Below are 144179 nucleotides of genomic sequence, written 5' to 3' on the forward strand. Positions count from 1 at the left end.
ACTGGCCCATCTCCACATAAAGCCACCACAATCTGACATGCATGTACAAGATTACAGATCCAAAGAATGCCTTCACAGGTCCTCCATTTAGACCTGCTCTCTGAAGGATCCCCTCTACCCCAGTTCACTGCCATAAGGGATCCAAGCATCCTGATCTCCAGGATCCAGTAAAAAGCTCTGTTCAGTATCCCTCTGGAGGGGATTGGGGGTGGGGGGTGGGAAGGAGAGGAGTGTCCGGTTGGGAGGAGGGACCTGATTCCTGTTTCCTGCCCCAACTCACAGGGCAAGAGGAGGTGATCAAGAGCGGAGGGAACAGCCGGGTAAGAGCTAGGGTGTCCTGGGTCCCTGGAAGGGATGGGAGTTAGGTGAGGAGGAAGAGAGCTAGGTACTAAGGGGTCACATTCTTGGGACCTTAAAAGGAATGGAAGCTGGAGGAAAGGGAAGAACTAGAGGCTGGGATACCTGAATCCCTAAAGAAAATGGGCAGGTGGGGTTAGGAACTGTATACCTGGGTTCCTGAGCAGAAGAGGAGAATGCCTAGGATTAGGGGAGGGGTTCATCCACTTAAGTCCACCTCACAAGTGACTGGGGTTCTGGGAGAGGGAGATGGTGCCTCTCTCCTTCCAGGTCCTGAGGCAGCTTTGGGAAACCCCTAGATGTTCCACAGGCCTGACACTGGCCCTGGGGCCTTATCCTATTGCAGCATTTCCTTCCTCACAATAAGAATAGGCTCCATCACAGAGACCCCCGACTCAGCCCTATCCATATCCTCCTACCTTCACAAAAACACCAACTTCGGTCCCTTTCCTCAGTTCATTTTTCTCTCTCTGTACAAATATGAGACTGTAAAGATTTAGGCTAGGGTAGGAAGAATCTGCAGTGGAGAAGGCTAGTCCTCTCTTTGGATGTCCCTCAGTCAGAGGCTCCAGGACTCTCCATGCAGGAAAATAAAGCTAAAAATAATCCGGAAAGGGAGAGTCCAGGAGAAAGAGGAACTTGGAAATGGGGGTGGGAACTAGAAAACAGAAATATATACTCCCTGCCTCTCCCCTGCCTCTCCTGTCTTGCTCCTTATTTTTCTACCTTTGCATTCTGTCTCTGCATCTCTCTCACTTCCAAGTTCCCTTTATTAATTTATTGACACCCCCCATCCCCTTGCCATGCCACCACAAAGCATCCACTCTCCCTTCCTTTCTCCTGCCCCCTTCTCACCCACCCTCCTTTAGCTCTGACTCATTTCCCCAATTTCTTGAAGTCAGGAAATGCAGAGACAGAAACTGAGGAACCAAGACTGGGATGTCACTTTTGAGAGACATCTCAAATAAGACACTAGAATTGGAATGAGAGCCAGGAAAGAGAAAGAAATGGAAGAAGAAGAAAGGAGCAGGATGAGAAGAGGGAAAATTGAGGGAGAGAGCAAGTGTAAAAATTCTAATTTTTTTTTCCTTTTTGGATGGGGGAAGGCAGGGCAGTTGGGGTTAAGTAACTTGCCCAAGGTCACATGGCTAATAAGTGTTAAATGTCTGGGGCCAAATTTGAACTCAGGTCCTCCTGACTCCAGGGCCAGTGCTCCATTCACTGCACCATCTAGCCGTCCCTAGAAATACTATTTTTAAGGATTTACTATTTGGACTTCTACACAATGTGTTGCTTCCTAATTTTTACAAAACTGCTTATTAATTCAAATCCTTATACCCTTCTAACACTCAGCGATTGCCCTTAATCTTTTTCCTCAATCAAGGTGATGCCTTCAGGACCAGGTCCCCCTACCCTTGTTCAACTCAGACAAAGATGTCAGCCCAATCTCTTCCCCCAGCAACACCTCCATCTCAGAAGCCTCCTCGAGTCACTCGTCCCCATCCTCCTTCGAGACTAAGGACTAATCCACCCGCAGGGTCCTTCTTCAATGGGTCCTCTCACCAGGCAGTAGTCACCCCACCTACTTCTCATGATCCATTAATCTTAACCTCACTCTCCCCACCATGTGATTCTCTCCCCACCTCTACCAAGCCTATTCTTCCATCCATACCATCCCCTAAATCTAGCTCCCTTTCTTTGGCTCCACCAGACTCTTCTTCCAGTCCCCCAAGTCCCCAGGCCCTGAGCCCTGGTCTCCCTAAGCTCCTTCCCCCATTCCCATCTCCCCAGACCAATTCCCCTGAGCCTCCCAGTCCCTCTCAGTCTTCATCTCCCAAATTCCTGTCTGTGCCCCATCACGCCTCAGTATCTGGCACTGTCCGGAGGCTAGCTGGGAGGTTTGAGGCAGGGTCCACAGTAGGGAGCCCCGTTGGGGAAGCCCCACTGCCTTGTCTTCAGGGTGGATTGGATGAGAATGGAGAGAAAGAACACTGCCGTGATCCTCAGGCAGGGAGTGCACCCCAGGAGAATGGATGTCTGGGTAAGCAATGGGACTATGGCTTGAGGTCATAGAGTAGTTCACAAGTCCTGGAAAAGACCAGGATCTAGAAAGATAAACAGAATCTGAGAGGTTGAATATATGGGTCTTCAAGAGGTTTAGAGGGTAGAGAACTGGAGCTGGTGACTGTATTATATATAGTGCAAAGAGTGCTGGACTAGAGAAGTAAGAACATTGGTTCAAAATCAGCTTTGCTAATAACTAGCTGTGTAACCTTGGTCAAGTCTTCTTTTGGGGGCTTAGTTTTTCCTTCTGTGTAATGGGAGAGTTGGATTTTATGGCCAGTAAAATACATTCTAATACTGACAAAATTTAAATAAATATATTAAGTGCCTGGGCTGTTGAAGGATATAGGGGCTGGAGGCCTATCTACTCAAGTGTCTTTTTCTCTTCCCAGATATGTCCTGCCCACCTTGTTGTCCCTGTCTCTGTCATTTGGCACATCCTGGCCTGGAACTTCAGTGGGTATCTGTAGTGGACAGTGAGGAAGTCCCCCGTGCTCCCCCTCGTTGCCCCACGCGCTCTCTCCCCAGCCCCCCAAGTAACAAGAACACCTCTGTGGTTCTCACATCCTACCGATCTACGGTGGAGCACAAGCTACTCCCCCCTCTCACACCTCCGAAACCTACTTGGGCCAGGAAGAAGGCCACCTGTGCTGATCATCCTCCTCAGACAGATCCCAGCCTGCCCTCCAGAGATGGGACTCACCCAGGTATTGGGACCTGAGAATGGGGCATGGGTTCTTGGATTTCAGAAGGAAGTAGATGCTGGGGATAGGGAGAGGTAAGAGGGAAAAGGGAATATATCTCAGTGAAAAGAAGGAAACTACAATTCCCAAGAGAGCAGCTCAGGTGGAGAATCAGCACAAGACCTGCTCCCAAAGCCTTGCTATGTAACATCTGTGCAGAGATGAAGTCAGTCAAAGTTCTTTTAGGGCAGGGGCTGTCTCATTTTTTCTTCTGTTCCCAGCACCTAGCATCTACATCTTTCATGTAAAAGGAATATAATATCTTTAAAAATTCATTTGAATCGAGGGACCTTCTGAAATCTTTGGCATTCCATGGTTCCCAAAGTTGTTGGGAACCCTCATTTGCTTCTCCTTTACTCCCGTATCTGATAAGTGATGTAGTCTGTCTAGTGGTTCCCTGATGAGATCTAGGGAATCTTTGGCTCTGGGAATCAAATGCCTGGGTCCCTGAGGGTAATGAGATCTTTCACTCCTCACTGTGGTTTCTCTCTCTAGGGGACAGTCCGGAAGAATGTCCAAAGACCCTTGTGGGCAGGTACCAGATACCCTCCAAATAATGTCCGACACTCTAACCATCTCCCAATTTGATTCGAGGGGTAGGCCATGCTTTAAGGCCAAAAGAAAAATCATACTCCTTCATGATAGGGATCATTCTGAGTGGTTCTCTTGCTCTTTTGAATGGCCAGTACGTGAACTGTACTTACCATTCATTTGACATTTAATCATGTACTGTGTTGTGACACTTCATCCTATGTGGTGATTTAATTCAGAGTTTGTGTCTTATCTCTCCCAGCCCCGCCTCCCCTTCTCTGCCCCATTTACCTGTAAGCTCCTTGATGGAAAAGGTTATATTTATACATCCTCTCAGCACACCACATAGAATACTGCCTCGATTTAACTTCCAGGAAGTTTTTATTTCTCTTTCTCTCTACAGGGACCAAGAGCTAGAGGTTGTGAATGAAGAGGATTGGGGCCTGCCTCTGCAGGATGGTGAGGGACTCTGGACTCCTGGGTCTTTGAAGACAGAGGGGTCTGGAGAGGGAGAGCAAGGGACTTGAGGCTGGCCACTTGGGTCATTGCCCAGGAGCGCATTGAACTTCTGTTAACTTTTCTTCAGAGCCCCTGTACCAGACAGCTGTGCTGGCTGAAGAGCTGTGGGGAGTTGTCAAGGATGGGAAGCTCCTCCCAACAAACCTCCGAGAACCCTCGGAACCTCGGAATACACTGTGGCAGGAGCTCCCTACAGTGCGGGAGAGTGGTCTCTTAAAGACCCTGAGTCCTCAGGAGAGGCGGATGCAGGAGGTCAGAAACCTGGGTCAGGACAGAAAATGGGAACTGACGGGAAAGGAATGGAAAGGAAGAAGAGCTTGAAGTTGGGTGTTTGGAGGTCTGGTCCTTGGGTACGAGTAGGATTTGAGGCTGGGAGGGATCAGGGGAGACAAGCTAGGGGCAAGAAACTTGGATTCTCATAGACCTTAAACTGGAAGGGACCTCTCAGGTTTCTTCCATTTCTCTTAACTCTTTTCCAGAGTCTATTTGAGGTAGTGACATCAGAGGCCTCCTATCTCCGTTCACTTCAATTGCTGATGGACACCTTTGTGCTAAGTGCTTCGCTCCGAGATACACTGACACCTCGAGACCACCACACTCTCTTCTCTAACGTGCATCGTGTCCAGGGTGTCAGCGAGCGGTCAGTCTGCCTTCCCAGGTTTCTGTCCTCTCCGTCTCTGCTTTCCTTTAGGGTCCTGGTTTCCAGTCCCTCAAATCCCAGTTCTCGCTTCCTCTATCTCAGGCCCTCTCTAGATTCCCAGATTCAGTTCTGTAGGGTTTCCCTTGTCTCCTGGCTCTTCTCATGGTGCCCTGGCCACCTAACACCCAGATCTTCTCATTTCCTTAGGTTTCTGGGAGTTCTCCTATCCCGAGTGAGGAGTTCCCCTCACATCAGTGACTTGTGTGATGTGGTGCATTCCCATGCTGAGGGCCCCTTCTCAGTGTATGTGGATTATGTGAGGAATCAACAGTATCAGGAGGAGACATATAGACGCTTGATGTAAGGGCTGCCTTGACCCCGGACATCTGGGGACTAGAAGGAATAAATCAGGAGAGGGTTTGAGGTTTGGAAACCCTAAGGGGAATGGGGAGACAGGCAGTTAGTTAGATCCTGGAGAAAGCAACTGGGGTACAGCTGCTACATCCTGTGTCTTCCTTTTGCAGGGAGACAAACATGCGTTTCTCAGCAGAACTGCATCGGTTGCAGAGCCTGCCCCAATGCCAGAGGCTCCCACTGCCTTCTTTCCTGCTGCTTCCCTTCCAGCGCATCACCCGGCTCAGAATGTTGCTTCAGGTGCTGGGGTCAGGGCCCCAAGCCTGGAACCCTTTGAACCAGGGATTGCCTGATCTAGGGTGGGAGTCAACCCTCCTTAGGGCTTGCTCATACAAAGATTCTGCCAGGTGGGAGGATTTTCTCCAAGTCAGAGAACTTCTCAATGTGGACTCCCCAATCCAGGAACTCAGTGACTCATTCTGTAGCTTAACCAAACTCCATAGTCCTTAAATGAGGACATCCCATCTTCAGAGCCTCCAAACCATGTCACCCAAGGTGGAGCTGGAAATCTCTGTTTTTTTTGATTGGTTGTTCCTTAGAAATCCATGATTCTCCCAACTAAGTGACATCCTTGCTCCCACCCCACCCCACTTTTTATGCTTCTAGATTCATAACTTACAAATTAAATAGTGGGTACAGTGAAAAGAAATAATGGTACTTGTGTTCAAACCCTAGTTCTGCCACCTGTGTGAACATGGACAAGTCATTTCAACTCTAGACCTCAGTTTTTTCATCTGTAAAATAAGCGGGTTGGATTAAATTACCTTTAAGTTTCCTTCCAGCTCTAAATCAGTGACCCTGTGATCTGAGAGCTCTGGGGTCACCCTGCCTTCTCTGCTCACAGAACATCCTTCGTCAGACTGAGGAGGGCTCTAGCAGACAAGAGAATGCCCAGAAAGCACTGGGGGCCATAAGCAAGGTATGGGGGAGTTGAGACTTGGGAGTCAGGTGCAAAAAGGGAACAGGCAGGAGAAAATGGGGCAACAAAGGTCCTTCTCCCCAGATTATTGAGCGATGTAGTGCTGAAGTTGGGCGAATGAAGCAGACAGAGGAGCTGATCCGGCTCAGCCAGAGGCTGCATTTCCACAAAGTCAAGGTCAGTGACCTCGTGTCTCTGGTACCCAAATTCTTCATTGGTTCTCACTCACCTCCATCCTTCTGTTTCCTAACTCCTGGTCCTAGCTCTCCAAGTTCCCATATGTTGTACTGCCCAAGCCCTGGGTTTTTTGGGGGTAGGGGATGAGGGAAGAATGGGGGGGGGTTGGTATGTGCTAAAGGCAGCTAGGTGGTATAGCAGATAGAATGACAGGCCTAGAGTCAGGAAGATTCATCTCCCTGAGTTAGAATCTGGCCTCAGATACTTATTAGCTGTGGGACCCTGGGCATGTCACTCAACCCAGTTTGTCTCAGTTTCCTCATCTGTAAAACGAACTGGAGAAGGGAATGACAAAACATCCCAGTATCTTTGCCAAGAAAACCCCAAATGGAGTCACAAAGAGTCAGACACGATTGAAAATGGTTGGACAAGAATAAAACAGTATAGGGAAGGGGGTGCAGGAAGGTAGATCTGTGAGTCTTTCACTTCTGCTTCCCAACCCCAATACCAGGCTTTACCTCTGGTCTCCTGGTCTCGGCGTCTGGAACTGCAAGGAGAGCTGATGGAGTTGGGAAGCCGGAAGGGCAGGTCCCTCTTCAATTCTCGCCCCCGACTTACTCCCCTCTGTCTTCTGCTCTTCAGCGACCTACTGCTTATCACTCAGCCTAAGAGGTGGGCAGGGTTTCTGGGTAGGGGAAGCATATGGGAGGGGATACCAGGCATCCTTCATGATAATCTCTCTTCTGGGCAGTGGGCAAAGGTTATATGTTCTGGATTATGCCCACCGGTCCCTGGTTCAAGCCCAGCCAGTTCCAGACCCTTCTGGTCCCCCGACTTTTCGCCTCTCACTACTCAGCAACCACCAGGGCTGCCCTACCCATCGACTACTCCAAACCTCTTCTCTGTGAGTCTTGATATCCCAACCCCTTGGTACTCCTAGACAAGCCATCTGGAACATATTATCTGATCCCTTGATACATACAGCCCTACAACTCCATGATTCCTCCAATCTCTTCCCCCAAACCAACCCCCTCTATCTCAGTCCCCGCTCTTCCCCCTTGGGCTGCCCCTAGGAATCTAGGGGACCAGCTGTGATTTCTCCATGTTCTGTCTAATCTGTTTCCCAGGTCTGACATGCAGCGCTGGCTGGGGGCCTTCCCCACTCCAGGACCCCCTCCTTGTTCTCCAGACACCATCTATGAGGAGTGGGGTGAGGACAAGTTTGATGACACGATGGTGGTGGGGGAAAGGACATTATAAGGAAATGGAGTCTGGGAGTGAAAAGGGGAGGGATAAACCAGGTGTATTTCTGGGAACTTGGGTCCTAGCCTCATTTTGTATCTCTTCCATATCTCCTCCAGATTGCCCCCAGGCCCTGGGCATAAATTCTCTTGGAACTGCCAAGACAAAGGATCTGAGCCTGGAGTCTGGGCACCTTGTCAACCAGTTTCGCAAAAGTCCAGAGGGTAAGGGAAAACAGATTTATCCCTTAGTAATTCCCGACATTTTCCCACTCATCCTCCTACCTTTCTTTATCAGGCCACTCTTGATGAGACTCCACTGATTCAATTCAATTGAACAAACATCTATTATTTGCTGAGTATTGAGTTCTATGGTAGGCACTAGGGCAGATGGATAAGGGACATTAGATAAAACATGGTCCCTATAAATGTCTACTCAGGGGATCTGACATGTACAAAATAGCTACAACACAAAACATTGCATAAGCCCTTAAGAAAGATCAGGCAAGGGGGCAGCTAGGTGGCTCAGTGAATAGAGCACTGGCCCTGGAGTCAGGAGGACCTGAGTTCAAATGCGGCCTCAGACACTTGATGCACTAGCTGTGTGACCTTGGGCAAGTCACTTAATCCCAATTGCCTTGCCTTTCCCCCCCCCCCCCCTCAAAGATCTGGCAGAATGAATCGTGAGAGAGAAATAAAAGTCATTACCAGCTGGAAGGAGGTGAAATCAAGGAGGCTATTAACTGTAAGAGGTGGCTTTTGAAATGGGCTTTATTAGTCTATGGGCAAGATTTCAACAGATCAGGGTGGAGATGGGGAAGGCATCCTTAGCAGAAGTGACTCAGGTCACTCTCTCCTGGGCCTCCCCACCCTCCCAAAATACCCACTAGAGCAAAGGTTCTTAAACTTTTTTTTGTCTTACATCCTTGTGGCAGTCTGATGAAGCCTATAAACTCTTCAGAATGTTTTAAAACGCATAAAACACATTGTACTACAAAGGGAACATTGAGATACAGTTATCCGTTGTTTTTGTTTTTAAATCGAATCCTCGCATCCCAGAGAACCCTTGCAACCACTTAAATCTCATTTCTTTCCAGCCTGGCTGAAGGGTATCCATGGGTCGTATGCCGCTCAGTTAGCAAGTGAAGTGACCGATGAACACACCCGACGGAAGAACCTGCAGCAGCAGAAGCAGTTACTTCGAGAGGCAGGAAAGCAAATACATGCAACGCCCACACTCTCCCTCTCCGGCTGCTACCAGCAGCCTTCGGCTCTAAGGTAGGTCCACTGTGGACCCGGCCTCACAACTCCCCCGATGACGCCATTCTCGGAACAGCCAATACGGAACTGGCATGTTTCTGAGCAGCCAATGAAGACAGAGTCATCTCAGGACCCCCCCCCCCCCCAACCAATGAAAATGATAGTTCCCTGAATAGGCAACCAATGGGAGACAGACACTCAAGACATAGAAGCCAATGAAGATAGAGCTATACGGCTCTTCTTAAAAAGATTGTAGAACAAAACCTCTTCATCCCCAATGTGCTTACAACTTGTGAGCACACACAGTGGTCAAGGAACCATTTCCATTTAGGAGCTGGCGTGTAAAACTGGTGTATGGAGCGTTCAGGAAGGACTTGGGATCTCTGGTGTGAGAGCTTGCCGAGCCTCTTTCAGGTCTGCTCATCCACCTTGTGTGTCTGGTCTGCCTGGCACTCAACTCTCACCTGTGGTTCCAAGAAGCTAGAGCATAGGAAGCAGCCACGTCCCAGTAAACCGTCCAGGTTGAGGGTAACCAGCAGACCTCGAACCTGTTGGGGAGTTAGGAGGATGCCTACCCTAAGCACAGACTTCCTTGGCCTAATGGGCCGTTAAGAACAGTTCATCCCAATGGCCACGAAGGCAGCTGAAGCAGGTGCTATGGAGCACTTAGAGCGTGGGAGCGTGGTCAGACGTGGAAGACGCCAAGGTCATCCACTGCATCCCAGGCTATGGCCAGTTGTCCCGTCTTGCCACTGGACTTTTATGTCTCTGGAAGAGAGCTAGAGTGCGCAACTCTGCCTCACTATAATACAATGCATATTTAAGTCAAGAAATCACCCCATGATGTCATTGGTCCTCCTTGAAAGGAAGGATGAGCAGCTTACACCTTGTGAGAACCCCACTAGCCAAGAAGCCAGCTAATGTAACCAGCCAATGAGAATGAAACTTCAAAATTTTTCTTATCAAGCCTCAGCCACACCTCTAGATCACTGTTCTTGAGATGCCCCCTCCTATCACTGTAGTATGGAAGATGTATGTATGTGGAGGGGAAACCTGAATATGGGGTGAAAACTAAGAAAACGTGATGGGTTTGCTTTAAAATCCAGGTTGGGACTTCCAAGAGTTTATTTGCCAAACCATCTCTGACTAGTTGCCAAAGCTTTCCTCTCCTCCACTAGATTTTTTTTAACCCCCTTTGTCCTCATTTCTGGAGTACATCAGAAGCGAGTCTTGGAAGGGAATGATGCTGGGGTAGGAGTGTAGGGCAACTCATGGGGAGGGTGTGAGAGGAGGAGAGTAGGTGCTTGGACCAAGGAATGGAAGAAATACATCTAGACTGGGGCAGGGGGTCCAGGAGGTTCTGTCACTTAACCAACTGTGTGACCTTGGACAAATCAGTTCTCTCTGAGACTCTGTTTCCTCACCCCAGTCAATATACATTTATTAAGAGCTTCCTATGTGTCAGGAACTGTGCTAAACATGGGGGCTATAAGAAGCAAGGCAAAAACATGGCCACTGCCCTCAAAGAGTTCATATTCTCTAGAGCCTCTAAAATGGGCCTAATACCTACCTCACAGGATTGTTTGATAATCTGAAGATAATGGATATCAGAGCGCTTAGTAAACTATAAAGTGATACCTACATATACACATACACACATGTACACATATGTATATTAAGGAACTGGGAGCTTGGAGCTTGGGCAAGTGAGTGGCTGGGCACCAAGAAGGCATACTTAAGTTCAGGTTCTGGGAGGGGCAGAGAAGAATCATGTGACACTAGTGCTACCCACCTCTTGGTGCCATGGAAGGAGCTAAAGATGGAAGACAATTTCAGGGGACAGTGGAAGGCCGTGCCCCAAGTGGGCATGGCCTTCCAATTTTGGCAGCTGGAGCACTTGAAGTCATGGGCAAGTTGGTTTGTTGTCTGGGTTTCTTCTTGTTCATTCTGGTTGCTTCCCAGAAGATGTTCCTCACATGGATTGTGAGCTTCTCAAGCAATGACTACCCCAGGATTAAGCCTGGTTATGGTAAGAGATAGAGGGCTACACAGAACACAGAGAAAGGAGCACATGTCTTTGGAAATGTAGGGATGCAGACCTGGGCAAATCCTTCTCCCTTTTTATTGGTTGGTATAATAACTTAACTAAAGGCAGGCATATGGGAAGTTCAGAATACAAGATTTAACATAGAGAGATTATTTAAGATATAGCTAATCATTTGGAATATATTTGTAACATGACTTTCGAAAGTTGAGGCTTGGTGGCTCCCATCTCCAATTGCCTACTGGACATCTTGAAGTAGATGTTCCTTAGACCTTTTAAACTCAACTTACAGAAAACTCAACTTGTCTTCTCCCCTCTCCTCCCTCAGCTTGCCTCTCTTCCTATTTATATTACTGTCAAGGATACCACCTTCCTCCCAGTCATGGAGGTTCCCAATCTAGACGTCATCTTTGACTCTTTATTCTCTCTCATCCTCCCTCTCCCATAGCTAATTGGTTGCTAAATTCTACCAATTCTACTTTCCTAGCATCCCTATCTATTCCCCTTCTCTTCTCTAGCACTCCCACTGCCTGGTGCAGACCATCATCACCTAGGCTACTCCATTAGCATTCTTGTTAGTCTCCCTGCTTCAAGTCTCTCTTCATTCTTCTCCATTTTCCACTCAACTGTTAAAGTGACCATGTCAATAAATTCCAGGGTCCGTCTATCACCCCAGGATCAAATATAAAGTCCTTTGCTTTGACTTTTAATGTCCTTAATAACCCTGCCCCTTTCTACCCTTCTAGTCTTCTTATACCTAACTCCTTCCCCCTACATATTTTACAGTCTGGTGACATTGGCCTCCTAGGTCTTAGCACAGGACTCTCCATCTCCTTACTCTGTTCATTTTCCCTAGTTATCCACCATTCCTTGAATTCTCTCAGTGCTCCCCTTCATACTCAGCCTTCCCTGGCTTCCTTCAAGTCCTAGTGAAGAATCTCACCTTCCATAAGAAGTCGTTCTAGATCCCCTTTAATGTTAATTAATGCTTTTGCTCTATTGTTTAAATCTAATTTATCCTGTATATATCTTCTTTGTACATAATTGTTTGCATGTTGTCACTCCTGCCTTAGACTGTGAGCTCCTTGAGAGCAGAAGCTCGTTTTTGCCCTTTTTCTGTATCTCTAGTGCTTAGCACAATGTCTGGACATGTAGAAGGTGCTTAATAAATATGTGTTGCCTGAGTGATTGCTCCTTGGGTTACTGGGATGCAAAATGATGTGGAAAGAACAATGGATTTGGAATTGGAAGACTGAGGTTCAAGCCCCATCAATTGCTATTTACACATGTATGACCTTGAGCAAGTTTCTTAACTTCACTCTCAGGTTTCCTTATGTATAAAATGAATATGTTAGACTATGTACCTTTAATGTCTAGCTCCAAATCTATGATTACATGGTCTGATTTCACTAGCCAACATCACTGTGATTGAGATGAACTGTCCTTTACAGTTGGGATTAGAAGGGAGAAAAGAATGGGAAAGTGTTTTCATGATACTGGACAGGCTGTGCCTGTTGGTCAGGGGTCTTACCTCCTTTGGGAAACAGGATCAGTAGTTAAGAGGGAACAGTGTGATCTGGAAGTTCCTGAGATCTTTAGTACTAAGAGAGGTTGCAGTAGCAGTTATAACCAGGAGCTGTCTGCAAGACTGCTGGAAGCGAATGGATATAAAGCTATAGCTAGATCTGGGGGTTGGCAGGTAACTCCTATCTGCAGAAGCCAAGAGCAGATAAGAGCAGACACTGTGCCAGTAATAAAGACCGTAATTAATCAGTCAAGTTGACTCTGCATGCTTGTAGGCATTTGGGGATCCAGGGTGTCATTCTTACCCTCTTTCCTCTGCAGCAAGAGACAGAGAAAGATATTGAGAAAGAGAAAAGACATGTGGAGACTGAGAGACAAAGATTAAGCTCTGGTTGTGTAACTATAGATGTTTCTCCCAAGACTTCAGGCTGATATGGTAAAGAAAGGGAGAGAGAAAGTCACAGATATTCTAAAAGGAACAAAAAAAGATAAATATGTACTTTCCAAACTTCCATTTTTATTATCATAGATTTTCTTTCTTGTTTTCTCTTTTCTTTATTTCCTGCTGGAGGTAGGTGAGGAGAGGTCAGACACAACAGTAGAATCTCGGAGTGGGAAGGAACTTCAAAGGTCATTTAGTTCAACACAGACTTGAGTAAGAATCCACTCTACAATAATCTGAAATCCAATCTATGCTTGAATACTTCTAGAGAGTAGGAGTCCACTACTTCCTAAGGCAATCCATTCTACCTTTGGATAGTGATAATGTTTAGGAAGCATTTCTTTACTTTAAGCCTTCAATTCCCCCCATCCCATTGCTCCTGGTTCTGTTCTCTGGGGGTAAATAGAACAAATCTAAATCTATCTTTCACACAACAGCCTTTCAAATACTTGATATTAACTTTTATATCCCCCAAAGCTGTTCTTCACCAGACTAAACCTCCCTGTTCCTTTAACTGATCCTCATATGTCATTATTTCAAGGTCCTTCTCTATCCTGGTTGCCATATTCTGCATGCCTTCCAGCTTTTCAGTGTCCTGCCTAAAATGTGGTGCTTGGCATTGAACACAGTATTCTAAAAGTGATTTGACCAGGGCAAAGTACTGTGGCACTGTCAGCTCCCTAGTCCTGCAGCCTGGGTCAAAACAAAGTTCATGATCAAATGAAGTGTTTTGGCTGCCATATATATCACATTGTTGATTCAGTCTGAGCTTATAGTGACTAAAACCCCTGACCCGTTTTCACTCAGACTGCTATCCAGTCATCTGGTACCTGTAACATTGATTTCTTTTAGTCGAGTGTCAGAACACATTGATTATGATTACACTTCATCAATTCAATTCTGTCCAAAAAGATAAAAGGTCCTTTTGTCATCCAAGTGTTTGGCTATCCCACTCAACTTTGTGTTGTCTGCAAGAACCACACATACATGTCTTTATCCAAATCATCTATGAAAATGTTAAACAAAAGGAAGCTACATATCCCTGGAGAATTCTACTGAAAATCTCTTACCAAGTAGACATTGAACCACTCTTTGTGCCTGGCCATTCAACCTATTCTCAATCTGCTTAGTTGTACTATTGTCTATTTTCTTCTGGGAATACCAGAGTTTCTTTAAATCCTGGAGGGTTTATGAGATAAAATAATGGTCCTTTAAACCAGGAATTACTTAAAATCAAATCAAAATTCCATCACAGGTTACCTCTGACCCTAAAAGAAGGGGTGTCCTAGGGTAGTTGAGAGTTTTGTCTTTTTAAAATCTTTATAAAAGACATGGAGGAATACCTCTTACATGCTGAGTTGATCCTCTGTGTAGCTCCTTTGGGAGAACACAAATAAAAATCACACAGGAAAACAAAGCAAGAATGAATTGTGATCTGTACCTGTGAATCAAATGTCCATATCAATGAAATCACTGATCTGAAGGGACCAAGAGGAGGCAACATGGCATAGTGGAAAGAACACCTTAATACTGGGAATCAGATGATCTGATTGTCTCTGACTTTAGGCTAGGGGTGGGGAACCTGCAGCCTCAAGGCCACATATGGCCTTCTAGGTCCCTGGGTGCAGGGAGTCTAAGTTTTATCATACAAATCCTTTTATCAAGGGAATTAGTTCTGTGAAGTTTGGATTCAGTTAAAGGGTTGCACTTTGAGGACCTAGAGGGTCACATGTAACCAAGAAGGCCACATGTGGCCTTGAGGCCATGAGTTCCCCACCTTTTTGCTTTAAGCAAATCACCCAACCTCTCTGGATCCCAGTTTCCTTGTATATAAAATGAGTTGGATGGACTAAATGGTCTCCAAGGTCCTTTCCATATCTATGATCCTATGATTTCAGGTCAAAGTGAATTTGGACCAGGTTTTGTTTTGTTTTGTTTTTGAAGGGGGAAGGCAGGGCAATTGGGGTTGACTTGCCCAAGATCACACAGCTAGTAAGTGTTAAGTGTCTGAGGTTGGATTTGAACTCAGGTTCTCCTGACTCCAGGGCCGGTGCTCTGTTTACTGTGGCACCTAGCTGCCCTAGGTTTGACATAAAAATGGCTCCACCTTCACTTGGGAATTCAGCCACTGGGAACACAATTTGGTTCATCACATAGCTACTATGGCCCTAGGCCCCATTTTCCTAATTCTAAGGCAATCCCTCTAACCATTATACCATGATGCCACTTACAAATGGAATAATAAGAAAACAGTTTGACCTTAATGAGTGCCTTCTAATGAGTCTTTAATGTTTTCCTTATATTTCTTCTGGATCTTTTATATCAGTTTTTTCCACTGAGTTCTTGTCTTTTTGTTATGAATACCTGAAAGTCTTTCAGTTCATCACATATCCTCTTTTTTTTCATTCAAGATTATACTCAGCTTTTCTGGATAAGTTATTCTTGAATGCAAGTTCTTTAGCTCTTTGAAATATAATGTCCCAAGATCTACAATCTTTTAGAGCAGAAGCTGCTAAGTCCTGTGAAATCCTGACTGTATTTCCAAAGTATTTAATTTTTTTTCTGTTGCTTGCTGTATTTTCTTCTTAACCTGGGAATTTTGAAACTTGATTATGACAGTCCTGTAAGTTTTCCTTCTGGGATTTCTTTCAGGTGGTGAACAGTAGATTTTTAAACTTTCTACTTTTTCTTTTTGTCCTAGAACTTCAGGACAATTTTCCTTAATAATTTCTTATAGTATTGTATTCAGATTATTTTTTGATCATAACTTTCAGGAAGTCTGATGATTCTGATATTATATCTCCTTGATTTGTTCTTCAGATCAGTTGTTTTTTAATGAGGTGTTTCAGATTCTCTTCTATTTTTCTAGGGTTTTTTTTGGGGGGGTATGTCTTAATGTCATTTGATTGTTCTTGTTCAATTTTAATTTTCAAGGAGTTATTTTCTTCCTTAATATTTTGGACCTCCAGTGTGTGATGACTAATTTTGATAGACTTAGTCCTTTTCAGCAATGCAAAGAACTAAAATAATTCCAGAGGAGTCATGATGGAAAATACCATCTATATCCAGAGAAAGAACTATGGAGTCTGAATGCAAAGCAAAGCAGACTATTTTCCTTTTTTGTTTTGTTTTATTTTCTTTCTCATGGTTTATCCCATTCGTTATAATTCTTCTATACAACATGACTAATGTGCCCATATCAGATTGCATGCTGTCTTAGGGAGAGAAGAGTGGAGGGAGGGGGAGAAAATATAAAACTTATGGAAGTGAATGTTGAAAATTAAAATAAATAAATTAACAACAACAAAAATATTTTGGACCTCTTTTTATAATTATTTAACTTTCTTTTTCTAATTTTCTTGGAGATCAAACTGTTTACATATATATATATATATATATATATATATATATATATATATATATGAAAATGTTATCAGTATTCTAAAAACTCTCATCATTACTAAGGTAGTTTGAAAGAAAGATTGGGGGGTAGAGACAAGATGGCAGAGTAAAGGCAGGGACTCACCTGAACTCTCCCCCAAGCCCCTCCAAATACTTAAAAAAAATGACTCTAAACAAATTATGGAGCAGCAGAACCCACAAAAAGACAGTGAAACCAATTTCCCTCAAGACAACCGAAAGGTCAACAGGAAAGGTCTGTTGCACGAGGGTGAGAGAGGAGCACAGTCCAGCTCAGGCTGCACCCCCACAGCACTGACCCCAGCAAACTAAGAGCAGGCCTTGGGAGTGATTGAACCAGCAGCAGCAGTGGCTGCTTCCAGAGCTCTCAACCCACAGATAGTAGGGGGTTGAACAACTGGTCAGAAGGAGATTACAACAGTCCCCTTGCTACTACTGAGGCAGACTCTGTTTCTTTGCCCATACTTGGATCCAGTTGCATTCTTTGGTAGCAGTCCCAAGGTGAGGAGGAGCAGTAGCATAGCAGAGCTTGTAGCAGCGATGGAGGGGGGACCCTCCTCATAGTTCCAGGACAGAAAAGGGTGTTTATTGTCACTCCCTGACTAGAGCACAGGCCAAGAGAGGAATAAACCCCTCTCCTTAGAGCATTCCACCTTGGAAGAACTGAGGACTTACAGGTCCCTAGAAATATCTCTGAAAACAGCTGCACAAAGCCCCTGCAGCTTTGCCCTCCACCATGAAAGCAGAGCCCTACCTTAATCAAGAGTTAAAAAGTCAAGTAATAGGCTGGGAAAATGAGCAAACAATGGGAAAAACTCTGATTCTAGAAACTTACTTTGGGGACAGGGAAGATCAAAACACACAGAAGAAGACAACAAAGTCAAAGCTCCTACATCCAAAACCTCCAAGAAAACTATGAATCAGTCTCAGGCCATGGAACAGCTCAAAAAGGATTTTGAAAATCAAGTAAGAGAAGTAGAGGAAAAACTGGGAAGAGAAATGAGAGTGATGAAAGAAAATCATGAAAAACAAGTAAACAGCTTGGTAAAGGAGACACAAAAAATTATTGAAGAAAATAACACCTTAAAAAATAGACTAGGCCTAATGGTTAAAAGAGGTCCAAAAAGCCAATGAAGGGAAGAATGCCTTAAAAAGCAGAATTGACCAAATGGAAAAGGAGGTCCAAAAGCTTACTGAAGAAAATAATTCCTTAAAAATTAAAATGAGGGGTGGGTAGGTGGTGCAGTGAGTAAGAGTGTCAGTTCTGGAGTCAGGAGAACCCGGGATTGGTTCCGGCCTCAGATATTTAACACCCACACACACAAAAAAAACTATCCGTGTAACCTTGGGCAAGTTACTTAACCCCAATTGCTTAAAAAAAAATTAAAATGAAGCAAATAGACTTTATGAGAAATCAAGAAGCAATAAAACAAAGCCAAAAGACTGAAAAAAATAGAAGACAATGTGAACTACCTCATTGGAAAACAACTGACATGGAAAATAGATCAGGAGAAAGAATTTTAAAATTATTTAGCTACCTGAAATTACCAAGGAAAACTGGTCTGATATTCTAGAACTAGAGCTAAAATAGAAATGGAGAGAATCCACTGATCACCTCCTGAAAGAGATTCAAATTTCAATCACCTCCTGAAAGAGATCCAAATTTCAGAGTTCCCAGGTCAAAGAGAAAATATTACAAGCAGCCAGAAAGAAATAATTCAAGTATCATGGAGCCATGATCAGCATAACACAAGATTTAGCAGCTTCTACAGTAAAGGATCAGAGGGCTTGGAATATGATGTTGCAGAGGGCAAAGGAGCTAGGGTTAACAACCAAGAATCACTTACTCAGCAGAACAGTATAATCCATGAGGGGAAAGATGGATATTCAAAGAGATAGAGGAATTTCAAGCATTCCTGAGGAAAAAAAAAACAGCATTAAATAGAAAATGTGACTGTCAAATGCAAGACTCAAGAAAAGCATGAAAAGGTAAACAGGAAAGAGAAATCATAAGGGACTTATTAAAGTTAAACTCTTTACATTTCTTTTTTTTTTTAAACAATTGGAATGAAGTAACTTGCTCAAGGTTACATGGCCAGTTATTTCTGGGTGTGGTGCTAAGTATCTGAGCCCGGATTCAATCCCAGGTCATCCTGACTCCAGGGCTCGTGCTCTTACTGCGCCACCTGGCCGCCCCAACTCTTTACATTTCTACATTGATATTTGTAACTCATAAGACCTTTCTCATTACTAGTGTAGTTAAAAGGAGCCTATATAGACAGAGGGCACAGGTGTGAGTTGAATATGAAGGGATGATATTTAAAATATAAAATTAAGGGGTGAGAGAGAGGAATGTATTGGGAGCAAGAGAATGGGAGAGATAGAAGGGGGGTAAATTATCTCACATAAAAGAGGCAAGAAAAAGCTTTTATTGTGGAGGAGAAGAGGGGAAGGTGAGGGGGGAGTAAGTGAACCTTACTCTCATGAGAATTGGCTCAAAGAGGAAACAACATACATACTCAATTGGGTATAGAAATCTATCTTACTCTACAGGAAAGTAGGGAGTATGGGGACAAGACAAGGAGGGGTGATAGAAGGGAGGGCAGATTGGGGGAGGGGGTAGTCAGAAGCAAAACACTTTTAAGGAGGGACAGGGTGAAAGGAGATTGAGAATAAAATAAACAGGAGGGGGATTAGGATGGAGGGAAATAGTCTTTTACAACATGACTATTATGAAAGTGTTTTGCATGACTATACATATACAACTTGTATCAAATTGCTTGCCTTCTCAATGAAGGGTAGGGTTGTGAGGGAGGAAGGGAGAGAATTTGGAACTTAAAGTTTTAAAAATTAATGTTAAAATTGTTTTTACATGTAACTGGGGAAAAATAAAATGCTAAATAAATAAAAAAAGAAAAGTTGGAGTTAAGTTGTGTATGATGGTTGATTCTAAAAAAACAAAATTGGGTAGGAAAAGGTAAAAGCGAGCAATTATATTATAAAAATGAGGCATGAAAGGAAGACCCAATACAGAGGAAGCAGGGGGTGGGGAATTGATAATGTTGGAGCCTTACTCTCTTTTGGGTTAAAGATGAAACAATGCACACACCTGGAAGGGTGTAGAAGTCTTCTGAACATGTAGAGGGGTGAGAAAACTGCGGGACAGGGTGAGGGAGGAACTTTTGGAAGAGTATGTGGATTGAGATTTGGAAGAGTTGGGGGAGAGGACGGGGAAACTTTCGGAGGGGTATGGGGATTGAGATTGGGGAGGTGGGAGGGTGGGGGGAGAAGATAAAACAACCGAGATAGGGTAAAGAGAGAGGTTAAGGAAGAACATAGTAAAAATAAGATGGAGGGAAATTTCCAAATAGTAATTATAATTTTGAATGTGAATGGGATGTTTATAGCACCTCTCTTTGTGGTGGCAAAGAACTGGAAATTGCAGGAATCCCCATCAATGGAGGAATGGCTGAACAAGTTGTGGTGTGATGGAATATTACTGTGCTATAAGAAATGATGAGCTTGTTGATCTTAGAAAGGCATGAAAAGACTTACATAAATTTGATCAGGGTCAGGTTGTGTGTAGTAGAGTTGTCTTTAAAGAATTCACAGACTCGGACTGTCTCCAAGCCTAGTAAAGATATTTACTGTAGTTTTGAGGTTTCATGCTCTGGTAGGTAGGCTAAGTTCCTTAGAGGAGCTAGCAATTTCAGTAAGGCAAGACAGGCAATTTTATAGAGCATAAAAATCTGATTGTACAACTTGAAATATGAATATGGCATAGAAGATATTAATATTAAAAAGTAGGAGGAGTTTGTTAAGGGATTAGGTAATAGGGGAGGGGCTCTGGTAATGGGGGAGGGGGTCTATTCTTAGTGGAACTTTGCATGCAATTACCCACAATGCATACAAAAAAACTTTTCGAGGGGGCACATATGTATGATAACAATATTATTATAATAAGCCTCCCTACATCATAAGTCCACCTAAATGACAGCTTTGATATTACTGCACCATGCCACCTTAGGGAATGCTCCTTCTATGGTTTAATTGCCAAACATCTTTTTTTTTTTTTTTTAAAGCAATCAGGGTTAAGTAACTTGCTCAAGGTTACACGGCCAGTTATTTCTGGATGTGGTGCTAAGTATCTGAGCCCAGATTTGATCCCCAGGTCATCCCGACACTGGAGCCGGTGCTCTTACTCACTGAGCCACCTGGCCGCCCCTAAGCAATTGGGGTTAAGTAACTTGCTCAAGGTTACATGGCCAGGTGTTTCTGTCATCCCAACACTGGAGCTGGTGCTCCCACTCGCTGCGCTACCTGGCCGCCCCAATTGCCAAACATCTTGATCTATATCCTGGTGGTGCTGCTTTCTGATTGGCTGGCTATTATGGTCTTGTCTGGTCAAGACAGATAGCTAGGTATTGTGGTCTTATCTGTGAAAATGGATGATATGGTTAGGTGATGCCTGCTGCTCAGTGGGGGCATGTAGGGAAGTTAGAGTATTGAGTCTGGGGGTACTGGGTAGCTGGGGGCAGTAGGCCTACTGTTCAGTGATGTCTATGAGGAAGTTGAGATATTTAGTCTGGGGGTAGTAGCAGGAGCAGTGGTTGTACTGGTTTGTGGGAAGGCTGAAGGATGTTATGGCTTCTTAATATCTTTGGTACTATGATGGAATCGGCTTACTGGTTTTGGGATTTGGTTTTCTGGTGTCTAAATAGATGTTTCAGTTCTGTCCTCTACCTGGAGGATCTGGTATATTTTAATGATCGACCATCATGCAATACTTATAGTCGTGGTCTTTATCTTGATTGTGGGTGCTGTAAATATTGCATTGGCACTACAGGGAGGTGGAAAGGAGATAATAAACTTCCCTGAGGGACAGCATTGCATGAAAGTTACATTTCAGGGAAGAATTCCTAGTAATTCTGACCTAGGGAATGTATGGAGAAAAAAATGGGAAGGGCATTAGGCAGAGGAGGCCAAGGACAGCTAGAAGATAGTAAGAGACTAAGCAAGAATGAACTGGTTCAACTCCCTCATTTCTCAGAGGAGGAAATTTAAATTCAGAAAGTATTTGCTCAAGGTCATACAAGCAGTAAGCAGCTAAGCCAGGATCTGAATTTAGGTTGTTAGTCTCAAAATCCATGTCTGTTCCCACTACACCACAATGGAGTGGGAGTAGATGATAAAATGAGAACCCTGCATCTCTGAGGCATGGAGAGCCTTAGGATGGAGAGAGACCTGAGAGCTGGGAATCAAGAACAACAGGAAGAGGAGAAGGGCTTTTGGGGGTGGCAGAATGAAAGAGGGGAGAATAGAAAGGGGACAAAGCAAGTTCTTCACAGGGCTCCCCCTCCCACTTTCTGTTACTTCTTGTGGCCATCACCCTGTTCTATGGCAGTTAGGCTTTCCCTCCCCCGTTGACTGGGTTGAAATCTTGGCCAGGATTTAGGGAAGGGAAGAAGGTGTAAGAAAAGGATTCCCAGGACCCTTCTAGACCCCCATCTTGTACCTGCTCAGTGTGATGGAGAGTTTTAATAGGTGACAGACTAGGATAGGAGTGAGGGAGACCAGGAAAAAGGGCTAAGGAGGGGCAAGAGGAGGTGGGATAAGGAGTTGGAGAAAGCAAGATGGTTGTGTCTTGGGAGAGGAGAGAGAGTGGTGAGCAGGAAAAGCCTAAAGTTTGAGGATGGGGCCTTAATAGGTGGGGCCAGTGGGAAAGAGAGTCATGGGAATTACTTTTTAGAAGTCATAGGACATGAAACATGAATCCTTAGAAGGAAAAGGTGGGTTGGGGGAGGTACCCATGTTCTAGGAGAGGTGTGAGATTTGGAGGGCAGACTATGTGGCAGGGTAAGGAAGTTAAAGATTAAGAAGCAAGGAATGAGGAGAGCTGAGGTCTGGACCCACCACAGAATTGCATGGAGGCATTCCCCTTCACCTTACTCTCTGTGTCCATTCCAGACTACTTCCTGTCATCTTGTGAAATGGTGGCTGCTGTACCAGTATCTGTTGGCTGAGTAGGGTGGAAGGTGCAGAATTGAGCTTGACTGCGTTCATAGTACAGATGATTACGACCTTCTCTCAGCAATGGGTGTACATCTCTAAGGAAACTTTTTATGAGGCCATATTGAAGAATGAACCCAAGAATAGAAACTACAGTTTCAGGGGACTCTGGGATCACTGCACAATCCGGGACTGTGCCAACAACTCAAGTGAGATTCCCACTGGTCACCATAATTCCTTTGTCCCTATCCTTGTAACCTGATATTTCCTGTTATTCTGTCCTCTTTGGCTCTGTCTCCTGTTCTCTCAATCTGCCCTCTCAACTTCCCCAGATTTTCCTGAAACCCTCCTCATTCTCCCTTAGTTCAGGGCATACATAAGTTATTTAACCAGAAAAGACTCCATAGATCACCTGTTCTAGTAGTTCCCATAGCTCAGACTCACAGTTCATTTTAGAGCTGGAAGAAACCTTAGAGAAGATTTAATCCAATTCCTCTTATTTTAGCAGGGATCTCAGTTTGGCTTCATTGGGAATGACAGGCACACTAACCTACTGTTGAGAGATAGATGCTTCACTTTACTGAGATGATGCAGCAACTCCTGATTGGTTCCTCCCAGTCTCTGAGATCAATGACTGTATTGTAGAGATTTGGTTGCTGAGCATTATGGGGGAGATACTCTCCATCCTTTCTTTTCTGAAGGCTTCACTTGAGACAGATCCAATATTAGCTCTCCCTTAGACTTCCTGCAAGGGTGGGAGGAAATTTTTCTTCTTTCTCCCACCCCCATTTCCCCCAGCAGCAATGGTCACTATAAATTGAGCACATGGCAGCAAGAATATGTACATTATTTGTGAGACTGAGACTGGACCTTGCGTCCTTGGCTGCTTCTTCTGCCTTTATGTTTCTCTCCCTGAGTACAGGTCACAGAACAGGAATCCTGAAAGAGGGCATTTCCAGCCTTGGTGGTGACCTTGTGAATTCAAGAGTTCTTGGGTTCCTAAACTTATGCTGGTTGCCCTGCTTCCTGCAATTATACTGCTCTTTGGCTGAGAAGATGACTATTAAGAGGATCATTCTGAATTTCAAAGGATTACCATGCCTGTCTGGTCAGTAGACCTGGACCTTATGAGTTGCTTGGGATAGTACAGATCTGAGGAGAATGTGGAACATTGTATAGCAGTCCTACAGAGCTGTCTTTACCTACTGGGAGAGGATAATTGTGGTGGTGGGTCATTGTTTTATGTTTTAAGTATTTGTTCATTTGCATTTATGAGTCTCTTGTGCTTTAAGTACAGGGAAGGAAATAAATAGCTGCCTTTTATTTGATATCTACTTTGTATATAGAGTACCTTTTCTAGAAAGGGCTCTATTCATCTCTTTTAGGAGAAAACTTAAATATGACCCTAAAATATGAGCGATCTAAGCTTTATGTAAGAGGTTTTTCCTGAATTTCTACTTCAGGATGGGGGCATAATGAGCCAGAGGGAAAAGAGAGAAATCTTACTCCTTTCATGAAGGTCCAGTTTCTTTAGGATTGAACTTGATCCATGTGAGTCCAGAGTTGGGGCTCCTTGACCAGGATCAGAAAAAAATTAAGACTAGTCAATATCATGTGCTCAATTCCTTTTTTTAGAGCCCTACATGTGTTTGGGGCTCACGTGAGTTTGTTTGATTTCTTTTTGAGCTAGATTGCTTGTCCTACTGTCAGGTGATTTTGGACCTCCATTTGGAAAGGTTTTGCAGGGGTCCGTTGGAGAAATGGAGCTCCCTGTACTGCAGGAAGTCCTTCATCTGGACTACCCTATGCATTGACAGAGAGCCACTGCCCTACATGCTGGAGCTACTCACAGGACAAATTTTTATCCAGGTCACTTTGTTTTCTCACTTTAAGAGGAGATGGTTTCTTTCAGTCAATCTCAAGTTTCCAAAACTTGTGAGCCCTGGCAGAATCACAAAGTGATGTGCTCAAAAGAAAGGAGGCATTTCTTCAGCTCTTATACAGTAACTGAGTGAAGGAAGAGAGGTTCCCCCGCAAGAGTCCTGCTCCCATGGCTCCCCATGTCCAACTCTCTGTGATACAGCTCCTGGGACCTGCTGCAAGTTACTGTCTACCCTTCAGCAAGAGGCAATGTGCATGTGCATCTCCACAGAGTCACAGCGTATGCTCCATATATAGATATAGATATATACGTGTAAATAAATGGAGGACCAAGGTTAAGTGATTTGTCCAAGGTTAGCAAGGTGAGCGTCAGGATCAAGATTTGAATTTGTGTCCTCTGGCTCCAAATCCAAAGCTCTTTCCACTAAACCACAATTCCCCAAAAGGCATCACTTTTGATGAGATAAGAAGGTTTTTATCTCATTTTTATTTTTTTAGAAAATTATAAATAAGGTTTAGGGTTGTTTTGTGTGTGTGTGTGTGTGTGTGTGTGTGTGTGTGTGTGCCGTAAATAAAAACCAAACCAAAACAAAATATAGATATATTATGAAATTATTGTTGAGAGATTCACAATTCACTGTTCCCTTCAACTTATCCTCCTCATGCTCTACCAGTTTAGAAGATAACAGATTTTCAGTGCATAGATTATTTTACAGGGGTGAAAGATTTCATGGATCATCTATTTGGCTTACTCTCAGACAATGAAACATATGATAGTATGTAAGCTCCTAGAGGATAAGGACTGTTTTATTTTTGTCTACAGTGCCCAGCACCAAATATTTGTTGATTCATTTAGATAACACCATTTTTGATGAGCCAAGAAAGCAAATGGGATTTTTGAGGTTGTATGTGTGGCTGTCTTTTAAAAATTTGAATTATTTTTTATCAGAGACAAAAAAAAAAAGACTTCATACTACAAATACTAAGAGACAATCACAACCTCATGTACTACATTCCTTTACCACCACACTCCCCTAGAATCTTGTCCACTTATTATTCTGTCCTCCCCTGGTCCCTGTAGGTTTTCTTGTTATCTCATTTCACTTCATTCCCTCCCTTTTTATATCTCCTATCCTATTTTCATGCTTGCCTTTTCCCCCACCTTCCAGGTGGCAAATTAATTATATTCAACAAACATTTATTTATTTGGAGGGGGGAAGGGAAGGCAATTGGGGTTAAGTGACGACTCACTTAAGTCACTGTCACACAGCTAGTAGGTGTGTCAAGTTGTCTGAAGTCAAATTTGAACTCAAGTCCTCCTCACTCCAGAACTGGTGTTCTCTTCACTGTGCCACCTAGCTGTCCCTACAAACATTTATTAAGCACCTACTTAAGGTAAAGTGTTGTGCTAGGCACCTAGGAAAGAGAAAAAAGATAGTTCTCTGCCATCAAGGAGCTTAAAATTAATTCATCAAGAGAATGAATCTTGAATGATTTCAACCTAAGGATTTTAATGAAATATAATTTTGGCAGCTTCCATTTATAATTTGGTAATTTGGGGAACAAGATGATTTCAAAGTTCCCCTCCAGCTCTAAGATTCCAAAATTCTATATACCACCTAACAAATATTTATTAGATAACCAAGGCTTCTTTCTATTCATCTGTACTGTGTTGAATGAATTGTGCTCATACTGCCCTATTATACTCTTTCCTTATACCCTTGGCTATCTTTAGTACCTTCCTTCTGTGGGTAGTCACAATGCTTCAGGCCCAGCTTCACCCCAATTTTCCATATTTGTTGAAAAGTAATCCCAACACTGTCCCAGCTTCCCCCACCTCCCCATTCCTTGTGTTCCCCTTTAACCCAATCTCTATTTGTTTCCTTTCCCTAGGCTTTGAAGAAAAAAATTCATTTTACAAGCTTCTAGAGATGGCTGAGACAAACTTCTTAATTTCTCTTGGTTCACTCTTGTTTCTCACCATCTGGTTCCACCGTGTCTTCAGTCACCTGGTAAAAAATTTCCAATTCTTTCACTGGAATGGGGGCTTCAGAAACTTATTTATAGGTGGGACTGATTCAGAGAGGGCCTACAGTATTCCCTGATTCCTCCTAACTGGGTCTTCTCCTTTCACTCCCGAAGAGAATGGACATCAGCTTCCTTAAACCCTGGGGGTAGTAATAGCCTGAGCCAGAGGCTCCTGCCTGTCACCTCAAGGCCTCCTGAGAATAGTAGTCTCCCAATCCTATGTATATGTGGGGAGGGAGGATATTCCTGTGAGCTTTGCGGGGGGGCAGTGTATGTGCCAGGGGATAATTGGAATTACTGTTATCCCTTGAGATCAGATGAAACCCCTAAGGGATTCTTGAATGGGGATGAGACCCTTTATCCCCTATGGACATCTATGTCTTCCTATCTCCCTAGCCTGTTTTGTTCTCTTCACTCCTATATTATTCCCTGTTTACATCTGGCTCCAAGAGATGAACATGAAAAACAGGTTGATGCTGGGCAGGAGCTACTATCTTGGTCGGCTGGTGCTCCTGATATACATCCCATGTGGTGAGACAGAGGTGGTGTGAGCAGTCCTCAGGGATAGGGTCTAACCCTTTTCCCTTTTATCTCAATCTGCCTACCCCTTCCCCTTCCCAGCCATCCTTTGCTTTCGCAACAACAGGGATTCTTGCAGAGTGTGTCCTCAACCACAGTCACAAACCAACAGCTTTCAGTTGCACTATGAAGAGGAAAACTTGAATGTCTTTTCCACTCTGGAGCCAGCTTAAAGGGGACAAAAGGGTCTCCTGGTATCCTGGGGAATGGCACCTCTCTAGGGTCTGCATTCCCTTTTGGTGCCTTGATTGGCCCACGTCTATGGAGGAAAGCCAATCCCAGTAGGAGCCCCAGGCTCCCAATCCATCTACAGTCTACCCTGCAGGCTCAACTTAGTCCCCTCCTCCTTCTGCACCTTCTTTCCTTACTATTCAGTCTAGGGCTTAGTATAACGGAATAAAGTATTGGTCTATATTTAAACCTGGTGATAAGTTGCTAGGGTAGGGGTAGGGAAGAAAGGAATCATAAGTCTTAAGAGTGGACATAAACCTGAGAGTCCTTTAACCCATCCAACTTATTTTGATGATTGCTCCCTTTCAGATACACTGCCATTACCTGCCCCCCACCCACATGCCCATCCATGCCCCAAATGGTACTCGGTCAGTTCTCCTAAAATTGCTGCTCACAAGCCCTCACCTCATGTTTAAAAGTCACCTAGTTGATGGCAATTAATTCTAGGCAACACATTCACTAAAATGGCATGGTAAGAATAGTGGCTACAAAATATTCCTCCTATAAATCTGTGCACTCTCCCACAAATGAGTGTACTAGTGAGAGGCAAGAGAAAGCACACACGTAAAGTACAGAAAAAAGAGGTAAACACATTGGGGATACACATGTTGAGGGTAACTCAGACCTCTGGAACTGCCTTTTCTTATGATGTCATCATGCGACTCCCCCTGGGCATAGCATTTCTGCTGAGCATATCTTTCTTTCTTTTTCTTTTCTTTTTTTTTTGGGGGGGGGGAGGGCAATTGGGGTTAAGTGACTTGCCCAAGGTCACACGGCTATTTTTTGTGTGTGTGTTAAGTGTCTGAGGTCGAATTTGAACTCAAGTCCTCCTGACTCCAGGGCCGGTCCTCTATTCACTGCACCACCTAGCTGCCCCTGAGCATATCTTTCTTTTGGGCTTTCAGGGCCTACTCCTCTGCACAGCTCAACTCTGATGGGCACACTGAGTGAGCTGCTCTATGGGATGGGAATGGAGATGGGGAGGTGAGGAGGAGGGAGATCTCTGCCCCATTACCCTCTGAAAAAACTACAAGGAGTTGTTATCACACTAAACGCTATGTGAATGTCAGCTATTATTATTATTATTATTTTTCCCTCACTTGATTGTGAGCTGGCTAGTTTGTTATTTAAGGCCCTCAGGGATAGGCTGGTTCTTTAACCATCCGATGGCTGGATGCCTTATAATTCCATCAAATTTGACTACAGGACTTCTTCACACTTCCCAAATTAGCAAATTAGGGTTGCTTTTTTTTTCCTTCAAATGAACAACATTTATTAAATGCCTGTAGTTTGTGCTAGGTGCTGGGAATACAAAGACAAAAATGCCAATAGTTCCTGCCCTTAAGGAGCTTATATTCAATAAGGGAAGATGACATTCAAATTAAATACAAGGTAATATTTTTGGAGGCACTGGGGGAAACAGGACCTTATGTTCTTACATTAATGGTGGTGGGTAAGCTGAGTTCTAAAGAAAGACAGGGATTCTCCGAGGCAGAGTTGGGGAAGGACAAAACAGACAAAACCTCACTGTTTCTGCACCTGGGAACTTAAGAGATCAGTGGTCCCTTGCTTACCCAGCACTCTCCCTTAAGCTAGGGAAACTGAGGTCCAAGAAGGCGTTCCGAACCAGGTCCTCTGACTTAAAATCCACTGTTCTTTCCACTAGACCAAAGCTTTTCAGATTTTAATAACTAGTATTCCTTTCTTAACCTGTGGACAGCATCTTCATATTATCCTATGTCCTTTCATCCCTTCCTTACATGATATTTACTAAGAGTCAGGATCTATATAAAATATATACATATATACACACAATACAATAGAATATTAACACCAGTTGGAGGGGGAATTGCTTTTTTTTAGGTCAGTGGTGTCAAACTCAAATAGAAATAGGCCACTAAATGGTACATAGGAATCCTGGAAAGCCACATATTAATATCAATATTCTATCCTATATTTATTTTAAAAATGTTTCCCAATTAGAATTTAATCTGGTTCCCCTGTACTGGAGTATTACTGCCACAATTCAGTCCCAGGCAGCCTATTTGACACCTCTGACTTAGATAACTCCTCTTCAAAATGGGATCCTCTCTGGAAGGCCCTCAAGCTGTCAATAATGGCCAAGTTCCTTACCTTTATCAGATGTTACAAAGAACCAAAGAAGATGGTCTTTTAGAGCTGGGGAAGGGGGGCACCCTGGTCCAGTACTTAGGGAATTCTTCCTCAGATCTACTGAGAAAACAGACAAGATGGGTGATTCCATATGGGGCTGGCCCACTTGGATATAACACTGTTACTACTTAGATGTAGAACTATTACATGTCTCAAAGAATAACTGCATTTCTGAGGAGGCATCCCTGTGTGTGCACATGAGTGTGTAAGAACAGAAAGGAAGAGGACCTAAGAAGGTATTACAGCAAGAATATAATAGAGAAGACCCAAGTGTAGTGAGAACCCAGGTGAGGGCTGTCTCTGCAGCATTGGGATGTCTCTGTAGGGTTCAAAGTAAGGCAAAATAGACACCTCTAGCCTCTTATTTCCCCACCTTTCTCTGAGGGAGACTTTCATTCCTGCCAGGAGGGGAAGCAAGAAGTCTGGCCACTTTGCTCTCCTGGGAGGGAGGGGGTATTAGGCTAGAATTATATCTAACAGCTCCCTTAAATTATTAGTCTAGGGGATATGATCAGGTTCAATCTAACTTCTTTTTTTTTTTTTTTTAAGCAATCGGGGTTAAGTAACTTGCTCAAGGTTACATGGCCAGTTATTTCTGGGTGTGGTGCTAAGTATCTGAGCCCGGATTTGATCCCCAGGTCATCCTAACACTGGAACCGGTACTCTTACTTGCTGAGCCACCTGGCCGCCCCTAAGCAATTGGGGTTAAGTAACTTGCTCAAGGTTACATGGCCAGGTGTTTCTGGGTGGGTGCTAAGTGTCTGAGCCCGGATTCAATCCCCAGGTCATCCCGACACTGGAGCCAGTGCTCTTACTCGCTGTGTCAATCTAACTTCTGATCCTTGTGCCATTACTGGGGAGAACAGGATTGATCCAAAGTTTGATCCCTTTCCCACCAAATACCAGCTGCATAATGAACATAAATCATAAATAGCAAAGAAATCCATTTATCTAAATCATAGCAAAATAAAGGTATATGTAGAGGAATATATACCATACAATTCAGAGTGAAGGAATAAGATAATTCAATTCAACTAAGAGAGTCCTAGCTCTTACATGGAGTCATCTCCACTTGTCCTGATGTATATCTTGCCACTGGACCCAGATGGCTCTAGAGATGGAAGTAAGGCTGATGATCTTGCACAGCCCTCCCTCACTTAAATCCAATTCACTTGCAAGTCATGGCATCATCTTCCTGATGTCACGGTCCTCTTCGGGAATGAAAGACAAACAATAGCTCTTACCCAAATTCCAAAAAATCTCTACAGTACCAAGCTGGGAATAGGGACATGATGGAAACTGTCAGTTCCTCTTATGTCTTCCCAGAATCTTTTTTCCTTCAACCTGAAGTGGGGTTGGCCTCTTTCATCTTCCTTCTCAAACCTAGAAGCCAAAAATGCCCCAAGTGACTTGAAGCTTGAAGAGTCCTAAAGACTGGATAAGAACAGAAGCTTTCTTTACTTTCACCAACTCTGCCCCACCATTCAAGCAGGACAGAGCATTCATCTCCACCAATGAGAGAGAGTCTTATACCAATGGACTTTGGGACTGGGACTACACGAATATATATGGGTCCTATAGGGAAGATGTCATTGTCAGTGTATGAAGAAAGGAGAGTTAGGTGTGTAACTGGATTTGTAACTAGGAAGGTCATAGGGGAGAACAAAGGATAGGTTGTGCAGAGGAATGGGACTTGGGAAAGGGTGTAGGGAGAACAGTGTGTGTGTGTGTGTGTGTGTGTGTGTGTGTGTGTAGTGTAACTGAGATCCAGCGAAAATGTCCCTGTGAGTCTATGCAGTGGAGAGGGAGGAATATCCCTAGGCAGGTGTCATTATGTGTGGAAAGATATAGGGAAGAACAAAATAGAGATTGTAGGAAGGTCTCACTATGTGGTGAGGGAGTAAAAGAAGAGAGTAGAATAGAGGGAGAATAATTGAATTCTAGGGAAGGTGTCATAATGCATGGCACTGATGTCTATAGTGTATGATAGGAGCAGCAATGGCAATGCTAATTGGACTGGTTCCTGCAAAATAGGTGAGTTTTTCCCTAAAAAGAAAATAAAACTATCCTAAAGATTGTTCCAAGGAATTATAACTTGAACCACTGATGTAGCTTCTTGTTCACCCTATGGCATAAAAGCCTAGAATATGAGTAATTAGTATTTCTCCAGCTACCATGCAAATCCTGATTGGGCATACCTCTATAGAGAAGTAAGGGGAACGGCATCCAACTGAACCAATGCCATCTTTGATGAGTATCCTTTTCCATGCTTTTGTTAGTAAGCTGCTTTTGTTAAATTTTACATGGTTTATGAGTATATTATTTTGTATCTCTCCCAAGCTTGAACCACCATATCAGTCTAAGTTATATCTGACCCAGAACATTTGAAATGCTAGCAAGAAAAACAACATGGACTTAAGAACTCTGATCAAAGGAACAATAAACCATGATTCCAGGGCACTGGTAATGAACACGCTACCTACTTCCTGATAGGGGAAGTGGTAGACTAAATATTCAGAACAGGTAGAAATATGCATACATTTTTAGACACAGTCCATGTGGGGATTTTTTTGTTCTTGTTTGACTATGCATATTTGTTATGGAAGAATTTATTTTTCTTTTTTTTTCTGAACTGGGGAGGGAGTGGTAGAAGACAGGAGCTTCCTCAAACACCTTTTCCCCAAACTGGAAAGAGAATAGAAGGAAGGCCAGAAGGAATCATAAAGGAGCAGTGCAGTTTTGAAAGGTATTTATGCCATATTCTTTAATATGTTGTAAACATATATGGCGCCTTCACATTAATAATCAGACTATCAAAGAGTTAGAAGAGAAGCAGGTTATATACCTATCACAACTATGGTAGGATACATATTCTTTTTTTTTTTTTTTGCCTTTTGGAGGGCAATTGGGGTTAAGTAACTTGCCCAAGGTTACACGGCTAGTTTTGTGTGTGTGTGTGTGTGTGTGTGTGTGTGTGTGTGTGCGTGTGCGTGCGTGGGTGTTAACTGTCTAAGGCTGGAACCAAACTCGGGTCCTCCTGACTCCAGGGCGGGCACTTTGCTCACTGCACCACCTAGCCGCCCCTAGGATACGTATTCTTAACCTGACAAAAGATAAGAGTCAATTATAAAAGACAAAATAGATCAATTTAATTACATGAAACTGAAAAGCTTCTGCACAAATGAAATTAAAGTAACTAGGATAAGAAGGAAAGTGGTTGAATGGGAAAAAAATTTTTGCATCAAATTTCTCTTTTAAGAGTTTGGTATCCAAGATATATAAATAATATACATATATGTATATGCGTACATATATACACATATGTGTGTATGTGTGTATATGGCTAATAGTCAATTAGCCCCAATAAATAAATGGGCAAAGGATATGAACAAATAATTCTCCAAAGAAAAACTACCAAGTATTTAAAACCAAATGTAAGAATGTGCCAAATCACTAAAAATAAGAGATATATACATAAAAACAATCCTGAAGTTTTACCTAGCACCATGCAAATTGGCAAAGATGACAAATTGGAGGGGCGGCTAGGTGGCGCAGTGAGTAAGAGCACCGGTGTTGAGAGGACCCCAGATCAGTTCCAGCCTCAGATACTTAACACCCACACAAAATAAGTGGCCGTGTAACCTTGAGCAAGTTACTTAATCCCAACTGCTTAAAAAAAAAAGAGATGATAAAATAGCAATATTCAATGTTGGAGAGGTTGTGGGACAATAGGCATACAAATACATCGTTGGTAGAGCTGTGAAATGGTACAACCATTTTGGAAAGCAATTTGGAATTATGCAAATAAAGTAACTAGGATGTCCATACTCTTTAAACCAGAGACTCCATTACTGAAGTTAACAATAAGAGGGAAGTCCTCATATACACCAAAATATTTATACAACTTTTTGGAACAATAAAGAATTGGAAACAAAGTATACTAACATCCATTGATTGGAGAATGGCTAAACAAACTATGGTACATGAATATAATGGAATATTATTGTGCTGTAAAAAATGATATATGTGATGAATACAGACAAGAATGGTGAAAGATCTACAGGCACTAATACAGAGTGAAATAAGCAGAGACAACAAAACAATATACATGATGACTACACCAATGTAAATGGAAAGAAAAATGCATACCAAAAAATAAAAAATGGATGAAACAAAATTATAAAGATCAAACATGACCCAAATGAAGAGGTATGGGAAGACACTCCTAATCCACCCCTTTGTAGAGGTGGGGAAGTTCACAGATGTTATACATTGCAGATGTTTTCAGACTTCTTCAATTATTTTGATCAGTTGCACCGATTTTTTTTCCTCTTAAAAAATACTATTTGTTCTATGGAGTGTCTATCTGGGAGGGGGAGGGGAAAGATATTAGGTATAACTGACAATGTAAGAAACAGAAGACATAAAAAAAACTTATTTTAAAAAAAGAAAGTTAAATGTTGAAGCTATCATGCACTTGAAAAGAAAAGCAAGCCCTATATGATACAAATTACATGTATAATTTATTTCCTCTATCTATCTATCTGTCTATGAAAATTCTCATTTCATTTGGTATTTGTTTGGAATTTTTAAAAAGGGGTTAGGGGAATCCCTTAGCTGACTTTGTGGCGATCTTGAGTCCCTGGATGAAGAAAGGGAGATTCCTTTTCACATTTCCTTTAAAGACACAAAAATTCACTATCACTCCCATGATGGGACTCCCAAAATTGAAGAAGTAGACTAGGTAACATTGCATTATAACACTGTTTCTCACTGGATGCCAAGAGTGGAATCCAATCACAAGCAGAGCTACCAAGAGAATGAGGGAAAAAAACTTGGGTCTGATGGGGTACTTGGGTGGCTGTGCTTAAACCACAGTTTGTAAAATCACATCAGTTTGCAAAATCACATTTCTCCCTAGCCTCAAATCTCCCTAGCCTCAAAACACTGTGGCTCAAGGGCAGCATGCCCTAACAAAATACTTATCTCTCTTCCTGTTACAGTGGTCAGCTGCTATGAATCCTTCACTAGAACTATTTATAAGTAACTCCCTAGCCCATTATATACATCCTGAATCCCTCATTAGCCTAAACTCCCAACATCCATCTTGTCAAACATGACACTGCTGGGTGGTGGCACACTAGGCACTTCTCAGCCCTTACTGCTAGCTGACTTAGTGATGTTTCAAGCCTAAAAGCACACCTCTGTGCAGCCCCACCTTGGGCTATTTCCCAGTGAATTATGGGCAATAGGCCTGCAGTGGATATTAAAAATGCATGTTCCTTTAAGAACTGACCACTCCAGCAATTCTCTCTCTCCCAGCCAAGGAAAAAGCATACTTCCTGCCCAGCCATGTCCTTGTTCCGAGGTGTGTACATAGTTGCTGCCAAACGAACACCCTTTGGGACCTATGGAAGTTTACTAAAGGATTTCACAGCCACCGACCTGGCTGAATTGGCTGCCAAGGCTAGCCTGTCTGCTGGCAAAATCCCTCCAGAAATTATTGATGGCGTGATTGTGGGCAATGTGACACAGAGTTCTTCAGATTCCATGTACCTGGCGAGGCATGTTGGTCTGTGTGTGGGAGTCCCTCAGGCCAGCCCAGCCCTCACTCTGAATAGACTCTGTGGCTCTGGCTTCCAGTCTATTGTCAGTGGATGTCAGGAAATTTGTGCCAAAGATGCTGAAGTGTCACTATGTGGAGGAACAGAAAATATGAGCCAGGCTCCCTACTGTGTCAGAAACATTCGCTTTGGTACCAGGCTTGGAACAGACCTCAAGCTGGAAGACACTTTGTGGACATCGCTGACTGATCAGCATATTAAAACTCCCATGGCAATTACTGCTGAAAATCTTGCCGAAAAAAAACATAAAATAAGCAGAGAAGTCTGTGATAAATATGCTTTGCAGTCACAGCAGAGGTGGAAAGCTGCTAATGATGCTATCTGCTTTAATAATGAAATGGCACCCATTGAAGTGAAAACAAGGAAAGGAAAAGAGATGATACAAACGGATGAACATCCCTGGCCCCAAACAACGATGGAACAACTGGCCAAGCTCTCTCCAGTCTTCAAGAAAGGGGGAACTGTCACTGCAGGAAATGCTTCAGGAGTGTCTGATGGAGCTGGAGCTGTGATCATAGCGAGTGAAGATGCTATTAAAAAGCATAACCTGACCCCGCTCGCCAGAATTGTGGGGTACTTTGTATCTGGATGTGATCCCAATATCATGGGCATTGGTCCTGTTCCTGCCATAAGTGGGGCACTAAAAAAGTCTGGACTGAGCCTGAAAGATACGGATTTGGTTGAAGTGAATGAAGCTTTTGCTCCACAGTGTCTAGCAGTGGAAGAATCTTTGCAGCTTGACCCAAGTAAAACCAACGTGAATGGAGGGGCCATCTCCCTGGGCCACCCTTTGGCAGCCTCTGGATAACAGATCACTGCTCATCTGGTTCATGAGTTAAGATGTCGAGGTGCAAAGCATGCCGTGGGATCAGCTTGTATTGGTGGTGGCCAAGGTATAGCTCTTATCATTGAGAACACGGCCTGAGGAGCCAAGGACACAGCAGATAGAAGCCATAGCCTGTAAACATTTATTTGCTAAAAATTGCATGAAAGAAAAATAATAACCTTCACATAAGTTTCTGACATTGACCTTATGTTGCCAAAGAAACTTCCAGTGGGTCTAGGGGGTGAAGACAGAAGTGGATTCTGAGGACACTAAGAATCTTAAGGCTTAACTTAAGGCTAAGAAATCCATTTATCCAGGATGGGTGCCCATTGGAAAACAAAACTTTTTCCAGATTGGCACCAATAGCATAAAGTATATTTCTAAGGGAATCTGGCAAATATGCACTCCTGCCTTATAACCACCAAACATACCTGTCTGCCTTATCACACAACTGCAAGGCTGTCTTACCAGTGGTTGCCTTACTTCTCTAAAACTTGGTTCACTCCTCTCATAAAAGATGTGTTTTTCATTTCATTACAATAAGAAGGCTTTTATTGATCATTTTTGAGATTTTGTTGTGTACTAAAATTCACTAAATTCACTTCACAGGTCATTTATGACATTTATGACAAAAATCATTATAAAATATCAATAAAAAGTCATCTCAATGTCAAATTACAAAAAAAAAAACAAAACTGACCACTCCTTAACTCCTCCATGATCCCACCCTTACTCAATAGCATAATTGGCACAGGTTATATTATGGATTATTTTATAAATTATGGATTATCTTATAAAAACTTTAACTTAGCCCTTTAAGGTTTCAGGTTCCCTAAGAACTCTGGCCCATTGTAAAGAGTAACAATACATTTATTGTCCAGACTTAAAGGTGCTTGAGCCTGTGAATTCATTCCACACTGCCCACCCAGTGACTCTGGTTATTGGGGTTCCTGAAGCACATACAAGCCCTGTCAGGTCCTTTTGGAGACACCTTCAGTTCCACTGGAAAAGTTTTGTGAAGGATTCCTCTTAACCACTTAGTTAGCAGAGTGGAACCAGTTACAGAATTTTTGTTCCTGTTCCACAGTCTCTCCAAAGCATTTCTGTTCCATGCCATCACAAGTCTCCTGAAAGAGGTTTTTTGGCATTTCCATGTGGAAAATTTTCACCTACTGAGTATGCTAATACACTCTAAGCATAATCCAGCACCCAATTACATTTGAAAGGCATCTCCTTCCAGTCTAATTTGTTTATAATATAACCATTTATAACTAGGTCATGATTCATTTAGAGCTTATTATGGCATAAGGTGTGAGATGTATCTATGCCTAGTTTAATACAGACAGCCTTCCAATTTTTCAGCAGCTTTTGTCAACTTCTATAACTGGTATCCTTGGGTTTAACAAACACTAGACTACTATGTTCAGTTGCTTCTGGATCTTATGTACCTAGTCTATTCCATTGATGACATTTTCCATTTTTTAACCAGGACCTAAATATTTTAAAGATTTCTGTTTTATAGTATAGTTTAATATGGCATAGCCTGCTCAAGAAAGAAGGAAAAATGCTTTTATAATGTGTCAGACACTGTACTAGGTCCTTTACAAATATTATCTCATTTGATCCTCAACTCTGGTGAGATAGGTGCTGTTATTAATTCTGGGAAGATGGCGAAATAACTCAGAAAATATTAGGCTTTCCAAAATTCCCCCACAAACAAAGTAAAACATCACCTCAAAGTGAACTTTGAGGGGCAGAAATAATTAAAAGATAGGGTAAAACAGTTGTCCTAAGACAGTTTGAGAGGACCTTATGAAGACCTGACCTTCCTGGTTTAGCCTGATTAAAGTATAAACACCTCTGGGTAGACTCCACTGAATAAACAAACAAAAAGTCCTGGGGGCAGCTGGGTCAGGCTGCAGCCCCAGCTTCAGGAACTTTCACCTTACAGATGTAGGGGTCAGACTGCTAAGCAGGTGTATCAGCAAGCACCCCAGCGTCCCCAGGGTGGCTGCCAACACAGGTTCTTAGATCTGCTTTGTTAAAGGAAAGCAACTCAAAATGGGTTAACAAGCTTACTTTAATCAGTCAAACATATATCATTTACCTAGTTCAGGGGGAAAAGGTCAGCACCCTGAACTTCAGGTATACAGACAGAATTATCAAGACAGAGAAACAGATCAAGTAGACAGGTTTCCAAACTGTCCAACCATTACATCCATACCAAATCACAGTTACCATCAACATCTGGGTTTCTCAAAGCTGGGGGGCTCTCAACAATGGCTTCCCAGAGTCTCATCTGATCAAATCACAGAACACTTCTCAAAGTGAGCCCCAAAGCAAAGCCTCACATCAGGGATTATATAGCCTTCTCCTGGGTCAGAGAATGTAACCACTCTCTTGACCCACTGCTCAATCACAAAGCATCAAGGTGTGGGCATTCCTGAAAACCAAGCCTCCTGCCACAGGCTCCATGTGACCACATTCAGTCTATTAGGAGACAGAGTATATTTTCAAATCAAGGAAGGATCTCAGAGTCTCTTAAGCCTATCAAAGGGCAGGGAAGATCTTTAAATTTGCATTTCCGTTACAGCAGGAAAGATTGAAAACACCACTGCTGTCGTTGGATGTGTTGCTTAGGTGTTAAGACCAGATATGGTCTGGGCTGTGGCTGTGGATGAGGAGGAACACACAGCCAGTAAGTGTGGTAGCAGAAGGGCTGGGACCCTGCTGGCTATAAGCACTTGCAGGAGAGCAGAGTCCTTGGTTTCAATTCCAGGGAGGAAGAGAGAGCTGGAGTTGCAGCTGTGGGAAGGACTACAGGGAGCAAGAGCTTTTCTGATGACAGCTTGTCTGAGAGCCCTATCCATGGCTGGAAAGGGTGGGGTGTAGGGAGAGGAGTGCTTGAGGTCAGGCCCTCCAGACAAAGCTCAGAAAACAACAGTATGAAAAACGTGAAGCCTGAGGCATGGTCCCCTATACCTTGCTACTATAACCCAACTATAATAATTATCCACTAAAAATAAAAAATAAATGAGGAAGTAAAGGAGAAAAAACATGACCATAAATAACTACTATGGGGATAGAGAAGATTTCAGCTCATAACTAAGAAGCAGATAATGAAATTTTTAAAAAAGCAATTCCAACTTCAAAGAAAAATGTCAAATGGTCACAAGTTCAAAAAGAGTTCTTAGGAGAGCTTAAAAGGGCCTTTGAAAATCAAATAAGAGAGGCTGAGGAAAATTTAGGGAAAAAAATAAGAGCAATCCAAGAAAATCAAGAAAATTATGAGAAAAAAGTCAATTAACTAGGAAAAGAGATCCAAAAAAGTAAGGAAGAAAATAACTCCTTAAAAACTAGAATTCGGCAAGGGAGAATTAGTGATGTTATAAGACACCAAAAAATAATAAAACAAAATCAAAAGAATGAAAAATAAATACTGAACCAAAGCAAAAAATGTTCTAGTTACAAAGATTGACTTGAAATATGGATAGAGACTTGTGAATCTGTTATATACGATGTTTTGCTGAAACCATATAAACAAAGCAGTGGAACTATAGGGCAATCACTGGAATATGAAAATGACATTGACAAGCAGAAGTATATGTTAAAATGCTATTAAATAAAATGGGATTATATATGCACTAGAACTTTCATAATAATTACATTATACAAGATGTAACATAAAAGTGTTATACACTAAATGGAAACTCTATAAAATTACAATAGTAATAAACTATATTATAAAATATTGCACATAATATTCATTCAGCTTTTTCTAGAACTTATACTAAAAAAGAATCATCAGTCTAGAACCATTTAAAATTTAATTCGAAACCAGGATGCCTGAGGTATGTCAATGGTTGAGTTAAATTCAACTTTCATAACCTATGAAACTTGGTATTCAAGTCTGGGTTAATTTGTTGTTGTTGGATTTGCTTTTTTTTTAGGGGAAAATTCTCTTCAGTTATTCATTCTTGGTTATAGAATGTGAAACACCTCATTTGGAAAACAAATGATCTGGAGAACATATCAAGGAGAGATAATAAAAGAATTGCTGAACTATCTGAAAGTTATGATTAAAAAAAGTCTAGATACTACATTACAAGAACTTATTAAGGAAAATTGCCCTAAAGTTCTAGAAAGAGAATAAAATAAAAATAGAAAAAAAATTCATCAATCACCACCTGAAAGAAATCCCAATATGAAAACTCACAGGAACATTATAACCAAGTTTTGAAGCTCCTAAATTAAGGAAAAAATACTATAAGCAAAAAGAAAAAAAACAATTTAAATACTGTGGAGCTATAGTCAGGATAACATAAGATCTAGCAGCTTCTGTATTAAAAGAAGGAGGGTCTTGGAACATTATATTTCCCTTTTTTTAACTTTCTTTTTTCCCTCTCTTTTTTTATTTTTTAGTTTACATCATTTCCACAAGATTTTGAGTTACAAATTTTCTCCCCATTTTTCCCTACCTACCTCTCCAAAACATCAATCCCACTGAATATCCCTTCCCCCAATCTGCTCTCTCCCATATCTTCCCCCATCCCCCCTCCAACTTTCTTGTAGGGCACAGTAGATCTCTATGCCCCAGTGCCTGTGTATCTTATTTCCCAGTTACATATAAAATAATAATGATAATAATAATAATAAGTATATATATATATATTTTTTAAACATTTGATTTTAAAGTTTTGAATTCCAGATTCTTTCCCTTCCTCCCTCGTCACCCACTCTCACTGGGAAGATAAGCAATTCAATATAGGTTGTACATGTGTAGCTATGCAAAAATCTCCATGGCGGATATATTGTGAAAGACTGACTATATTTCCCTCCATCCTATCCCACCCCCGACTTGTTCTATTCTCTACTTTGATCCTGTCCCTTTTCAAAAGTGGGTGCTTCCAACTTCCCTCCCCCCCAAGCCTGCCATCCCTTCCATTGTCCTCCCTCTCTTCCCCTTCCTCTCTACTCTCCTGTAGGGTGAGATACTCTATTTAGTGTGAATGTCATTCTCTCCCTAAGCCCAATGCAATGAGAATAAGGTTGACTCATTCCCTTTTGCCTTCCTGTTCTTCCCCTCCATTGTAACCATTTTCCCTTGCCTCTTCTATATGAGATAGTTTACCCCACTCTGTTTCTCCTCATCTCCTCTCATTATATTCCTCTCTCACCTCTTAATTTCACCTTTTAAGTATCATCCCTTTCTATTAAATTGGTCCTGTGCCCTCTATCTATGTATACCTGTAGACATATATACACAACTCACATGTGTTCATATGCCCATATACCCTCCTATATAGACATATATATGTATGTATACACACATTTCTATTCCCTTCAACTATTCTCATACTGAGAAAAGTTTCATAAGCTACAATGATCATTTTTCCATGTAGGAATATAAGTAGTTCAACTTTGATAAGTTCCTTATGATTTCTTTTCCCTGTTTACCTTCTCATGCTTCTCTTGCTTCTTGTATCTGAGTGTTAAATTTTCTATTCAACTCTGGTTTTTTCATCAAGAATGCTTGAAAGTCCTCTATTCCACTGAATGACCATATTTTCCCCTGAAACATGATACTCAGTTTTGCTGGGTAGGTGATTCTTGGTTTTAATCCCAGCTCCTTTGTCCTACGGAATATCATATTCCAAGCCCTTAGATCCCTCGGTGTAGAAGCTGCCAGATCCTGGGTTATCCTGATACTGTTTCCACAATATTCAAATTGTTTCTTCCTTGCTGCTTGTAATATTTTTTCCTTGATCTGGGAACTCCAGAACCTGGCTATAATATTCCTAGGAGTTTTCTTTTTGGGATCTTTTTCAGGAGGTGATTGGTGGATTCTTTAAACCTCTATTTTGCCCTCTGGTTCTAGAATATCAGGGCAATTTTCCTTGAGAATTTCTTGGAGGATGATTTCTAGGTTCTTTTTTTGATTGTGGTGGTCAAATCATTTTAAAATTATCTCTCCTGGATCTATATTTTCCAGGTCAGTGTTTTTTCCAATGAGATATTTCACATTGCCTTCTATTTTTTCATTTGTTTGGATCTGTTTAATAGTATCTTGATTTCTCATAAAGTCATTAGCTTCCATTTGCTCCAATCTAATTCTGAAGGGATAATTCTCTTCAGTGAGCTTTTGAGATTCTTTTTTCATCTGGCAAATTCGACTTTTTAAGGCATTCTTCTCCTCATTGCCTTTTTGAGCCTCATTTCCATTTGAATTAAGTCTATTTTTTAAAGTGTTATTTTCTTCAGTCAGGTTGTTGACTCTCATTTCATAATTTTCTTGCGTCATTCTCATTTCTCTTCCCAATTTTTCCTCCACTTCTCTTATTTGATTTTCAAAATCCTTTTTAAGCTCTTCTATGGCTTGTAAGCAGCTTATTCTTTTGTTGGAAGCTTTTGGTGCAGGAGTTCTGACTTCACTGTCTTCCTCCTGTTCCATGCTTTGATCCTTTTTTGTCCCCAAAATAGGAGTGTAAAGTTGGATTGCTCTGTTTGCTTTGTTTCCTTTGCTTGCTCATGTTGCCACTTAATTACTTGACTTTTGAGTATTTTGCCACAGTAGACCTCTGCTACCAGAGAGGGGAGCTTTCTGGGGTTTTCTCAGCTGCTGGAGCTATTAGTTAAGTGCCTTCTCTGAAGCCTCCACATGCTCTGGCAAACTGTTCACCCCTACCAGGACCTCTACCCTCTCACTTTGTCCTTAGCATCTATGGGTTGATAATTCTGGAAATAGCCACAGCTGCTGCTGATCTGAAGTCCCTCCAGCTGGTGACTGGTCAGGCTGCCCTGAGGCTAAAACCTCAGGCTTGGGCTAGGCTCCCAGAGTGCTGTGCTGGCTCCCTCCTGCCGGCCTGCCAGGCTGTCGTCAGTGGGAAGTTAGCTTCTCTGTGTCATTTTGTGGGTTCTGTAGCTCCAAAGTTTGTCTAGAGTAATTTTTTACATGAATTGGAGGAGGCAGGAGCCGGAGCTGTGCGGAAGTCCTGTTTCTACTCCACCATTTTGATTCTGCCCCTGGGACATTATATTTCAAATAGCAAAGGAACTGGGTTTGCAACCATGAATTTTTTAAAATGAACATTTAATGAACTGAAAGACTTTCATGTATTTATGACAAAAAGACCAGAACTCAATGGAAAATATGATATATAAGATCCAGGAGAAATATAAAGTAAACATTAAAGATCAGTTATAAGGGACTCAATAAGGTCAAACTAAACACTCTTTATATGGAAAAATGTTGTCTGTACTTTTTTTTTTTTAAGCAATCGGGGTTAAGTAACTTGCTCAAGGTTACACGGCCAGTTATTTCTGGGTGTGGTGCTGAGTATCTGAGCCCGCATTTGATCCAGGTCATCCTGACACTGGAGCCAGTGCTCTTACTCGCTGAGCCACCTGGCCACCCCTAAGCAATTGGGGTTAAGTAACTTGCTCAAAGTTACACAGCCAGGTGTTTCTGGGTGGGTGCTAAGTGTCTGAGCCTGGGATTCGATCTCCAGGTCTTCTCAACACTGGAGCCAGTGCTCTTACTCGCTGTGCTACCTGGCCGCCCTGTTATCTGTACTTTTAAGAATGTTTTCATTACCTGGATAATTTGAAAGAGCATACATAAAAGGTTTGAGGTTAAGTTAAGCATGATGGGTTGATTTTAAAAAATAAAACTGGGTAGGGAAAGGTAAAATGGAGAAGTTATCTCCAAAAAATGAGGTGTGAATGGAAGAACTGTTACAGTGAAAGCAGGTAAGGATGGAGGACTGGTAGTGCTGGAATCTAAGTCTCTTGGGAACTGGGTAAAAGAGGGAATAACATATACATCTGGAAGGGCATAAAAGTCTTCTAAATTTATGAAGAAATAGGAGAACAATGTGACAGGATAAGGGAAGGACTTTTAGAAGTGTCTGTAGATTGAGAAGTAGGAGGGTGAGGGGAGAGGATAAAGGATAAAGAAGGGATCTTTTAAATTCTTTTTTTTGCTTTTTGGAGGGGGAAGGGCAGGGTAATTGGGGTTAAGTGACTTGCCCAAGGTCACACAGCTAGTAAATGTTAAGTGTCTGAGGCTGGAGTTGAACTCAGGTACTCCTGACTCCACAGCAGATGCTCTATTCACTGCACCACCTAGCCACCCCTGGAAGGGATATTTTAAAAGGGTACAGATTACAGAGGTAGGGGTTAGAAGCAAATTAGATGTGTGAGGGGGTATAGGGTAAAAAGAGAAAGTGAGAAGTATAATTATGAGGAAATATAGGAGGGGAGGAATATACAATTAGTATTTATAACTGAATATGAATGGAATGAACTCACCTATAAAATCAAAATGGATAGCAGAATGGATTAAAAATCAGAATCTGACAATATGTTGTTTACAATAAACATTTAAAAATGAGATATACACATAGAATTAAAATAAAGGACTAGAGTAGAATTTATTATTTAAAATTTATAGAAATTATATATTTATAATTTATAGAAATATAGAATTATTTATGCTTCAACTGTTATGAAAAAAGTAGGGCTAACAATCATGATTTCAGCAAAGTTAGAGCTAAAATAGATTTAATTAAAAGAGATAAAAAGGGAAATTATGATAAATGGTACCATAGACAATGAAGCAATATCAATATTAAATCTAAGTATACCAAATGCTATAGCATCTAAATTTTTAAAGAAAAAGTTAAATGAGTTACAGGTGGGAATAGATAATGATACTATAACAGCAGGGAACTCTTCAACTTTCCCCTCTCAGAATTAGATAAATTGAACAAAAAAAAATAAGTCAAGGAAATGAATAGAATCTTAGATGTGACAGAAATCTGGTGAGAATAGTTGCTCCTGATGCTGAATAGCATGAATAGTTCTTCATTCTCAAAGAGAACCATGACATCAGGGAGGTGATGCCATGACATGCAAGTGAATTAGATTTAAGTGAGGGAGGGCTGTGCAAAGTCATTAGCTTCACTTTCTCCTCTGGAGCCATCTGGGTCCAGTGGCAAGATACAGATCAGGATGACTAGAGATAGCCCTGGATGGACTTGGAGACTTTGGCCTTTTTAAGCTAAGGTCTTTAACAGGTCTCAGTTTGACTGAAGCAGGGCCCATTCAGTGATTAAGACTTAATAAAATGAAGCAAAGAATGGTCTCTTTAAAAAAAATTGATCTGGGAGAGGAGGATCCTCAGGATTTCTGGCTAAAACAGAAACAATCATTATTTACATTCATTCTGAGTCAATCAGGGCCCAAACAGTGACCCAAGTAGGGCTTGGTCTGGGACCAGAGTGATTTGGGATTGAGGTTGGTTAGTCTTTAAGAGGAAAAACCAAAAAAAAAAAGTTTCAAAGATTAAAATGTACATTCCCTTTGGTCAGAGCACTGGCGGGTAAGGGTGTGATACCCTATGTGGACAGAGAGAGAAGAAAGAGAAAGAAAGAAAAAGAAAGAGAGAAAAGAAAGAAAGAAAAAAGAGAGAAAGAATAGGAGAGGAAATAGGAGGAAAGAAAAGAAAGAGAAAAAAGGAAGGAAAGAAGGTAGGAAGGAGAGAGGGAAGGAGAAGGAGAGAGAGAAAGAGAGAGAGAATAGAATGTATACAGCTTTTTCTCAGTGGCACATAGTACCTTTATAAAAACTGACCATATATTAGGGCATAAAAACTATAGTGAAATGCAGAAAAGTAGAAACATTAAATACATCCTTTTCAGATCACAATGGAATAGAAATTATATTCAATAAGGGACCATGGAAACACAGTTTAAAAACTAATTGGGGAAGAAAAACTAATTGGAGACTAAACAACCTAATCTTAAAGAATGAATGGATTAAAGAACAAACCATAGAAACAACAAATAATTTCACTAAAGAGAATGACAATACAGAGACATATATCAAAACTTAGGGGATGCAGAAAAAGATCAGAGAATATCATAGAAAAATTTATATCTTTAAAGGCTTATACAGAATATAGACCAAAGAATTAGATATGCAGTTAAAAAAAAAGAACTAGAAAAAAAGAACATATGAAAAATCCCAAATTAAACACCAAATTGGAAATTGTAAAAATTAAAGGTTAGATTAATAAAAATTACTGCCAAAAATACATTTAATTAGTAAATAAAATTAGGAGTTGGTTTCATAAAAAGAAAATTAAAATAGATAAACTACTGGTTAATATGATTTTTTTAAAAGAGAGAAGAAATTCAAATCACTAGCATTAAAATTGGAAGGCTAATGAAGATTAAATCAAAGCAATCATAAGGAGTTATTTTGCCCAATTGTATGCCAAAAAATTTAACAATTTAAGTGGAATGGAAGAATAGTTAGAAAAATATAAACTGTCCAGTTTAACAGAAGAGGAAATGCAATATCTTAATAAACCTATTTTAGAAAAAGAATTTGAAAAGGTCATAAATGAGCTTCCTAAGAAAAAAAACACCAGGACCAGATGGATTTAAAAATGAATTCTTTCAAACATTTAAAGATCAACTAATTCAATATTAAATAAATTATTTGGAATAATAGGTAAAGGGATCCTACCAAACTCTTTTTACAAAACAAACACTGATACCTAAACTAGAAAGAGCAAAAACATAGAAAGAAAATTATAGATCAATTTCATAATAAATGTGGATGCAAAAATCCTAAATAAAATACTAGCTAGGAGACTACAACAATATATTACAAATATACATAGTGACCAAATGTAATAGAAATGCAAATTTGAAGATCTTCCCTGCCCCTAGGCCCTTTGATAGGCTTAAGAGACTGAGAATCTTCCTTGATTTGAAAATATACTCTGCCACCTAAGAGGCTGAATGTGGTCACATGGAGCCTGTGGCAGGAGGCTTGGTTTTCAGGAATGCCGACACCTTGATGCTGTGTGATTAGGCAGTGGGTCAAGAGGGTGGTTACATTCTCTGACCCAGGAGAAGGCTATATAATCCCTGATGTGAGGCTTTGCTTTGGGGCTCACTTTGAGAAGTGTTCTGTGATTTGATCAGATGAGATTCTGGGAAGCTGTTGTTGAGAGCCCCCTGGCTTTGAAAAACCCAGATGTTGATTTGGTATGGATGTAATGGTTGGACAGTTTGGAAACCTGTCTACTTGATCTGTTTCTCTGTCTTGATAATTCTGTCTGTATACTCTGAAGTTCGGGGTGCTGATCTTTTTCTCCTGAAGTAGGTAAACGATATATATTTGCCTGATTGAAGTAAGCTTGTTAACCAATTTTGAGTTGCTTTCCTTTAGCAAAGCAGATCTAAGAACCTGTGTTGGCAGCCACCCTGGGGACGCTGGGGTGCTTGCTGCTACACCAAGTGGGATTTATACCAGGAATATAGGGATGGTTTAACATAAGGAAAACTATTAATATAATTGATTATATCAATAATAAAATTAACAAATATCATGATTACATTAATGGATACAGAAAAAAAAAACTTTTGATAAAATACAACACCCTTTCCTATTAAAAATACTTGAGGGGAAGCTAGGTGGTGCAGTGGATAGAGCACTGGTTCTGGAGTCAGGAGGACCTGAGTTCAAATCTGGCCTCAAACACTTAATACTTACTAGCTGTGTGACATGGGACAAGTCACTTAACCCCAATTGCCCTGTCCTCCCCCCTCCATAAAAGCAAAAACAAACAAACAAAAAACACTTGAAAGCATGGGTATAAATGGATTTTTTCCCTTAAAATGATAAGAAGCATCTACCTTAAACCATCATCAAGTATTATTTGTAATGGGGATAAGCTAGAAGCCTTCCCAGTAAGATCAGAAGTGAAATAAGGATGCCCATTATCACCAATATTTTTAAATATTGAAATGCTAGCAATATCAATAAGATAAGAATAAGAATTTGAAGAATCAGAATGGAAAATGAGGTAATAAAACTATCTTTTTTTTTACAGACAATATGATGATATACTCAGAAATTCCAAAAGATTTAAGTAAAAAGATAGCTGAAGCAGTTAATAATTTTAGCAAAGTAACAGGATATAAAGTAAAATAGTACCTATGAATATACCTATGAAAATAAACCCAGAAACTACACGAACATAATGAACACTTTTAAAACAAAATCAGATTTAAATAATTTGATAAATATTATTCGTGGGTAGGCAGAGTGTATTATAATAAAAATAACAATTTAACCTAAACTAATCTATTTATTCAATGCCATCCTGATTAAATTACCAAAAAAATATCTTATTGAGCTAGAAAAAAGCAACAAAATTCAATAGGAAGAAAAAAAGGTCAAGGATATCAAAGGATTTAATAAAAAAAAAAACAATAAAGGAAGGAGGTTTAGCAGTGCCAGATGTTAAACTATATTATAAAGCAGTAATTATCAAAATGATCTGATACTGGTTAAGAAATAGAAAGGTGGGGACATGTTGCATTTGCTGCTGCTCCTGCTGTTCCTGCAGTGCCAGGCCGCGACCTCCGGATGGGACCCGAATAGACTCAGAAAACCAGGATGCTCTAAGTGGCAGCCTACCTCCTGGCAGTCCTGGGCGGCAACAACTCCCTCAACTCCAATGATCTGAAGAAGATCCTGGACAGCGTGGGCATGGAGAGCAACGACAAGCGGCTGAAGAAGGTCATCGGAGAGCTGAACAGCAAGAACATCGAGGACGTGATCGCCCAGAGCAGCAGTAAGCTGGCCTCCATGCCTGCTGGTGGTGCCATTGCTGTTGCTGAGGGTGCTGGTTCTGCTGCCCCAGTTGCTGGTGTCCCTGCCCCTGCTGCTGCTGAGGAGAAGAAGGAAGAGAAGAAAGAGGAGTCTGAAGACTCCTATGACGACATGGGCTTTGGTCTTTTTGACTTAGCAGCACCCACCTTGATCTTCGAGAGAGAAGAAACCTTTTATTTAAGAAAAAAAAAAGAAATAGAAAGGTAGATCAAAATGATTATAGTAACCTTGTGTTTGACAAATGTAAAGATTTAAACTTTTGGGATAAGAATTCATTATTTGGTAAAAAAAAAATTGCTGAGAAAGCTAGAGTTAGGTAGAAATTGGGCATAGAACAATATCTTACACCATTTATCAAAATAAGGTCAAAATGGAAATATGAGCTACATATAAAGGGAGATATTATAGGAAAATTAGAATAACATGGGACATATTATCCATATGACTTATGAAGAGGAGAATAATTTATGAATAAATGAGAAATAGCATGGTGTAAAGCCACACATTAGCAGCTTTCCAGAAGACTGCTGCTGTGAACAGCTTTTAAGGTTCTGATTACATAGTATAGTGAACTCTCTATTTATTCAGTAATAAATCAGAGCGAAACATTCATAGAAAATCAAAATACAGCATTCACCATGTCACAACTCAACAACTTATCACTAAAATGGCCACATAGTTTTCAACAAAGTACAATCATTTAGTAACTCAATTATTCAATAACTCAATCATTCAATCATACTTAAGGAGGCTTAAGGGACACAAAGTACAATAGTCAAAGTACTCCACCACTAGGTCACAGTAAATCATAATCTTCTCAGTCAGTATACAGTATCCAAGTAGTCTTCTTTCTTTCTTTTTTTTTTTTTAGGACTTAAGTAACTTGCCCAAGGTTACATGGCTAGTTTTTTTGTGTGGGTGTTAAGTGTCTGAGGCCAGAACCAAACTTGGGTCCTCCTGATTTTGGGGCCGGCGCTGTGCCACTTAGCCGCCCCCAAGTAGTCTTCTTTCATCTCGACTCGAGGCTGGCTCTCAGCTTCCATGGTTCCTCTTCCATGGTCCCAGCTCCAACTGTCACCTGGGTTCAAAGGCAGGCAGCTCCCAGTTCCTTGTCCAGTTTCTTGTCCAGTTCCCATTCCATAATGAAGCTCACATTGTCCAGTCCACCTCAAGTCCTTCACAGTTCCTGTTTCTCGGAAGACAACGCTTAACAGAGCCACAATAATATTCATGCACATTACTGGCACTATCATCAATTCATTATCTGCTTGTGAAATAAACTCAGACCTACCAACAAGGTCTGAGAACTCAACACAAATCATCAACATAGAAATCAACACAGACTCACAAACAAGATCCAAGAGTTCAGCACAAATCATCAGTAAAGTCCCAGGACCTCCAAAACCCTCCTCCAGGATTTCTGTAAACATACAACCAGAAAATCCTCTTTCAGGGCTTCCAGTAAGGTCCCAGGGCTTCTGTACAAAGTATCACAAACAAACATCAACACAGATAGAACAGACAAACAGAGTGCGAGGATACCACAAGTTTTCTCTTTCTTGACTATGCACCGCAAGAGTCCTCTTCTCAGATCTGCTGTCTCTAGCCTGGGCCTCTCCCCGTATATGGCTGCAGGAGTCCATGAGTGCTAGGGTTCAAAAACTGTGGGGTTCCCAAGTTCTGCCTCTCAACAGACTTGATACAAGGCTTAAAAGAAACTTGAACTGAAACAAGGTGTTAATTCAATAGGTGAAACAAGGCGTGAACAACTTCTGTGCTTGCCATTACACATGGTAAGGTATAAAATGGAAAATTTTAATTACATCAAATTAAAAAGGTTTTGTAGAAATAAAAGCAATGTATCCATGTTTGGAAGTAAAAGTAGAAAAACTGGGAAAAAATTTTAGACAGTTTCTCATATAAATGTCTCATTTCAAATACATAAAGAACTTTGTCAAATGTATAAGAATGTGAGTCATTCATCAATTAATAAATGGTTAAAGGACATGATCAGGCAGTTTTTCAATGAAGAAATCAAAACTACATACAGTGAGGGGCGGCCAGGTGGTTTAGCGAGTAAGAGCACCGGCTCCAGTGTTGGGATGACCTGGGGATCAAATCTGGGCTCAGATACTTAGCACCACACCCAGAAATAACTGGCTGTGTAACCTTGAGCAAGTTACTTAACCCTGATTGCTTAATAAAAAACAACAACAACAACAAAAAAACTACAAACAGTCATACAAAATGCTTTTAAATCACTACTGATTAGAGAAATACAAATTAAAACAGCTTTGAGATATCATCTTACATCTATCAGATTTGCTAAAATGATAGAAGGGGACAGAACCCACAAAATGACACAGAGAAGCTAACCTCCCACTGAGGACAGCCCAGTAGGACAGCAGGAGGGGGCCAGCACATTGCTCTGGGAGCTGATCCCAAGCCCAAGGTTTTAGCCTCAGGGCGGCCTGACCAGCCACCAGCTGGACTTCAGATCACCAGCAGCTGTGGTGGTTTCCAGAATTATCAACACATAGATGCTAAGGACAAAGTGAGAGGTTCAGCACAGTGTGGACTTTGGGATCTAGTAGTTGGGAATGCATAGGCCTCTTCCCCTGGGCCAGAAGCCGCTGAGGAGCAGCAGCCCTGAAGCCGCCCTGACATGGCAGCTTCAGCTCCTGGCCTGCAGAGTGTAGGGGGACCAAGAGACTAGTTTGAGGGGTAATTGCTCTTGCTTTAACTTGCTTGGATCTGGATTGCAGTCTAGGTTGGAGGTCCTGGGGTGTGCAACCAGCTTGCCAGAGCATGTGGAGGCTTCAGAGAGGGCAACCAATTAATACCTTTGGCGTCTGGGAAAACCCTAGCGTTTGGTACGAAGCTCCCCTGTCTGGTAGCAGAGTCCTACTGTGGCAAAAAGCCCAAAAGTCAACTAATTGAGTGGAAAAATGAGCAGGCAAAGGAAGCAAACCAAGCAAAGCAATCCAACATTAGATTCCTATTTTGGGAACAAAAAGGATCCAAACATGGAACAGGAGGAAGACAGTGTAGTCAGAACTCCTGCACCAAAAGCTTCCAAGAAAAATACTCAAATGTTTAAAAATATATAAATACAATTATTAATACTATTTTACATGTAATTGGGAAATAAGATATACAGGCAGTGGGGCATAGAGATCCACCATGCCCTACTGGAAAAGTCGAAGGGGGTATGGGAGAAGATATGGGAGAGGGCAGATTGGAGGAGGGGATATCCTGTGGGACTGCTGTTTTTAGGTGGTGGGTAGGGGGAAAACAGGGAAAAAATCATCGGAAATGAATGATGTAAACCAAAAGTTAATAAAGCATTTGGAAAAAGAAAAAAAATAAAATGATAGAAGGGGAAAAAAATAAATTGAGGGAATGTGGAAAAACTGGTATACTAATTCACTGTTAGTGCAACTGTGAACTGGTCCAACAATTTTGGAGGGCAATTTGGAATTATGACCAAAGAGTTATAAAACTATGTATACCCTTTTACCCAGAAACAACTACTAGGTCCATTTCCTAAGCTGATTAGGGAAAAAAAGAAAAAAAATTATGTATTCTAAAATATTTATAGCAGCTCTCTGTGGGGTCAAAGAACTGGAAATTGAGGAAATGCCTATCATTTGGGGATTAGCTAAATATATTGTGGTATATGACTGTGATGCAATACTACTGTGCTATAAGAAATGATGAGCTGGGAGTGGAGCCAAGATGGTGAGGATAAGGCAGGGACTCACCTGAACTCTCCCAAATTCCCCTCCAAACAGCTTTAAATAATGCCTCAAAACAAATTCTGGAGTAGCAGAACCCACAAAAGGATGGGGTGAAATAATTTTCCAGCCCAAGACAACTTAGAAGGTGCACCAGGGCTAGAGTGGAGTGCTTTCCAGAGCAGGCTGTGTCAGTACAGGCCATGCCACAGGAAACCAGCAGCAGGACTTATGGGCAACTGAATCAGTGGTGGGCAGCGGCTGTTTCAATACCTCTTAGCCTACAGACGGTATGGTAAGATTGTGGGATCTCTTCACTGACATGGTATGCAGAACTCTGTTGCATTACCCTTAATCCTATCTATGTCCCAGTTGCAGTTCCAGGGTGAAGAGAAGCACTAACACACCAGAGTTTGCGCCTGTAGGGAGTTTACCTGGTCACAGTTCCAGGGTGGAAAAGAAGACTTATGGTCAGTCACAGACCTCAGCATAGTCCAGGGGAGTAGTAAACACACCCATGACCTGCTCATCTCCTACTTGATATCGATGAGTCTCCTGCCTCATCTCTAGCCTCTGGAGAGAGTGGGAGAGGTGGAGGCTATATTGTCATGTCCAACCCATCCTTTCTGAGCACCAATCTACGAGGGGAAGAGAAGAGAAAAGGAGAGCACCTTACCATCATGCCCCTCTCATCTCCTGCCAGATCTCCACATATCTCTTGCTTGGTCTATAACCTTCTGCAAGAACAAGAGAAATACCGTTTCATTCTAACTCTCCAGACACTGAAAGGACGGTAAAGAACATCATTTCTAGCCTGGCTTCCTGACTTGGGGAAAGGGGAGTATCACCACTCCTTCTGCTCCAACTTCTTGTTCCCTCACCTAAGCTTCCCAAGACTCTGAAAGGACTCTACCCAGAGGTCATAATACTACTGACCTTAAAATTCTAAATTTTTTACTTAATGATTAACAAACTTCTCTCCCTGGCCATACCCTTTCTATCCCATGAACTCCCATAGGTCTTCATTCAAACCCCATGCACTACTCTTACTGTCTAGTTTCTTATTCCCATTCCCCTCAATGCACCACCTTCAAAGGCCCAACCAAAAGATCCTCACTCCTTCAACTATGCCGTCTGGAACGCTTTCTTTATAGACAACAAACTTATTTTCATCTTAATTTTTTTCCTTTCCCACTCTTTCCATCTTCTGGCTTTCACTGAGAACTGGCTCCTTCCTGATGACAAGTCTCCCTGGCCATCCTTTCCAGCACTGACTGCACTTTTAATAATTCTTCATAACTCACTGGTTGAGGTAGAGGATTTGCAATACTTGTTGATACCCATTGCAACTTCCAAATTCTTCCCATTACATCATTACTTAGTGACTTCTACTCTGTTGAGGTTAATGAAATCCACATCTACCACTCTGGTAAAATCCTGGTAGTTATTGTTTATAGAACTCTAGGACACACATGCACCCCCCACCTTCCTCATTGAATTCAGTCCCTTGTTCACAATGTTTCTCTTCTCTGCAACACCTGCACTCACACTAGGGAACTTCAACATACATATTGATACTTCTTTAAACACCCTAAACTTCCAGTTCTTCAACTTACTTATTTTCTATTCTTCCACCCCACCTCAGCCACACACAAAGATGGTCATACCCCTTGATCTTGTCATCATCCATAAAGTTAATGAATTCTGCAATTCCCTTATCTGATCACATTCTATTAACATTCCACTTATCCTTCTGCCTTCCCTTACCAAACTACTCTACATTCATTCCATGACCTCTAAGTCCTTGACTCCTCAGTTCTCTCCCAGTTCTCTCCTGCACTATCCATACTCTCCTCCTTTTCCTGTTTTGATCTTTTGATGAACCACTTCAAGCCTGTACTGTCTTTTTCTCCTGTCCCCTTACCAAATCACCCATTGTGCTTTGCCAACTCTCAGTTTTGGATCACTCTCACCATCTACTGTCTTTGCTACTGAAGTGAAGAAAATCATGTAACTGTCCTGAGTCCATTACAAATTTATGTCACATAATCTTAATTGGTCCCTTATTGCTACTAAGGAATCTTTTTATATTCCCCAAATTACTCACTCTTCCACTCACACTGGCAGCTCTTCCAAACCTTTTTATCCTTCCTAAAACTTCCCGTGGCTCCCCCACACTCTTTCAGCTGAGAACCTTGCCCTCAGATATTACTGAAGGGGAAAAAACCAAAGCCATTCACTGAGAGCTCCTTCTTTTTCCCTCTTTATCTCCTATCACTCAGATGCCTTCTGAGAATATCTCCTCCTTCACCTATCACATAGAGAGGTGGGCCTTCCTGCTAAGGTCAACCTCTCTACTTGCACAAGTGACCCCATTCCACCAAGTCTCCTCTAGTTGATTGTTCCCTTTATCATCACCACTCTCTCATTGATTTACAATCTCTCTCTGTCCAATGGCTGCTTCCCTGATGCCTACAAACATGTCCATGTGTGCCATCCTCAAAATTCCCTACTTGATCCATTTATCCCCAGTGACTACTGTCTCATATATCTCTTACGTTGCATCTAAGCTGCTTGAGAAATAGGTACCTACCCTTCTCTGACTCTCTTCCTAACTTTCTATATCCTGGCTTCTGGCCTCATCATTCAATTAAACAGTTGCCAAATCCAATGACCTTTTCTCAATCCTCATCCTTCCTGAGCTCTCTGTAGCCTCTGATACTGTCAATCACTCTCATCTTGATACTTTTTTCCCTTTAGGTTTTCACTACTTCACTCTCTCTGGTTCTCTTTCTACATAACTGATCATTCCTTCTTTGTCTCCATTACTATATCTTCATCTAGTGTTCATCTAGGTTTTACACAGGGCTCTGGCCTAGCCATGTTATCTTCTTTTTCCCTATACTATTTCAGTTGATGATCATATAAGCTTCCATAGATTCAATTATCATCTCTTTGCTGATGATTCTCAAATCTACTTATCTATCCTCTTATCTTATACTTATCTATTAGCCTCTCCTCTGGCCTCCAGTTTCAAAACTCCAACTTCTTACTAGAACTCAAACTAGATGTCTTGTAAAGATCTTTTTTTTTTTTTGCTTTTGGGAGGGCAATTGGGGTTAAGTAACTTGCCCAAGGTTACATGGCTAGTATTTTTGTGTGGGTGTTAAGTGTCTGAGGCCAGAACCGAACTTGGGTTCTGCAGACTCCAGGGCCAGCGCTTTACTCACTGCGCCACCTAGCCGCTCCAGTTTTCCCCTCAAACCTTTCCCCCTTCCAAACTTCTCTATTACTATCAAGGAGAGGGAACAAGGAATAAGCATTTATATGGCACCTACTATGTGCCAGGTACTGTGTCAAGTGCTTTTTACAAATAGTATTGTATTTGATACTCACAACAACCCTGTAAGGTAGGTGCCATCCCCTAGGGCACCATTATTCTCCCATGCCCCTATACTCACAATCTAGGTAGCATCCTTAACTTATGATTATCTCTTAAACCCCTCAACACCCCCCCCCCCAATTCAATCTATTACCAAGGCATGTCAATTTAACCTTTGTAACATCTCTCATATATATCCTCTTCTCTCCTTTGATATTGCCACCACCTTGGTACAGGTCCTCTTTTCCTCATGCCCATACTATTGCAACAGCTTGCCATAAATCTCTTCCCACTCCAGTGATTTTCCTAAAACATAAGTCAGACCCTCTACTCAATAAAGTCCAGTGATTCCCAATCATCTCTAGGATCAAATAGAAAATCCTCTGTTTGGTATCCAAAGCTTTTCATAACCTAGTCCTTTCCACTTCTTTTACAGTCTTCTTATACCTTATACCTCCCATTCCCTTGCCACACACTCTTCAATCCAGCAACTGGCTGTTCCCTATACTCTTCTGCCTCATTCCCATCTCCTAGCTTCCTTAAAGTCCCAGCTGAAATGTCATCTTCTACAGGAATCCTTTCCTGAACCCTCTTATTGCTAGTTCCTTCCCTCTGTTGATTACCTCCAATTTATATATCTTGTTTGTATATAGTTGTTTGCATGTTGTCTCCCCCTTTAGAGTGTGAACTCCTTGAGGGTGGGGACTATCTTTTGTCTTTCTTTGCAACCCCAGCATTTAGCATGATCCTTGGCACATAGTAGATGTTTAATGTTTATTGACTGAATGACTGGAACACCACAGTCTTAGAAAAGAAAGCTCACCAATCTCTTATATGTAAGGTTTCTCTGTTGCTTCTCTAAGTTTCCTTTATGGTTATGGTTTTCTCCTAAATTGAGTTCTTAGGTGGAATATTCCTGGAGAGTCTTTCTGGTACTACTTTATGAGATTCCACTTCTGTAGAATGTCACTTCTTGACTCACAAATTGAAATAAGAAACAGAAAATATACATCCAATCTGGTTTTTGAGCTGAGAGAAAGAATGCTGTTGGTTAAGAAACAGCTTAATAAACCTGGAGTTAAAGGTACTAGGAACATGTGGTTTTGATCTCTCTTAAATGCTGTCTTTTGTTTGTTTGTTAACTGGGAAGGAACAGGATAGAAGTAGAGAAATAAAATGGAAAAAGGGGTATCTTCAAAGGATAGGGTATTGTTTACCACAGAGAATATTCATAGAACATTTCTGGGAAGAGTTGAGCTGAGCAGCATTTTGAAGGCAGGAAATAATAACTCTAGGAGCTGTCACTGCAATAAGAATTCATAACAGGAAGTAAATGAGATAAGAAGAGATAAAAATGTAAAGGGCTTGCTAGGCTAAAGAATTTGGATTTAGTGTAGAAGGAAATTTAGCAGTGGTGTTGGTTGAATATTATTCTAGCAGTTAAATATAAAATAGATCAGAAGTAAGGAGATGAGCTAGTAAACTATTTTAATAATCTAGGCAAGCAGAGATAAAATTGTCTTTCTTCTTAAAGATTTCACAATCTAGTAGGAGACAAAACAGACAATGTGACTAGGAAACAATTATTGGCAATATAGAGACTTACAGGATTGTAGAATTGAAATGGACCTTAAAGACAATCTAGTCTAATCCCTTCATTTTATAGATGAAGAAAGCCAGGTCACAGGAGGCTAAGCGACTTGCCCATGATCAATAAGTGCCAGAACTACTTTTTTTTTAATTTGTTAATTTTTTAGTTTTTAACATTCACTTCCATAAATTTTAAATTTTTTCCCCCTCTCCTCTCCTTCCTCAAGTCAGCGCACATTCTTATTAAACACATTTTCACATTAGTCATGTTGCATAGAAGAATTATAATGAATAGGAAAAAGCATGAGAAAAAAAACAAAAGCATAAAAGAAAATAGTCTGCTTCGCTCTGCATTCTGACTCTATAGTTCTTTCTCTGGATGTGGATGGCATTTTCCATCATGAATCCTTTGATTGTTTTAGGTCCTTGCATTGCTGAGAAGGGCGAAGTCTATCAAAGTCAGTCATTGAACACTGTGGCTGTTACTGTGTACAGTGTTCTCGTGGTTCTACTCACTTCACTCAGCATCAATTCATATAAATCTTTCCAGGTTTTTCTGAAGTCTGCCTGTTCATCATTTCTTATAGCACAATAAGTATTCCATTACATTCATATATCACAACTTTTTCAGCCATTCCCCTATTGAGGGGAATCCCCTCAATTTCCAGTTCTTGGCCACCACAAAAAGAGCTGCTATAACTATTTTGGTACAAATGGGTCCTTTTCCCATTTTTATGAGCTCTTTGGGATACACCCCTAGAAGTGGTATAGTTGGGTCAAAGGGTATGCACATTTTTATAGCCCTTTGGGCATAGTTCCGAATTGCTCTCCAGAATGGGTGGATCAGCTCACAATTCTACTAACAATGAATTAGTTTTCTAACTTTCTCACATCTTCTCCAACATTTATCATTTTCCTGTTTTGCAGAGCCACATTTTGAACCAAGGTCCGTTGACTCCAAAAATAGTCTTTCTTTTTCTAATGTACACTGATTAGACCTATCACCTGAGAACCAAAACAGCAATGTTCTACTTCTGTGCCCAAAGTACTTTAGGAATCTGAGCCCTCAATTTATAAATACAAAATGAGCTGTTGACTTCAGAGACTCCACAAAGAAGAAAACTGAGAATACCCAATGGACAGATAAGAAGACCATTAAGAGTCCTTAGTCAAAGAGATCAGTGAGATGTATCTCCAGAATCACATCCCTCTGAGCAGAGTGCACCATTTCTAATTCCTTCTGTTTCAGTGAGAGAACAACACCTTTAAACATCACTGAGTCCTAAAACACATTCCAACTGCTCTGAGGATAATACCCTGGGGGAATTCAAATTGGTTAGATCAGTGAAGGAGGTGGTGGAAAAAGGGGATTTTAAGGCAGAGAGGGTGCTAAGCATATGGGATGTTCTCTGATCAGAGGAGAAAGTCCCTCATCTACAACCATGACAACAAGGCTCCAAATGGCCTTGTTATAGGATATGGGGAAACAAAAAAGCAGTATCTCAGACTTTTATCCCACATCCAGGAGTATCAAGAAGTTCCAAGTGGGTCTGATGGGTCTGAAGCCAGGTCAAGGAACCTCTTAAATAAAAGCTGCTTAAATACTCTAATACTCCCTAAATACCTAATCTCAATCACATTCCTACTTTGCTCAAAAAACTTCAATGGCTCCCTCTGTTTTTCAGGTGTTCTTAACCTGGGTAAAAAAATGTATTTCAATATAATTAATTTTCTTTGTAATTCTCTATTTTTTCTTTTATGCATTTGAAAAATTAATCTAAAAGTGTCTATAGTCTTTACCAGATTGCCAAAGGGATTTGTGACACACACAAAATTAAGAACACTTAACTCTACTGTAATCTTTGCTAAACTCAAACTTTAGGACCTGATCTTCATTACTTTTTACTACACACCGTTTCTTCTGCCTATAAGCTTTCCTTAGGAACAAAGATTTAGAAAGGAAAAGAAAGGGGTGGCTAGGTGGCACAGTGAGTAAGCGTACCGGCCCTGGAGCCAGGAGACCCAGGATTGGTTCCGGCCTCAGATACTTAGCACCCACACAAAATAACTGGCCATGTAATCTTGGGCAAGTTACTTAACCCCAATTGCCTAGAAAAATTTTTTTAAAAATAGCAAAACCAACTAGCACATGGACCATATCCAACAGTACATGCAATATTATACCTATGGTTCCCTACCTCTACATAGAAAGGAAGGAGATCTCATTTCTCACCTGGGGCCATGTTTGCTTCACAAGCATTCAGTTTTCCTTTATTGTTTATTCTATTTCCATTATTATAGTCCATGTTGTACATTGTTTTCCTGGTTCTGCTTGCTTTACTCTTATCAGTTTGTTTTTCTTCCCTAGTTTTTATGAATTCACATTCAGTATCTTTTTAATTTAAAAAGTTTTTTTTTTTTTTTAAAGCAATTGGGGTTAAGTAACTTGGGTGTGGTGCTAAGTATCTGAGCTCGGATTCAATCCCAGGTCATCCCAACTCTGGGGCCGGTGCTCTTACTCACTGAGCCACCTAAAAAAGTTTTTTTATAACCTACATTTTCTAATATGTTCTTCTCTTTACCCTTTCCAAAGAGGCATCATCACTTATATTAAAAACAAAACTGAGGAAAAAAAGTTCAGTAAAACTAACCAGCACATCAACCAGGTCTGATATTGTATAGCATTCTTTGGAATCCAGATTGATTATTATAATTTCATAGCATTCCATTTCAATTGTTTTAATGTTACCTTTCTATTTACAATTCTATAGTCATTGTTCTTGTTAGGTACCCAAGACTTTACTAGAAATGGTCCCCCCCCCCCCACTTGGAACCACATTTTGTTGTTAGCAACATATTACACTATAAAAATGCATCTTTCAGGAGACTCGATGCTGTCTTCCTTATTAGGGAGGCAGTCACCGCCGTCAATAAACACTCCTGTCAATTGTAATTGGCACTGTTGTCTTGTTATTTCTCGGATATCCACTTCAAACTCCATGTAGCAAATATTCGGGTTTTTAGGTTAAATATTAAATTTAATTAACAGTGCATTTGGTTGTTTGATCTCTTCTTGATCTTCTGCTCTCCTTTTTTGTGCTTTTATCTTTAGATCGATTTTATTGTTTTTATATCCTTCAATGTCCCTTGTATGCCTCTCCGACTGAAGAATGTAATACTCTCCCCCACACACACACGCACTCACAAAGGGGTAAAAAAAATCAGCAAAAATAACTAACATTTAAAAGTTATGAACAAAATCAGGTGTGAAAAATCTGAAGTGAAAGGCAATGCTCCCCTGATCACAAGGCTGGTGGGTGCCACTCCCGACTCCACGTTCAGGAACAGGATTACTGTCACTTTAAGAGGAGAAAGGTATTCCAAACTTCTCAACTTCAACCTCAGTTGTAAATAAGTGTTGATCTAGAAAAACTCGAAGTGTCCCGGAACCCAGGTTTCCTGATCCTCACCTGGAGAAACACGAAAGCATGAGGGAAGTTTGCTTTGCCTCAGCCCACTTCCGCCACACTCCTTAGGGGCGTGCTCTCCAAAGCCCTGCCTGGCCCAATGACGCCACTAGGCAGCAAGGGACGCTCTGGGCCCGCTCCTTCCAGCCAGCTGAGGCTGAGGGGCTAAGGAGGATGGTGCATTTCTCTTTCCCCGCCCACGTCAGAAACTGGCTCCAAATCCACAGATCTATTCCCTCCTAGGCTGCTACTAGCTTTCAGTTTGTCTAGCCCAGCCCTTCACCGCTGCCCCACAGCTCTGTTTAATGAAAACCCACCGCTGTTCAATCTGCTTCCAGCTCTATCCCACAATCTTCTCCTTCCCGCCCCCGCCCTTCCCGGATTTTCCTCAGAATCCTAGTAGACTGTCAGGCTCTGTCGCAAATTTACCGGCTGGGGCTGAAAGGACGACAGAGCGCACTGCATCCCCAGCAAGCTCCCGCGTTCCTTTACCGGGGGTGCTGGGTCCTAGCGCCTTCTGCTCCTCATCTAGGTTACCTTGTCTTTGAATCGCCATAAATCCTTTTAGTCTTCTTACTGCAGTTGGGTCAGGAGCCCTGAGGACTGATGCAGTGTTTTTCATTGATCAGGGAAACGAATTGGTCTTATTGTTATTTTAAAAACAAAACAAAATCATAATGTAAGGTACTGTTTAGCGCCATTCTCCAATCAACAGGCATCTACTTTTGACATCTTTGGAATATTATGCCTGGCAGTGATATGCTGGAGCCAACTCAAAACCAGCTCCTGGGAGGGGGGGGGGATTGTTGAATTTTCAGTATGAGCTTTATACCTTGGAAATTGGCATACACTACAAATCAAGGTGTAAATAAATATTTATAAAATGTTTTGTTGATTAGAAAATTCTAGGCTTAAGAAAATGATGGAGAAAATGCAGATTAAACTTGTTTGTCAAGTACACTTTTTCCCCCCAGGGAGCTAATTGCTGAGCTAAACATTTACCAGCACAACCTGGTTAAAGTGTATAGACTTTTACTTTTAGTAACTTTTTTAAAAAGACAAATTTTAAATTGCTTTTCCAAATCACTGGATCACTTCACAGGTCCACCAACAGTATTTCACTGTGCTTAATTATACAATCTTTCTAACTTACTCCATCCACTATTTCTCACACTGGAGAGACCTTGGCCCTCTGGCCTCTCCATCAGAATGGCTAGTTCCTCCCAGGCCTCCCCCATTTTAAGAAGGAGGGCCAAGGGGCAGCCAGGTAGCACAGTGAGTAAGAGCACCGGCCCCAGTGTCAGGATGACCTGGGGATGGAATCAGGGCTCAGACACTTAGCACCCACCCAGAAACACCTGGCAGTGTAACCTTGAGCAAGTTACTTACAAAGGAAAAAAAAAAGGAGGACCAAGCCAGCTAAGTCTTCATTCCTCTCTAGGCTGTTCTCCTGACTCTTTGGCCTTTCTCTACCATAGTCCCAAAGCCAACCAGGTACCTTCATCTTCCCCCCTCCCAAAACAACAACACCACACCCTTCAGCTTTCATTTTCCCTTTGCCTTCCTCTGATAAAGCTTCTTTACAGGTATTATATGCTTCCGCCTAGTCTTGAAAGAACCAAACCAGCTCCATGTTATGAACAGCATCCATTTTGTGACTTAAAGTTCAAAGTTAAAGCCTTCTTCATATGATTTCAGGGAAATACAAATGTTCTCTACAAACTGTGCTTAACACCCTTCAGTTTTGTCTTACTTCGGCCAACCAGAATGAAGAAATGCCCTTGTTGCTCAAGATTATATAACTTGATTTGTTCATCATTGACTATAAACAAGCTTTGTTATCTATCATTCAATATCTTTTTGCCTACTGATCGAGGGGCCTTTGATCTGATTTGTTATGCAACAGCATGCTTTGCTAATAAATAGATTTGTTCAGATATTAACTACCTCAACTCTTGACAGTTGGTAAGCCATCTAGGAGGTTCTAATGGGGATGGGAATTTGAAGACCTTCCCTGCTTTGAAAGTAAACTCTGCCCCTTAACAGACTGAATGTAATCATATGGGACCTGTGGTGAGAGGAGTTTGATGAAGGGTGAAGGCCATAGGAAGCTGGGAGTTAGAGCCAGAGGGATGGTGGGAGAGAGAGAGGACACTTAGGTAAGGAGTTAGTCAGGTTTTCGAGTAAATATTGATCTTATATTGGTTTGTGGGAAGGCTAAAGGATGGAGTGGTTCTCTGCTATGGTGTGGTACATTAATTTCCATGTTGCTATGATGGATTCGGTTTCCTGGTGTTGAGATTTGGTTTTCTGGTGTCTGAATAAATGTTTTGCTTCTCTCTTCTGTATGGAGAGTTTGTTATATTTTGCAGTCAGCACCATGTGGGAATAGTTATAGTCATGACCAGTATATTTATAGTGACTATGGGCATTGCAAATATTGCATTGGCACTACAGAGGTTAAAGAGAAGGACCCTGGCCCTGGAGACCGCCCTTTTGTTAATAAATCTCAGCCTCTGGTATTTTCTTTCATAAGAGCTGCTCTAGATGACACGAAAAAAGTACAGGAGAGCTTAAAAGCATATATACTGATAATCATTTAATATCAATTTGAACCCCCAATAAGAGCCAGAGCCTGAACCAACCAGAAGAAGAGCCTGAAACTAACAGTTTCTTTGTTCTCTGAGTAAACTCAGGGAATACCTTTTCCTATGTCAACAAGGCTAGATGGGGTTGACTTAAGAGCATTTTTTTCCTGTTTATGGCCATTAAGGATGAGACCCCTAACGTGAGACACTATCTTGAATAATGAGACTTTTTCTTATCTTAATGTTTTTTGCACATATACTATGTTATGGAATGTTAATGGTAAAGGAAACACAGATATCCCAGGTTGTAATTTCCATTGACACTTTGTCAATTCTCTTATTGTATTGTATTTACCACCTATTCAATTAAGAAAATTCCTTTCTTATAATATGGTTGAACATATAGAGATCATAAATTTGAGTGACATAGAGACCCTGAGTTGGGATTATTCTAAAAAATATTTAAGCCTTGGTCATTCTTGTATCAGGCAGTCAGAATTTAATTTTGGCTCCTTGTACATACAAGCTTGCTAGCTTCAGCTAGCTTTAAGGACATAAACAATGTGGATTTAGATATCACCTAGCCTGTTTGCTTCCCTTAACCAAACCTTCAGATCGACAATACACATGTGTATATACACACATATGTATATATGTGTGCATATGCATATATGTAAATATATACATATACATAATACACATATTATAGTGTATATATGAAGAAATAAAGAATAGGTAAAATTTAAACCAAAAACAGAGATTATTCTCGCTTTTGCTCAGGGAGTTTCAGGAAATCATAAATGCCTTTATTATCACAAAAAAGAACATCTTGCCAAAATTGTAGAAAGAAGATGTGGGACTTAAAGAATAAGAATAAGGGGAAACCTGGGAGGACCCAAAGAAAACCTATAGTATGAGGGTAGAAGGAGCAGGAACTGTAAATTCGGAAGAAAATTTTGTTTTTCCCAATCTGGATGTCCTTGCCCTAGCTATCCCAGCCTTTGCCTCTCCCCACACTGGTGCACCATAAGTTACTCTTAAAGTTGGAGACACATTGTATGATTGCTAATTAGATAGAGGTGCTTCTAGTTCTATTTTAACAAGAAGGCCAAATTCTAAGTATATGGCTATTAGAACTTTTAAGTGTTGTTGATTGGTTCCTCCTATGTTAACTGATGGTCTTCTTATAGTGGGATATTCTTTTCTACCTATGCCTAAATATCCTAAGAATTTGTTAGGTCAAGAGGCACTGTTTCATGCTCCCTGATGAATCCATTGCATTACACCTCCCTGAGTACTCACTCTCCTTGTTTCCCATTTTGGTTCGAAATGCCCAAGAAACTCCTGAGGATGGTCGGGATGTTCCCTGACATCCCTGATTCTCTATGGGCTGCTTCATCCTCAGATGTAGGGTTGTTAAAAGTTGCTATTCCTGTCACCATTAGAACCAAAAGGTCACCACAATCTGTTCCTCAGTATTTATCAAGGGAAGCTATTGAAAGTATTTCAGCCATTACTGACTCTCTTAGAGTTCCTTGTAAATCCCTTTTTAACACCCTTATTCTGCCGTTACAAAACCTAAGCCATGCTCTGATGGTTTATTACTCTCATGTTTATCACTTTGTGCAGGATATATACATTGTTAATGCCTATGTTATACCTAGACATCTAGTAGTTCTAAACCCACGAACCATTGTGTCTTCCATTCCTTGTGATGTTACCTGCTTTTCAGTGTTACATTCCTGTTCAGCTTTTCTTAACCTTCCAATTCATTGAAATCCTCAGTACTTGTTTGCCTTCACCTGGGAGAACACACAATGGACATGGACTTGTTTACCTCAAGGTTACATAGAAAGCCCTACCCTGTTTTCCCAAATCCTACAGCTATTTCCAGTTTCACCTTCAAGGTCTCACCTTTAAGCAAATATGTTGATGATCTCCTACAGGCAGCACCAAATGTTGAGGTTTGTCAGGATGACAGCTGGGCCTTCTTCTTCACCTCCATTGATCTTGCTGTAGCCTCATTAGCTCTCATGGATTTAATCACCATCTCTATGCTGGTGATTCTCAAATATACCTATCCTGCCCAAAATTCTTTCCTGATCTCCAATCTTACATCTCCAGGTATTTTCAGACATCTTGAATTGGGCATTTTCTTGGACTGGCCCTCATGTCTGGAATGCTATCCTTCCTCCACTCTCACTACTGACATCCTTGGCTTCCTTTAAGTCCCAAGTAACATCCTACCTTCTACATGAAGCCCTCCCTAACCACCCAATTCCAGTGCCTTCCCTCTGTTAATTATCTTCTATTTATCCTGTATGTAGCTTGCTTTGTATATTTTTGTTTGCATGTTATCTTCCCTGTTAGATTGTAAGCTACTTGAGGACAGGGACTATCTTCTGCCTCTTTTTATAGCCCCTGTGCTTAGTACAATGCCTGGCACATAGTAGGTGCTTAATATTTATAGATTGAGATTGCCACCTCTATCATCACCACTATCTCACTTATCTTCAGATTTTCTTTGTCCACTGGCTAGTTCCCTACTACAAACGTGCCTATGTCTCCACCACTCTTGAAAAACTCTTGGTTGATCTGTCCATTCAAACTAGCTTTTATCTCCTTTCTCTTATAGCTATACTCCTAGAGGTCATTTATGATAAGTCCTTGCACTTCCTTTTGCTTTGCCTAGAGGGTTTACCCAAGACAGGTCATAGTGGAGAGTTCTGACAAAAGTGATCCACTGCAGAAGGAAATGGCAAACCTTTCCAGTATCTTTTCCAAGAAAACACCATGTACAGTATTAAAATTATAAAAGATGACATCGGAAGATGAGCCCCTCAGGTCACCAGGTGTCCAGCACATTACTGGATAAGAGCAGAGGATGAGTACAAGTAGCTCCAGAAAGAATTAAGTAACTAGGTCAAAGCCTAGTTATATAAGCTCAACTGCATATATGAATTCACTCTTCTGTCTCATGTAGTTTTCAATGATTATTTCTTAAAATATCGCTCTGGAAAACAAGGCTTTAATAAAGCCATTGTGATTCAAATGGAGCTATGAGACTATGCCTTTAAACTAAAACCACTCTGGCTTTCACTGATTGACCAATAATAGGTCCCAGTCCAAACCTCATTTGTTCATTGTTTGAGTTTTGATGGCTCAGACAGAGAATAAATAGCAATTGTTTCTGTTCTGTCCAGAAACTCTGAGGGTCTTTCTCTCAGATTGATTCTTTTGTGTTTGAAGGCAAACAAAGCCATCTTTTGCCTCAAATCTTACCTAGCTTCTAATTACTGAATGGGAGCTGCCTCAGACAAACTGAGACCTGGGAAAGACCTTAGCTTAAAAAGGTCAAGGTCTCCTACTGCAGCCGGGGGCTATCACCAGGCACAAGACTTGTGTCTTGCCACTGAACTCCAGTGACACTGGAGGAGAGAGTGAGGTTGATGACTTTGCACAGCTATGCCTTACTTAACTCCAATTTACTTGAAAGTCAAGACATCACCCTCTTGATGTCATTGGTCCTTTTCAAGAAATAAGGATAAACAACAAAAACAATATTTCTTGAGAAGGACATCTATAATAGGTGTTCGCACTTCCTTTTCTTTCACTTCTTAACTCTAAAATAATTCCCATTATATATCACATCTGACAAGTTCATCCAGCTTTCATCTGATGACCTTCTGTGAAGGTGAATCTGCTACCTCTAAAAGCAGTCTCTTAAATTTCAGGACTTCTCTTTTATCAAGCTGAAAATTACTTTTTTTGTAACTTCCATCTATTGCTTCTGGTTTTGCCCTCTGGGGCCAATTAGAACAAGGCAAGTCCCTCTTCTCAATGATAGCCTTTCAAGTACAAAAACACATGTGCCCCCTGAGAGTTCTCTTCTCCAGGCTAAACATCTCTAGTTCTTTCAAATAATCCTCATATGGTATCATCTCTAGGCATTTCACCATCATGGTTGCCCCGTCTCCACCCTCTGTCTGTACCCTCTCCAGGTTTCCTAAAATGTGCCCAGAATCAAGCACAAAATTCCAGATACTGTCTAACCAGGATAGACTATAGTGGGACTATGTAATGGGAATGGGAATTTGAAGATCTTCCCTGCCTACAGACTATCACCTCTTTATTCCTAGAAAATATTCCTTTTTTAATGCAGTCCAAGGTAGAACTATTTGTTAAAGTCTACCAGATCACACTTGACTCATACGTTGAAATTGCAGTTCACTAAAACCCTCAAATCTTTTCCAGAAAACTTACCTACTGATAGTCTCTACCATCTAGTACTTAATTTTTTTAATTTAAGTATAAGATGTCTTATTTATTAATATGACTATAATGTAAAATTTATATTTATCATTGTCTATTACTTATCCCTTATGTTCTATAATTCCACTAAGTGAGCTGTGAGAAACGGAACTGATCTATGGTCCCCTAATTATTCTTCCCCCCACCCTCCATTTCCCCTACAAAACCCTCCACTCCAATAAAACAATAGTTCAACAACTCTTTTTTTTTTTTATGCAGACAACTAGCCATGAATGGCACAGAGAGGTTTGAATTTCTCCAGTTGAACCAGAGTTACTTTCAACCCTTCTTTTGTTCCCTAAAAGACAAAAATTAGCTTGAGGTAGCCAATCCAGTCAGGAATTAGGTATGAGTTAAATTTCAAAGCAAGGATCACAATCCCACTCATCTGAGGGCTGTTCTGCAGAGACATCCTGTGTAGAGAAAGCTAGGCTAAGAGGCTAGTCAGTTATGAATAGGGCCTTTTAGCCCAGAAAGTTGTGCTGATGATTAATTACTAAATTGGGGGTATTTTAGATACTTGTACTCTATAACACAAATCTGAACTCCCTTTATCTCTTTCCCTTCATTGTTAATAAAGTTCTTTTGAAATACCAACATTTGTTTCTGTTAGGGAACAGAATAGGGTCTCTAAGCTTAGGCCAGGAGAATGGGGAAATGTAGAAGCCTGGGGCAACAGCCCAGGTCCTTTAGGGTGAGTATGCAACAGAGGTCTAGTAAAATAGAAAAGGAATTAAACCTCAGATTTCTTTCATTAATTCAGCAAATATTTATTGGCCACATTGGACAATATATGATTACGTGTTAAGAACTACAGCAGATATGCTGGCCCATCCCAGTTCTAGCTTCCTGGGATGCATTCCTCCTTCAACCCTTGCTTTCTACTGGTGGGGTATAGGGACTCATACCTCATGCCTCATAAGCTCATGCCTCAGCTTCTGAGCCTAGACTGTTCTACTTCTAACCCACCTTTGAAAGTCATTCTAGGCCACAATGGGTGAACATTTTTTGGGGAAAGCATTTTGTTTTTTTTGGCAGGGGGATATAGGTCCTTTTGTGGCAAGAAATGGAGACTTGTAGCTGTCTGTGCAAGCCAAACTTCTGCTAGTCAGCAGGCATTTCTGAGGACTTACCATCCTTACATAGCCCAGTTATCATAGAATCTTGAGAGCTAAAAGATGTTAGTGGTTGTATTATTTAGTTGAAATCCTCACCCAATGAAATCCCTACCTCCACAGCTGGAGGTCTTAACCTTTCTTATGTCACAGTTCCCTTTGGTAATTTGTTGAAGCCTAAGGACCTCTTCTCAGAATAACGTTTTTAAATGCATGAAATAAAGTACAAGACACTACAAAGGAAACCAATTATATATACCAAATACATCAAAATATTTTTAAAAAACAAAAACAAGATCACAGACCTCAAACTACACAGGAACCTCTGCTCCACAGCATCTATCTCAGGTGGTCAGAGAGTTTCTCCTTGATTTTCCCAATCTCATAAATGGGACTTAGCCCTAGGGACATTTCCTACCTCCTTTCTCTTCTATTTCTCCTTTCATCTCATCTCATCCCATATCTTTTACCTACCATTCCCTCCTCCATCCCTTTTCAATGAATATCTATTATTTCTAAAATAATTAATAGGGGGAAGGGCTTGAGGGGGCATGAACAGAGAAGACTGGAACAAAGGTTCAATTACACATTAACATCTTGGCCAATATATTTTAAAGTCAAATATCTTTTTTCTTCCCCACCTGATATGAGGCAACCTCATGGCTGTTTTTATTGCAAGGGACATCTGGACTTTGGGGCAAAACCCTTTGCCTCCTTTGCCTCAAACTCCCCTGGATAGGAATTTTATTGTCAGTATATGGAGAAACCTCCATGGATGGTCAAAACACAACCATCTATTCAGTGGCAGATGAGCCTTGTGGTACTCTGTGATGTGCATGCCTCAGGCATTTTAGTAGGATTGGTATCAATGTCTTCTACATCAGATTTCTCTGCTCCAATTTCAGGGCCTTCTTCCTGTTTCACCATGAAGTTATTTTCTAGTTGCTCTTCAGCAATCTCTAGTTCTTCCTCTGTGTGTAGAATGGAGACAGTTTCATGGGGCAAATTTGAGTTGTACAGTCCAAATTTAGGTTTACAACCAAACATTGCTTCATATGGACTTTGTTGTAAGCCTGCACGAATGGCCTGGTTTTTCATCATTTGTACAAATCGCAGACCTTCAGCCCAGTGAGGTGAATTGTTACTCTGCATCCAGGTACTCATCAATTGTTGTACCTCCCGGTTCACTTGTTCTATCATACCCTGGTTTGGGCTATTTTGAGGTTTATCATGGGTAATTTTCAGGTCTGGCCACATCTGATTGAGCTCACTGACAACATGGTTTACAAATTCTCTGCCACTGTCAGACTCTAATACACTGGGTGCCCCAATAATTGAGAAAATGTCTAACAAGACACATGCCACTTCATGAGCCCTTTGGGATTTTAATGGTCGTAAAATAATAAATTTTGTTAAGTAGTCCAGATAACTTAAGATAAATCTGAATTCCCCATCAGCATTAGACTGCATGTCAATGAGATCAACTTGGCATCTGGAGCAAATTACCTTAAAAGTCATAGGCTTTGCTACAAGATCTCTCTTGGGCACTGGATTCTTCTGATGGCACTGTTTGCACAGAGTCAGATATAATACAATGACTTCTTTTGTAACATTTCCATATTTTCCTTGCAATTCTTTTAGCATGCGAGTCCGTCCACCATGTCCAATACTGAGATGTGTATCATGAAGAATGTCAAATAACTCTTCCTTGTGCACATAATACCGTACTCGCTCTCGCTCTCCATGAGCTGCCTCAATCAGTTTCTCAGTACCATGTATAGTGATCACATCATACTTTGCTACACGGCGGTAGTCCCGAGATGATTTCTTCCCCTTTTCTTTGGCTTCTTTTACTTCCCTTAGTGTCTGGAAGTATTTTTCTTTAGAAAAGACCTTGCTGTTGTAACTTTTACTTTCAACTAACTTTGTCACTCTTGCAAGGAATTTCTCTCTCATGCTTCTCATCTCCAATTCCACCTTGCTTACACTTAAATCACTAGATTTGCCATCATCAATATTCTGTGACATCATAGAAAATTGAAGAAATGATTCTAAGAATAAAAAAGAAATAGTTTATTTTAAATTAATTGCAACACCCAGAGAAAGAGGGTCCTCTCTGAGGTCCCTCCCACTCTTTCTATATAAGTCTTTCACCTCAACACATTTGAATGAAGTTTTTTTCTACTCATACTTTTTAGTTTTCCCACTGTTTCATCCCTATTTGAACCCCTCTAAACCAAAACACAATTTTACATGGAAAAAAAGGCAACACAAGCAAGAAATAAATGACTGTATGAAAAGGAACCACTACAAATTGAGTAATTCTGAATATTACCAGCAAGTTACAACTACTGTATAAATACATGGTCTCCGGTTGCTAGAGAAATTTATAGACAAAAGAAACGAGCATTTTTATTGAAATTTGAATAGCAGCATGGGATATAAAGGAACTGAGAAGGTATTATACACAAAAGTCAGAAAATCAATTGGAAACACATAAAATGCTCAAAATCATAAATAATAAGAGATATGAGAGATATGTAGATTAAAACTCATGCCCACCAAATTAGCAAAGATCATAAAAGATTGTGTTATGCTGAAGGAACTGTGGGAATTTGTTGTTGTTTAAGTTGTTCAGTTGTTATGTCTGACTCTTTGTGACCCCATGGACTATAGCACACCAGGCCCTTCTATTCCTCACTATCTTTTGCAATCTATCCAAGTTCATGTTCATTGTTTTCATTATGCTATCCATCCTCTTGTCCTCTGCTGTCCCCTTTTCTTTTTTGCCTTCAATCTTTCCCAACACCAGGGTCTTTTCCAATGAGTCCTGTCTCCTCATTATGTGGCCAAAGTATTTAAGCTTCAACTTCAATATCTGATCTTTCTGTGAATAGTCTGAATTAATTTCTTTGAGTGTTAACTGTTCTGATATCCTTGCTATCCAAGAGACTCTCAAAAGTCTCTTATAGCACACAATTCAAAAGCTTCCAGTCTGTGGGGGTTCAGTTTTGTTTATAGTCCAACCCTCACTGCCATACATTGCTACTGGAAAAACCATAGCTTTGACTACATGGCAAGGTGATGCCGCTGCTGTATGTTGTCCTGATTTACCATAGCTTTCCTTCCTAACATTACTAGTACAATATTAAATAATAGTGGTGGTAATAAGCATTCTTGCTTTACCCCTGATCTTGCTAGGAAGGCTTTTATCCCCATTACAAAAAATGCTTACTGATGTTTCTAGATAGATAGTAATTATTATTTTAACAAAAACTCCATATTCATATGCTCTCCAGTGTTTTAAATATAAACAGTGTTATATTTTATCAAAGTCTTTTTCTGTATCTATTGAGACAATAATTTTCTGTTGGTTTTGTTATTAATATGGTTGATTTCACCTTGTCCCTCATCACTGTTTTGCTTCTGACCACCTCCTCTTCCAATCTGCCCTCCCTTGTGCCATCCCCTTATTTTCTTCTCCTTTCCCCCTCCTGCTTATAGAGTAAGATAGATTTCCATACCCAACAGAGTGTGTGTTATTTCCTCTTTGAACCAAATCCAATGAGAGTAGGGCCCAAGCAATGCCTTCCCCTCCCCTTCTTTCCCTCCACTGTAATAGGTTTTTTCTGCCTATTCATGTGAGATAATTTACCCCATTCTACTTCTCCCTTCCCTCTTCTCCCAGTGCAATGCTTTCTCACCCCTTAATTATTTTATATCATCCCATAAAAGTCAATTGTTACCCATACCCTCTGTCTATGTATATTCCTTCTAAGTGCCCTAATAATGATACAGTTCTTGAGAGCTGTAACTTTTGGGGCGGCCAGGTGGCCCAGTGAGTAAGAGTGCCGGCCCTGGAGTCGGGAGGACCTGGGATTGGTTCCGGGATCGGTTCTGGCCTCATATACTTAACACCCACACAAAATAACTGGCTGTGTAACCTTGGGCAAGTTACTTACCACCAATTGCTTTAAAAAAAAAAAAAGAGCTGTAACTTTTAAGAACTCTATCACTATTAGCACAGTTAGGAGGAGTGTATATATAAATATATATCATCTTCCTGTGTAAGGATGTAAACAATTTAACCTTATTGAATAACTTATTTTTCCTCTTTTTTGTTTACCTTTTTAAGCTTCTCTTGAGTCTTGTGTTTGAAAATCAAGTTTTTATTTAGCTCTGGACTTTTCATCAGGAATGTCTGAAGGTCCTCTATTTCATTAAATATCCATTGTCCCTCTGAAGGATTGTGCCATTTTGCTGGGTACATGGATCTGGGTTGCAAGCCAAGCCCCTTTGACTTCCTGAATGTTATATTCCAAGCCCTCCAATTCTTTAATGTAGAAGCTGCTAAATCCTATGTAATCTAGACTGTAATTCCTCAATATTTGAATTGTTTCTTTCTGGTTGCTTGCAGTATTTTCTCCTTGACCTGAGAGTTCTGGAATTTGGCTCTAATACTCCTGGAAGTTTTTATTTTGGGATTTTTTCAGGAGGTGGCTGGTGGAGTCTTTCAATTAGTATTTTATCCTATGGTTTTAGTATATCAGGAAAGTTTTATTTGATAATATTTTGAAAGATGCTGTCTATGTTCTTTTTTCATCATGGCTTTCAGGTAGTCCAATAGTTCTTAAATTATCTCTCCTGGGATCTATTTTCCAGGTCATTTTTTTTCCAATGAGAGATTTCAAATTTTCTTCTTTTTTTTCATACTTTTGATTTTGTCTGATTGATTTTTGATTTCTCATGGTATCATTAGTCTCCACTTGCCTAATTCTAATTTTGAAGGAATTCTTTTCTTCAGTTAGCTTTTGTAACTCCTTTTCCATTTGGTCAATTCTACTTTTTAAAAAAGTTGTTTTCTTCAGTGAATTTTTGTACATTTTTTTCCCCATTTTCTGTGCTTCTTTTACAAAGCTGTGGACTCATTTTTTCATCATTCTCTTGCATAACTCTCATTTCTTTTCCCTATTTTCCTTCTATCTTATTTGATTTATAAAATTCTTTTTGAGTTCTTCCAGGAATTCTTTTTGGGCAATAAACAAATTCATATTTCTCTTTGAGATTTTGCATGTGGACATTTTGACATTATTGTCTTTTTCTGAGTCTGTGTTTTGATCTTCCCTGTCACTATAGTAGCTTTCTGGGGTCAGGAGTTTTTATTTGTTTTGCCAATTTTTCAGCCTATTTTGTGACTTTTAAAATTGAGCTCTGCTCCTGTGGTACAGGGGACATTTCTTGAGTTGGGGTCATGGGCTGGCCCTGGCCTGCTGTGTTGGGGCCTTCAGGCCTGGTGACTCGCTTTCTGTGCCATAGTCTGTAGGCCTGGAGTCTTTCCTGCTGTCCAGGGCTACCAGGAATGGCCAGAGGGCTTGCTGTGCCAGAGGGCTAGAAGCCTCACAGCTGTCCTACTGTGCCACTGGCCTGCTGTGCTGCCTGTAGGTCCTCAGTAGCTAACCTGTGTTGGGAATAAGGGTCTTCTGCTGGTTTGCCTGGAAACCACCTGTGCTGGGCTGTGCTCCCCTTTTACCCAAGTGAAACAGAGCTTTCCTACAGTCCTTCTAAAATGTCTTAGGCTGAAAAATTGCTTTACTCCATCCTCTTGTGGGTTCTGCTGTTTTAGAATTCATTTTGGGGACCTATTTAAAGTTGTTTGGAGGGCAATTTGGGAGAATTCAAACAAGTCCCTGCCTTTTGTATGCCAATTTAGCTCTTCTGTATATATGTTAAATAAGCTAGAAATATATAGCCTTTTCATACTCTGTTCCAATCTTAAACAAATAAGCTGTTCCATGGTTGATTCTAAATGTTGCTTCTTGACCTGCATATAGGTTCCTCAGGAGACAAGTAAGATGTTTTGGTACTCCCATCTCTTTAAGGACTTGCCACACTTTGCTGTGATCCACACAAAGGCTTTATTTAGTGCAGTCAATGAATCAGAAGTAGATTTTTTTTTCTGGAACTCCCTTGCTTTCTTTATAATCCAGTGAATGTTGGCAATTTGGTCTCTAGGTTCTTGGCCTCTTTGAAAAAGCAGTCTGCTCTTCAGGTAATTCTTGGTTCACATATTACTGAAACCTAGCTTATAGAATCTTAAGCATAACCTTGCTGGTGTGTGAAATGAGTGCAATTGTTTGGTAATTAGAACATTTCTTGTCATTTCCCTTCTTTAGGATTGGGACATAAACTGATCTTTAATAATCTAGAGGCTACTGTTTAGTTTTCCAGATTTGCTGGCATATTGAGTGCAACACTTTAACAGCATTATCTTTTAGAATTTTAAATAGCTCAGCTGGAATCCCATCACTTCTGCTAGTCCTACTCTTAGCAATGTTTCTTAAGGCCCACTTGACTTCATTTTTCAGGATTTCTGGTTCTAGATCAGTAACCACATCAGTGATGTTAAGATCTTTCTTGTATAGTTCTTTTGTGTATTCTTGCCAGCTCTTTTTAGTCTCTCTATTAAGTTCCTACCATTTTTGTCTTTTAGCATTAAAAGTTCCCTTGATATCTCTAATTTTATCTTGAAGAGGTCTCCTGTTTTCCATTCTATTGTTTTCTTTTTTTCTTTGCATTGCTCATTTAAGAAAATTATCCTTTTTGGCTTATCACTGCCTTGTCATGGCAAGAGGCTTGAGTAGATCAATGAAAGTATGAGCTATGCTGTGTATCACTACCCAAAACTGATAGGTATAAGTGCCTTTGAGCCTAGCCTTTGATTGTATTAAGAATATTTGATTGGAAACAGTATACATTGTATTGCCCTTAATAGGCCTAAAGGAGTTTGAAGATATTCCCTGCCCTTAATAGGTTGAATGTAATCAGATTGGAGCCCATGGTGGGAGGAGCTTGCAAAAAGAGTGGAACAGGAAGGAGCAAATAAGAGTACAAGCAGAGCTGGGAGCAGGCAGAACTGAGAGAGAGTATATTTGTGATGTTGGTGCTCTGTCTGTTGATCTGTGTTGATTTCTCAGACAGGAGCCCTGTCTGTTGATCTGTGTTACTTTCTCAGACAGAAGCCCTGTCTGTTGTTCTGTGTTGATTTCTCAGACAGAAGTCCTGTCTGTTGTTCTGTACTGGGAAAACTGTCCTGAAGTCCTAGAACCAGAGGGTAAAATAGTTACAGAAAGAATCCACCAGACAATGAACTATCATAGCCAAATTCCAGAACTATCAGATCAAGGAGAAAATACTGCAGGCAGCAAGAAAGAAATAATTCAAATACAGTCAGGATCACACAGGATCTAGAAGCTTCTATATTAAAAGATCAGAGGGATTGGAATATTATATTTCATAAGGCAAAAGAACTTGGACTACAACCAAGGATCAACTATCCAACAAAACTAAGCATAATCTTTCAGGCAAGGAGATGGTCATTCAATGAAATAAGGGGCTTCCAGACCTTCCTGATGAAAAAGCCAGAGCGCAGTGGAAAATTCAACATCCAAATACAAGACTCAAGAGAGACATAAAAAGGTAAACAGGGAAAACACACACACATACATAACTTGTTATTCAATAAGAGCAACCTGTTTACATCCCTATATGGGAAGCTGATACCTGTCAATATTGAGAATTATATAATCATCGTGACATATAAAAGGGTTATACATAGAGGCTGTGGGTAAAAACTAACCAAAGTGAAAAAAACCCTATTAAAGGGAGCAAAGGAATTGTAATGGGAGAAAAGGGAAGGAGGAGGCAGAAAAGGGTAAATTATGCCACATAAAGAGGCATAAAACCATATTATAGTAGAAGGAAGGAAGAGAGGGAGATGAACATTTTATGAGCTTTACTCTCATTGGTTCAAGGAGGGAATAACAATCAGTTAAGTATAGGATTCTAACATGAAAGGACACAAAAACCTATTATAATAGAGGGAAAGAAGGGAGGGAGAGGAGCACTATATGAGATATACTCTCATAGGTTTTGATTCAAGGAAGGAATAACATACCTTATTAAGTATAAAAATCTATTGTGCCCTACAGGCACTAGGAGGGGAAAGGGGAAAGAAAAGGGGGGGGGGGCTGTTGGAAGGGAGGGAAAAAGTAGTAAGGGGGAAAGATAGGAAAAGGGAGGGGGGTTGATAGGGAGGGAATACTGAGGGAGGCAGTGATCAAAAGGAAAACTGTTAAAAGAGGTGAAGGTAGAAATAAAAGCATAAACAGGGGAGGGAATAGGATGGAGGGAAAGACACAGATAGTAATCATAACTGTGAATGTGAATGGGATGAACTCCCCCATAAAACGGAGGTGGATAGCAGAATGGATTAAAAACCCTAATCCCACAATATGCTATTTATAAGAAACACATTTGAAACAGGGGGATACACATAGGGTAAAGGTAAAAAGCTGGAATAGAACATATTATGCTTCAGCTAAAGTAAAAAAAGCAGGGGTAGCAATCCTTATCTCAGATAAAGCAAAAGCAAAAATAGATCTAATTAAAAGAGATAAGGAAGGAAACTATATCCTGCTAAAAGGCACCATTGGCAATGAAGCAATACCATTACTAAACACATATGCACCAAGCAGTATAGCATACAAATTCCTAGAGGAGAAGTTCAGGGAGTCAGAGGGAGAAATAGAGAGCAAAACTATAGATGCATCCTTTTCAGACCATGATACAATAAAAATTATATATAATAAAGGGCCATGGAAAGATAGACTAAAAATTAATTGGAAATGAAATAATTTAATCCTAAAGAATAAGTGAGTCAAACACGAAATCACAGAAACAATCAATAATTTCATTCAAGAGAATGACAACAATAAGACAACATACCAAAACCTGTGGGATGCAGTGAAAACAGTTCTTAGGGGAAGTTTTATATCTCTGAATGCACACATGAATAAAATCGAAAATATGGAGATCAATAAATTGGTCATACAACTGAAAAAGCTAGAAAAAGAACAAATGGCAAATCCTGAATTAAACACTAAATTAGAAATACTAAAAACCAAAGGAGAGATTAATAAAATTGAAAGTTAGAAAACTATTGAACTAATAAATAAAACTAAGAGCTGGTTTTATGAAAAAACCAATAAAATTGATAGACCTTTAGTCAATTTGATAAAAAAAAAAAAGACAGAAGAAAACCAAATTACCAGTATCAAAAATGAAAAGGGTGAATTAACCTCCAATGAAGAGGAAATTAAAACAATAATGAGGAATTATTTTGCCCAATTGTATGTACATAAGTTTTATAATCTCAGTGAAATTGATGAATATTTACAAAAATATAAACTGCCCAGATTAACTGAATAGGAAATAGAATACTTAAATAACCCCATCTTAGAAAAAGAAATTGAACAAGCCATCAATGAACTCCCTAGGAAAAAATCTCCAGTCAGATGGTTTTACAAGTGAATTCTGTCAAACATTTAAAGAACAATTGATTCCAATACTTTATAAACTATTTGGGAAAATTGGAGAAGGAGTCCTACCAAATTCTTTTTATGACACAAATATGGTACTGATACCTAAATTGGGAAGAGCCAAAACAGAGAAAGAAAATTATAGACCAATATCCCTCATGAATATAGATGCAAAACTTTAAAATAAAATATTAGCAAAAAGACTACAGCAATTTATCATGAGAATAATACACTTTGATCATGTAGGATTTATTCCAGGAATGAAAGGATCATTCAATATTAGGAAAACTGTTAGTATAATCGATCACATCAACAACAAAACTAGTAGAAACTATATGATTATCTCAATAGATGCAAAAAAAGCCTGTGACAAAATACAACACCCATTCCTATTAAAAACTCTAAAAAGCATAGGAATAAATGGACTCTTCTTCAAAATGAGTAGCATCAATCTAAAACCATCAGCAAATATTATATATAATGGGGATAAGCTAGAAGCATTTGAATAAGATTGGGGGTGAAACAAGGATGTCCACTATCACACCTCTTACTCAGTTTGGTACTAGAAATGTTAGCTGCATCAATAAGAGAAGAAAAAGAAATTGAAGGAATCAGGTTAGGCAAAGAAGAGACTAAGCTATTACTCTTTGCAGATGATATGATGATATACTTAGAGAATGAAGTAAAAAACTACTTGAGATAATAAATAAATTTAGCATAGTTGCAGGATATAAAATGAACCCACACAAATCCTTGGCATTCTTATACTTTTTTTTTAAGCAATTGGGGTTAAGTAACTTGCTCAAGGTTACATGGCCAGTTTGTGTGTGTGTGTGTGTGTGTGTGTGTGTGTGTGTGTGTGTGTGTGGGTGTGGGTGTGAAGTATCTGAGGCTGGAACCAATCCCAGGTCTCCTGACTCTGGGGCCTGCGCTCTTACTGTGCCACCTGGCTGCCCCTATTCCTATACATTTCTAACAAAGTCCAAGAACAAGAAATAGAAAGAGAAATTCCATTTAAAGTTACTGTAGACACTATGAAATATTTGGGAATCTAACTGCCAAAACAAACCCAGGACCTATATGAACACAATTATGAAACATTTTTCACACAAATTAAGTCAGATCTAAATAATTGGAAAAACATCAGTTGCCTGTGGCTAGGTCAAGCTAATATAATAAAAATGACAATTTTACCTAAATTAATATACTTTAGTGCCATACCAATAAATCTACCAGAAAATTACTTTATAGAGCTAGAAAAAATAGTAACAAAGTTCATCTGGAAGAACAAAAAGTCCAGAATATGAAGGGATTTAATGAAAAGAAATGCTAGGGAAGATGGCTTAGCCATACCAGATTTTAAACTGTATTATAAAGTAGTAGTCATCAAAACTACTTGGTATTAGCTGAGGAATAGAGTGGTGGATCAGTGGAACAGATTATTTACATGAGACACAGCAGTCAATGACTTTAGTAATCTGTTTGACAAACCCAAAGACCCTAGCTTCTGGGAAAGCAATTCACTTATTTGACAAAAACTGCTGGGAAAACTGGAAAATAGTATGGCAGAAACAGGGCATAAACCAATATCTTACACCATATATCAAAATAAAATCTAAATGGGTGCATGATCTAGATATAAAGACTGAGACTGTAAGCAATATGGGAGAGCAAGGAATAGTTTGCCTATGGAGAAGGGAGGAATTTATGACCAAACAAGAGAGAGAGCATTATGAAATACAAAATGGATCATTTTGATTACATTAAATTGAAAGGTTTTTGTACAAATAAAGTTAATGTAACCAAGATTAGGAGGGAAGTGGAAAACTGGGAAAGAATTGTTACAACCAGCATCTCTGATAAAGGTCTCATTTCTAAAATATACAGAGAATTGAGTCAAATTTATAATAATACAAGTCATTCCCCAATTGATAAATGGTCAAAGGATATGAACAAGCAGTTTTCAGAGGAAGAAATGAGATATGTATAAGCATATGAAAAAATGCTCTAAATCACTATTGATTAGAGAAATGCAAATCAAAACAACTCTGAGGTACCACATCTCACCAGTCAGATTGGCTAAGATGACAAAACAGGAAAATGACAAATGCTGGAGAGGATGTGGAAAAATTGAAACACTAATGCATTGTTGGTGGAGTTGTGAACTGATTCAACCATTCTGGAGAGCAATCTGGAACTATGCCCAAAGGGCTATAAATAAGTGCGTACCCTTTTTCCCAGCAATACCACTTCTAGGGCTGTATCCCAAAGAGATCATAGAAATGAGAAAAGGACCCATTTGTACAAAAATATTTATAGCAGCTCTTTTTGTTGTAGCAAAGAACTGGAAATCAAGAGGATGCCCATCAATTAGGGAATGGCTGAACAAGTTGTGGTATATGCATGTAATAGAATACTATTGTGCTATAAGAAATGAGGAGCAGATGGACTTCATAATAACCTGGAGAGACTTATATAAACTGATGCTGAGTGAGGAGAGCAGAACTAGGAGAACTTTGTACACAATTACAGACACATTTTATGTATGACAACTAACTTGGATAAACTAGGCTCCTTTCAGCCATTCAAGGTTATAACTCTAAAAGACTCATGATGGAAAGGGATATCCTCCTCCAGAGAGAGAGCTACAGAGTCTGAATGCAGATTGTAGCAAACTACTTGCTCTTTTTTTTCTTGTTTTCATTTGTTTTGTTTCTTCTTTCTCATTGTTCACTCCACTGGTTATAATCCTTCTTTACAACTTGACTAATGTTTAATGTGAAGGCATTTATAGATCTTGTATTTGATTGCATGCCACGATGGGGGAAAGGGAGAAGGAGAGGGAGGGGGAAAAATTTGAAACTCAAGGGACTGTGGAACTGAATATTGTAAACCAAAAGTAAATGACAATTTTTAAAAAGAAAAGGAAAAAAATGGAGTAACTCTCATAGTTACTAAAAAGGTGAGAAAAGCAATACTGAGGTGTAATCTCAAAATATGACAGAATAATATCTGTTATAACCCAAGGAGCACCATTCAACATCACAATAGTACAAGTCGATGCTCTAACCACTGATACTGAAGAGGCCAAAGTTGATCAGCTATATGAAGACCTACTGCATCTTCCAGAAATAACATCCAAAAAAGATGTCACATTTATCATAAGGGATTGAAATTCTGTGGGAATATAGATACAATAATGCATTGCTAGAAGAGAACTGTTCCAACGCTTCTGGATAGCAATTTTTAATCTTGCAAGAAAAATATCTGAACTGTTAAATCCTTTGATCTGAAGATTCCATACTGGCACTGAGAATGATAGGAATATAAATATATACATATGTGTATGGGTATATATATATATGTATACATGGCATATAGATTTATATACATATATTTTATATATATATGTACACAATACATAATATTGTATACACAATAAATACACTGCAGATGTATATATTTATATATATTTATGCTAAAATATTCAGGGCAGTACTTTTTATAGCAGAAAAAAAAACAGAAATAGAGAGGAGACCCATTAATTGAGGAATAGCTGAACAAACTGTGGCACAGGAATGTAACAAAATATTACTATACCAAAACCAACAACAAATAGGAGTCCAGAAAAAAACAGTAAGTATGATGTGACACAGAGTGAAGAAAGCATAAACAAGAGAATAGGCATAATGACCATGATAATGTAAAGGAAAATAACACTTAAACACATTAGAATCCACATTAATGCAATGACCAGACTTGATTCCAAAGGGCTGATGAAATATACTTAACTCTTCTCGTTAGAGAGGTTGTAAGCTAAGGGTTGCAGAATGCTACATGGTCAACATATCAACTTAATTTTTTGTGGGTCCTTTTGCTACAAGGGAGAGTTTTATATTGTATGGGAAGTACTGAAAATGTGACAATGGTGTTTAAAAAAGCATCACTAAAACATTTTCTTATAAAAAGTCTGAGCTTGGCTGTCTTTTATTTCTTTTATTATTTATAGGCACAGTTGGGTTTTAGAATGCAATGTCTTTCAGATATTTCATTTAAGATGGCAGAAAATACCTATTTCAAAACAGTCCCTCCTGAAAAGGCTATGTGAATTATTATGAGCACTGATGCAGACAGAATGAAAGTTTTCTAAATTAAACTGTGAATTTCTATTATGTATAGCTTGCATATATATGTATGTATGTATATATGTGTATGTATATACACATATATTTATATGTATATATCACACACACATAGATATATACACATTTATATGCATATGTATATATTGCCTTATTTGTGATTCCTTCTGACCTTCCTTCTATTCTCTTCTGTTCATTCCAAAATCATGTTTCAATTACCCTCTTTTTCCCCTTTTTTTTCAACCCTATGCCTAGCTCTCTATTCTTTTTACCCCTGCAAGACTGAGTAACAAACAAAACCTTTGTAACAAATATGCGGAGTCAAGTAAAACAAATTTCCACATTGAGTGGGTCTGAAAATGTATGTCTCATTTTGCAACTTGAGTCCATCATCTCTCTATCAGAAGGTAGATAGCATGTTTCATTATTAGAATGGAAAGCTGTATGGTTTAACTTTTTTTTTCCCTTTTGTACATTTTTGTGTTTTGAACTTAATTAAAAAAGGGCATTTTCACACTCACAGAATATGGCCCACAAGAAAGGATGTATATAAAATCATGAATTTTTATTTCATACTGTTTGCTTTTTAAAAAACTCTATAATGTTACTTTTAAAACTGTCCTTTTTGTGTTCCTTCTGTTCTCTTAATTTTTTAAAATGTCAATAAACCTCTTTTTTGACATTACTATTTCTAACTCTCATCTTACCTCCAAATGAAAACTGAAAAAAAAAAAACTCTTGTAACATAAGCATTGCTAAACAAAATGAATCCACACGGTGGCCCTGTCTAAAAATATGTGTCTCTTTTATATGCCTTAAGTTCACCACCTCTGTCAAGGTGCATCTTATTCATATACACCTTTCTAGATTTCTCTGCAACTGTCCTTTCTTATTCAATCTTATGATGCACTAATATTCCATTACATTTATTCACCATAATTTGTTCAGCCATTTCCCAACTGATGATAACCCCTTAGCTTCCAGTTCTTTTTATAGTACAGACAATGTTATAAATATTTTTGTATGATCTTTTGGGGTATAGGCATAAAAGTGGTATTACTGGATCAAGGGATATGCATAATTTGATGACTTTTGGAGCTTCCAATTCACAACTCAACCAACTGGATATTAGTTTATCTGTCCTCCCATATCCCTGCTAACAAATGTTTTCATTTTTTGTTATCTTTGCCCACCTGAAAAGTATAAAGTAGAAACTTTTATTTGCTTCATCTGAATTTCTCTAACTATAAGTGATTTGGAACATTTTCCCCATGCTTGTTGCAGAGAGAATGTTAAGAAAAACAGTTTTAAGTTGGCAGTTGAAAGTGAACAGAACTTGTGGTGTGTAACCTTCTCATATGGATACAGATCATCAACTCCTCTGTAACTAAATAGTCCTACAAAGTACCTTGGGACGGTGTGGCAGAGTAGATTGTGTTCAGGTTTTGGAGTAGGAAGAACTAGAGTCAACTCTTGCCTCTAACACAAACTGGATATGTGAACTAGGACAGGTCACTTAACTTCTCATTGTCCTAGACAACCCTCTGAGACTTAGATCATATAAATGGGGAACTATCCCCCAAATATTTTCATATACAAAGGTAAAAATCTTATAATCCATTTACTACCAGCATGAATTCATGTTTTGCCCCTTTTATTTTACTTTTAAAATTTATCAAGCATCAATTTTTCTCTCCTTCTTGACTCTCCTTAGCCCCCATTACTTTAGATTTCTACAGAATTTAAAAATTTACAAAGTACTTTCTTCATTATTTTTGTTGGGTATTATTGTCCTCATTTAAAGATAAACTGAGGTTCAGAGATTTTAAATGTCTTGTCCATGGTCACACAGTTGGGATTTAAAGCCAGATTTTCTGTTTCAAAATCCAAGACTCTTTCCCAGATACCATGATAAACTCTTATGTGAACAGATCTACTTTCAGCTTCTATGGAAGGAGGATGTGTGAGAAGAGAGGACATGAACAACCTTAGTTGAAATTTATGTAGCACTTTAAGGTTTGCAAAGTCCTTCAGAAACATTATCTCATTTTTATCTTCACAACAACCTTGGGAGGTAGGTGCAATTATTATCATAATTTTACAGATGAGTAAATAGACAACAGAGTGGTTAAGTGACTTGCCTATGGTCACAGAGGTAGCTAAGTGTCTGAGGATGGACTCGAACTCTGGTTTTCCTGCCTCCAGGTCTCATGTCCTATCCCACTGGGCTGCCTAAAATAAGAGGTGTAGGGTTGAAAAAAAAGGGAAAAAAAGAGGGTAATTGAAACATGATTTTGGAATGAACAGAAGAGAATAGAAGGAAGATCAGAAGGAATTACAAATAGGGCAATATATACATATACATATAAATGTGTATATATGTGTGTGTGTTTGTGTATACATATATATATATATATATATACACACACACACAAATATATGACTATAGATAGCTTTAATTTCTTTCTCTGAAGAAGGAAGCGCTGGGCTTCCGAAGTAGGTTAGAGGCTGAATTTGACCTATTCAGGATTTGAAAGAAGAACCTCAGAAAGGACAATTAAAGAGGAAATAAAAGAATTAAAGAGGATCAAGGAGAATTGTTGTTCAACCATAGCACACCAGGCCCTTCTATCATCCACTGTCTCTTGAAGTCTATCCAAGCTCATGTTCATTGTTTCTATGACTTCCAACTCATTACTTGCAGTCCCCTTTTCCTTTTACCTTTGATCTTTCCCCAAATCAGGGTTTTTTCCAATGAGTCCCATATTTCCATTATGTGGTCAAAGTATTTAAGCTTCAGCTTCAATATTTGACCTTCCAGTGAATAGCCTGAATTAATTGCTTTAAGTATTGATTGATTTGATCTCCTTGCTGTCCAAAGGAGTCACAAAATTCTTCTCCAGCACCACAATTCAAAAGCATTGATTCTGTCTGGTTCTCACAGTCATACATTACTACTGGAAAAACCACAGCTTTGACTATATGGACTTTTGTTGGCAAGTTGAAGTCTCTGCTTTTTAGGATGCTGTCCAGATTTGCCATAGCTTTCCAAGGAGCAAATGTCTTTTAATTCCATAGCTGCAGTCATTATCTGCAGTGATATTTGATCCTAAAAATTAAGGAACAGCAAAGAAGTGGAAGTTGGCCATACTATACAAGGTAAACAAAAGGTAAATGAATAATTGGAGGGTAAATTAATAGAATAAATTGGAGGTTGGAACAAATAAGTCAAACGCCCAGGAGGCTGAAGTCATAGTGAAGGTGTGTCTGTAGAATTGTCTTTGAGACTAAGGAAAGGAAGCTGAACAGGATTGTCATAAGAGGAGATAACTGACTGCAAGGATTTTAGCCAAATGATTAGGGTTGAAGTGTGAATACCCACAAGTAGTTTAAGAAAATTAGGCTGAGTATCTCAACCAGAATGGAGAGTAGGGAAATTCTTTAATGATTTGCATCCAGTATGGGATTTTGTATTTCTTTTTTTTTTTTAAGTTTATTTATTTTTAGTTTTCAGAATTCACTTCCATAAATTTTAAATTTTCTCTTCCTCTTATCCGTCCTTCCTCCCCAAGACAGCATGCAATAGGTTTTATACTTACATTCCCATTAAACATACTTTCACATTAGTCATATTATATAGAAAAACCAGAATGAATAGGAGGAACGATGAGAAAGAAAAATGCAAAACCAAACAAACAAAAAAAGAAAATAATCAGCTATGCTCTGCATTCAGATTCCATAGTTCTTTTCCTGGATGTGGATGGCATTTTCCATCATGAGACCTTCAGAATTGTTTTGGGTCCTTGCATTGATAAGAAGGGCTAAGTCTATCAAAGTCAGTCATTGCACACTGTGACTGTTACTGTGTACAATGTTCTCTTGGTTCTGCTCACTTCACTCAGCATCAGTTCATATAAGTCTTTCCAGGTTTTTCTGAAGTCTTCCTGTTCATCATTTCTTATAGCACAACAGTATTCCATTATATTCATATACCACAACTTGTTTAGCCACTCCCCAACTGATGGGTATCCCCTTAATTTCCAGTTCTCAGCCACCACAAAAAGAGCTTCTTACAAATATTTTTATACATGTGGGTCCTTTTCCCATTTTTATGATCTCTTTGGGATCCAGCCCTAGAAGTGGTATTGTTGGATCAAAGGGTATGCACATTTTTATAGCCTTTTGGGCATAGTTCTCCAGAATGGTTGTTCTCCACAACAGATAGATCAGCTTACAACTCCACCAACAATGAATTAGCATTCCAACTTTCCCACATCTTCTCCAACACTTATAATTTTCCTGTTTTGTCATGTTAGCCAATCTGATAGGTGTGATATGGTACCTCAGAATTGTTTTGATTTGCATCTCTCCAATGGTGATTTAGAGTATTTTTTTATATGACCATAGATTGCTTTAATTTCTTCCTCTGAAAACCGTGTCTTCATATCCTTTGACCATTTATCAATTGGGGAATGATTTCTATTCTTGTAAGTTTGACTCAGTTCTCTATATATTGTAGAAATGAGGCCTTTATCAAAGACACTAGTTGTAAAAATTCTTTCCAAGTTCTCTGCTTCCCTCCTAATCTTAGCTGCATTGACTCTGTGTTTCAATTTAATGTAATCAAAATTATCCATTTTGCATTTCATAATGTTCTCTATCTCTTGTTTGGTCATAAATTCCTCCATTCTCCATAAATCTGACAGATAAACTCTTCCTTGCCCCCCCTAATTTGTTTATTGTATCGGCCTTTTAGATATAAAGGTATATGATTTAGATATAATCATATACCTATTGGGACTTTATTTTGGTATATGGTGTCAGACATTGGTCTATGCCCAGTTTCTGCCATATTATTTTCCAGTCTTCCCAGCAGTTTTTGTCAAATAGTGAGCTCTTATCTCAGAAGCTGGGGTCTTTGGGTTTATCAAACAGTAGATAGCTATAATCATTGACTACCATGTCTTGTGTACTTAACTTATTCCACTGATCTACCCCTCTATTTCTTATCCAGTACCAGGTAGTTTTGATGATTGCTGCTTTATAATATAATTTAATATCTGGTATGGCTAGGCTACCTTCCCTAGCATTTCTTTTCATTAATTCCTTTTATATTCTAGAATTTTTGTTCTTCCAGATGAATTTTGCTAGTCTTTTTTTCTAGCTCTATAAAATAAAATTTTGGTAGTTGGGACTGGTATGACATTGAATAAGTAAATTAATTTAGGTAGAATTGTCATTTCTGTTATATTAGCTCAGCCTACCCATGATCACCTACTGATCACCTACTGATGTTTTTCCAATTATTTAGATCTGACTTTATTTGTGTGAAAAGTGTTTTGTAATTGTGTGCATATAGTTTCTGAGTTTGTTTTTGGCAGGTAGACTCCCAAATATTTTATAATGTCTATAGTAACTTTAAATGGAATTTCTCTCTCTAGCTCTTGCTGTTGGGTGGGGCTTTTGTAATTCCTGCTACAGCCCCAAGACTGTTATTTGGTTCTAAGTATAGACTAATTTTCCCTCTTGGAGGTGATAGGACTCCAATAGGGAGGCTATTAGGGAGAATAAAGTGTTCCTACAGGAAACAGGAACAAGGTTTCAATGGAAAAAGGGGTATCTAAAGTAGAGGAGAGCCCTCCCCTCATGGGAATGCTGGAGAGCAGAAAAGTGTTACACAAAGAATAAAAGGAAGGAGAAGGACAGCTGTATCATCACAGCTTAAATATCTATTTGAGGCTCTTCTTGCAGAGGAGGGAACAACATTCTCTAAGGAGGAAGGAGTTGCTTGTCCACCAAACAGCAATACAGTAGAGCACTGGTGTCAAACTCAAATAGAAATGGGGACCATTTAACCATAGATAAGGATTGCTGCAGGATATATATTGACTCAGAAAACCCCATATTAACATTATCTATGTTCTTATCTATGTTCTACTGCATTTTTATTTATTTTATTAAACATTTCCCGATTACATTTTAATCTGGATCAGGGTCGACTGGGTGTTGTGGGCTGCAGTTTGGGTTTCCCAAATACAAGATGGGAGGAGCATAGTTAGAAGCTGTTCTGTTTTAGTGGGTTACAAGCTCAAAATGAGTAATCAGTATGCTATGGTAGCAAACAAGTCAATGTAGTCTTGGGTTGCCTTGAGGCATAAGTCCAAGGAATGTTACCTGATGATCAAATCCCATTGTATTCTTGATACCACCCCCCCACCCTCCCCCCACCACTCCACTCCCATACCTTATCTAAAGTACTGTGTTCAGTTCTGGAGGGCTTAGATAAGCTGGAGAGAATTCAGATAAAGGCAACCAGGATAGTCAAGGGCCTGAAGTCCATGTCATATCAATCAATTACTTATTAAGCAGCTACTCCATACTATGTGGTCTAGCATTCTGCTAGGCAATGGGGATACAAAGACAAAAATGAAATAGTCCTTGCCTTCCACCAGCTTACATTCAGTAGGAGGGAAACAATGTATACTTATGTACAGGAAAAATACAAGGTAGTTTTTTGGGGACAGGGCACTAGTAAATGAGAGAATCAGGGAAGGCTACATGTAGAGGGTCACTGAAAGAATTTTCAGGGAAACAAAGGATTCTAAGGGGCAGAAATGAGGAAGGATGCATTTCATCCAGTATAAAGGTACAGAGACATGAGATGGAGTATCATGTGAGAGGATCAGAAAGAAGTTCAATTTAGATGAATTTTAGAGGCAGGAAAGGAAGTAATGTATAATAATAGTTTTATATATATATATATATATATATATATATATATATATATATATATTTGCCTTTTGGAGGGCAGTATGGGGTTAAGTAACTTGCCCAAGGTTACATGGCTAATTTTTTTGTGTGGGTGTTAAGTGTCTAAGGTGGAACTGAACTCGGGTCCTCCTGACTCCAGGCCAGCGCTTTACTCACTGCGCCACCCAGCCACCCCCTGTCTATATATATAATTTTGAATTGAAAATAAATAATTTTGAAAAGTAGGTTGGGCCCCAGTTGTAAAGGGCTTTAAAAATTAAACAGTAGAGGCTGCTAGGTGGCGCATTGAATAGAGCACTAGCCCTGGAGTCAGAAGGACCTGAGTTCAAATTTGATCTCAGATGCTTGACACACTTACTTGCCCTGTGACTTTGGGCAAGTCACTTAACCCCAACTGCCCTCCGAAAAGCAAAAAACAAACAACACCCCCCCCCCCCAACTAAACAGCACTGAGGCAGTAGTAGAAAAGAAGGGATAAAAAGAGATGGGTGCAGGATGTGGTCTAAGTGATGGTAGAAAGTGCAAGTGACCTGAATGAATATGTGAGATATTAGATACAAAGATGAGAGACAAAGGATGAGAGGTCTATAATATGAAATTTGGTTTAATATCCAACAAGATAAGTCCATTGTCTTCTATAAGGGAAATTACTACCAACTTCTACATTCCTGGTCTGCTTTAGTGCTTCTTTAGCTGGGCCCAAAATGTAGTAGTTCACTTGTACCCACATTTTCTCAGGCTGAGGATCAAAGAATAGATATGTGACAACAGCTTTTTCAGAAACCGTATAATCATGTGTGGACTACTGCGTCTCAAAGACAGACCCACATAAGATGATCAAACAACCAGTCAGCACTTCATATGAAGCCCCTCATCTCTCAGGATGGGCAAGGTATCCAAAGGGAGAAGACCTGGGGCTCAACTCCTTTGAGGTAAAGTTAATTGGGCAGAGATATTTAGGATGAAGAAAGATAAAAGAGATGAAATTACATTAATAGAAAAGGGATGAAAACTCAGAAAGAAACTTACCAGGATCCCAGCTTCCATTCCTCTTCACTTAAGGAAAGGTAGGAATCTGAGAGTGAGAGCTAAAAGAAGTCAGAAAAGGAAACTTAATAAGTATATTATGTGCCAGTATATTAGAGAATTAAGATAAAGGGTCATTCAGGAATTGATAAAAAGAGTCAAGCCCAAGAGCCATTCCCTGATAGATCAATAGTTTAAAGGATAGAAACAGTTTTTGGAAGGGGCAACAACCACGTGGGAAAAAATGTTCCAAATTAGTAGAGAAATACAGATTAAAGCAACTAAGGTTTCATCTCATTCCCAGCAAACTGGCAAAAGTGCTAAAAAATGAAAATAGTCAACATTAGAAACCCATTCATATACTGCAGGTTAGGCCATGAAGTGGTACAAAAGTTTGGAATTATACAAGAAAAGTGAAAAAAAAAAGTTACCTTTTGATTCACTACTAGGCATATACCCCAAGGTGGTGAGTGGCAGAAAAGTCCCATATATAATAAAACTTTCATAGCAGTTTTCCTTGTAGTAGCAAAAAACTGGGAACAAATCAGGTATTCATAGATTGAGAAACGACTGAACAAATTGTGGTATATGTGGTAACTGTAAGAAACAAGAGGAATTCTAAGAAACACGGGCAGTTTTATAATTGATACAGAATAAAGCAAAACCAAAAGAACGGTATGTACCACTACAAAATAGAAGGCAGTCAGACTCTGAATTATAATAAACAACCCCAGTCCTAGAGAACTGATGATAAAATATATCAATAAACATTTATTAAATACCTGCTCTTTATTTATTTATTATTTATTTATTAAATACCAGACACTGCCCTCCTTTCAGTGCGTGGTGGGTGGAGGAGCGAGATGGCTAGAGGTGAAAAATGCTACATACACTTTGAGACACATCACTGCAGAGATTGGCTTTAAGTATTTTGAGGCTTTTTTTGGTATAAATTTTTATTGATACCTTTTGTTTTTACATCACCTACTTAAGCCTAAATTTGCTTTCTAAAGAAGGAAGCATTGGGAGAAAATGACCGTGGTGTTAAAATGAAAGGCAAAACATTTTTTTAATAGCGTGTTAAATTATGACGCAGATTGCCTTCTTAGGGCAACTGCTCAGAGTTGCCAAGTGTCAAGATGTGGAAGGAGCCTCTGAGACTATTTAGTCCAATTCCCTCATTTTACATTTGAGGAAATCAAGACCTAGAGAGGGAAAGTGGCCTTGTTCCTGTCACATGCAGTGATTCTCAAACCAAGATCTCTCTGCAACAGAGAGGGCTCCTGACTCCTGTTTCGTGGGGGCCATGTAACTGTTTCGGGTGTGCCTGTCTTATTACTCACAGACTCTAAGTTTAGAGGGCAGTGACTGACTCTCTCGACTTTTTTTTTAGGTCTATCCCACAGGGTCACCAGGACAAGGTGAGCAGGCCCCAGGCTTTCTGATGAGCAAACCAGAGTTACCGCCACAAGAGGGCTCCTGACTCCTCCTACACACCGGCTTCGTGGGGGCTATTTCACGGTTTCAGGTGTGCCCCTATTGCTGCTCACAGACTAAGCTCCGAGGGCAGGGACCGTGTTTCGCTTTTTTCCGCCAATCCCACGGGTCAGGTTCCTCAAGCCCCGAGTGAGGTCTGGTTGGAGTAAGGTTGGGGTAAGTCCCAAGGAGCCCAAAGTCTCCAGAGTCTCCACCTGACTAGAGCAATAATGAATTTGGAAACACGGAGCTCCGTTTAGAATTGGGAAGGGCCCTCCCTTAGCACCAGACGTAGCTCCTCCCCTCCAAGTTGTACAGAGGCGGCCCTGGCAAGAGGAGAAGGACCCGGGTCACTGAGAGTGGGTGTGTTCCCAGAGGGCAAGCACGGCCCCTCCCTCCCCTTCTACCCTCCCTGTGCCCCTCCCTGTGCCCCTCCCTGTGCCCGTCCCTCCCTCCAGCCGCCACCTGCCAGTCAGAGCCTCACCTGCCCCCCTGTCCCAGAATGCGGCCCAGACCACGTTTTCCGGCTCCTGGAGGAAACAGTTCGAACGCTAGCCTGGAAGTCCCGCCCCGTCTCGTCTCAAAGTTCCGCTCCTCCCCCTCCAAGGCGGAGGCGGAGGCTCGAAGGCGGGGCGGGCGGAGGGGGATGCAGTCTGGGAGGTTGGAAGCTGAGGCTGTGATGGAGAGAGCCATGGCTGGGTTCTGGTCCTTGTACTAACGCTAAACCACTGCTTTCATTGGGCAAGCCACTGCCTCCCTTTATTCTTCCATAAATTGCAAGGACCAGCCTAGACTGGCATTCAGTCACTCATTTTTGAGTACCTTCTATTTGCATGATGCCATGGGGCAGTGGTTTTCTAATAGTCCCAGCTCCTCATGCCTGGACGGTTGCTGTAGCCTTCCCTGATCTGTCCATGTCAGCCCCACACTAAATAAAATGTACCCCTTTAAAAAAAATCATTGAAACACTCGCATACATTTCATAAAACAACCTAGGCAAGTTACATCATACCAAATGAATAATTTCGAAAGTATGACAGTACTTTTAACATATACACAAAGATCACAAAGGTCCTCACACTTCACACACTTCACACACTTCACACTCAAATGCAGCAAGCAATGAGAACACTAAATTCATCTGGGTCCTGAGCTTATACCAGTTTCATAGGGTACAGGTGCTGGAACCCCCTTGAACTCCTTGAATTTAACTTACTTGATTAAGTCTCTGGGGTTTGCCTGAGGCTATAATCCTCTCTGCTGGCCTTTCATTGCAGATGCCCTATCTCCCATTTCTCTGTTACCCCTAATTTTGCCCAGCCCTTCACTGTCTGTTACCCCCTGAGGCTACTTCCCACTCGATCCTTTCTAGACCGAATTCACCCCAGTCTACTGGCCATTCCCATTGAGATCCTCCCTAGACTCCTCCTCCAGTCCCTCCAGATTACTTGGCCACTCCTAGATCCCTCCCATAGTCCTTCTGTATAAAAGATCCATCTTGCTTCCATGAAAAGTCCTGATTCTTTAGGAGTCCTCCCTATGCTGAGATTCCTTAAGAATCTAGCCAATACTGTGAATTTTTAGAATCCTGCACACTTCTGGGTGTTTTAATAAACCTCCTTTGTCTTTGGCTGAAAGAAGACTTGGATGGAATTCATTGGGAAAGGACCGTGTGTGGCTATTTCAGGGTTCCAGCACCCCTGACCTTCAACAAATTGACAGTGTGGGGAGCAAGAACCACAATCATATCCCATGTTCGTGGACTTTTGTTCAGTCATTCCAACTCTTTGAGAACCTGTTTGGGGTTGTCTTGGCAAAGATCCTGGAGTGATTTGCGAGTTTGCTGTTTCCTTCTCCAGCTCATTTTACAGATGAAGAACTGAGGCAAACAGGGTTAAGTGACTTGCCCAAGGTAAAAAAAACAAAACAAAACTATTAAGTGTCTGAGGCCACATTTGAACACAGGAACATGAGTCTTCATGACTTCAGGCCCAGCACTCTTATCTGCTGTGCCACCCAACTGCCCAGTAGTGGAAAGTAAAGGACAGATAAAATACAACAAACTATGTAGATTAGATAATCTTGTCCACTGTTTTAACAACTATTTGTTGTTTTTGGGTAAGAGACACCTGCAGTCTTTCTAAATAGTTACCTCAACCCTGAAGTTTTGTCTAAAAGGACTTCTTTCACAATTGTAGGACTATTTGGTCAACTCCCCTTGTTGCTTACTATTGAACAGAGACTGTCTTGTCATTCTGATAACAAACCTTTATGGCAAATATTCCCCCAGAAGTTCCCATTTTCTCCCTTGAATGCTTTACTCTTTCTCTCCTGTGATAGCTGCAGAATAATACTGTTGATTGGTGTATACTAAACAGGCCTGAAAAGTTATAAAAACTAAAAAAAAGTCTGTATTATCATTAGTTTCCTTAGCATAATAATAAATCTTTTTTACTTTACATTTGGCCCTCCTCTTTTTGATGCACACTCATAGAACCACTGATGGTTATATCTTTCCCAAGATGTGGAGAAAATATCTTGACCCAGTGGTGTGTGCTGGTGACAGGCATGATTCAAAAATGACCTAGTTTGCACATGGTATTAAATAATCAGACAGCTAGGTAGTGGCCTGGAAGTCAGCATAACCCATCCAGAGTTCAAATCTTGCCTCAGATCCTTACTAGCTTTTTCACTTTGGGCAAGTCACTTAACCCTATTTGCTTCAGTTTCCTCATCTGTAAAATGAGCTGGAGAAGGAAATGGCAAACCACTCCACTGTCTTTGCCAAGAAAACCCCAAATGGGATCTGGAAGGGTTGCACATGACTGAAAAACAACTGAATGCATTTAATAATCTGTACTATATTCATTGTCAGAATTTGTAGAATTCTCACTTTTGTTGACTCTGGTTTGAACTTTGCATTGAAAAAAAGTGAATTTATTTATGTAGGAAATTGTACTTGGAAAATATTTAGTAATGTTGACCTGCATATCTTGCCCCTAATGTTTGGAAACCTGCCAGGTATGGAAACATTATTAAAACAAGGTCTGTGCTTTCTGGGAATTTATAATCCTGTAAGAGAGGCAGGATACCTAAATGTGGTAATACCTGATATATAACAACATAAAGTTTGCAAAAGTGCTTTTCTTTTCCCAGAAACATGACCTCTCCTCCCTAAACTTCCTGATCACAACTGAGGACACTGCTACTATCCCAGTTCCCCACGCTCAAAACCTAGATGTCATGGGATGCTGAGTGTCCAGCACTTAAGCATGACCGGAGATGTGAATAAGAAATGACCAGGCCATGTGGGTAGTTCAAGGAAGAATGATGAACTCCATTTATTGATTTTTAGGACAAGGTTTTTATAGAGCAATGAGACAAAGGAAGGGGACTCAAGTATTCTTATCATTATCTTAGTCTGTCATATCCTGGAAGTAGCATGGCAGTAAGGCTTTTGTTCTCTAGGTGCCAGCAAGTCTTAGGAAAAGTCAGTTAGCTCCTTTCATATGCATCACATTACAAAGAATTGAGAGCTGGCTTAAAGGCCAGAAACCAAAGCCGCATCATCAAGGACATCTACATAGGAACTGACCACCTAAGAATTAAAATATTTTGGTTTTGAACAACTAAAGTCTTGGGGCAGAGCCTATTGTTCTCAGAACTCAAACAACATCCTTTTAAGTGTAACCCATATCAAAAGATTCAAGGAGCAAGCTTAACAAAGCCGCATCTGGAAGGGCCTTTTATAGGGAACATAGTGAGATCTTTATCTGAGTCCTACCTCAGACCTCTTTGGCTCCCAACACCTAGATGCCATAGTACAAATGTTTTAAGAGTCTAAATGCTGTCTTCATGCTGTCTCCCCAACCGTTCTCTCCACCTCTCCCCATCCAATCTGTTGCCAAGGTCTGCTGATTTTACCTTCGTAGTATGTCTCATATACAACCCCTTCTCTTCCTCTGATGTTGCCTCTTTCCTGGTGAAGGCACTCATATACTCATGCCTGGACTATTGAAAATAGCCTGCTTGTTGGTCTACTTGCCAAAATGATCTTGCTAAAGCACGTCTGACCATATTAGGCCCCTACTCAATAAATGCACAGTGGTTTCCTTTCATCTCCAGGATCAAATTTTAGTCTGTTTGGCATTCAAAACCCTTCATAATCTATTTGTTCCCCCTCCCCACAACTTTAACAGTCTTTTTCTCATCTACACCATACACCTCCCTCCTACACACACTCTTTGATCCAATGACAATGGCCTCTTTGCTGTTCCTCAGACAAGAAATTATGTCTCTTAACTGGGTATTTTCACTGGCTATATTCACGCATGAAATACTCTCCTTTCTCATCTGGCTTCCTTCAAGTCCAACATAAAATCCTAATTTCTGCAGGAAACTATTCCCAATTCCTTTTAATTCTAGTACCTTTCCTCTGATATTATTTCTTATTTATACTGTATATGGCTTATTTGTGCATAGTAGTTTGCATTTGGTCTTCCTTGTTAGAGTGTGTGAGCTCCTTAAGAGAGCTGTCTTTTGGGGTGGCCAGGTGGCTCAGTGAGTAAGAGCACCAGCCCCAGAGTTGGGATGACTCTGGGATCGAATCTGAGCTCTGATACTTAGCACCACACCCAGAAATAACTGGCCATGTAACCTTGAGCAAATTACTTAACCCTGGTTGCTTAAAAAAAAAAAAGCTGTCTTTTGCCTTTCTTTGAATTCCAAGTCTGGAACATAGTAAGTTCTTAATAAATTGTTGTTGCCTGACTGACCTAAGCCTCACAACTGCCCTTACCTCCAGTTGCTATCCATATTGTGAGACAATTTTTAATAACTACATGCAAAGAAGACTGGATAACTATTTGTCTTATACCCCAAAGAGATCAAAGAAAGAGGAAAAGGACCCATATATACAAAAATATTTATAGCAGTTATTTTTATGGAAGCAAAGAGCTAAAAACAAAGAGGGTGTATATCAGTTGGAGAATGGTCAAATTATGATATATGAATATAATGGAATATTATTATTTTTTAAAGCAATTGGGGTTAAGTAACTTGCTCAAGGTTACACGGCCAGTTATTATTTCTGGGTGTGGTGCTGAGTATCTGAGCCTGGATTTGATCCAGGTCATCCCGACACTGGAGCCGATGCTCTTACTCGCTGAGCCACCTGGCCACCCCTAAGCAATTGGGGTTAAGTAACTTGCTCAAGGTTACACGGCCAGGTGTTTCTGGGTGGGTGCTAAGTGTCTGAGCCTGGGATTCGATCTCCAGGTGTTCTCAACACTGGAGCCGGTGCTCTTACTCGCTGTGCTACCTGGCCGCCCCTATAATGGAATATTATTGCACCATAAGAAATTACAAAAGGTGTAGAGGACCACAGGCCAGTGGGGCTCTGACCCTGATGGCTGAATAAGCCCTCTCAGATGAGGACCCTGCTACCAGGCCTGGATCAGTTCCCCATACCCCAGGAAGGCTCACAGGCATGAGCAACATGTCCTCATGAGAAGTATGGTATGCGCTCCTGGCTTGGGAACAAGGATACTCGCAGTGTTCTCAGGGGAAACATAAGGTTACAATGTAGTACTAACTAGAAACCTTGGGATAACTCCATCCTGTTCTAGGGAGGTCTAGGGAGGTTTGGAACATCCTGCCCGGTACTCGTACCTTGATAACAAGGACACAGCTATCACGTATGAGGCTAATGGGAACTAGGGCAATGGTGTAATCCCAAAGATAGTGGCTTATGACGACTATGCAGTTTTATACTATATATACTGGACTCTTAGCTGAATAAAGTTGACTCTGTTTTCCACCTTACTGGGGTCCTGTTTTTTATGTTTTTCACAGCTTTGGGGTAAGTAACTCCTTTCAAGTATCTCTTTTCCACCTAATTTTTCTCTCTCAGCTCTGTTGCTGGTTGGTAAGCTCCTCTAACACTGTCTCAGCTCAGCCACGGAATGGCAGGGTTCCCCTGAATTTGGCTCCCCACAAAAAGGGGCATTTTTAAGACTTGTATCAACTGATACAGAGTGAAGTGAGTAGAATCAGAACAATGTATACAGTAACAATAACGTAGTAAAGATAAACAACTTTGACAGACTTCAGAAATCTGATCAGTGCAATGACCGACCACAATTCCAGAGGACTGATAATGAAGCTGAATGAATCCTGACAGAGATGTGATGAGCTTAAATCACGGAATAAGATATACATTTTTGAAGGTGATCGCTATGGTAATTGACTTTGCTCAGGTTCTTGGATGCTTGTGCTTGGACCCCAATTCCAAGACAGTATTTCCCTAGCCTCAAAACACGATCTCTGGCAGTTCTTCCCCAACCCAAGGACATTATGCCTAACAATTACTCACGAGTGGGACCCAGCAAAACACTTACCTCTCTTCCTGGTATAGTAACAAACCACACCTGTAGGAATTATTAGTTTGAACTGACTTTGTACTGGCTTATAAAGATATTTAGTATCCAATGGACTATCTCAACCAACTCCCTATCTCACTATATGCATCCTGAACTCCTCATCATGTGCATCCTGGACTTGAGACATATTTATGCTCCCTGCATCTATCTTGTCAAACAAGATACAGACTGAGCAATCCTCCAATGGTCCTGACTGCTAGTTAACTTAATGACGTAGCAGACCTAAAAAACCACGCCTCCCTGTGACCTCCCCTTAGTCTTTTCATGGTGAATTCTGGAAAACCCCTGGGCAGTAGATACAAAAAGTGTATGTTCCTTTAAGAACTGATCATTCCTTAACCACTCCCTAATCCAGTCCTGACCACCTAATTAGCATACCTGGCACATGTTTTACTATGGTTTTTCCTATATCAACTTTAACTATAGCCCTCTAAAGTGGCAGACTCTTTAAGAACTGCTGAAAAGGGTAAAAATAAATCTTTGCCAATTTGACTTAAAGAATGATTGAGTCTGTGAATTCTTTCCAGATGATCTTCTCATGCTCTCCAGTCCTTGAAGGGTCCCTGAACCCCTCAAACTACATCTGCTTGACTGAAAGTATTGGTGTAGAATTTTGTGGGAGTTTTTTTCAATGGGGGTGGGAAAGGTGGAAAGCAGAGGTAGATAGGGTTAGGAGTCTCCACCTCATCCCACCTTCCCACTGAGAAGCGAACAGAAGGAAAGCCATGAGAAATCATAGACAAGTAGGGTAGTCTTAAAAATTACATTCTGAATGTATTGTACTATACTCTAAAAAGAAGTAAGCTGCATAATAAATATTAGCCATTTCATGTGCAATCCTTTTCTTTGTGCTTGTTTTATTTATATAATAAATTTATATTATCATATATAAATATTTATATAATTTATTTTATTATATATAATATTTATATTATATATAAATATTTATATAATAATATATAAATTTATATTATTATTTATTAAAAGCCTGTGTTGGACTGAACTGTACTCTCACCCCAGTAAGACAGACTTTTCCTGTGACCTTCAAGTTATCTTAGGCTAGAAAATTGTTTCACCCTGCCCTTTTGTTGGTTCTGCCACTCCAAAGTTTGTTTTGAGGCTTTATTTTAATGTTTTGAGGGGAATTTGGGAGAGCTCAGGCAAGACCCCCCCACCCCCACCCCGCCCCACCTTGGCTTCACCTTCCTGAGCTATTGTTTGAAAGAAAATATATCTACTCTTTTGTGTTGTTATTTTTTCTCCCTACATCCCAGTTATTATTGCAAATTTGTTTCCTTCTTATCACGGTGACCAATAAGATTACAAAGTGTTGCAAAACCATATCTGAGAACAGTGTATTCTGTTTTTAGCTCTTCTTGTAGAGAACATTATTACCTTCTGCTGGTAAGTTTTTTCCACCATGACTGTCCTTGCTTTTTCCTCTTCATTCTATATTATACAAACTAGTCTAAAACAGACTTAGCCAACTTTTTTTTTCTTACTCTGAGTTAACTGATCTCTGTAGTGGTGAGGACAGGAAATATTCCCAGCATGAGCAAAAGCAGAAGATGGGATAGAATATGCAGAGAACAAGTAGGCCAATTTATTATTTCATTATATCAATGTTATATCAGTTATATCATATCAATATTATTTCATATATCAATATATATAATCAATTTCATTATATCAGTTGAGCTACCCATCTTATATCAATTGCTTTTGCTCTATGACTAGCCCATCTTCTCTTCAGATCATACATTATCTAAATGATATCTTTTATGCCATTGCCTACATGTAACCCATTTTCTGTGACATTGCAACTGTTTTTCATGTTAAAAAGATCCACTAGAACTTTGTCATGTTAAAAAGATCCACTAATTGGAGTCTGCAACAGTAAGAAAATTTTATTTTTAATAAATCATGGAAGGGAGAGATCAGTTAGCTCAGAGGAAAAAAGAAACATTGGCTAAGTCTGTTCTGAACATGTCACATTTAGACTAGTTTGTATAGTATAGAATGAAGAGGAAAAAGCAAGGACGGTCATGGTGGAAAAAAACTTAATAAGCAGAAGGTAATGTTCTTTTACAAGGAGAACTAAAATCAGAATACACTGTTCTCAGATATGGTTTTTTAACCCTTTGTAACCTTATTGGTCACAGGGATAAGAAGGAAAAAAAGCTTGCTGTAATAACTGGGAGGGAGGGGGAAGAAAACCACACAAAGGAATAAATAATACTCATTTTACAATGAAATGAAGGCTAATTCTAAAATGGAGTCAGTTATGTTAAGAGGGCTGCTCTGTTTTTGCTTCCACACGATCCCATTATGTATGTTGTCATTGTCTCATCTACAACTGGAGGGGAGGAGATCAAGATAATTCTTGTGTAGACAAAGTCACTAAGTATCCACATATGTGTTGATTTAGTTTATGTTGGGAGCAAAGAGACCTGATCCAGGACTCAGATAATTTCCCAATGAGAGTGGACTTTAATATCAAAGACCTCTTTGAGATGTGAGTTTTTGTTATTAGCTCTTGAGTTCTTTTGATATGGGTTACACTTAAAAGGATGTTGTTTGAGTTCTGAGACCAATAGGCTTTGCCCCAAGACTATAGTTGTTCAAAACCAAAATATTTGAATTCTTAGGTGGTCAGTTCCTATGCAGATGTGCTTGATGATGCAGCTTTGGTTTCTGGCCTTGAAGCCAACCCACAAGAGCATCCTTTGTAATGTGACTGCATATGAAAAAAGTTAACTGGCTCTTCCTAAAGACTCTCTTATCCTTATCAAATTATCTATCCTGTGCTACTTCCTGGATACAACAGACTAAGGAGTGGATAAGAAAACTTGAGTCCCCTTCCTTTGTCTCATTGCTCTATAAAAACCTTGTTCTGAGAATCAATAAATGGAGTTCATTGTTCTTCTTTGAACTACCCACATGGCCTGGTCATTTCTTATTCACATCTCCAGTCATGCTAAGTGCTGGACATTGAGCAGCCCACAATAGGTTTATATAATTTTGCCAAATTCTTTATAGAACTCTTGTTTTTCCTAATTCTCTAAAACAGAAGTGTATAAACTACATATTATTTCTATGGTGGGCTTTCTTTACTTTGTTCATCATAAACACTGCAAGGCAAGATGACCAAATGTCTTAAGAAATGATGTTCCTTGCTTCTTGTCAGTGCATAATAAAGTGAACTCAGCTAACTTCTTGCCTCTTAAAGAACCTGTGAGTCTAACCATCCACTTCAGTATAATTTATTTGTGCATTAGGATAGAGTAGAAAGAATGTCATTACTCAGAGACAGCATGGTATAGAGAATAAAAGCTTTTCCTTGGAGTCATGAATCACTGGTGTCTGATCATGGGCAAGTCATTTAACATTTCAGAGCCCCAGAAAATGCTCTTAAGATTTTCAATTGCTAATATAAAGATTAAGGATTTTCTCTATATTGATGAAATCACAGGTCTAGATGGGAAAAAAATTTATATAGCTCAATTCCCTTAGTCTATCAGCTTGTTAATGGGATAGAGATCTCACTTTCAGAGTATCAATAGCTAAATATTTACAGATGGTCAATAAATTACACATGTATCCACCTACCCTTTTACCACTTTGTCATCAAAATAGTATGCTTCTGTCTGTATTCAGACAATATCAATTCTTTCTCTGAAGCAGGATAGCATGTTTCATCATGAGACCTTTGGGATTATTTTGGATCATTGTACTGCTGAAAATAGCTAAGTAATTCACAGTTCTTCATAGAACAATATTGCTATTATGGTTTTCTCTTGGTTCTGCTCACTTCACTTTGTATCAGTTCATTTAAGTCTTTCCAGGTTTTTCTGAAATCATCCTGCTTGTCATTTCTTATAGCACAGTCTTATACCACAACTTGTTCAGTCATTCCCCAATTGATGGTCATCCCCTCAATTTCCAATTCTTAGCTACCACAAAAAGAGCTGCTATAAATATTTTTGCACAATTAGGTCCTTTCCCCCTTTTGGGGATCTCTTTGAGATAGAGACCAAACAGTGGTATTGCTGGATCAAAGGGTGTGCATGTTTTGATAGCCCTTTGGGCATAGTTCCAACATATTTTTTAAATGAGGAAGCAGAGGATTCTATAGGGAACCTGACCAAAGGACACGCAACTTGTTAAGCAAGTAGGCAAATAAACTAGAGGAAAAGGGGATGGGGAAAGGATCACAGGTTGATCCTGAAGGGATTTGAGAAGGGTATAAGATCAGCTTGGACAAGTTAGCATTTACTTATCTTCTCTTTCCTACCTGTGACAGCACCAATATCTACTAGGATTCCCTTCTGCTTCCTCCTATCACCAGCATGCATCAGGATAGTTTTTTTAAATTAAATACATTGTTTTCAATCAGCAAAAACTAGCTTCTTATCATCTGTCCTACATAGGGCCCCCAATGAGAACTAAAGGAAAAACAAAACCTGTTACAGACATATATAGTCAATAAAAAAATTTCCATGTCAAAAAGAATTGTGTCATTCTGCACTCTGAGTCCTTTGAAGACCTCTCCATTAGAACATAGAAAGTCATTATTTCTCTGGAATCATAGCTGGTCATTATGCTCATAGGAGTTCCTAGTTCTTTCTAAGTTATTTGCCTTTACCATATTGCTATCTTGTAAATTGTTCTCTTGCTTCTGCTCACTTTACTCTGCATCATTTCATATAAGACAACCCAGGTTTCTCTGAAACTATCCCTTTCGTCATTTTTTTTGGAGGGGAGAAGGCAGGGCAATTGGTGTTAAGTGACTTGCCCAAGGTCATACGGCTAGTAAGTGTTAAGTGTCTTAGGCTGGATTTGAGTTCAAGTCCTCCTGACTCCAGGGCCAGTGCTCTATTCACTAACGCCACCTAGCCGCCCCGCTTTCATCATTTCTTTCAACATGATAGCATTCCATCACATTTATAAATCATAACTTGTTTATTCATTCCCCAATATATGGGCACCCCCTCAGATTCTCTTTCTTTATCACCTCAAAATAGCTATAAATATTTCTAAATATCCTTAGAGTTTATTTTGCTTAGAACTTTTATCAAGTAAATTTTCAACAAAGGCAGATTGGGGCATGCAAGGAATTCTCCAGGCAATAATATTAGTTTATTAGCAAAGCATAAACTTGTTAATAAAGCAGGTCTAATGACTTCTTCAGTCAAAAGACAAAGAAGTAGAGATTTAACTGTCTTTTATAAGTATAAAACAAAGAACAGAACAGGGTAGGTGAGGAAGTAAAACAATTGGTTATAGGGTTGGCAGGATAACAAGGTTGGTTACCTTAAGGGAGGCCCGCACAACTTGTGGTCCCTCAGACTGCTCACTTACAGCCCTTGGGCTGCTTGTACCATGCCAAAGGATTTCTTCTACATACAAAGCATGTTTTCTTATACATTTTTCTAGGACCTCCCCGCCAAATTCTTTGGCAGGTAGCAAATTGTGTAAGCCTGTCTTAAGGAAAGAGAATTTCACACACACCTGATCCAGCCACATCTGAGGCTATTGATAATGGACCAAGGACTTACTGGCACCCGGGAACAAGATAAGATTATCTTTAATTGGGCAAGGATAAGCAAAGGTGGGACCAGGTTAGCTTTTTTGCTCTCAAGGATAACATATAAATGTCATGGAATTTCTCTGGAGATAAAATTATGAGGGATAACAAGTTTCCTTGGCACAAAGTGATTTGCAGGTGGTGCTGAGATAACAATTCCCTTAGAATTAAAGTGTTTTATGAGAATATTGAACCTCTTAAAAGACTTCAGAGTTTCTCTTTAATTAAAAGTGTTATGGAGTGGCTAGGTGGCTAGGTGAATAGAGCACCAACCCTGGAGTCAGGAGGACCTGAGTTCAAATCTGGCCTCAGACACTTAACACTTATTAGCTGTGTGACTTTGGGCAAGTCACAACCCCAATTGCCCCTCCAAAAAAAAAAAGTGTTAGTGTATCTAAAGTAAGAGAGGAAAGCTGAACTTTTGAACTGATAAATCATTAAATATAATATTTTAGCCAAAATCTGAAATAATCAAACCGGCTATTTTGTCTCATTTTTAAAAAAGGCTCCTTTTTGTTATATCAGCCATTCCAAAGACCAGATAAGGCTGAGAGTAGGATCATAAATTCCAAATAGACCCAGCTTTGTTTTTTTCTGAATCATAATTTCAATCGACACTTTGTCAGCTTTCTTGTTTTTTTTGTATTTATCATTTATCCAATTAAGAAATTCCTTTCTCATAGAATGATTAAGGGGATCATAAATTTGTGTGTCTCAACCACCCCTAATTGGGATGTTCCTAAAATGTACTTAAGCTCTCTCATCCTTTTGTTCTGGAGTCAGGACTTTAGTCCTGCCTCCTTGCACAAGTAATGCTAGCCTTAAGGGAATAAGGAATAAATTCTGTAGCTATATACCACTGTTTGTCTCCTTTAACCAATTCTTAAATAGAGGTCAACAGAACTCATGAGCTTCTTCACCCAGAGACAAAGAAAAGGTTTAGGTTTTTATAAAGTACAGAATAAGGCTACAGAGTAGAATCAATTACAGAATGGAATTGAATATAAAATATAGAATCAATGTAAATATATTTTAAATCTAATCTCTCACTTAATTTATTCTCCCTCTAAATCATCCTCCCCCTTAAACCTTTTCCCTCCTATTTTCCTGTGGAGTGAAATTTATTTTTGTATCCTACTTGTGTGCTCGTGTGTGTGTGTGTGTGTGTGTGTGTGTGTGTGTGTGTGTATTCTTCCTTCGTTTAATTAGCTCAGATAAGAATGAGGTTAAAATGTCAGCTGCATCCCTCACCCCTCATCCTTATTTGTACAGCCTGGTCTGGTTGATTGTTGTCCTTTATTCTTGAAGAAGACCAAAATGATATCACTATGTTGGGTTCAAGGTACAGTGTGTCCAACTGTGACTGATCAGACCAATAAAACTCAGAAGGCTCTACCATGGGTTATGCACAAACAGTCCACATGAACATTTGAAATGATGCCTCTAAATTTGCACCTCTCATTTATTTTGAGCTATTGCAATTCCTGTTTTTCTCACAGAGCACAGTGCCTTCTTTGATGTGGGCACGCCATACTGGATGGTCCTTTGCCAATGCCTCCCATGTCATATAATCAATTCCAAAGCTTTTCAGAGAAACCTTGAAAGTGCCCTTGCATTAATGCTTCTTCTGACATTCATGTGAGCATTTGCTTTGTGTGAGTTCTCTAAAATATTCTTTTAGGCAAACATATTTGGCACTTGAAAAAATGTGGCCAACTGTAATAGTAATGAAATTTAAAGATCCCCCTGTATTGGCTTGGTTTTTGGTTTGATTGTGTTAAAACCCAGAGCTTGTGAATCCCACTTGTGGGATGGACTTGTTGATGTGAAAAGAGAGGGCTGAACTGGGAGGAGCTGGTGATGTAAATTTAGAGAGACACAAGAAAAGAGAGAGGCAGAAGAACTTTTTGGAAGCAGCATCTTGGAGGCAGAGAGAGATTGAGAGGATTCCTGAGGGCCACTTTGAATTGCCCAGGACCTTTGAAAGCTGCCCCCCAGAGCTGCCAAGGACTGAGGAGACATGGCTGTTATGCTGGTACTTTGTCTGTCTGTTTTGATGTTGTTTTACCAGATTTTTCCACTGGTAAAAGATAGTCCTGTTGTTGCAGAGGTCTTGGAATCTTGCTGTTGGTTCAGAAGTGCTGAAGAAGGACTTTCTTATTGTATGTTTACAGAAATCCTGGAAGGGGGTTTTGCTAATGTTTTCAGGGGTCCTAGGACTGTTCTGCAGACAGAGAATGAATTAATGAAGACACTGGCAATGTATCTTGTGGCCTTGCTAAGCTTTGTCTCCCCAGGAACAAAGATTGCTGAGAACTTGCCTCCAGTCAAGTTGAAGAAAAGACCTCCATTTGGGTATTAAATGCGGTGCTCAAGCTTGTTAACTCTGGGGTAGATTCAATTGTGATCCAAGGGTGGGGAACTTTTCACCTTTTTGTGTTCTGTGATTGAACAAATGAATGTACTTTACTTATGATTGGAAACTAATCTCCATTTGAGAAGAGGGGCTTTGTGATGAACTAAATGAATGTACAGCCTAGGGGTGGAGTAGTATTTAGAAGAGGGACTTTGTGACTGATTAAATGAATGTAATGTCCAAGGGTGGGGTAGCACTTGATTAAATCACACTTGGTAAATGCTGTATTTTGAATTATGCTATATGTTGATTCTCTCTGTTCTTAATTTGTCACTGAATAAAATGGAGAGCACCTATGCTGGTATTTTGAACCTTGGGAAATTGCCTTTGCTTGGCATTGCACCAACCCATTGGAGTTAAGCTCTTTGCAATTGAATTTGAATACTTGGCAGTTTAGCTTAGAGACCTTATCTTATCCAGTACCTTATCTTGCCAGGTGATCTTCAGAATCTTCATAAGACAATTTAAATGGAAGCCATTCAATTTCCTGGCACAGCACTGATGTACTATCCAGGTTTCACAGGCATACAACAATGAGAACAGCACAGTGCTTCAGTAGACTTTCAGTTTCGGAGGCAGTCTAAAACCTCTTCTCTCTCACACTTTCCTTCTGGGCCTCCCAAAGACTGAACTAGCTCTGGCAATGCAGGTGTCAACCTCATCATCTATGTGTATATTCCTGGAAAGTATACTGCCAAAGTAAGTGAACTTATCTGCAGTATTTAAAATTTCTCTTTTTGTTATAACCAGTGATTCCACATATGGAAGAAGTGGTATTGGTAGAGAACCTGTAATTTTTTGGTATTAATGTTAGACCAAAATTGGCACAAGCAGCAGAGAATCCATTCTTTGTTGTGTCTTGGCCTCAGAGACTATGCTGAGTACATAACCATCTGTGAACAAAAAACCATGCACCAACACTTCCTCCACTTTAGTCTTGGCTTGTAGCCTTTTCAAGTTAAATAATTTAACCTCACTGTGGTAGCTGACCTTAATACTGTTTTCATCCTTATTGAAGGAATCTGACAACATTCTTGAAAATATCATGCTAAAAGGCATAGGAGCAAGAGCACTGCCTTGCTTCTCTCCATTGGTGACTGGGAAAGCTTGAGATCATACTCCATTATCCAGAATCCATGCAAGCATGCCATCATGAAACGGACATAGAATACTGGCGAACTTCTCTGGGCAACCACATTTTGACATAATTTTCTACAAGTTCTCAAAACTGACAGTATCAAAGGCTTTGGTGACATCAATGAACATTTTGTACAGACCTCTGCCCTGTAACAGGTATTTCTCTTGGAGTTGTTGGGCAACAAACACCATATTGACCATTCCTTGGTTCTTTCTGAAGCCACACTGGCTCTCAGGTAGATGACCATATTCCAGCTGAAGAATCAGCCTACTAAGGAGAAATCTGGCAAGAATCTTGCCAGCAATGACTAAGAGAGAGACCCTCCCCATCATGATTGTCACAGGATAGTTTATTTCCTTTACTTTTATGGGGATGGACAATGGAGGCATTTTTGAACTCTTGGGGGATAACCTTCTCTTGTCATATAACCTGGAAAATTTCAGCCAGCTTTTGTAGGAGCAGTGGACCCCTTACTTTGTAAATCTCAGCTGGAATAGAATCAGCACCATGTGCTTTGCCACACAAAGAAGTCTAATGACATTCAAAACCTCTTTTTCAGTTGGAAATTCAGCTAAAGAGGGATTGACTTCAACCTGAGATATATGGTTAGTGGCTTTAGCACTGATTAATGATGGTCTGTTGAGAATACTATGGAAGTGTTCAGCCCATCTCTCCAGGACCACGTCCTTATCACTAATCAATGTGACTCCATCAGCACTGAGTGGTTGAGATTCACCATAGTTCTTTGACCCATAAATAGCCTTCAGGGTATCATAAAAGCACTCTGGATTGTTACTATTAGTGTAAAACTGAATTCCTTCTGCCTTCTTACTGCATCTCTCTAAAATTTGCTTGCACTTTACTTTTGAATGCTGTCTTCTTAGAGATGGATGAACTATCCTGCTGGTAAATCCTGTGGAGTTCACATTTTTCATTTAGCAACTTCTGAATTTCCCCATCATTTTCACCAAACCAGTCTTGATGTTTGGTGAGTGTTCTGTCCCAGATGAGTAAATGCAGTGCTGTGTACCATATCTCTGAAAGCTGCCCACTCCTTTTCTGATCCACTATTGACAACTGTGTTGACACAGCTTTCCCTCAAAGTTAGCAAGCCTGCTACTAGATTAATTTTGCTTGCAAAACTTACGTCAGCTTCATGGTGCTCCCCTGTAGTATGGCCGCTCCAGAAAAACATGTATCCAGCTCTGACTTCAGTAAATTGGCCTTCATTTGCCAGCCTTATTTCACTCATCACTGCTATTCAGATGTAATACCTGCTGAGTTATCTTGCAACAAAAGTCTTTCAGGTCTACTGGATTGTGTCCATAAGTGTATATAGATTCTACATATTGATGGCCGTGGAATCGTCTTTACAAAAGTTTTTGTACTTTTTTTGTGTGTTTCAACCACAGAGTGGGATCCCTGCCTGCCATGGTAAGCAGGCCAGGGTTGGGCGAAGTAGACAATTTTTAATGCCCTTTTTGTAGCCCCTTCCTCACAGCATGATGTGAGCAGCATGGTCCTTCAAAAAGGCTGCTCAGACACCCAGAGAGCTGTCAAATCCTATAGTTACTTAAGTCCAGTGAGAAAATGACTCTATGGTGGGGGTCACATGTGTGCAGAGTTGTGACTACAGCTCCCAGTGTATCTATACATGTTGTTTTCTCACTTGCTTGTTGCTACAGGGCTTTGAGGTAGGTAAAAATGGTAAAATGGTACGGGTGTTGTCTTTTGATTCATGAAAAACACCCCCCTAATTTGCCAAAGGGTTTGAGAACCCTCAGTTACCCTCAACCTGGTTTAGCACATCTCCAAAACAGTTTACCAGGGTGTGGTCAATGTTCATGTTACTGCTTCTGTGGAACTATAGGTGAGTGCTAGGTGAATCAGCTGGACACCAAAGGTAGAAAGTAGCCTTGAAAAGGGCCTGGCAGCCTTCCCACCAGAGGTATTAGTCTTCCCTAAACATACCTTACTCTCCTTATTTGCATAAATGTTTACTTACATATCCTGATTATGTGAGAAAGTTTTGCCTAACCTTCCCCAACAGTATATTCCTCTTCCTCTTTCTTTCCATTCTTCTCTTAAGATAATCAAGATATAACAGATTCCAGTTTATAATACCTGACGATGATAGGGTATAGAGGGGACAAGTATCATATCCTCATATTTGAATGTAAACCATTTATCTTTGTTTAGTTTCTTATCATTATTCATTTGTGTTTACTATTTTATTCTTCTCTTCTGTCTTGAACTTCAAAGTTTCTCTGCAGCTCTGGTCTCTTCATCAGAAATTCTTGGGAGTCTTCTATTTCATTAAAATACCGTTTTTCCTCCTGTAGTATTATACTTAGTTTTGCTGGGTAAGTTATTCTTAATATAAGCCCATATTTTTTGCCCTCTCAAATATTGTATCCCAAGTTCTCTCTCCTTGATAGTGGTGGCTGCTAAATTCCATGTGATCCTAACTGAGACTTCTTGGTACTCGGATTCTTTTTTTCTGACTGCTTGGAATATTTTTTCTTTTATATGGAAGTTCTGGATTTTGGTTATGATATTCCTGGGAGCTGTCATTTTGAGGTTTGCTTTAGGACATAAATGTTGGGTTACATTTCCATTTTGTGGTCTGGTCTAAGATCTGGGCAGCTGTCTTTTAAGATTTCTTGGGTCAGACCCTGGGGTCTGTCCACATCACCCCTACAAAGAAAGCAGAAATTATAAATGAAGCCAGAATGTTGTTCTAGAAAAACAAAAACTTATGGATTCAGAACTGATTAAACAGTGCATAGATGAATGCATAGCAAGAATTAAAATGGGATTGCATTATCAGATCCCATATCCAAGGTCAATTCATCTGCCTGTGCCAATTCAGTGGCCTTCACTCCCCTACAAAGTTGTGGACTTCAAACCCAAGAGAAGCTAAGGAAACTTTCCAGACCATTATATAGTAACTATCATGATGAAATTTCTTAACCTAACAGTTTCTCTGTATGAACTGTGAGTCTGATGCTTATAAACAAAAAGGGACAATGAGAGGATCTGGATGGGATTAAGGAGTGGTAACAGTGAAAGGAATATCAAGTAAGCTAATTAGGCGATCTAAGTGGGTTGGGGTGGGCCACTAGAGGTTCCAGTGATCTGGGCTGCTGAAATGTGTTGGGAAATTCAGGGACTGAGCTGCTTTAAAAAACATGGTCTTTTACTTTTAGGGGTCCAGGTCCCTCCTTAAACTAATGAAACCCCAAATCTTTTGGGTTAAGGGGTGAAGACCTTGACTTCTGAAACTGTTTCCTGCTGGCAGGAGGTATAGAGGTGTCCCTGCCTCAGGCCCTGTGATTTCTCTCACCCAGCTCTGACCCTTCCTTCCACAGGGAGACCTCTGTGAATTGCCCTTGGGGTAGGTTAATCCACTGGCCAGGGCTTGCTCTCACTCTGCTGTGCTCTGCTCTCAGATCTGACCTGGTGTAGCCCCCTAGTGCTCTGTGCTCCAGGAATCTGCCACACTCTATCTCCCAATGGATTCTGTCACTCTAAAATCCGTTCAGATTCACTTTTTTGAGGTTAGTGACAGAATTCATGGAGGAGCTCAGAAAAGTGCTTGCTCATGTTCTGCCATCTTGACTCTGCCCCCTCAAGACTAGGCTAGGGACCTACAAGCTTTCAGGGCTTTTAGGACAAAGTCTGATTGTTGCCCCTTGTCCCTCTTATCTGAGCTCTACAAGTTTCTGACTAGGGTTTCAATATAATGAAAAGCAAAATAAAACTGGATTCAGTCCTTATTAATCAGCTAGGAAATTCTCATGATTCCGAGAGACAGAATAGTAGGCTTTCCTTTGGTCTGGGATACCTGTCCTGGTTTTTCCTCTGCAGGATGGGCCAGATGCTAGAACTGAGAAGCTATTCTGATTCTGTGGGTCTGAGCCATACTGATGCTATTTGCTTCTGAACTTCCTCCTTTCTTGGTACACCTGGAAACACGACCCATAGCTCAGGCCCTCTTTCAGTTCACCCAGGATCTATTACCCAGAACTGGGTAGTGGGTATAAAAGCTTCTATTTGGCAGCTATTCCCTGAAGTGCTTCAATATGGGTCTGGTGGTGCCCCAGCATGGATCTGGGACCTCTTCTTATTCTGCTGCACAGCCCAGCCTCTTCCAGCACACTGGGATGCCTACTTTGCATGAAGTTCCTGACCTCAGTCCATCCCCAGTGTTCTCAGGCCTTTCTATTTCCCTATGCTGACCAGAACTGGATAAAGGACTCATACACTCATTGTAATTTTTTTTCCCTGAATTTCTCCATCAGGACTCATACACTCATTGTAATTTTTTTTCCCTGAATTTCTCCATCAGTATTCACTTGGATGCATTTTTTTAGATCTGTTTAGAAGAATTTTATAGATTGGAACTTGGTTGTTATTCTATCATCTTGGCTCCCTAGGCTAGTTTTCCTTGTAAGGCAACAAACCTGATTGACCTGTCCTGATTGACACCTGTGTCTCCTTTAACCCAGTTTTCTGGTAGCCTTTGGCCATATTGATATAGTTTCATGGTCACTTAAGGGCAATGGATTTGATCAGAAGACCAGGTTATGATGATTTATTAGTCTGGGGACATCTACCAAGTCTGAGAGACCCAGACTTCATGTGAGTGAGACTTTAGATAACTAAAAAGCCACATCAGTATTGCCAGAGGCCAGTAAGAAGCTGCTAATAAGCAAGGCACAGGGGCCAAACAGGTCCAGTGACACCTTTGTCTCATTTAAGGGAAAACCAGTCCAATCCATGTTGGTGGATGGGGAGGAATACCTAATCTCTTTCTTTCTCCAGTCTTGTGGGGTTTTTTTTCCTCTTCTTTATCTTCTCTATTCACCCTATGCTCGAGTTGCTGACCTAAAGACAGTGGGTGCTGTCTCAACCAAATGTTCCATAGGACCCAACAGACATCAGAATAGGAAAGGAAATTTAAGGGGAATAAAAGAAAATAATTTTGGGAATTTAGTGATTATTCATTATAGTAACTGAGCTAAAAAAAATCTACCTATTCTACTAAGCAGGGATGAAAGGGTAACCTGCTACTCCATGCCATGTACTATGTTGGCCTCGGCCTCTTCAAAATCTCTTCTCCAGTTCCAACATCCTTCAGAACATGTTTTTGAGTATCTACTGTGTGTAAGATGTTGGGAATTCAACATTGAAAAATGACAGTATCCTTGTCCTTGAGGAGTTTACACTCCAATAAAGGGGATGTGATATGTACACATGCCAAAAAAAATGATGATACAAGGTAGAATAGAAAGAGAAGTCAAAAAATGTTTAAAAGGAGATATCACTTTCAGATGGGGAAAAGATGTATAGACCCTTCCTCCTATCCTTTCTATAGAAGACCCTTGTAAAAGCCCCACTCTCCTTCCTTCCCAGTCTTGACCCCTGAACTCAATTCCATATTCAACTCTACTCTTTTTTTAAAAAAGCAATTGGGGTTAAGTAACTTGCCCAAGGTTACACGGCCAGTTTTGTGTGTGTGTGTGTGTGTGTGTGTGTGTGTGTGTGTGTGTGTGTGTGTGTTAAGTATCTGAGGCCTGAACCGATCCTGGGTCGTCCTGACTCTGGGGCCAGTGCTCTTACTCACTGCACCACCTAGCCACCCCTCTACTCTACTCTTAAATCCTTTTCCCCTTTATCCTACTGCCAATCATGCCTTGCCTCTTTGGCTTCTTTTCACAGGCTACGCCACTTATTCTATTCTAAGCCCCTATAATCTGGCTTCTAACCTCATCATTCATCTGAACTACTGTCTCCAAAGCTACCAATGATTTATCTGTTTTTTTGGGGAGGGGGAGGAGGTAATATGAATACATTTATTTATTTATTTTAGGCTTAAACACTAAAACTTAATACACAATAGAGGAAAGAAAAAGAAATAGTATAAACTGAAATATTGAAGCTTCAATACAAAATAAGAAAAGAAAAAAAAGCATGTCGTACACAGCATAACATAAGGGAGGATTCAAAATATATAGCAAATAAATTTCCATTTCGGGAAAGCCTATATACTTCTCATTCTGTTGAGAGATATCCATCTTTTCTTTGCTTCAAGTTTTCTTGTTTTCTGATGCACACATTTTACTTTCTTCCCCATCCCACCCACCCCAAGAAGGCTACAATTAAGCATGGAGAAACACACATGTGTGTATGTTTGGTTTTTTTTGGTGCCTTTTTGGAGGGCAATTGAGGTTAAGTAACTTGCCCAAGGTTACACGGCTAGTTTTATTTTTGTGTGGGTGTTAAGTGTCTTAGGCCGGTACTGAACTTGGGTCCTCCTGACTCTGGGGCTGGTGCTTTATGCACTGCGCCACCTAGCCGCTTCTCTGTATATGTTTTTATATACATATATGTACATGCATACATATACTTATGACATGTACTTCCCTAACAAATTCTGCTCCTGATCTTTGTTTTTCTGTTTCTCTTATTTTCTTTCTTTTTTTTTTTTTTATAAAGGAATTGGGGTTAAGTAACTTGCTCAAGGTTACACGGCCAGTTATTTCTGGGTGTGGTGTTAAGTGTCCGAGCCCGGGATTCGATCTCCAGGTCATCCCGACACTGGAGCCGGTGCTCTTACTCGCTGAGCCACCTGGCCGCCCCTTGATCATCCTTTTCTTGATACTCTTTTCTACTTTTTTCATGGCATTGCTCTTTTGGCTCTCTTCCTACCTGCCTGACCACTGCTCTCTTTCCTTTGCTGTGTATTTATCCTTTGCCACATCCATTAACCCAAGGGTGTGCCCCAAGGCTCTGTCCTAAGTGTACCTTCTTCTATTTTCTCTCTATACTCTCTCCTTTGGTGATTCCATCTGCTTCAGTTATCATATCTGGGCAGATTATTCTCAGATGTACATACAATTTAGCCCTCATCTCTCTTCTAAGTTCCAATCCTGGATCTCCAATTGCTTGTCAAAAACTTTGAATTGGATGTCCCCTAGATGTCTCAAACTCAACCTCAATTTTTTTTTCCCTGTAAAATATGAGGCAAGGTTCTCAGTTGAGAGTTGGGGGAGGGGGAGGGAGGGTAGGTTTGATTAGGGATGAAAAGTTTTGGAAGAGTTGCTGTGGAGAGGATAGTGAATCGATGAGTGAGGTATAGTAGGGATTGCCTAGCAGCAGTAAGGGCTCAGTTGAGGTTACATAACATGAATTTGTAGTGGACCCAGTTAGAAAGGTTGTGATTGTTTCCATCTTTGTTCAGTAGCACATGTGCAGGTACAAAGGTGACAAATGGGGGAGTGATCCAAGGCTGAGATCTGGGGGTCATAATTTGTGATAAGGAGGCTAGGTAACCAAGGGAATGGAAATCAATGTGAAAGAGAAGGCAGAGGGAGAGATGAAAAGCCAATAGATTACAGTCAAGATAAAGAAATTTCAGAGTTCTTGAACATGGAGGTGGTACATTTGTGGGTGGTAGAAAGATCAAAGGTATGGCCATCTTTGTAGCTTTGGTGAGTAGATTGAGGAATTGAGTAGGGAATTTGAAGAATGTGTGTGTGTGTGTAAATATATATACATATATCTACACACACACACATATGTCCCTTAGTATGAGGATAGGAGAAAAACTTTAAGCTAGGTATTGAATTCCTAGAGGCCACTAATTCTTACCTTTCTTTACATCATCAATCAGCAGTGCTTGATATATAGCTTGGTAAGTGCTACTAGATGGTACAGTGTTAGTGTTTATAATACTGGGCTTAGAGTCAGAAAGACCTCCATTGATGTCCACCGACAAGGTGTGACCCTGGGCATGCCACTTAACCACCATCTACCTGTTTCTTCATGGGGATAATAGCACTTACCTCAGAGGGCTATTCTCAGAGTGAGAATCAATACTTGTTCCCTCTCCCCTGTAGTTTGGTGGGAGTGGGGTGGGATAAACACATTTGACAATGTCCTCATATATCTAGAAAAAACCTTAAAGGTCTAATCCAAACCCTTCATTTTGCAGATGTGGAAACTGAGGCCTAGAGAGAAGTTATATCTCACCATTAATAAAATGGCAGAGGCAGAATTCAAATTCAGATCTTAGGCCTCTAGATGTAGCACTTTTTATACTAAGCTAACATCCTTTCATGTTGCAAAATTTGATTTAAGGGACTACCATAGGGTAGGTACTCAAATTCCTGGATGGGAAATTTGGGAAAAATTCTTTCTAGTGGGAAGCATGTTGTACTCAGGATTTGAATACTGGCTGTTACCTAGCTTTGTGATCTTTGGCATTATGGTCCTCTTAGTCCATCATCAAAAGCCTGCAATCGAATTAGAATTCTTTCCAATTCTGACATTGCTTTTCTGAGATGGCCAGTCTATATTCTGGGAAGCAACTTTAATCTAGCCTACTTTCCTGTTAAATCACAGTAAAGGAATATTTTGCCCAAATTTTTAATTTATATTGAATCATGGTATAGTGTGATAAGACTCAGGAGGCCTATTTCTATGTGATCACACAGAAGTAATTTATTTTCTATGCCCAATTCATCTTAAAGTTGAGGTTGTATTAGACATCCAAATTTTCTGCAGCTCTATTTTGAATTCAATCATGATGAAAACAGATGGGTCATATCATTATGGAGAACTCTACTGCAATGACATTTTTGGTATGTGGGAATGCTTCTTAAAGCAGTACTTCATGGCCCACCTCCAGGGGGCGGAGTCAAGATGGCAGAGTAGAAACAGGACCTCAGGGCCTGAAAGGGGACTCTGAACAAACTTTGGAGCTACAGAACCCACAAAAGGACAGAGAAGCTAACCTCCCACTGAGGACAGCCTGGCAGGAATCGGCCAGCGCAGGGTTCTGGGAGGCGAGCCTAGCCCCATGCCAAGGCTTTAGCCCCAGGGCAGGCCTGCCCAGAAGAAATCGGCCAGCACAGCACTCTGGGAGCTGAGCCCAGACCCACAGAGGGGTTTTAGCCCCAGGGCAGGCCTGACCAGCCATCGCCTGGAGGGACTCCAGATCAGCAGCAGCTGTGGCCATTTCCAGAATTATCAACACATAGATGCTAAGGACAAAGTGGGAGAGGTCAGTGCAGTGTGGACTTTGGGACCCAGTAGTTGGGAGTACATTGGCTTTTGCCCCCAGGGTGAGAAGTTGCTGAGGGCTGTGGCCAAGACACCCCCACGTGGCAACTTCAGCTCCTGGCCTGCAGACTCAAGGGGGACTGAGTGACCAATCTGAAGGGTAATTGCTCTTGCTTTAACCTGCTTGGATCTGGATTGCAGTCTAGGGTGGAGGTCCTGGGGTGTGTCCAGCTTGCCAGAGCATGTGGAGACCTCAGAGAGGGCACCCATCTAGTACCTCCAGCAGCTGAGAAAACCCCAGCATTTGGAACGAAAGCTCCCCTGTCTGGTGGCAGAGTCCTACTGTGGCAAAAAGCCCAGGGGTCAAGTGAGTGAGGGGCGACATGACCAGGCAAAGGAAACAAAGCAGACAGAAGATTCCAACATTACACTCCTATTTGGGGGACAAAAAGGATCAAAGCATGGAACAGGAGGAAGACAGTGAAGTCAGAATTCCTGCACCAAAAGCTTCAAAGGAAAATATGAGCTGACTACAGGCCATAGAGGACCTTAAGAAGCAGATAAATGGAGGAAAAATTGGGAAGAGAAATGAGAACGATGCAAGAAAATTACGAAATGAGAGTCAACAGCCTGACTGAGGAAAATAACACCTTAAAAAATAGACTAACTCAAATGGCAAAAGAGGCTCAAAAAGGCAATGAGGAGAAGAATGCCTTAAAAAGCCAAATTTGCCAGATGGAAAAAAATCTCAAAAACTCACTGAGGAGAATCACTCCTTCAGAATTAGATTGGAGCAAAGGGAAGCTAATGACTTTATGAGAAATCAAGATGCTGTTAAACAGAGCCAAACAAATGAAAAAATAGAAGGCAAGGTGAAATATCTCATTGGAAAAACCACTGACCTGGAAAATAGATCCAGGACAGATAATTTAAAATTATTGGACTACATGAAAGCCATGATCAAAGTAAGAACCTAGAAATCATTCTCCAAGAAATTCTCAAGTAAAACTGCCCTGTTTTAGAACCAGAGGGCAAAATAGAGGTTGAAAGAATCCACCAATCTCCTCCTAAAAAAGATCCCAAAAAGAAAACTAGGAATATTATAGCCAGGTTCCGGAATTCCCAGATCAAGAAGAGAATATTACAAGCAGCCAGGAAGAAACAATTTGAATATTGTGGAAACACAATCAGGATAACCCAGGATCTGGCAGCTTCTACACTGAGGGATAGAAGGGAAAGGAGCTGGTATTAAAACGAAGAGTCACCTACCCAGCAAAACTGAGTATCATGTTTCAGGGGAAAACAGTCATTTAATGCAAGAGAGGACTTTCAAGTATTCTTGATGAAAAAACCAGAGTTGAATAGAAAATTTGACATTCAGATACAAGAACCAAGAGAAGCATGAGAAGGTAAACAGGGAAAAGAAATCATAAGGAACTTGTCAAAGTTGAACTATTAACATTCCTACATGGGAAAATGATAATTGTAACTGATGAAACTTTTGTCAGTATGAAAATAGTTGAAGGGAATAGAAATATATATATATATATATGTCTATATCAGAGGGTATATGGTCATATGAATACGTATGTGAATGTGTGTATATGTTTACAGGTATACATAGAGGGCACAAGACCAATTTAATAGGAAGGGATGATACTTAAAAGGTGAAATTAAGAGGTGACAGAGGAATACAATGAGGAGAGGGGGAGAGACAGAATGGGGTAAACTATCTCATATAGAAGAGGCAAGGGAAAATGGTTACAATGGAGGGGAAGAACAGGAAGGCAAAAGGGAATGGGTCAACCTTATTCTCATTGAATTTAGCTGGGGGGGAAGGGCATGAGTGGGGGGATGATGGAAGGGAGGGCAGGCTGGGGGGGAGGGAAATTGGAAGCACTTTTGAAAAGGGATGGCATCAAAGTAGAGCATAGAACAAGTGGGAGGTGGGACAGGAGGAAGGGAAAAGTCCTTTATATCTACTATGGTAATATTTTACATTAGCTACACATGTACAACCAATACTGAACTGCTTATCTTTCCAGTAAGGGTGGGTGAACAAGGGAGGAAGGGAATGAATCTGGAATTCAAAGTTTTAAAACAAAATGTTTAAAAATATATAAATACAATTATTATTTTACATGTAATTGGGAAATAAGATATACATACAGGCACTGGGGCATAGAGATCCACCATGCCCTACTGGAAAAGTCGAAAGGGGTATGGGAGAAAATATGGGAAAGAGCAGATTGGAGGAGGGGATATCCTGTGGGACTGCTATTTTGGGGTGGTAGGTAGGGGAAAAACAGGGAGAAAATTTGTAACTCAAAATCTGGCGGAAACGAATGATGTAAACCAGAAGTTAATAAAGCATTTGAAAAAAAAAAAAGACCCCCCCCACCCCCACAAAAGAAAGGTTTTTGTGGTGGCAAAAATGGGGAAAAGACCATAGGAAGGACAGTGTGGGATAAGAAGTATATTCGCTTTTAGGATGGGGAATATAACTGCACTCAAGTATATGATTTCTAAAATAAGACTTCCTTCTCATAATCTTCCTAGGTAACAGAGAGAAGCTACTTAGCAACTACTAATACCCCTCCTTGGTGTTCTACCTTGAACCCCCTCCCAAAACCCTTCACACGCAAAATCACCCACCAAAATAATAATTCATTCCGAATTACCCTCCTGTTGGGTTGTAGAATGTTTATGTGAACTCTGGGCTATTTATAGACAAGTTCTTACTGGGATGTGGCTAACCTTTGTTCTGTCCTTGTCTTCAAATGGGGTCCCCAACTGAACCCCTTGAGAAAATTCCAATTTTTGGTACTGGCAAACGAAACAAGTTTACAAAAGGAATCAAGAGATGTAAGGAAAAGGGAAAGAGAACAACCCAAAGATGAGTCTTTTGAAGCAGCACACTAAGGTTTGTTCATTCTAGAAATTTAATTACAGCCATTTAATTTTTACTCCTGCATTTTCTCAACAGTTTCTTCCTTATATTTGCCCTTTTCCTTTCCTACTTGGCGAGATTTGGCTTTTCGCTCAAGGATCTTTTTGCGATCTTTGTCCAGCTTTAGCCTTGTGATAACCACCTGCAGAAAGGAGAAAACACAATATACTTTAAACTGAAAAACAGAACAAAATTGTACTGAACACATATGATGTTCCAAGAATACAAGAATTAATTTGGTTTCCAGAACCCAGAGCAGTAAATATTGTACCTTATAATCACAGAAAGATTAGTAGGAAAAAACAAAAACAGAAAGCATCATATGATTTGTTCTGAGAACTGGGTTTAAATTCTGCTGCTACTTTATTTTCATCTATAAAATGAAAGCAAGATGCAATGAACATATTAAGTATGAGCCATGTATATTGCCCTCAAGATTAATTATGGAGATAAAGTATGTAAATAAACAATACAAGACAAATCAAGGGGTATAAACTGTGTTAAAAGACTAACCAGGTGGACCAGTGAAGGCTGGAATGATTAAAAAACAGGATGTGGAAAAGGTATGATAGGGGTGGCCAGGTAGCACAGCGAGTAAGAGCACCGGCCCCAGTGTCGGGATGACCTGGGGATCGAATCCTGGGCTCAGATACTTAGCACCCACCCAGAAACACCTGGCTGTGTAACCTTGAGCAAGTTACTTAACCCCGACTGCTTTAAAAAAAAAAAAAAAAGAAAGAAATTTCCTAGTTGAGCCACTGATGGCTGTGCTTTGAGTTTGGGGCAGCTAGGTGGTGCAGTGAGTAAAGTGCAGGCCCTGGAGTCGGGAGGACCGGAGTTCGGTTTTGGCCTGAGACACTTAACACCCACACAAAAATACTAGCCGTGTAACCTTGGGCAAGTTACTTAACCCCAACTGCCCTCCAAAAGGCAAAAAAAAAGGTATGATATAAGAAGGTCCTTGAATGATTGGTAAAGATTAGAGAGGGTATGTTTTAGGTTTGTCTTTGTATGCCAGTTTCCCATTTGCTTACACTTTTTGTCTATGCTTTCAGTCAGTGCCAACATGACCAATGGGGATAGTTTAGGGTCTTTGGAACTGGGCCCATTCCAATAGTTAAAGCATGAGTACCCAATGAGTTATTTTTGCTTCCCTCGATGGTGGTTTGATTTGAGGACTTAAATTGTGGTCTTAAGTACTCAGATATTCCTCTTAAAAATGTGTATGGGTTAAAACAAAGAAAAAAATCCTTTCCAGGTCATTATTAGGAACTCAAAATTTTGGGTTATATATAGTTAAGCTATATCACCTTCCTCTGTTTATTTGTGGCCTGAATGAGAAGTTCCTGTTTATTTTAGTCCCAAAGAAATTCTTAATTTAGAAAAAAAAATCAACCCATAAGAAAAGGCATTGTAATGTTGACAGGTAATCATTTAAATAGTTTCTGATGACTCCACATAAAGAACTTTCACAAATTCACTGACATAATTTTATTTCTAACATTTTTGGATACCCAGCATTGAGAATACTGTCAAATAAAATTTTCGCTTAAAGTATTGTTACTATTTTATGATGATATTATAAGTCTTTAGAACTTTCAAGTAAAACCATTTGTTAAATGAACAAATTTATATGAAATAATATGAAGTGGAAAAGAAGCAGAATGGGGAGTACTATATACACATAATAAACAATTATATGAATATATATAAATATACATTGGCTAGATCATGAAAAAAATTACTTATACCTTGCCATTAATATCTATATCTAAAGGTAATTCTTATTATAAAAAATAAATTAAAAAACAACTGAAGTTAGAGAAGGCAGAGGGGAAAAAATCCTAAGATATAACCCCACTATTCCTAGGGGAGGAACATTTGACATGGTAATTTCAATTAGACTTGTTGAGGGCCAAAAACTGAGGGGGGTCCGAGTAAGATGCTGAGGGTTAGCTTTGAGGGGTCTGAGAAGCTAAAGACAACCCAGGTTTTATTTGTGACTTGTCCCAGGCTGAAGGGCTGCTTATGTCAGGATGTTGGCTCCCCATCCCTCTGTGCCTTCTGGCTAAGAACAGACCATGCTGACCAAGATAACAATGGGTACACAAGGGGACGAAGTACCAGAAGTGAAAAGGAGGTGCTGAGAAGCAACATGGCTATTAGGGAGTAAGCAATATTGTCTACAACATTTTCTCATGGGAAAGCTTTGTCCTCCCTACTGCAAAAGTGTATAAATATCTTGGCCTTCAGATGAATAAATGGACTTGTATTGACAAGCTTTCTGCCTGGCTCATGTCATCCTTTCACTCTCCCATTTTGTGCAGTGCTTCGCTGGTACAGGCATCACAGACTAATCTTACAACTAGCAAGTTATCTTATCAATAGACTACTTAATTTTATAACATTTATTAGACTATGTGCCAGGCACATCCAGTTTAATAACATTTATTATACTAGGCACATATGACTATCTTTATGGTGGTTAGTTTACAAATGAAAATGCTGCAGGGCATAAGTTTGTAGACTTGGCAGGGTGACATGGTCTTATTAACACTACAGAAATATATACTGGGCTAGGGCTATATATAGGCACGTTGAGGAACACTAACTTTCCAAAAACTGGCTAGTTTGCAGCATCTCAAAAGGACATTTACTGTTTTCCTCTTGTATAAAATTCTGGCAGCAATAATTAAGAGGAAAGCCTGTAGTACATTTAGTGGAATGGAAGTAAACATAAATCTTAGTGAAGATTTATGGGAAGCTATGGATAACTGTGAGAAAGGATTAGAAAGTGCAGAGATAAGCCCTTTATTGAAATGGAAGGAGAATTTACATCTTGAATCCACTGAATTGATTACAGGGGAGTGGTAAGGATAAAAATGAAATAATGATGCAAAGGCATATAGTTAAAAATAATAAAATATATTGTGTGTCCTAACAGAAAAGGTAAAATAATATGAACAAATAGTTCTCAAAGGAAGGGCAGCAAACTGTTTAGAACCACACAAGACTTTTTCGAATCACTAATAATAAAATGAATGCAAATTAAAACTACCCTGAGGTGTCCCTTAAAACCCAGCAAATTGGCAGATTATAAAAGACAGGAACAGGAATAACAATGGAGGAAGGGGAGGATAAGGAAAGACAGGCTCACTAATTCATTGTTCTTAGAGCAGCAAACTGGTATAACTGTTCTGGAAAGTAATCTGGAATTATGCCATTGAAATGCCCATACTAATCCAGATTCCATTGCTGGCACATACCCCAAGGAGGTCATTAACACAAAGAATATAAAAATATGTACAACAACATCTTTTGTGTTAGTAAAGAATGGTAAATAAAATGGATGTCCAAAGACATTAAGAGTGGCTAAACTATAGTACAAGATTGTAATGGAATATTACTGTGCTATAAACAAAAATAAACATACATGAATACAGAGAAACAAAGAAAGATACGAAGTAGAAGAGGGAAGCAGAGCCAAAAAAGCAATATACAAGATGACTACAACAATGCAAATGAAAAGAACCACCTCCACTGAACAACTGAAACTGCTGTAAAAGTATAAAGAACAACCTTGGTCTCACAAAAAAAAGCCATGAGAAGGCCTTCTTCAGAGATGTGGGAGTCTATGAAGTGCAACCAGGGTCAGAATTTTTTGATATGCTGACTGATTTTGAGGAAATATCCCTTTTGGGGTGGCTAGGTGGTGCATTGAATAGAGCACGGGCCCTGGAGTCAGGAGGATCTGAGTTCAAATCCAGCTTCAGACACTTAACACAAAAACTAGCCATGTGACCTTGGGCAAGTTAATTTAACTCCAATTGCCCCCCCCCCTTTTTGAAAATGTAAATTCTTTCATTATAAGGGATGATACTCTGGGAGGATAAAGCAGGAGAGATTTTGAAGAAAATCTAGATAATCTATGTACCAAAGATACCAATAACAATCTTCTTAACTTTTTTTTGCTCTTTGGAGGGGGGAAAGTAGGGCAATTGGGGTTAAGTGACTTCGCCAAGGTCACACGGCTAGGTGTTTTTTTGTTTTTGGGTGTGTGTGTGTGTGTGTTTGTGTTAAGTGTCTGAGGCCGGATTTGAAATTAGATCCTCCTGACTCTGGGGCTGAATCTTTTTTTTTTAAACTTGTGTGGAGCAAGGCTGAAGCCTTGCATGCTCTTCATATTTTCGCTGGGTGCTAATAATCACAGCTCTCATTTACACAGTGCGTTAAGGTCTATAAAATACTTGCCTTACAATGACCTTATTTATCGAGAGAGAGAGAGAGAGAGAGATTTGGCGATGGGTCACAAAATTACTAAATATCATAGCTTAAATTCAAACAAAGATCTCTCCAAAATAAAAAATGTGTAAAACACTATCTAAAACTAAAGATTCCCACTTTGAGAAAGATCGAAGTTTGAACCCTACCCAATTCAGGCCTAAGTTGGTGCCACTATATGTGAAGTTTTGATTAATATTAAATAGGGAGGTATAAAGTACAGGGTGGATTAATGAATTGTATTTTAAATTAAATTATTTTCTATTGTACCTAGATTCCTATTGCCCTCAACTTCTGAATAGAATTAGGAATAAAATCCAATAATAAATATAATGTAGACCCAAGAGTGTGCTGGCAGAAGGAAAAAGCAAAGGTATAATGAATGCTGGAATCAAGAAATCTCAGGATGACAGCGACAGAATAATCAATATCATTTTAAGTCTACTGACTTATTGTAAGTAAATGAACTATGATGTTCAATGATTAATTAATAATAATATTTATGATAATAATTAACCATTAACTTGAATAACAAGGAAGAGACCTTGTGTATTCTCTCCGGAAGGAAAGAGTGAATTGATACTAATGGTTTTATGGCAAGGTTCTAGTAATCTTTTTCCTTTAACATATGTTACATCCTGGCACCAGAATTAAGTCACAGAAAACCTCAAAGTAGTTGACCTAATCTGAACTTGAAACATCAAAACAACTTCTAAAACTAGACATTTAGCCCCATTTGAATCCCTGATTCTTTGCTTTGTTTCAGCTAGATGTCACCCGAACCCCTAAAAAGTCCAGCTTCCCCATAGTTCTTTCTTCTAAGGTCTGTGATCTTCCTTAAAAAAGGATATACCAAGGACAGAATGGTTACTGTGCAAATGACAGCAAAGTCTAACAAGGATGTGTTGGGAGTTTTGTATTTTATGAAATGCCATCCCTATTCAAGCATGGACACATTTTTAACTCCACACAGGTCCACCATGACCTTCATCCCAAGATAGCTGCAGAAAAATAGAAGTGACATCAAAGACTTTTCAGTTAAATAATTGAATTTGATTATTTAGGAAGAGTTGGTTAGAGACTTCAATGTAGGCAGAATTTCACAGCCAATTGATGGTAAGCAGCATATTATGGTGGAAAAAACTCAGGGTTTAAGAATCAGAGGATCTGGGTTGGGCTTTACATTCTGTTAGGCCTTAAGCAAGCTACTTTCTTGTTGTCTCAGTTTCCTCAATTACAAAATCGGGGATAACTTGGGGAGAGAAAAAGGAGAAAATCTAATCCCTTTCAGATCTACATCTAGGATCCAGTGAACAATGTTTTCTCCTATTTGCAGACCAACTGAATGACTCTGCTCATTTAATTTTAATGTTAAAAATTACATGATGATGACCCTTGCCACCAACCTAATTTTTATTCTGTGAGGCATAGAATTTTTGCTGGATGATGATAAAAGAATAAATGCTACCACAATTCAACTTTATTACTCAGTTGGGAGCCAAATGATTGCCATGTCACAACATAAGATATCTACAGGCAGGGCCCCACTTTTTGAGGATTCACTCATTTGAAGATACTGCTTATACCTTCACGGACAGATTACACTTTTGCCCTTGCCTGATTTGATGCCCTTTTAAAAAAACTTTCAGGTTTAAAATCTCTTCCACCCTTTTAATTATTTTTTTGCTTTTTGGAGGGCAATTGGGGCTAAGTGACTTGCCCAAGGTCTCATGGCTAGTTTTTTGTGTTACGTGTCTGAGGCTAGATTTGAACTCAGGTCCTCCTGACTCCAGGGCTGGTGCTCTATTCGCTGTGCTACCTAGCCTCCCCCCTTTTAATTATTTTTAAAAATGTTCAAGTAACAAGTATGTTTTATGTTAATCTGTCTCTCCTACTCCCCACTATTTCCCACTGACCAAGTTAAAACGAAAAAACCCTTACAACACAAATCCCTTAATACCTATCTACATAGAATAGGCAAAACAAATTCCCACATTAGACCTGTCTGAAAATATATGTCCCTTTCTGCATTTTAAGGTCATCATTTCTCTGTCATGAGGTTGAGTGGTATGTTTCATCTTCATTCTTTTGGACAGGGGTTTTATTTATTGTGACTAACTCATGTCAGACTAATGTCTGACCAAAGCAAGGTAACAAATGTGTGCAGTAAAGTATTCCTTGGAATCCTGAGGTATACATTGGGGGTGGGGGTCCACCACCTGCTCTTGGATTGCTGGGTAAACTATAATAACTGACATTTATAAATATTATCCCATGAAAATTCAGAAACAACTCTGAGGTTGGTATGATAGATGTTTTTATTCCCATTTTATAGATAAGGAAACAGAAGGTTAAGGACATTAAGTGACCTGCTCTCCCATGATCAGGGAGCTAATAAGAGGAAGAGGTAGAATTTGAAGCCAGCGCCTCCTAATTTAAAGTCTAGCATTCTATCCACAATGATGATTATCGTTTCCCCCCTCTCCCCAAGCACCAAGGTGCTCTGAAATACTGTACCTTGCTGGGATGAATGCCCACATGGACAGTTGTACCATTAGCCTTCTCCCGCTGCACACGCTCAATGTAGATCACATATTTCTTCCTGTAAACCTGGACTACCTTGCCAATCTGCTGACCTTTGTAGTGTCCTCGAACAACCTAAGTGCAAATTGTGACATAAAAGAAATGTATGAAAAAAGCAAACATATTTGTTCATTCAGAATACTAACACCAGACACTCACAAAAGCTCAGAAGCAGCTAATTTTAAGACAAAGAAAAAATTAACTGCACTATTGACTTTGTTATCCTGCAGGCAAAATGGTATTCATGTGGATATACATCTTCTATCAATTTAACTGGATATCTTGTATCTTAGGAAGAAAATAAATTAATAATAATGATAGTTACCATGATGCAAGAGCACCTAACAAATACTTCATTTTATCTTCACAGTAACCCTAGGAGCTAAGTGCTGCTATCCCCATTTTACAGTTGAGGAAACTGAGGCAGACAAAGGTTTAGCAACTTGCCCAGGATCACAAAGCTATAGAGTGCCTAAGGTTGGATTTGAACCGAATTTTTCTTGACTCCAGGTCCAGCGCTCTACTACTTTGCCACTTTAGCTGCCTCACAGATGTTAAACCATCAAGGAAAAGTGAAGAATATCTCAATCAATTAATCAATTAACATTTATTAAATGCCTACCACATGCCAGGCACTGTGCTAATAAGTACTGGAGATATAACAAGAGGCAAAAGACAGCCCCTGCTCTCAAACAGCTTACATTCTAATGGGGAGACAAAATCAACATGCAGGATAAATAGGCAATAATTAACACAAGGAAGGCAGTAGAATTAAGAGGGAAAGGTTTTCTGCATTAGGTAAGATTTTCGCTGGGACTTAAAAGAAGTCTAGGAGGTCAGTAGTCAAGAGCGGAGGAGGCAGGGCATTCTAGGCATGGGGCACAGGCAGAAAAACTTCCCAGAGCTGAGAGACAGTAGTGTCTTGTTTGTGGAAGTGATAGGAGACCAATGTCACTGGAACGAAGAGTAGGTGTTATGGAGTAAGGTAAAAGAAGACTGGAAAGGAAGAAACTAGGTTATGAAGGGTTTTGGATGCCAAACAGAACATTTTGTATTTGCTCTTGGAAACAATAGGAAGCCACTGGAGTTTATTGGGAGGAAGACTGTGTGTGTGATGATCGAAACTGTGTTTTAGTCACTTTAGTGATTAGATGGAGGCTGGACTAGAATGGGGAGAGACTTGAGGCAGGCAGACTCACCAGCAGACTATTATAATAATTGAGGCAGGGGCGGCTAGATGGCACAGTGAATGGAGCACCAGCCCTGGAGTTAGGAGGACCTCAGTTCAAATTCGACCTCAGACACTTAATATTTACTAGCCCTGTGACCTTGGGCAAGTCACTTAACTCCAATTACCCTGCCCTCCCCCCTCCAAAAAGCAAACAAAAAATAATAGTCAAGGCATAAGGCGACGAGGACCTGAACTAGATTGATAGCAGTGTCAGAGTAGAGAAGGGAGTGTATTCAATAATTTGCTATTGTGAAATTGATAGGCCTTGGCAACAGCTTGGAAAAGGGGTGGTAAGAGATAGTGAGGAATTCAGAATTACTCCTAGGTTGGAAGTCAGAGGGACAGGGAAGATGGTGTTGCTCACTATAGTAATATAGAAGTGGGGGGAGGGTTTGGGGGAAAGAGAAGGAGTTCTTTTGAACACAGGGAGTTTAAGATGTCTCCTGGACATCCAGTTTGAGATATGTCTGAAAAGGAATTGACTTTGAGATGTCAGCAGAGAGATCAAGGCAAGAAAGGTAGATTTGAGACTTATCAGCATAGAGATGGTAATTAAATTCATAGGCACTGATGAGATCATCAAGTTAAATAGTATAGAGAGAGGACCTGGGATAGAACCCTAAGGGCAACCATGTGTTAGAAGGCATGATGTAGAAGAGTATCCAGCAAAGGACACAGACAGGTGTGAGGAAAACCTAGAGAAGAGTTTCAAGAAAAAGAAAGTGACCAGTGTCAAAGGCTACAGAGAAGCCAAGGAAGATGAAGACTGAGAAGAGGACATTGGCTTGACCACTGGCAACTAAGAGATCATTAGTAACTGGACAGAGCAGTTTCAGTAGAATGATGAGGTTGGAAATCAGATTGTAAGAGGTTAAGCAGAGAATGACAGGGCAGAATTCAGAGAGGCCTTATTATAGAGAGCCTTTTCCAGTTTAGCTACAAAGGGCAGAAGAGATATAGGATGATAGGGTAGAAGGATCAAGTGAGGGGGTTTTCAGGATGGAGGAGACATGGGCATATTTGCAGGCAGTAGGAAATGAGCCAGTAGAGAAGAAGTGATTGAAGGTAAGTGAAAGAGTAGGAATGACAGAGGAGTTGGGATGGAATGGGATCACTTGAACAAGTAGAGGGATCAGTCTTGGTAAGAAGTAAGGTCACTTTATCATGTGAGACAGGTGAAGGTGGAGAAGGCACTTGAGTGATAATTGATGACTAAAAGAGGTGAAGAGGGAATTCATGATGAATGGCCTTAATTTTTTTGCTGTAATAAGTTCTCAGCTGAGAAGGTGGTAGGGAGAACCATAGGATGTTTGCATATCCTTATTTTCTGAGGATGACACTCTCCTCCACAAAACATCCTTACAAGGTTATCAGCATCCAAGTTTCCAAATTATGAAAGACCTGAATTCTTAAAACCAAATGATGTTCTCAACCCACAGATAAAATTATTCTTTGTTGCTTCAAAAGAACTAAATAAAGCAACTTGGTGGGTTGCAGCTTTTAGAGAATTAAGACCTGCCCCAAGGTATATTTCTGCTCCTCTTCCTAAATTTTTAAATTTGGTTTTATTATGAATTAAGGTCTACAAGTTGGAGATTCATTTAGGTAAACAGCATCCTCTTTAAAACAAACTCCTACAGGAGCATCAAAAGTGTACATACACAAGTTACTCCAATCCTAAAGTATTCCTCAAATTCTTCTGTCATCCAAATAATGTTCTGATAGTTGTCTTTACTGATAAACTTTTTGAAAAAAAAAAAACTTTATATTCTAAGCTTCAGTTTCCTCATCTGTAAAGTGGGAGGTAGGTGTTAGTATTATTCTCATTTCATGGGTGAGGAAACTGAAATACAGCTTGGTTAAGTGACTTGTCCAGGGTCATACAGCTAGGGTATGAGACAGGACTAAAACTCAGGTGTTCCAGTCTAGCTGTCAAGTTATGTAATCTCAAGAGTTGGTGAAAGGCCCAAATGAGATATCTTGTGTATTTTATTATGTAATATTACAAGATATGATGTAAACTGCTAACTTAATGTCAGTTATTAGCAATACAGTAGATGACTATACTTTCTTAGTCCCTTGCAATAGGTATTTACACCACTTGCTAAAACTGAAACAGTAGACAAACTCAAAATTGTGTCATGCATGTTATTTTTTTCAAGAGCCAGTTGTTAAAACATTTAACAGCACACCACTGTTATGTTCCCAAATCTAATGCCCAGTGTTGACCTTTCTTCTGAGCTAGAGCCCTCTGTCTCCAACTGCCCATAGGACAACATGCCCAACAGCACATCAACTTCAACATGTTCAAAATCAAGCTTATTTATCTTTTTCCTTAAAGCTGTTCTTCCTTCTGATGTGAGTTTCTCATATTTATAACTTTGGGGCTATCTTCTCTCTCCTTCACATGCACACAATGTTACCAGATGCTAATGATTCTATCTCAGCAAAATCTCACTAATTTCAGACCCAAAATACTTTTTGGTAGCTTTCTAGTACACTTATGGTATACTTTATAATTATGTGTTACTGTCTTACTTCCTATTTACTTTATGCTCCCTGAGGTGAGAGCTTGTGTTTTATCTAAACTTATTTCCAACAATGTGAAGTATGTAGAATAGTAAGTTAGCATTTATATAGTGCATTACAAATATTATCTTATTCTAGCAACAATCCAGCAAGGTAGGTACTAGTATTTCCAATTCACAGATAAGGAAACCAAGGGAAGTCATATATATATATATTATAGCCACTAAATGCAGGATTTGAACTCTGGTCTTCTAAACTCCAAGTCCAGCACTTTATCCACTGAAACAACCAGCTGAATAGGGAAAGGAAGTGGGGCTGTGATTTCATTACAAGGACTGCCCAGATGAAATAAAGTGGGAACCTTCTGTGCCACTAAAGAGCCTTATAGCTGCTGAAAGTACTAAGAACCTAAGTGACTTGCCCAGAATCACACAACTGGTATGTGCCTGAGACAGGAGTATTCATTACGCTAAAATGCCTCTTCTTCTGCACCTATGAGTCGCTCATTTGTCATTTTTAAAACCTGTGGCTCATAAATTAATATGAATCAATTCAAGGTGGTAACTGTTCCTTTCATATAGATTGTCAAGGGAATAAGTGAGACAGGTAATTCTGGAGCATGAAGTGCTTGGGTGGATTTTATACATAAAACTGTGACGCTGTCACACCTCTATTTCCTATTCTAACCTTGGACTAATTCTTTAGGGTCAATTCACCTCCATTCTCCCCCTCTTTCCAACCTGTCATTCATACTGCTGCCAGAACAATCTCTATCACGTACAGGGACAGGTCTAAGTTTATTTAAAACTTTAAAAGCACATAAAGTTACATACCTGGACTTCATCATCTTTTCGAATGGGCATGGAGCGGACATTGTACTTCTGTCTCAGCTCCTTAGAAAGAGGAGAAGACATAATTTTCCTCCGTATGTGGGAAGGGGCATTGAAATGCCTCTTGCGGTTCTTGCTTCGGTCAGAGGTCACAAAGGGATTGAACTTCATTTTGACTACTGGAAAGGGAGCAAAAAAGTTACAAGTGAGACACAGATGGAATAGAACCTAAAAACCATTTCTTTTGACTCCTAATTTCAGCGAAATGACTAGGCAACATCTATGCTCGTTCCAGTTTTCAGTCTCCTGGTCGGGGGTCCCTCGCCGCCCCCTGCCCAGCTCTACCCGTTACGGGGCGGCTGGGGAAGTTCGACTGCACAATAGAGCCCCCACCCCTTCCCCGGAAAAGAAATTTCAACTACACTAAGCGCAAGTATTTCCGCCGTTTCGGCGGTGCAGTCCCTCGTCCCCAGACCGCGGCCGGCAGTAGCCCCGGGCCTCGCCCACTGCCATGGCCATCGCCAGACTTCGCTCAGTGCCTAGTGAACTCTTGGGGTCGCCAGAGCCGTAGCCCACCCGCAGCTCGGTCAAAGCAGCAGCTACAGAGGTCGGATGGCGGCAGATTGCACCGGGGAACCCGAGAGAAACCTCACCGTCGGAGCCACGGCGGAAGAGAAGAGGCTGAGGACCTACTTCCGGCTCCTGAGGAAGGCAGAGAAAACCACAGCAGCCTAGGTCTCGCGACATCTGCCGAGATCTCTCCTCGCGCCCCTCCGTCCCCATGGCGACAAGGGAACGCTCTCTCTTTCTCCCTCCCTTTACCTTAAATTCCTTAAAGTTCCTTTCCAATTCTCATTACCTTAACCTAGTAACTTTAATGGGGGTGGGGGTGTGTAAACTCCTCTGTTTAATTTTTAAAGCCCTACACAAAACCAAACCTGCAGCGCAGCCAAAATTAGAAGCAAAGCAGGAAACTGGGAAACAATTTTTCACAGCAAGTTTCTCGGATAAATGTCTCATTTCTCAAATATATAGGGAACTGTGCCAGATTTTTAAAAATAAGAGCTATCTTCCAACTGATAAATGTTCAAAGAATGTGAACAGGTGGTTTTCAGAAGAAATCCAAGCTACTGACTGTGATATGAAAAAATGCTCCAAATCACTGATGTTTAGAGAAATGCACATTAAAATACCACACACTTTTTAGATTGGCTAACATGACAGAAAAGGGAAATGACATGCTGGAGATGTGGGAAATTAGGGATATTAATGCATTTCTGGTGGAGTTGTTAACTAGTCCAACCATTCCAGAGAACAATTCTCTATTCATACAATACCATTATTGGGTCTGTATCCCAAAGAGATCAAAGAGAAAGGAAAAAAGACCTATCTGTACAAAAATATTTTTAGCAACTTTTTTATGGTGGCAAAGAATTGGATGTGGAGGGGATGCCCATCAGTTGGGCAGTGGCTGAGCAAACTGTGGTATATTATTGTGTTGGTGGACTACTGTGCTATAAGAAATGATAAAAAATTATTTCAGAAAACCTGCAAAGACTTATGTGAACTGATGCAAAGTGAACTGAGCAGAACCAGGGGAACTTTGTAACAACCCTCATATATAAACATATATATATATATATATATATATATATATATATATATATATATATATATATATATATATATATATTTCTATTTCCTTCAACTATTTTCATGCTGACAAAAGTTTCATCTGTTACAATTGTTGTTTTTCCATGTAGAAATGTTAATAGTTCAAATTTGATAAGCTCCTTATGATTTCTTTTCCCTGTTTACCTTCTCATGCTTCTCTTGCTTCTTGTATCTGAATGTCAAATTTTCTATTCAACTCTGGTTTTTTCATCAAGAATGCTGAATGACCATATTTTACCCTGAAACATGATACTCAGTTTGGCTGGGTAGGTGACTCTTGGTTTTAATCCCAGCTCCTTTGCCCTCTGGAATATCCTATTCTAAGCCCTTCGATCCCTCAGTGTAGAAGCTGCCAGATCCTGGGTTATCCTGATTGTGTTTCCACAATATTCAAATTGTTTCTTTCTGGCTGCTTTTAATATTCTCTCCTTGATCTGGGAATTCTGGAACCTGGCTATAATATTCCTAGGAGTTTTCTTTTTGGGATCTTTTTCAGGAGGTGATCTGTGGATTCTTTCAACCTCTATTTTGCCCTCTGGTTCTAAAACATCAGGGCAGTTTTCTTTGAGAACTTCCTGGAGGATGATTTCTAGGTTCTTACTTTGATCATGGCTTTCAGGTAGTCCAATAATTTTTAAATTATCTGTCCTGGATCTATTTTCCAGGTCAGTGGTTTTTCCAATGAGATATTTCACATTGTCTTCTATTTTTTCATTTGTTTGGATCTGTTTAACAGCATCTTGATTTCTCATAAAGTCATTAGCTTCCATTTGCTCCAATCCCATTCTGAAGGAGTGATTTTCCTCAGTGAGCTTTTGAGATTCTTTTTCCATCTGGCAAATTTGGCTTTTTAAGGCATTCTTCTACTCATTGCCTTTTTGAGCCTCTTTTGCCGTTTGAGTTAGTCTGTTTTTTAAGGTGTTATTTTCTTCAGTCAGGCTGTTGACTCTCATTTCGTAATTTTCTTGCATCGTTCTCATTTCTCTTCCCAATTTTTCCTACACTTATCTTATCTGCTTCTTAAGGTCCTCTATGGCCTGTAACCAGGTCGTATTTTCCTTTGAAGCTTTTGGTGCAGGAGTTCTGACTTCACTGTCTTCCTCCTGTTCCATACTTTGATCCTTTTTGTCCCCCAAATAGGAGTGTAATGTTGGAATCTTCTGTCTGCTTTGTTTCCTTTGCCTGGTCATGTCACCCCTCAGTCACTTGACCCCTGGGCTTTTTGCCACAGTAGGACTCTGCCACCAGACAGGGGAGCTTTCATTCCAAATGCTGGGAGGTATTAGATGGGTGCCCTCTCTGAGGTCTCCACATGCTCTGGCAAGCTGGACACACACCCCCAGATCTCCACCCTAGACTGCAATCCAGATCCAAGCAGGTTAAAGCAAGAGCGGTGTAGCAGCAAGCACCCCAGTGTCCCCAGGATGGCTGCCAACACAGGTTCTTAGATCTGCTTTGTTAAAGGAAAGCAACTCAAAATTGGTTAACAAGCTTACCTTAATCAGTCAAATATGTATCGTTTACCTAGTTCAGGGGGAAAAGGTCAGCACCCCGAACTTCAGAGTATATAGACAGAATTATCAAGACAGAGAAACAGATCAAGTAGACAGGTTTCCAAATTGTCCAACCATTACATCCATACCAAATCAACATCTGGATTTTTCAAAGCCGGGGCGCTCTCAACAATGGCTTTCCAGAGTCTCATCTGATCAAATCACAGAACACTTCTCAAAGTGAGCCCCAAAGCAAAGCCTCACATCAGGGATTATATAGCCTTTTCCTGGGACAGAGAATGTAACCACCCTCTTGACCCACTGCAGTATCAAGGTGTGGGCATTCCTGAAAACCAAGCCTCCTGCCACAGGCTCCATGTGACCATGTTCAGTCTATTAGGAGGCAGAGGATATTTTCTTTTTTTTTCCAAAGTAAGGCAAAGCTTATTAGAGATTGGCTGTAATGGGTAGACTCTTTTTTTTTTTTTTAAAGCAATCAGGGTTAAGTAACTTGCTCAAGGTTACAGGGCCAGTTATTTCTGGGTGTGGTACTAAGTATCTGCGCCTGGACTTGATCTCCAGGTCATCCAGATACTGAGCTGAGCCACCAGGCCACCCCTGCAGAGTATATTTTCAAATCAAGGAAGGTTCTCAGAGTCTCTTAAGCCTATCAAAGGGCCTAAGGGCAGGGAAGATCTTTAAATTTGCATTTCTATTACAAGCGGTTACCCCTCAGACTGGTCTCTTGGTCCCCCTACACTCTGCAGGCCAGGAGCTGAAGCTGCCAGGTGGTGCTGGCTGGCTGTGCCAGCCACTCAACAGCTTCTCGCCCCCGGGGCAAAAGCCCACGCACTCCCCTCTCACTTTGTCCTCATCTATGTGTTGATAATTCTGGAAATGACCACAGCTGCTGGTGATCTGATGTCCCTCTAGCTGGAGGCTGGTCAGGCCTGCCCTGGGGCTAAAGCCTTGGCATGGGGCTAGGCTCCCCTCCCAGAGCCGTGTACTGGCCGATTCCTGCCAGCCTGCTGGGCTGTCCTCAGTGGGAGGTTAGCTTCTCTGTGTCATTTTGTGGGTTCTGCAGCTCCAAAGTTTGTTCAGAGTCCCCTTTTCACATGGTTTGGGGAAGGTGGGAGCCGGAGCCGCGGGAGGTCCTGCTTCTACTCTTCTTTCTGTTTCAAATGTGTTTCTTGTAGGTAAGGTATTGTTGGCTTCTGGTTTCTAATTCATGCTGATACATTCTTTCATTTTATGGTTGAGTTAATCTCATTACATTTACAATTATGATTTTTAATTGTGTATTCTGCACCCCCCCCCACCCTATTCTCTTATAGTTTTCCTTCTCTTTGTTTTCTGCTGCCTCTTTGAGTTTGCTTTGCTTCTGACTAAACCCTACTTTAACCTGTCCTCCCTCTTATTCCTTCCCTTCCCTTTATTCCTTTTCTCTTCTATTTCCTTGTTGGTGAAATGTATGTCTGTACTCAGCTCTGTGTGTACATGTATGTGTGTATGTAAATGAATTCTTTTTGCCAGTTCAGATGAGAGTGAATTTCAAGTCTTACCCACTCTCCCTCACTCCTCCTTGTTGAATAGATGTCTACTTGTGCAATCATGTGAAAAAAATGTCTCCATTCTTACTGTAGTGTATTATTCTTCCCCTCCTTTTCCATTCTTTTTAAAGATAATAGAAAAACTAATAGAACTACTGCCAGACCTTGTCTCTAATTAGATTTCCTCTGTAGTCCCTGATTATGAAAGAATTGTGAGGGAATATGTATATAATATCCCATATAAGAATGTAAATAATTTATCCTCTTTTAGTCCCCTTATGGTTCCTTGCTAATGTTTACCTTTTTATGCTTCTCTTGACTCCTACATTTATATGTCAAAGTTTCTTTGTAGCTCTGGTTTTTTCACCAGGAATGCTTAGAAGTCCTCTATTTCACTAAAAATCCATTTCTCCTTTTAAATTTATGCTCAGTTTTATGTATAGTTTTACTAGGTGTAGTGCCAATGCATTATTTACAGCACCCATGATCATAATAAAGACTATTTATAAATATGAATATTTATAATAATATTATAAATATTATTATATAATATAATTATAATACAAAATAAAATAATAAATATACTATAATATAATATTATGACATAAAATTTATTAGAATATAAATATTATTATAAATAAAAATAAATATGTGGTTATAAATATCGCATGATGTTCGATCGCAAAATGTATCAAACTCTCCAGATAGAGGACAGAACTGAAGCATTTATTTAGACACCAGAAAACTGAATACAAAAACCAGTAAGCCAATTTCATCACAGTACCAAAGATATTAAGAAGCCATAATAATAATGAGAGCCACAGCATCCTTCAGCCTTCCCACAAACCAGTACAAGATCAATATTTACTCACAAACCTTTCTCTCTCCTTGCCTGAGCACTTCTCTCTCCCACTGTCTCTCTGGCTCTGACTCCCAGCTTCCTGTGGGCTCTGCTTCCCTTCAGTAAATTCCTCCCACCACAGGCTCCATGTCACTATATTTAGCCCATTAGGGAGCAGAGTTTATCTTCACAGCAGGGAAGCTTCTTGTGGGCTCTGCTCCACCCTTTAGCAAATTCTGACTCCATGAGATTACACTGAGCCTATTAGGGGGCAGAGTTTACATTCAAAGCAGGGGAGGTCTTCAAACTCCCCTAGGTCTATTAAGGGGCAGGTAAGGTAAATTTTTCTTACCTGTAAGCCTAGATCTTTTGTCTTCTGGAACATCATATTTCAAGCTCTCTGCTATACTATAGTAGAGTTGCTGAATTTTAGGTGGGCCTGACAGTGGCTTGTCACTATAAAAATTCTTTCTTTCTGGCTTCCTGAAGTATTTTTTAAAAAAATATGTAGGAGGTCTGAATTTTGTCTATAATATTCCTGGAAGTTTTTCATTTTGGAATTTATTTAAGGAGTTGATTCTATTTCCACTTTGTCCTCTGGTTCTAAGACATCTGGTCAGTGTTATGATTTCTTAAAATGTGCTCTCTAAGCTTTTTTTTTTATTATGGATTTTAGTAGTTTGATTATTCATAAGTTCAATCTGTTTTTAAGGTCAGCTGTTTTTGCTATGAGATACCTTATATTTTTCCTATTTTTATGCATGGAATATTAACTTCTATTTAACCAATTCTAATTTTTAGGGAGCTATTTTCTTGGGCAAGGTTTTACATCTCTTGTTCCAAGGTGTTAATTTTCTTTTCATATCTTTCTTTCACAACTCTCATTTCTTTTCCATTTTTCTTCTACCACTTTCATTTGGTATTTAAAATTATTTTTAACTCTTAGAAACATCCCCCTCCCCCAAAACTCTTGTTTTATTTCTTCAAAAAATTCTGGCTGGACTTGTTCCTAAGCTGCATTTTGCTTTGAGGCTTTGCTTATAGAAGTTTTGGAGTCATTCTCTTCTTCGCCTTGTTTCTTGGGGTTCTCTGTCAGCTTTTTATGGTGGAATTCTTTTTTTATTTGCTTGTTCTTCCAGCCTACTTCTAAGAGACTTTGGGCTTTATGTTAGGGCTGGGCTCTGCACAATTCTGGGGAAAATATCTGAGCTGAGCTTTTGTCTTTTCTTCTGCTGCTTTTTTAGGGGTATTGAATGTTGTGCTATTCCGCAATCTCAGGGACAGCTCAGATTGGAGATCTTCAAACTTTCAGTGCTTCTAAAGTGGTGCAATACAGGGCAAAATCTGCTCACTGTCCTTCTGGGCTGAGCTCTACAAATTCATGACCCAAGTCTGAGTCTGTAATCTTGTCCCTGGTTAGAAGTTCTAGTAGAATGCTACTGGACTCAGCCAATATCAGGCAAATAGACTATTTCTGCAGGTTCAGAGCAACAGAACTGAAGGCTCCCTTTTATTTTTATTGGTTATTCCCCAGAGTTTAGCCTGGGCTGGAGCTAGAACTGAGTGCCTGCTGTGCTTCTGGGATCAGACCCACAATGTTTCTTCCTCAGTCTGCCCTGGACAAGGAACTGGGTAGAGAATGATTGAGCTACTAGATGATGTCTTTCTATACCTCTTGGATGTCTTTCTGCTCTGCGTTTCCTGCCTTGGTGCATGTCCTCTGCCCTCTAACAGTGCCTCGGTGCTGGTATGCTATATACAGTGTGTACCTGCAAATCTTTGCGGAGGTGGGCTAGAAAAATGGCGCACTGTGATTTTTTTCTTGGATTTCCCAATAAGGATCAGTGTGGTGGAGGAGGTGTGGTAAGGAACTGGACTGTACTTTTTGCTATTCTGCCATCGGGGTTCCACATCTCTCTATTTTGTATTTATTTTGAATAAAATTTCTTTTTCTTTTTTGCTGTTTTAATTGTTTGTGGATTTATTTTATATTCTGCTACTTACTGAAGTTGAGTTTCAATTAAAATTTTTAGTTGCCTATGATGCTCTCTAAGTATGATAAATTTGCTTATTATTTACTTTTATTTGTTCCTTTAATTTTTAATTTTTATCTGATTGCAATAACCAGCATTTCTAGAACTATATAAATTAATTGCTATTGGTGACAATGCATATCTTTGCTTTTCTCTGATCTTATTGGAAAGGCTACTAGAGTTTCTCCAATAGAGATCTATAAAGAAAAGCCCTTTTATTTTAGACTTTTTAGTTTTTAAAAATAACATAACTAGTATTTTGTTAAAAAGCTTTGCTCTGTTTTTAGTTGCATGATCTATTATATTTATATTTTCCTAATGTTGAACTATTCCTTGTGTAAAAACAGCATTGATATAGCATATAATCTTTTAAGTATGTTTCTTTAGCACCTTTTCTAATATTTTATTTAAAGCTTTTGTACAAAGAGAGACATAAAAACAGATAGAAAGGAGGTAAAATCCCTATTGGGTTTCCCTAGTGGGAATTCCCTATTGGAAAATCCTAGAGAATCAGCAAAAATACTAATTGAGATAATAGCTTCAGCAAAGTTTCAGGCTATGAAATAAACATTCACAAATCAACAGCATTTCTATATTATAATAACAAAATCTCCTACTCAAAATAACTACAAAGTGCATCTGGAAATCAATCTACTTAAGTACACACAAGACTTGTATAGATTGAATTACAAAATGGTCTTTAAAGAAATGATGAACAAATAACTAGAGGAATATTCAATGCTCATAGCCAGACCACTCCAATGTAATAAAAATGATAATACTTCTAGAGTTAATTTGTACTTTTACTGATATAGTGATTAAATTTCAAAGAAGCATTTTATAGAATTTAACAAAATAATAACATTCATTTGAAAAAAAAATAAAAAGTCTCTAGTATCAAGGGAAATGTTGAAAAAAAGGTATGAACAAAGTGCCCTTCCAAACCTCAAACTATGGCATAATGAAGCAGTCATCAAAACCATCTGATTCTGGTTAATAAAATGGAAAGGTAGTAGAAGAAAGTCTCCATATACACCAAAATGTTTGTAGCTGAACTTTTTATGATAACAAATAATTAGGAAAAAAGTAGAGGTGCACAAATTGGAAAAGGGCTAAACAAATTGTGGCATATAAATGTAATGGAATATTATTGTGATGTAAGAAATTATAAATATGATGAAGACAAAGAGACTTGGAATTGATGTAGAGTGAATTAAGAAGAGCCAAGAAAGCAATATGTATAATGAATAAAACAATGGAAATAGAAAAAAAACAACCACATACACAAAAATAAAAATTGAATTTTGCAAAATTATAAAGAATGGCTCAAAAGAAGAGATATGAAGAGACTCATCTAACCCCTTTGTAGAGGTGGTAAGTCCACAAGTATTGTACATTACACATATTTTCAAACTTTTTTGATATATTGATTAATTATTCTGATATTTTTCCTCTTTCTTTTTTGTCTTTAAAAATACAATTTGTTATATGGAATGGGGGTCAGGGAGAAAAAGGTGATACTGGGGGAAAACTATGGTAATGTAAAAGACAAAATGCATCAATAAAACTAATATATATACATTTCTTTAAGGATTGCTCTGACTCCATCCTACACATTTTAGCATGTTGTCTCATTGTTATTTTCCTTGGCAGAATTATCTGTTGTTTCCATGTTTTATTTTTTTGTTTCACATATTCTTCAGGATTACATTCTTTAAAAAAAAAATTTTTTTTAGGATTATATATTTTAGGCTACATAAATAATAAATTCAGACTTAAATAAGTCTGAAAACTTTCTTTAAATTCCTTATGATTATAATTTTATATAATTTTTATATCAGGAAAGGATACGTTTAATATCTCTGCTTTTCTGCTTTTGTTTACAGTTTTTGAATCCTTAAGCACAATTTTTATAAAAGTGTTCAGGCAGTAGGTGGTGCTAATGAACAAGGCAAGCTGAGCAGCCAGCGGGTTCCCTTTGTCTTTTGCTGTCTTTCTGTTTCCTCCTGCTTCAAGAAAGCATAGTTTGAGGGAGTGCCTTTCTTGCAAATCCAGCTTTCCAAGGTCAGGCATTTGCAACCACAAGTATGCTTACCCACAGCTTTGTTCAGTCTCAGCCTGCTACTATTACTTAGAAACAGTTGCATCTCAAACTCATACATACATTTCCCCACTTTGTCCTAACAGCATGAAGTTCCTATATCTGCTCCTGCTGGTGAAACCTTTTATCTCTCTAGAATAAAGAATATCCCTTAAAAAAAAATATCTGTATCTTTAGACCTTATGGGGGAGTGGGGAGTAGTTTGTGTGTCCACATGGGTCTGTCTGTCTTGATGTGACTCATGGGGAGGTGTGGTTCTGTAGAAGTTTTGCACACACTCCCCCAGCTCACTACTTTGAAGCAAGACTATTTCCTATCAGGCAGAGAGCAGGCAAATGGGATGCCAAGGCTAGCCGTTCTGCTCTCCTAAGAGAGGGGGTACCAAGCTAGAAATATATTTATACACCCTCCTAAATATTGTGAGTCTAGAGGAAATAATTTTTAGGTTTAAGCTGATCTCCTCATCTCTATCCCTTTAACAGGGAGGTGGGCTCCAACCTACATATCAAAAAGCTTAACTCTTTTCCTGTCAAATTCTAGTTCCACACATAGCAAATGAACTAATTTATCCAACCTGATATCAAACAAATCAAGAGAAATTACATAGATTAGAAAATATCAGACAATTTCTTTTGCTGTTCTTCAGTTGTGTCTGACTCTTTTTGACCTCATTTGGGGTTTTCTTGGCAAAGATACTGGAGTGGTTTGCCGTTTCCTTTTCTAGTTCATTTTACAGCTGAGGAAACTGAGGCATATAGGGTTAAGTATCTTGCCCAGGCTCACACAGCTTATGTAAGAGTTTGAGACCAGACAGACAGAGACCAACAGAAACAGAGACTGACAAAGAGAGCGAGAGCGAGAGCGAGAGCGAGAGAGAGAGAGAGAGAGAGAGAGAGAGAGAGAGAGAGAGAGAGAGAAAGGGATTAGAAAAGTATAAGCACACACACACACCTTTGAGCATTTCTGTGATTTCTGTGGGCCAATCAGGTTTTGTAATAGGTAAATGAGACCTAAATCAAAAGCAACAGGTAAAGAACTAAGTTTGTCCAATTCACTTAATTGAAGAGGGCAGGGGAGTCTAGCTTTGCTAGAATCTCTTTGGCTCATTCTAACCACCCTGAAGCTTGGCCACTTCTGCTGGATCTTCTGATAAGTTCTCATGGCTTAAACACTCAACTATTCATTTCTATGTTTAACTTTTAAGTTCCTTCTTCTTTATGCTTTGCTCTTGCCTTACTTTTTCCCATGATGCTTTTTCTTTTTTTTGGGGGGGGGGTAAATGAGCTTTAGAGTCAAAATCAGACCTTCTTGGGGCAGCTAGGTGGCGTAGTGTATAGAGCACAGGCCCTGGAGTCAGGAGGACCTGAGTTCAAATTGATCTCAGACACTTACCACTTACTATCTTTGTGACCTTGGGCAAGTCACTTAACCCCAATTGCCCAGCCCTCCCCCCTCCAAAAACAAGCAAAAAAAAATCAGACCTTCTTCCAAATTCCTCTACTTCAAAAGCAAGGTGTCATGAAAAGCAACATGTATGTTCCTTTTTTTTGCTTTTTGGAGGGCAATTTTGGAGGCCTCCATTCACTGCACCACCTAGCCACCCCATGTATGTTCCTTTCTATTATTATTTAGTAATTACCAGAAGTCTATATATACTTTTTCTAAAATTCTATTCAGATGTTTAATTTCTTTCTTATAAAACTTTTTTGTTAGATTTGTCTGTGTCTGAAAGGAGCACATTCTGGTCCCTAAGTCTTCGCATTTTGCTTTCTCTTTCTCTCTGTAGTAAGGGCTCTTAACTCTGTGTGTGTGTGTTTGATGAACCCTTTTGGCAGTTTGATAAAGCTTATGAATGCCTTATCAGAATAATGTTTTTATATGCATGAAATAAAATATGTACTCTTATAAAGGAAGCCATTTATGTTGAAACTTTATATGGTTTATATAGTTTTTTTTCATTAAGTACTTAGAAGATGTACCATTTGTTTCATATATATTGTTTGTGATTTTATTTTTTATGGTACCAGTAAGCATAATGTAGTTTCCCTGATTACCTCTTTTAATCAAGCCTATTTTTATTATTGTCTTGTCTTACTTGTTGTCCCTGATTGTTATCCCTGCTTTTTTGAATTTGATTAAACCGTATATTCTGTTCCAGTCTCTGATTTTAACACTGTGTGAATCATTATGCTTTAAGTGTGTTTTTTTGTAAACAACATATGGTTGGATTCTGCTTTCTAATCATTCTGCTATCCTCTATTTTATGGATGGGTTCATCATATTTGTATTCATGCTTGTAATTGTTAATTATTTTTTCTTCCATCATAGTCCATTATAATTTTCCTTTTTAAAATTTCTTCCTTTCAAACAAAAAGTAGGTGAAAAAAGATAAGGGATATGCTACTTTTCTGCCTTTTTTTCTTCACCCAGTCTAGACCTAGATAATTGATTCTTTACTTTCAAATTAAATATCATAATACTTTCCAAAATCTTTTTCTTTGCCATGGAAATCAGAGTCCCCTGAGTCTCTGGTCTTATAAACACTTCTGGAGGAGGGAACTTAGAGCTTTAAACTCAGAAGATAATTTCAGCCCTTTAAGAGTTCAGATTTATGGATAAATTCATTATAAATGTGAATGTTCATAGGCTAAATGGGATAAGGTTCATCAGAGAAAGGGAGGAGGTGAGGAAAAAATGATAATATATTGAATGTTAATGCAGGACATGGAAGAAGGGTCTTAGAAAAGAGAGAGGAGAAAAATGTCAAGAGAAGAGGAGAGAAAATGAGGATTAGACAAAGCAGATTCCTGCCATCATTAGTGGTCCCATTTGTCCCTAATCTTTCTCTTTCCTGCCTATAGGCACCCAAGATTCTAGGAATGCTCCAATATGTGACTACTGCTTAAAATACAGAGGACAATAGGAGTGGAGTTTAGAGTAATAACCTAAAAAGAAAGAAGACCAAAAAAACCTAGAGGAATTTAACTGCACTAAGACTCTTGCTTCCTCATCTATTTTTCTACTGTTGCTCTGTCTTGTATTTAAACACAAGACACAGCCCAGACCAAGCAAACCAGTTTTACCTCATCTCATCCAGGAGCTCATCCTCTGAAACCACAAAGAAAATGCAGGTTGGCAGCTCCAGAATGTTAATAGGGCCTGACACCTCCTAGGGCAACAAACAACCCTATAAATGTAAGACTTCCAGGTTGTGAGGGGGAATAAAACACTTAAACTCATTGCTTCACAGTGCAAAGCTTCAGCTTTCCACTGGAAGATAAACATTTATTTTAAAAACAAAAATAAACTTTGACATTCTGTAGGGGGAAAATGCAAGCCAATGCTGAAACATGACAAGCTATAAGTCTTAAATGATGGAAAACTCCTCAGAATCTAAAAAGACAATGAGGACAGAGTATCTGTAGTTCAAGTCAATGGGAATCTAGATTGCATACACTTTTTTTTTTTGGAAGGGGGAAGGCAAAGCAATTGGGGTTAAGTGACTTGCCCAAGGTCATTTAGCTAGTAAATATGTCAAGTGTCTGAGGGCAGATTTGAACTCAGGTCCTCTTGACTCCAGGGCCAGTGCTCTATTCACTGTGCCAGCTAGCTGCCCCTAGCTGCCCACACTCTTACTAGACATTTGGTAGGGTGTCATGAGCTGAACCTGACTGAGGCCAGGCCCATAGCAGTTTAGGTCAGACAGTCAGTAAGCATTTATCAAGCCAGGCACTATACTACTTGTTGGAGTTACAAAGAAAGGTAAAAGACAGTCCTTGCCTCAAGGAATTCAGAGTCTAATGGGGAGAAATGTAAGTAAGGCAGAGGAGGAGGGGAGGCAAGTTGTAAACAACTATGTACAAACAAGCTGTATACACAGGATAAATTGGAAATAATCAACAGAAGGAAGGCACTATAATTAAGATGGAACAAGAAAAGCTTCCTGTAGACGGTTGGATTTTAGCCAGGACTTGAATGAATTGAGGGAAGTCAGGAGGCATAGATGGGGATGGAGGCATTTCAGACACTGAAAATGTCCAGGATTAGGAGATCGAGTATCTTGTTTGAGGAACGGTAAAAAAGTCAGTGTCACTGAATTGCTGAATATTTGGT

The 144179-nt window shown here is 39.9% G+C and overlaps 4 protein-coding genes, 1 long non-coding RNA gene and 2 pseudogenes across 13 annotated transcripts; 4 read left to right on the top strand and 3 right to left on the bottom strand.

Annotated features, from left to right (window-relative positions):
- The first annotated feature begins 279 nt into the window (after positions 1–279).
- On the top strand, positions 280–12136 carry ARHGEF15 (Rho guanine nucleotide exchange factor 15). The gene is made up of 16 exons (XM_069104133.1): positions 280–320; positions 1742–2398; positions 2814–3128; positions 3660–3699; positions 4099–4154; positions 4282–4466; positions 4694–4854; positions 5062–5214; positions 5379–5508; positions 6113–6187; positions 6272–6364; positions 6876–7036; positions 7116–7268; positions 7492–7574; positions 7726–7830; positions 8703–12136. Exons 2-16 carry the CDS (start codon positions 1792–1794, stop codon positions 8885–8887), a joined length of 2502 nt encoding a protein of 833 aa, XP_068960234.1. The 5' UTR covers positions 280–320; positions 1742–1791; the 3' UTR covers positions 8888–12136.
- Positions 8921–26965, top strand: ODF4 (outer dense fiber of sperm tails 4). Its single transcript, XM_069104182.1, has 5 exons — positions 8921–8955; positions 22305–22513; positions 26079–26252; positions 26610–26744; positions 26835–26965. The coding sequence occupies exons 1-5, from the start codon at positions 8921–8923 to the stop codon at positions 26963–26965; spliced, it is 684 nt and encodes a 227-aa protein (XP_068960283.1).
- A 7560-nt stretch (positions 26966–34525) lies between these two features.
- LOC138173944 (3-ketoacyl-CoA thiolase, mitochondrial pseudogene) lies at positions 34526–35730 on the top strand (annotated as a pseudogene).
- Positions 35731–48107: 12377 nt separating this feature from the next.
- LOC138173945 (large ribosomal subunit protein P2 pseudogene) lies at positions 48108–48546 on the top strand (annotated as a pseudogene).
- An 11591-nt stretch (positions 48547–60137) lies between these two features.
- On the bottom strand, positions 60138–60980 carry LOC138174008 (uncharacterized). Its single transcript, XR_011171608.1, has 2 exons — positions 60832–60980; positions 60138–60517 (listed from the first exon to the last, which is right to left on the bottom strand). It is a non-coding gene; the product is annotated as an uncharacterized lncRNA (long non-coding RNA).
- Positions 60981–68158: 7178 nt separating this feature from the next.
- Positions 68159–92028, bottom strand: KRBA2 (KRAB-A domain containing 2). Of its 8 annotated transcripts, none has more exons than XM_069104139.1 (4): positions 91805–91940; positions 90276–90441; positions 89848–89906; positions 68159–70579 (listed from the first exon to the last, which is right to left on the bottom strand). In XM_069104139.1, the coding sequence occupies exon 4, from the start codon at positions 70557–70559 to the stop codon at positions 69327–69329; it is 1233 nt and encodes a 410-aa protein (XP_068960240.1). In that variant the 5' UTR covers positions 70560–70579; positions 89848–89906; positions 90276–90441; positions 91805–91940; the 3' UTR covers positions 68159–69326. The 8 variants fall into 8 exon arrangements, with proteins under 8 accessions (XP_068960240.1, XP_068960238.1, XP_068960236.1 ...); XM_069104137.1 differs by lacking the exon at positions 89848–89906 and adding an exon at positions 91342–91646 and having other exon boundaries at positions 91805–91939; XM_069104135.1 differs by lacking the exon at positions 89848–89906 and adding an exon at positions 91308–91646 and having other exon boundaries at positions 91805–91939.
- Positions 92029–118894: 26866 nt separating this feature from the next.
- Positions 118895–131157, bottom strand: RPL26 (ribosomal protein L26). Of its 2 annotated transcripts, none has more exons than XM_069104143.1 (4): positions 131028–131157; positions 130378–130553; positions 125719–125859; positions 118895–119062 (listed from the first exon to the last, which is right to left on the bottom strand). In XM_069104143.1, exons 1-4 carry the CDS (start codon positions 131155–131157, stop codon positions 118934–118936), a joined length of 576 nt encoding a protein of 191 aa, XP_068960244.1. In that variant the 3' UTR covers positions 118895–118933. The 2 variants fall into 2 exon arrangements, with proteins under 2 accessions (XP_068960244.1, XP_068960245.1); XM_069104144.1 differs by having other exon boundaries at positions 130951–131082.
- Between the last annotated feature and the right edge of the window lie 13022 nt (positions 131158–144179).

This window comes from Petaurus breviceps, unplaced genomic scaffold, assembly GCF_028583685.1.
Source record: "Petaurus breviceps papuanus isolate PSGF00001 unplaced genomic scaffold, PetGlider_PUasm1.0 673, whole genome shotgun sequence".
NCBI classification, from domain to species: domain Eukaryota; kingdom Metazoa; phylum Chordata; class Mammalia; order Diprotodontia; family Petauridae; genus Petaurus; species Petaurus breviceps.

Excerpts from the sequence above, each read along its gene's own strand:
- ARHGEF15 (XM_069104133.1), top strand. The coding sequence starts at position 1,792 with ATGTCAGCCCAATCTCTTCCCCCAGCAACACCTCCATCTCAGAAGCCT. Across the intron at positions 2,399-2,813 it reads CCAGGAGAATGGATGTCTGG|ATATGTCCTGCCCACCTTGT; the intron begins GTAAGCAATGGG and ends TTCTCTTCCCAG. Across the intron at positions 7,037-7,115 it reads CTTATCACTCAGCCTAAGAG|TGGGCAAAGGTTATATGTTC; the intron begins GTGGGCAGGGTT and ends TCTTCTGGGCAG.
- ODF4 (XM_069104182.1), top strand. The coding sequence starts at position 8,921 with ATGACGCCATTCTCGGAACAGCCAATACGGAACTG. Across the intron at positions 22,514-26,078 it reads GGACTGTGCCAACAACTCAA|GCTTTGAAGAAAAAAATTCA; the intron begins GTGAGATTCCCA and ends TCCTTTCCCTAG. Across the intron at positions 26,745-26,834 it reads CCTGATATACATCCCATGTG|CCATCCTTTGCTTTCGCAAC; the intron begins GTGAGACAGAGG and ends TCCCCTTCCCAG.
- KRBA2 (XM_069104134.1), bottom strand. The coding sequence starts at position 90,297 with ATGCCTAGTAGTGAATCAAAAG. Across the intron at positions 70,580-90,275 it reads GCCTAGTAGTGAATCAAAAG|AATCATTTCTTCAATTTTCT; the intron begins GTAACTTTTTTT and ends TTTTATTCTTAG.
- RPL26 (XM_069104143.1), bottom strand. The coding sequence starts at position 131,157 with ATGGGGACGGAGGGGCGCGAGGAGAGATCTCGGCAGATGTCGCGAGAC. Across the intron at positions 130,554-131,027 it reads CTTCCGCCGTGGCTCCGACG|TAGTCAAAATGAAGTTCAAT; the intron begins GTGAGGTTTCTC and ends CTCCCTTTCCAG. Across the intron at positions 125,860-130,377 it reads GAAAAGATGATGAAGTCCAG|GTTGTTCGAGGACACTACAA; the intron begins GTATGTAACTTT and ends ATTTGCACTTAG.